Source organism: Rhinolophus hipposideros (assembly GCF_964194185.1).
Source record: "Rhinolophus hipposideros genome assembly, chromosome: 8".
Taxonomy (NCBI): domain Eukaryota; kingdom Metazoa; phylum Chordata; class Mammalia; order Chiroptera; family Rhinolophidae; genus Rhinolophus; species Rhinolophus hipposideros.
Window position 1 is genome coordinate 73,117,990 of NC_138054.1, and position 122,016 is coordinate 73,240,005.

At 46.2% G+C, this 122,016-nt stretch overlaps 2 protein-coding genes, 2 long non-coding RNA genes and 1 pseudogene across 21 annotated transcripts; 3 read left to right on the top strand and 2 right to left on the bottom strand.

Moving 5' to 3' along the window:
* Positions 1-1,786: 1,786 nt before the first annotated feature.
* Positions 1,787-10,148, top strand: LOC308500582. Its single transcript, XR_013993751.1, has 4 exons — positions 1,787-1,854; positions 1,992-2,181; positions 4,150-4,271; positions 7,276-10,148. It is a non-coding gene; the product is annotated as an uncharacterized lncRNA (long non-coding RNA).
* A 9,355-nt stretch (positions 10,149-19,503) lies between these two features.
* On the bottom strand, positions 19,504-50,634 carry AZIN2 (antizyme inhibitor 2). 14 transcript variants are annotated; one of them, XM_081056036.1, is made up of 13 exons: positions 50,453-50,596; positions 50,239-50,356; positions 49,361-49,466; positions 47,642-47,815; positions 39,507-39,679; positions 38,436-38,570; positions 37,550-37,715; positions 36,154-36,316; positions 34,717-34,829; positions 25,200-25,414; positions 22,143-22,241; positions 21,539-21,726; positions 19,504-19,869 (listed from the first exon to the last, which is right to left on the bottom strand). In XM_081056036.1, the coding sequence occupies exons 3-13, from the start codon at positions 49,463-49,465 to the stop codon at positions 19,676-19,678; spliced, it is 1,725 nt and encodes a 574-aa protein (XP_080912162.1). In that variant the 5' UTR covers position 49,466; positions 50,239-50,356; positions 50,453-50,596; the 3' UTR covers positions 19,504-19,675. The 14 variants fall into 14 exon arrangements, 13 of the variants coding, with proteins under 13 accessions (XP_080912162.1, XP_080912171.1, XP_080912172.1 ...); XM_081056045.1 differs by lacking the exon at positions 21,539-21,726 and having other exon boundaries at positions 19,504-19,864; positions 49,361-49,547; positions 50,453-50,634; XM_081056046.1 differs by lacking the exon at positions 21,539-21,726 and having other exon boundaries at positions 49,361-49,547; positions 50,453-50,634.
* Positions 43,807-44,425, top strand: LOC308500934 (mitochondrial inner membrane protease subunit 1-like; annotated as a pseudogene). The gene has a single exon. The product of its transcript is annotated as a mitochondrial inner membrane protease subunit 1-like (transcript).
* Positions 50,635-72,795: 22,161 nt separating the features above from the next.
* LOC308501417 lies at positions 72,796-77,388 on the bottom strand. The gene is made up of 3 exons (XR_013993896.1): positions 77,314-77,388; positions 74,522-76,430; positions 72,796-73,012 (listed from the first exon to the last, which is right to left on the bottom strand). It is a non-coding gene; the product is annotated as an uncharacterized lncRNA (long non-coding RNA).
* Positions 76,005-97,506, top strand: AK2 (adenylate kinase 2). 4 transcript variants are annotated; one of them, XR_013993894.1, is made up of 8 exons: positions 76,005-76,211; positions 84,515-84,640; positions 85,994-86,104; positions 86,236-86,330; positions 90,314-90,386; positions 91,545-91,740; positions 93,755-93,822; positions 95,824-97,506. XR_013993894.1 is itself a non-coding variant. In XM_081057832.1 (7 exons), exons 1-7 carry the CDS (start codon positions 76,113-76,115, stop codon positions 93,757-93,759), a joined length of 705 nt encoding a protein of 234 aa, XP_080913958.1. In that variant the 5' UTR covers positions 76,005-76,112; the 3' UTR covers positions 93,760-94,652. The 4 variants fall into 4 exon arrangements, 2 of the variants coding, with proteins under 2 accessions (XP_080913958.1, XP_080913957.1); XM_081057832.1 differs by lacking the exon at positions 95,824-97,506 and having other exon boundaries at positions 93,755-94,652; XM_081057831.1 differs by lacking the exons at positions 93,755-93,822; positions 95,824-97,506 and having other exon boundaries at positions 91,545-91,897.
* Positions 97,507-122,016: the final 24,510 nt, after the last annotated feature.

The window sequence follows — 122,016 nt, forward strand, 5'->3', positions numbered from 1 at the left end:
GAAGGCGCCATATGAAGCTGAGTAAGTCCCTCTCTCTCCCTGGGCTTCAGTTTTCCCATCTCTATTGGGGAGGGGCTAGGAATTGAGTTAAATGATAGCCAAGGTCCTGGCTCTGATGGATTCTGTAAGTCTAATGTTGTTCTCAGGGCTTGGTCTGCTCAGCACCTAACAAGGCCATTCGCTTTAGATTCTTCTCTCTGAGGTGGCAGCAGGAACAGAAAACAACAACGATAAGGTCTCTTGGGAGCCCAGAGCTTGGCTCAGGGGCCCTGGGGACCAGCCTTCCCTCCTGCCAGAGAGGCCATCCTGGGAGGCTGACTGTTCATATCTGGGCAGCATCCCCAGCTTCCTCCCTTCCCACCTGGGTCCTGGCTCTGTTTACCATCCCCAAACACTCCATCAGGAGGTCAGTTGCAAAGGGCCGTCACAGGCTTAAATGCAGGGGTCCAGGAGAGGTGGGGTTGGGAGGGGCTTGGTACTGGCCAAGGTGCTGAATCATTGTCCACCAGGGCATGGTTATTTCTTATTCTGGGACACCCATAATTCTCCCCAGTCTCACTGAGAATCTTGAACCACATAAGGCAAGAGGGATTGATGGAGCAGCAACAAGAGGGAGGGGATGCAGTCAGGAGGCACAGCCTCCAAAAAATAACAGGAGAGGAGGAAAACTTTTATTTTGAAACGTGCTCATGTTCCTGCTTTTCCTTTTATCCAGATAGAACGTTGTATTTCTTTTAACCCTGGATACAGAATAGAAGAGTCTTTTATCTTCTTTCCAATTTTTGACAGTTCTATTGTATTTCTGACTATTGTAAAATTACCCCCACCCACTCTAGGAATTAGATGAAGTAGGGGAAGAGCTGACATTTTGGACCAGAGGCCCAGGGTCTTCCTACTCTGATGTCACAACAAGGGAGGGTCTTTCAAGAGGCACAAAGCCCAGGTCCTGATGGGCTCCACAAAACTGTGGACCTGGATGTGATCGAGTCTGAATGCTGAAGGAGCCTGGGGAGTGCTCCAACCCGATCCTGAGACCCAGAGAAGGTTGGTTTCTAGCTCAAGGTCATATAGCACATGGTAGAGCCAAGAACAGGATGCAGGTATCCTGGTTCCCAGTCAGCACACAGGGAAGTGAGAATGGGCAGCTGAGAAGGCCCCTGTCCAGGCGAGGACAAGGAGCACAGAGGGCCGGCTGGAAGCGGGCAGGAGCAGAGCTGAGGAGGGAGGGGCTCAGAGGAGAAGGGCACGCATCCCTCACAAGGTCAGCATGGGATAGGGGTCCCCTCAGTCAGAGACTGCAGCTCCTTCAAGAGGAGAGAACAGAGGCCACAGAGTTGTGATCTTCTCTCTGGATTGGAGACTCTCAGCTGAGTGTGATGGTCAGCATCTCGGACGCCAGAATGGCTGCTGAGAGATCACTGAGCTCAACCCTGTCATTCTACAGATAAGAAAGCTCAGGCCCAAATGGGAAGACACCAGCCTGTGGGGCATAGCCAGGCCCAACCCAGGTCTCCCGACTCCCAGGCATCTGCTCTTTTCTCACATTTAATCTCCCCCCTGTGGATTCTGGTGCCTCCTCCCAGCCCCTGGGAACCTGGAGTCTGAGCAGGAGAAAGGGAGTGGCCAGGGCCCCCACAGCACCAGGCACCAAGAGCTGGGTGCCTTCCTCTGTCCTCCTCCCCAGAGAGAAGGGAGAATTGGCCTGGACGCCAATGGCCCCTCCTCTAGGACACAGCCAGTTGGTGCGTGCCCACACGTGATACCTTCCTTGCTGGCAACAGGGTCCAGAGCCAGCACCAGCCACAGCAAGGACAAAGCCACCCAGGCAGCTGCGAGAGCCACAGGGAGTTGAAGGTAAGTGAGGGCATCAGGAATGATGGCCCAAAGGGCTCCCCTGATTCAATGGCACAGCCCGGGGACCGGGAGTGGTTTGGGGATGTGGGAATCTTTTTTTCTCAGAGAGGGGGCTTTTTCCCCCTCACTCCCTGTAGGCTGAGCCCCTGGGCATGCTTCCTCTGCTCACTGCAAACCCCAGGCTGAAGCCCCTGCCTGAGCAAACTGCCAGGTCTACAAGGCAGGAGCCAGGTCCTGGATCCCAGCAGCTCTGCTCCTGCCACTAGGAGAAGGGAGATGCAGATAAGTGCTCCAGGAGGTCCCAGGAAAAGCAGAGACTGGCTAGAGGTGTGTGTATCTCACAGGAGTGGGGCTATGGGCCAAGACCTGGGTGAACCTTGCTAAACCTGTGTGGGCCCTGGCTCTGTCATTGACTCACCAATGACCCTGGACGGCTGCCTCCATCTCCGCCTTGTGGGTGTCTATTCCTCGTTGGTTTAGCGAGAGGGAAGGGTGGCCCTGGGCTATGGGGCAACCCCTGGTTCTAAGGTTCTCGATGGAGGCAGCCTCTTGGAATTTGCCCAACAATACCCACCCCCTTCACCCTCCCTCTTTTTCTGTCACACTTCTGAAATGCCCTCCTTTATCCCTTCTGTTCCTCCATCAAAACTTATCCTTTTGTGTTCCTCAGGGTAACTGGCTTAAGGTTTGAGATGCGCCCCCCTCTTCTACTTATGCACATTTATAATAGGAGCCACTCCAAAAGAGTGGCTAGTGGTGGGATTTCAGGCACCACTCCAAGCAGGCGGGGGAAAGATTGTAGAGGGGATAGGGAACAAGAGGGGACTTCTTACGACTCCATGCAGGCAGCACTACAGCAGCTGTTCCTGTGTGGTCACATACCCAGTTAGGAATCACGGTGCCTCCCATGTGCAGAGCCAATCCAAGTTTTACTCTTGACCCAGCCTTCAGCCCTCACTCCTCACCAACACCCGGATACAGGCCAATGGCAACACAACACAGCCCTTTTACGTTTCCACAGGCTTCCTGTGGAGGCGGAAAAGCTGTGCATATAATGCTAGAACCAGAGTATTCAAGAATATGGGATCCCAAATGGAGAGTTCTAAGCAGATTTTGGTCCTTAACAGCTCTGCTTTTGTACACTTACTCACTGCCTAGAATGCCCTTGCCCTCCTTTTCTTCCTATTGAAATTGTACTCATCCTTCACGTCCCACTCAAGGCAAAGCTGTCCCAGTCGTTCAGGTCCAGCAGAACTCAGTGCTCTGGGCTCCTGCAGCACGCTGGTCTCCCACTACCACTGGACCATGAGAATCTTGAAGCAGGGATCATGCCCCCCAGCTCTGCCCACTGGGTACAGAGAGAGCCTCAGAAAATGTTTGCTGGCTGGAGGTAGTGTCAAAGCTGGAATCATGAAACCACCTCGTCTCCAGGTTGGGAGGGGTCTTAGAGACTAGAGATAGCCCCTCCCTAAAGATGCTTAAATGGAAGCTGAGCCCCCTGGGTGAGCCCACTGACCACCCCCAGCCGAGTCTGCACCGGGCAAACCAGGGAGCTGGCAAAGCCTAGGAAAGTTGTTTGTTTGCCTTTTTAAAAAAATATAAAATAACTTGCGGCTTATTGTAAAAATGTTCAAATAAATGTAAAAATACCGCAGAAAGTTCCCTCACCAGCCCCAGAAGTCAACAGCTATTAACAGATCTGGTGCAGATCCTTCCAGGCATTTTTGCTTATACAGAAACAGAATTTTCTTTTACAAAAATATGATCATTTTTCATCTTTCTATGTGTTCTGTGGAATAAAGCCCTACAAAAGGAAGTATTGGTCAAAAATCTTGTTCATTTAAAACATGTTGTTTTCTTATAACATACTCATTGTGGAAAATTTGGAAAACACAGTCAAGACGCACAAAGTAAAAATCACCCATCAGCCACCATTCCGAGATAACCACTGATAGCGTTTTGGTGATAAGGTTCACAGTCTTTTTCCCTTGTATAAGTATGTTTATTTACAAAAATGGGAACACAGTCCCCTATCATTCTGCAGCGTATTCGGGTTGTTGTTGTTTTTTTTTGAGGGGGGGTGTTCTGACACTTAATAACAGATTGTGAGCACTCCCCCCTGTTGTTAAATAGTCTTTCAAAGTATCAGTTTAGTAGGATAAGGGGTCCTTGACCTTGGGGCCCACCTAGAAGCCTGCTTTTCCTGACCCCCATTCTGAGTAGGGAGCCTGCTGCAGCAGTTGGCTAGACCCCGTTGCTCCCAGGTGTGACCTTGGTCTGCCCCCTCCCTCTCAGAAAGAGAATGCCCAGGAGGCCTGAGCACCTGCCACCTTGACCACTCCTGAGCCGAGGCCCCGACACCACACTGATGGGCACACAGCCCCCCTGTAACTTCTCCACTGATGCTCACCGGTGCAGTAAGTAGACACCTGACCCTTCCCTCTGCCACTTTCCTGGACCCTGGGCTCCTCTGATCCTGCTGCCAACCCAAGACCTAGAATGAGAGGGAGGTAGGGGATTGAGTGGCCCTGACCTTGAAGCGGTGGAGGGCTCCTGGACTCCAGTTGGTGGGGCAGGCAAGTGCCACTTGCCCTTGTACTTTAGCCAGCTTTCCCTCACACTGATGGGACTGAGGAAGGAATGGGTGGGCAGGTCTGTAGAAGCGGAGGCAGGGGAGAGGGCTGCGCTACTTGAAAGTTTTCTGGTTCCCAAAGCAAATACCAAACTTCCCAGCTCAATCAGGTGCTCTGCCCCAGGAATTTTCTAGTCAAATAGTGTGGAATTAAGTGTGATCTTGAGCAAGATCCTTCTCCACTCTGGGGTGTGTGTGTCAGGGGGGTGTCGCAGTCTCCTCCCCAATATATCACATGGTTCTAAGACACCTTCCCAGCTCTGGTTCTATAACCCAATTTGAACCCATGTTTTCAAATGCTCTCTTTTCTCTCAAAGTCCCTGAAATCTTTATGATTTGTTGAATTAAATTGTGTACCAGGCCTTGTTTGAGGCATTATTATTGGTTGGTGCAAAAGTAATTGCGTTTTTTGCAATTATTTTTAACCTTTTAAACCACAATTACTTTTGCACCAACCTAATAACATGATTATCATTATTAGCTATTATCTCATTTAATCCTCACAACAAAAGAATGTACCACTTTTATCCGTTTTACAGATAAAAACACTAAGTCCGGAGAGTTAAGATGATTTTCCAATTAAGCGGTAGAGCTCAGGCTGGACCCCGAAGCTGTGACTCCCAAACCCGTGCTCCTTATTATCCTCCCCTCCCCATACCACTCTGTCATGTGTACAGGGATCATTCTTCCCTTGAAGAAACAGAGGCCAGAGAAGGGAGATGAATTCCTCAAGGTCACATAGTAAGTTGATGGCAGAGCCCTGGCTAGTTTTCAAAGAGGGAAGCTGGTGAACCAGAAACAGCCCTTGGGCTAGAGTCAAGCACCCCAAACGGAACAGGGCAGGGAGGTCGAGTGGGGAAGCCTGTGTTTGTTCAGCCCAGCCTGGACCACCCTCCCCCAGCTCAGTCCAGAGAAGTGTTGACTTTGGGCAAGTCCCACTGGAAGAAAAGGTGACATTTCCTGTAGAGTAGGGGAGGACTGGGCCACAGGAACCCCCCTTCTTCTTCACTCTCCTCCAAGACAGCCCTACTGTCTCTCCACTCCCTTATTTAATGTCTGACCCACAAATCCCTACTGAGTGCCTACTACGGACTAGCGCTCAGATAAGCAATGACAGGTGCACCCCAGGTGCCTATCCAGGAGTTGACAGTAACCAGGCAATCCCAGCACATGTGCTGCAGGCGAGGCTAGGACAGCAGGGGTGTCACAGGAATTCAGAGAACAGGGGCTGTCTGGAGGAGGGAGTGCTGAAGCTGAGACCTGTCAGGTGAGTAAGAATCAGGCAAAGTGTTTCAGGGAGGGCGAAAAGCATTTGCAAGGGATAGGAGGCCGGAAATGCAGTCATGTGGCTGAGGGTCAAATGTGAGGCAGGGGTGCAGAGTGATGAAGTGGGAGAGGAAAGCAGGACCAGGCCATGCCATGCCGTGGGCCACCTGAGGGCAATGGGGAGCCACGACAAGGTTCAGGCAGGGAGGGGGTGTGGTCATATTTGTATGGGACAGAGCAAAGCTGGAGGCAGGGAGTCTATGGAGAAGGCTGAAAGGCTGATGAGGCTAAAGCACCTTCAGGGGTGGAGTGAAAGGACAAGTGAAAGAGGGCAGAAGTGAGAAGCCAGGGAATCCTCCCAGGAGCGCTGGGGGCTATTCCACAGCTGTATTGCTTAGCCTCGCGCCCGTTTCAGAGAGGACAGGCACAGCAAGCTGGCAGTTCCGTGGAACGAGACCCAGAGGCCCCATGTTGCCACTAGTACCAGCAGAACCCTTGGTATTTGGTTTTTATAGTCTCTACAGCACTGTATCCCTGGGTAAACATGTTTGATGGCAGGGAGCCCATTAGCTCTGCATCCCATCCTACAACCGGACAATAATGATTAGGAGGATCCTCTTGTGACCTGACTGGTCCTAGCTCTGACCTCTGAGCCCCCCAGACAATACTCTTCCTTTCCATAAGACAGCTCTTTCCAGTTCCTCTGTTTATTCCTTCACAAAGGACATCTTCCCATTCTTCAGATGAATAAACCGAGACAGTAGTATTGGATTTTTCTGCTCCCTAAGCACCTTAGCTGACAGGGGAAAAGGGAAGTCAGCCTGGGTTTGAATCTTGGCCTTGACTACTTCCCAGCCAGGTGATCTCAGGCAAGACACTTTACCTCACTAGCCTCAGTTTTCCCATCTGGAAAATAAAAATAACAATAATATCTACCCTTGCGGAGTTGCTATGAGGACCAAATGAGTCAACCTAATTGTAATACCTAATGACAGCTAGAAATGATGGCGTGACTATCATGTGCCAGGCGTTGTCTTACTGGGCTGGGCCACATGCCTGACCCACGGTGAGTGTTCAGGACGTACGTGGACAGCATGAAGCCTGGCAGCATGCAGACCTGGTTTCACATCCTGCCGATGCCCCTTACTAACTTTTTCACCTTAGACAAGCCAGCCACTGTACCTCCTTCTCCATCTGATAAGCGGTCATCGCAGAGGCAGCCTGCCAGGTTGGATAAGACAGGCATGTAAGGCACCTGTTGTTATTAGTATCACTTCTCTCCCATGCACCAAACACTTCTAAGTGCCAAACACTGGGGCACGGGGCGGAGAACTATTGGCCACTTGCCTACGGTCACTCAATTTTGCCTCCAAATCCGTTCTTGCCCTGCACCACGTCCCCATGCCCCCTCTAGACCTGGAACCCCGATGTGGTGTGGGCCATGGCTGCTGAGGGCAGGGGCACAACCTGCCCCAGGGAAGCAGTCCACTACCCCTGCCCTGACACCTCCATCCCTTCACCAGACGTGGGCTTTGCAGGCTATGGCCATCATCATTCCAGCTCTGCTCCCCTCGTCCACACTGCTGGTTGTCAGCTGCATCGTATGGAAGACAAGCCGCTGGTGGTCTCGGGTCACCTACCCCAGCCCGCAATCCCCGTGAGGCATCCAGGTAAGCCACTCAAGGACCACAAGGACAGCGAGTTCCGTTTCTGTTTTACTCTTACTGTCCTTGTGCACAACGCTTGGGGAAAGCCCTATCACATCTGTATTGCCCAAAGGTGACACGTAACCCTTAAGTCAAAGGAGAAATTCTCCTTACTCTCTTGAGGCAACAAGGGATGATGTGCTGAGCTGGAAAAAGCCTCGCAGAGGACACAACTCCGTTATGCGACCTCAGAGTCTTCTGTACGTTTGTCCACATTCTACTGGACGTTAACTCAGCAATGCCTTGGGTCAAGGAAGCCCATTCTGCGGCCCCTGTAACTGTGGCCTGAGTGACTATGGACCAAGGCTACCTTTGGACACACACTGTCCACCACACTTCCCTGGAACCACCCTCTCCAGCCAGGTGGGGCCTCCACAGGGAACGTTACTAAGAAGCAAGATATCCTCCTCCAGGGACTGGATGAAAGCACTCCTGGTTTCACTCCAGTTGGGGTGTGGCTACGAGTATCACATTATCCAGGACTTGCAGTCCTTAGAATTTTCCACTTCTCATATCTGAAAACACTCCCATTGCCTACGCTTTCCCGAGCTCATGGAGTTTCAGTGTATTATTATATGTTCTAGTGAGGAACACAACCCTAAAGCCCCTGACAGGCAAAGCTTGGCTGGCATGGAAACTGCAAAGGCCCTGGAGCCCTGCCCAGCCTAGAGCCTCCCTTCTCCATTATCTGCTGCCTGAGCTCTGGGATTCAGATGGGCAACAAAGTGAGGCAATGGGTCTCACAGCTAATACAAAAGCCCAGAATTTTCACCACTGCCCTAAGATCTCAAGACATCTGCTCTGTCTGCCAGCCACAGATTAACAGCTTATTCCACTCATCCAACGATACTCAAGTGTGTACCCTGTGCCAGGCATGCCAGGTGGCTTTATAACAACAAATGAGATCCATACTAGCAACCTAGTGGCTGAAACAGAATAATGACGACAGAGTATGAGAAGAACTTGCATGGGGTACAGGAGTCTGTGCAGCATAAAGGAGAGGCCACTAAACAGCCAGGAGAGGATGGTTAAGGAAAGCTTCCAAGAAGTAGCATCTAAACAGAGACCTGAAGGATGACTAGGAACTTGCTGAAAGGAAGGTGCGAAAGATAGTACAGTCAGAGGGAACAGTAAGTACAGTGTAAACTATGGCCCATCTCCTGGTTTTATAAAGTTTTATTGAAACATAGTTATGTCAATACATAAGTAAATACATTCACTTATGTATTGTCTCTGGCTGCTTTCACTCTACACAGTAGGCTGAAATAGTTGTGACAGAAACGCTGTGGCTTGCAAAGCATAAAACTACCTGGCCCTTGATAGAAAGAGTTTGCTGACTTCTTGGGGTAGAGAGCTTATGTTGCCGTTTAGGAACATAGTGGCTAGAGGGTAGGGGTAGAAAATGTGCGCTAGGCCGCACACAATGAATCCTTTTTCCCATAGCCATAGTGGATTGATCCAGGAGTAGACACACCTGATTTAAACCGACCTCGTCAGATTCTCTCTTCCTAGGAATTTGAAATATGGAACGTAAGACCCAGAAATGGAACCAAGTCACATTAATGTCTATGAATCTCTCCTGCTGAGAACCCAAGACTGGTTAATCAACAATTCCTTTGATTCAGAAGGCCCTTACAATCAATCCCGCAAACTTCTAATTTTGATTTTCCTTCAAAGTCAATTTCTGTTACTTTCGGAAAAAACTTTAACTAAAATTACAGGAATGGAGAGATGAAGTTGGCAGTGCATACAGCTTAAATCAGCATGGTCCTGACACAATAAACTGCATTGAAGAAAACATAGGTACTAAACTTATGGACCTTGGGTTCAAAGAGCATTTTATGAATTTGACTCCAAAGGCAATGGAAGTAAAAACTAAAATAAACAAATGGGATTATATGAAACTGAAAAGCTTCTGCACAGCAAAAGAAACTATTGACAAAATAATGAGGCAACCAACTGAATGGGAGAAGATTTTCGCAAACAGTTCCTCTGATAAGGGGATAATATCCAAAATATACAAGGAACTCATGAAACTCAACAACAAAAAAACAAACAACCCAATTGAAAAATGGACAGAGGACCTGAAGAGACATTTCTCCAAAGAGGATATACAAATGGCAAATAGACATATGAAAAAATGCTCAACATCGCTAATCATCAGAGAAATGCAAATGAAAACCACAATGAGATATCACCTCACCCCAGTCAGAATGGCTTTCATCAACAAAACAAATAGTAACAAGTGTTGGAGAGGCTGTGGAGAAAAAGGAACTCTCATACACTGTTGGTGGGAATGCAGACTGGTGCAGCTGCTATGGAAGGCAGTGTGGAGGTTCCTCAAGAAATTACGAATAGAATTACCATATGACCCAGCAATCGCTCTCCTGGGTATCTACCCCAAAAATATAAAAGCATTTCTCTATAGAGACACGTGTACGCCAATGTTCATTGCAGCTTTGTTTACGGTGGCCAAGACATGGAAACAACCAAAATGTCCTTCGATAGATGAATGGATAAAGAAGTTGTGGTACATATACACAATGGAATACTATTCGGCGTTAAGGAAAGATGATATAGGAGCATTTGTGACAACATGGATGGATCTCGAGAGAATAATGCTAAGTGAAATAAGTCAGACAGAAAAAGCAGAGAACCCTATGATTTCACTGATATGTGGTATATAAACCAAAAAGAACAAGACAAACAAATGAGAAACAAAAACTCATAGACACAGACAATAATTTAGTGGTTACCAGAGGGTAAGGGGGTGGGGGGTGGGTGATGAGGGTAAAGGGGATCAAATATATGGTGATGGAAGGAGAACTGACTCTGGGTGGTGAACACACAATGGGATTTATAGACGATGTAATACAGAATTGTACACCTGAAATCTATGTAAATTTACTAACAATTGTCACCCCAATAAAATTAATTAAAAAAAAAAATCAGCATGGTCCAATATAAGTATAATGTGAACCACATATATAATTTCACATCTTCTAGTGGCCACATTTTAAACAGTAAAAAGAAATTAGTGAAATTAATTTTAATGTATTTTATTTCACCCAACATATACAAAATATTATGATTTCAGTGTGTAGTCAATATTAAAAATTGTTAGTGTGATATTTTACAAGATTCTCCTTGAACTGTATCTTTGAAATCTAGGGTGTATTTTACACTTATAGCAAATTTTAGGTCATACTAGCCACATTTCAAGTGCTCCATAGTCACATAAGCTGGTGGCAAATATAATAGCACAGGTTTAGACCCTCAGGGTTGTGGGGGCCCTGGCTAAAAAGTCATGGCCTCATTCTGGAAAAAAGTGAGCATACCCTGAAGAGATTCAAGCCAGGAAGTAACATGATAAAAATTTCATTTTAGGAAGATCACTCTGACTTTCACTTAAAGAATGGACTGAATAGAAGTTGAGACTAGAGTCGGGGAGATCAGTTAGGAGGAGGTGAAGTCATCCAAATGAGAGATGAGAGATGATGATGAGGATGGACGTCAGCAGTGGCAGGGATATTGAGAAGCAGTTGAAGTCGAGATGCTTAGGGAGCTGACCCAACACACCTAATTATCATCCTTGCCTCCTCCCCTCTAAAGTTATTGTTACAGGCGCAGGGGTACTTGCCCCTCTCAGGATAGAAATCAAGAGAGTGGCTGAGGCATTTTTGCAGAGAGAGAGGTTTTTTAAAGCGAAAATTTGATGCACCAAGGTAGTGCACTCCGGAAAAGAATGGATGTGGCTCCCCGGGTTTCCAGGCACAGCTGTTTTATGGGCTCTTGGGGTTAGGGGTCACCGTTTACCCTTTCCACTCTCCCTCCCCCAAAGTATGTGAGGTGGGTCCTTCCCTGTGCCTCTGCAGTGTACCTACATGCCACTTCATACATTGCATGTCTCATTAGCATCTTAAATCTCCACCTAGGGGTGTATTAGGGTTGTTTTGCTATGATAATGAGGAAAAGTTAACTATAGGACAGCTCTTTTAACTAATATGCAAAGGTGAGTTTAGTAATTTTCCCTGGGCTCACTGATCTCTTCTGCAATTATGGTTCTATCCATTCATTGTCTTATTGGCTGAGGAATGTGACTCAAGGTTGCTCTCCCCAACTGCAGGTTTCAGCTATGCGACTACCTACTGCACTATTTCCCACCTACACACTTTTTTGCATCTCCTCCGCTCCACCCCATTCCAAATATCTTCCCCTTTCTCTCTGGCAACCAAAGATGCAACCTGCCTCCACTGGTTACTATCTACGCAAATTACTTCATATTTAAGCCTGTTTCCTCATTTGTAAATGGAAATATTTAAGTGGTTACTATGGCTATCGTGTATAAGGTACCGTTCTAACCTCTGTAAATATGTGTATTTCATCCTTAGAACAATAGTATGAGGTAGGCACTATTATTGCATTTCACAGACACAGAAACTGGCACAGAGTGTTGCAGCAGGAAATATGGGTAGCGACTGGCAGAATCAGGATTCCAACACAGGCAGGGATGGGTGGGAATCTGTGTCATACCATCCACTTCACAGACCTGTGTGGATTAAGTGATCTAATTCGAGTGAAGGGCAAGGGCAGGGCATGGCACGCAGTCAGTACTCTATTTGAGTACGTACACCTTGGCCTCCAAGTCCAGAACTCGCTCAAAGCCCCTGATTTCCTGCGTGAACACGTCCGGTGTGTCCTCTCCGGTATGACATGGATGGGTGAAGAGGCCACCAGAGACGAGCCCCCTAGATCCACACAGTCCTGGGTCCTTTACCCTAAGATGCTCTTGCTAAGTGGAAGCCGAAGTAGCTTGTAGGCAAGGAGCCCACCTCCAGGGTGACTTCCGGCCTTTCTAGCTGAGCAGGGGGCCGGGTCGCCCCCTTTCCACGTCGCCTGCGTCCTGGGCTCACCACTTTCCCGTGGGTGTCCCGGTTTTCAACGGGTGGAGACTGGGAGCTGCGTCTGGGTCGTTGTACCTACGGTTTCCGCTGTCATTTCTGGCTGTTTGGTGGAGGCAGACCCTCCTCCGGGCCGGCAGAGGGCGCGAGCGCTCGTGGCTCGAAACCTGCACGCATCTGGGACACCGAAGCCAAGCCACCGGGAATCCTCCCGGGAGTCTGCGGGGAGTGATCGCAGGCTTCGGGGGCTTGGAAGCGCATCATCGAGGGTCCACGATGCAGTGGTGAAGAGCATCGTTTTTCCAAATTAAAACACTGAGCTCTTAGAGGAAGACGCTCGCTCTATTCACTCGTGGAGACCAGAGCGCTTGCACACAGCTCCTCGGAGCAGAGGGACGGCCCCTTGGGGAGTTGGGCTCCGCCTGAGGAGTCCCTGGGGCCAGCCTCCCAGAACCATATCCCCAGGCCACAGATGGGGAAAACAAAACCCGGAGGGAGACAGAGACTTGCTGGGTAGGGTTGCCAGATTTAGTAAATAACAGTCAGGGTGCCTCGTTAAAATTGAATTTCAGGTGAACAGCAATGGTGTAGAGTAAGTATATCCCAAATGTTGCATGGGATATGCGTTTACTAAAAGATTAGCCATCGTTTATCTGAATTCAGAATTAACTAGGTGGCCTGTACTTTATCTGATAGTCCTAGGCCACAGTCACCCAGCTGAGTGGAAGAGCAGAAAGAGCTACTGAAACATCCTATGTACCTCCCCACCTGTGACTCAGGAGTATGTGGACCTGCACTCTTCCTCGGGGTAACCCTGAGGTGGCCTGCAGGGACCACAGCCCATTCCAGCCAGTGGTCCGCCCTCTGCAGGCACTAGGCTGCTGTTCAGAAGCTGAGCAGAAGGGGCCAGATATCCACCCCTCAGGATTCAGGGGTACCCCTCACCCTCCAAGACTAGTTTCAAAACACTAAACACTTTGTGCCAAGCACAAACCTAGGCTCCACATGGCACTGGCAAGTAGGAGAAACTCCCCCCCTTTTTTTTTTTAAATTAACCAATTTGCAGGAAGACAAGTAGAAAAAGTAGAATACACTGTGATCAACAGTTCTTTAACGTGGGTAAATGCAGGATGCTATGAAAGCTCAGAGAAGCAATACCAAACCACAGCATAGAGTAAGACAAAAGGAAGAGATACCCATGCTGAGAATTGAACAATTCATTCAACTGTTATTTATTGAACATCTATGTGTAGGGTGGTAATTAGGCACTGGGAACACAGCAGTAAACACATGTGTGCCCTTAAGAGCTTAATTCTAAATAAAGTGTATGTCAGAAGGTAGTCTATGGAGAGAAAAAAGTAAGGCTACTAAGGGGATTAAGGAATGCTGGGATGGGAGTGGGGAAGTTACAGTTTTAAAGAGAATGGTCAGAAAGTCCTCACTGAGGTGACATTTGAGCAAAGACCTGTAGGGGTGAGGGGGAAAGATCATGAGGGTGTTTGGGTTTGTAAGGAAATGTGCTTGGCATGTTAGAGGAACACCAAGAAGGGAGTGATGTACTACCTTCAACATAGCTCTAAGGAATTTTTAATGATACTTTTGACAATGTGTATCTTGCCTGAAATATTATCTTTAGAATCTTTAATTTCTCTTAAATGTGACTCCACATAACTAGATGGGGAGCCACTTCAAATAGTGTTCAGAAAAGGCCTTTCCTCAGAAGGCGACATGTAAAGTGACCTTTACAATGAGAATGAGCCAGCCCTGGAGAAGCTGGAAGAAGAGCTATTTAGGCCAAGAGAACAGTAAGGGCAAAGGTCTGGAGTCAGGAAGGAGCTGGAAAAATGTGAGGAACTGAAAAGAGGCCAATAGGCTGGAGTATGGTGAGAAAAAGTAGCATGAGGTAAGACTGGAGAGGTGAGCAGAGGTCTCAGGCAATGTACCTTTTATTGGCATTACAATGGGAATCAACTGAAAAGTTTTCAGCAGAAGACTGACAAGATTGGATTCATGTTTCATGAAAAGATCCCTCTGACTGCTAGGAGGCTATATGGAATAATTTTGCTGATTGAATTTATTCATTCTTAGCTGCTCATCCCAGAGGTGACTGGAAGAGGGTTTAAAATGGAGCAAAGGTGCCTGACCAATGTGCTATACACCTGAAGAGCTGAAGTAGAATAATATTGAATGTCAACTATAACTAAATATATATGTACATATACATATATATATATATATATACACACACACACACACATACCCCGTGTTTCCCCGAAAATAAGACCTAGCCAGAGACAATCAGCTCTAATGCATCTTTTGGAGCAAAAATTAATATAAGACCGGTATTATATTATATTATATTATATTATTTATTATATTATATTGACCCAGTCTTATAGTAAAATAAGACCTGGTCTTATATTAATTTTTGCTCCAAAAGATGCATTAGAGCTGATTTTCACACGGGATGTGGAGAGCAACATAGGGAAGATAATCGATATTTAACAGCTATATAAGATGTCAGAGGCGTAGTAGCTTGGGAGGTGGGTTATCACTTTATGAGGTGTTTAAATGTCTAGCTATTACATTGCTTTGTACAGCTGAAACTAATAAATAAATAAATACTGAAAAAAATAAAATGGAGCAAAGGGTTGAGTGGGAGCTGCCATCCTGTTATCTCCCCTGTGGTCCCTTTATGGCCAGAATGAGCTGGCTTGGACAGGTAAGTTTCCTAGGGGAGGGAAGACACCCACCCAGAGAGCCACCATCTCCCTCCTGAGCAGGGATGGGCAGAGATGACAACTTGTGTCCCTCGGACCCCTGTCAGGCTCCCTGGCCAGGCTCTCCCTAACCAGGCTGCGGGTGAAGGAAGTACATGTTACCACCAGCCCACCAGGTCTCCCTGTGCCCCTCTTGAATACACTTTCAATCGTCTTCTCAAAGGTCCTGTCATGCTTCTGCTCCGGAACCACATGGGGCTCCATACGGCTGCAGAATTCAAACTCCGGGCGCTGGAATTCGGGGCCTTCTGTGAGTGCACTGCACTGTGAGCTCCTGGAGGACCCTCACAGGACTCATCTGCACATCACGTCTACCACAGGGCACGGCCACAGGAAGTGTTCAACAGATGCGCAACGAGCGACCTTTCAAGGTCACTTATTGAAGACCCGGGGCTGAGGACATTGTACCATTTTCTTATTTAATCCTCAGAATAACCCTCTGAGGGAAGTAAATTCATATTTAGCAGCCACATATTACAAATGGCTAAACAGATCGACAGGTTAAGTGCTATGTTTATTCGTTTGTCCATGTGGCATACACTGTTTGAGCACCTACTTTGTTCTAGGTGGTGAGAACATAGCGGTGAAAAAAATAAGGTTCCCACAGCCACGGAGCTCACCTTCTACAGGGGCTGACAGACAACACACAGACAAACATGTTATGGAGTATGTCGAGTGCTAACAGGGGCTGTGAAGAGGAAAAGCAGTTAAGGGAGAAGAGACTGGAAAGTGCTGTTTTCTAACGGGGTGATCAGAGAAGGCCCCTCCTAAAGAAAACACCTGAGCATAATCTGAGTAAAGTGAGTGAGCCCCACAGATAGCCTGTGAAGATCATTCCAGAGATGGGATAGTACATGTAGGCCTAATAGGGCCAGAGCTGCCTAGGAGTGGCGAGTAAGAAGGAAGAGAGGCAGTCAGAGAGATAGTTGGGTCAGGACTTTACGTTTTAATCTTGATGAAATGGGAATCGTGGGAGTGACAGGATCTGGCTGCTGAGTGCAGTGGACTGGGGAAGGGGAAAAGGGGTTCAGCTCCTGAGTGACAGAGGATGGTGGCTTGGTCTGGGGCAGTAGCAGTTTTGTTACCCTCCCATAGTGAGTGAGCACACAGGAGGAGCTTCAGGAGCTTCAGGTGGGTGGTGGCGAGGTGGTGTTGGAAGGAGGATCTCACTTAGGTGACGTCCCAGGCCAGGATGGGTCTGTGACAGGCCAACAAGACAGTGACTCCGGGGCAGCCAGAATGGCATGAGGGTTCACTGTCAGTGGATTGCTTAGGGAGGCGCTCAAAGAAGGCAAATGTCAGTGCAATCAGGAATCCAGGAGACCTCTGATCAGATTCCCCTTTACTGACCTGAAGCCCATTAACATTCTCCATGTTTAATGTGGGCTTTTTTTCTCTTTGGGAAAAAAAAAAAGAAAATAACAAAGAAAATAACTGAAAAGAAATGACTGTTTATTATTCTCACGTAAATCACATCAAGTGCTGTGTATATCTTTCTCAGAAAAGTAAATTTCACATTCTTGCAGTAAGTGTATCAAACAGTTGAAAGGCTCCAGGGAGAAATCTGTTCAAACTCTGTGCCAGCTGCTGTCACTTTAAAAGCCACAGAGAGCTCTGCCCCGTGAATCTGCCTCAGACAAGGTACTGAGATACACCTGGATCTCACTGCAGCCAGCTGTCGCAGCAGGGCACCTGCCGCCTTTGGAAGGAGATGCTGGGCCCCAGCAGAAAAATCTATTTGCCCTCTTCCGCCCCCACCACCAAAAAAAAAAAAAAAAAGAAAAGAAAAAAGCATGAGTGAGTCCAGATCTACTTGGGCATCAAAACAGAAGTCTCAGAAATAGTCATACAGTCAGAAGGCTGAACCGAGCATGGTAATACATAAAACATGGTTTTGGGTGAAGAACAAATGGGCAGTAGAATAACTTTCTGAGTGCTCTCTGGGTCTCTTAGTGTCCTGACCTTTCAGCCTATTTATTGTCAAAGTATCAATCTATAGGCCCAGCCTAGAAAAGGGAAACACCTCTGCTTTTGGCAAACACCTTGATTACTCACAACACATTTCCTCATTAGATGGCCTCAAAGCCATGTGCATGACCAGGATTAGCTGAGATACTGAAACAGAATGGTCAGGTGTAATATTGTGATTTATATTAAGAAATATATTTTTGGTCTTCATCCCCATTCCTGACACAGAGCTCCTAAAATCCTTGGACTTCCCTAAGTAATGAGTGACAAAGGTGTCCTTTGTTATGTCCCACACTCCAGGGAGGGGAAAGGGGCTGGAGACTGAGTTCAATCACCAATGGTCAATGATTTAATCAATCACACGTGTGTAATGAAGCCTCCATTAAAAAACCCAAAAGGACAGTTCACAGAGCGTCTGGGTTGGTGAACACATGAAAGTTCTGGGAGAGTGATGTGCTGAGAGAGAATGGAAGCTCCTCGCCATTTCTCCGTACCTCTTTGCCCTATGTATCTCTCCCATCTGGCTGTTCCTGAGTTCTATCCTTTTTTAATAAACTGGTAATCTAGTAAGTAAAATGTTTCTCTGAGTCCTGTGAGCCCCTCTAGCAAATTAGGCACGATATGTAAGGGTTTTGTTTTTTATCCATGTCCACAGCTTGGATAGAAGGGGGCTGATAGAACCTTAATTTATAGCCAGTTGGTCAGAAGCACAGGTGACAACCTGGACGTGGCGATTGGCCCCTGAAGTGGAGAGTGGAGGATGGAGCCCTTAACCTGTGGGATCTGAAGCTATCGTCACGTAGATAGTGTCAGAATTGAGTTGAATTGTAGGACACCTAGCTGGTGTTGGCGAATTGCTTTGTGGTGTGGAAAAAACACATGTACTAGGCTTAGCCAGAGAGAAGCTCAAGTGAATGTATGAACAATCGACATGAGGAGATCCAAGATGGTGGAGTAAACACTGTGCCTGCTTCCTTCCATGAACACATTAAAATTACAACTAAATTATAGAATAATCAATCTGAAGAACCATCTGAAGTCTAGTTGAACAAAGTTTTATAACTAAGGATATAAAGACGAAGCCACATCAAGACTGGTAGAAAAAGTGGAGACAAAATGAGCCAGCCCCACACCTCCATGTGGTAGTTGAAATCCAGAAGAGATATCTCGGCTGCGGAGTTTCCGACCCCCTCCCTCATCCCCTGAGAGGTGCGAGGGACCGCAGCCGCACACCAGTCTTCCCAGCCCAGAGTACTGCTGCTGGGAGGAGAAGCCCCCACAAAAACTGGCTCTGATAAACAGCCAGTTCTGGGCATCCAGGTGGATGGAAGGCTGTGGGAAACCCAGACATCCTCGTAAACGGCCCGCACGCAGACTCTCTCACTCGCAGGCACTCACCTTGGGCTCCAGCGCAGGGACAGTAACTCGGGAGGTATCAGAGACATATGGGTGGCAGACAGAGGAATGTGGTTTCAAGGTCAGGGCTGGAGGACAGTTGCCATTTTTCCTGTGTGAGGTCCTTCTCCCATGCAGCCTGGCAAGCGGCTGCCATCTTTAATGTATTGAGCCCGCCCCCAACTCTTAGGGCCAAATCTGAATCTGATTGGTCTGGGGCTCTGCCCTACTGACTCACTGGGACTCCGCCTCACCCAACTCCCCCAAGGCTGGAGGCACTTTCTCTGCAAGCAGCCAGCCCACCCACATTCTTTCTTGGAAAACAATTGGAGTCCACAGGCCCCAGGCAGGTGATGACTAGCCTCAGTGTGCTCTGAGACTTTTCCTGAGTAGCTCCAGGCTCAGCACTGGCACCAAACCAAATCTACTTTAACCTGGTGAACACAACTCTTTCCATTCTAATGACTCCCTATGACCCTGCCTCACCCAACTTGCACACCACACAAGGCTTTATCAGCGTCTGAACTTCAAGGGAGTTGGCAGGAGGCAGCAGGCCTTAGGGTGTCCTGGCTTTGTGCGGAGCTACCCCAACCCAGTACTCAGTTCACAGTGTGGCCTCTCCCACATGCCTCCAGGTTTAGCATAGGGAGTGATAAACTGCAGATCTTTGTAGCTCCTACCAAGTAGTATCCGGCTGGTCACAGGCAGTGGGTGACTTAGGCCTGTACCAGAGCGCCTCCCAAGAGGCCCCAGAACCAACATACTTGGAGGTTGGATTCAGACCACACCAGAGCACCCCCCCAATTAGCCCCACAAGTGGCACACATAAAAGGTGGTCTCATCAGGCATCAGAGCCCACTGGGGCAAATACCACTCACTGGGGTAAGCCCCCTCCACATCTGCTCATGAGCTGTGGACATGGATAAAAAAAACAAAACCCTTACATATCGTGCCTACAAGAGAACCACTTCAGATTGAAAGACACACACACAGACAGAAAGTAAAGAGATGAAAAATATATTTCATGAAAATGGAAACAAACAAAGAAAAGGCTGGGTAGCCATCCTTATACCAGACAAAACAGACTTTAAAACAAAGGCTATAACAAGAGACAAAGAAGGACCCAGTCATCCCACTTCTGGGTATGTATCCAAAGAAATCCAGAACGCTACTTCAAGGGGACGTGTGCAGCCATATGTTCATTGCAGCGTTGTTTACAGTGGCCAAGATGTGGAGGCAGCCTGGGAGTCCGTCAATGAAAGAATGCATAAAGAGGAGGTGGTACATGTATACAGTGGAATATTGCTTGGCCATGGAATGGGTTCTTGTCTTCTGTGGCAGCGTGGATGGACGTGGAGGGCGCTGTGCTGAGTGGAGTATGTAAGACAGAGAAAGACAGATGCAATGTGATTTTGCTTATATGTGGAATTAAAGAACAAAATAAACAAATCACAAACAAACTCATAGATACAGAGAATATTTTGATGGTTGCCAGATGGGAGGGGGTTTGGGAGTGTGGGTGATAAAGGGGAAGGGATTAAGAATTACAAATTGGTTGTTACAATGTAGTCATGGAATGTAGGGTATAGTGTAAGGGATATAGTCTAATATTCTAATAACTATGTGTGGTGTCAGATGGGTATTAGATTTGTAGGGGTGATAGATGGGAGGGGGTTAGGGGACAGGGTGAGAAAGGTGAAGGGATTAAGAAGTACAAACTGGTAGTTACAAAACAGTCATGGGGGTGTAAAGCATAGGGAATATAATCAATGATATGGTAATAACTATGCATAGTGCCAGGTGGGGACTAGAATAGTCAGGGGGATCACTTCTTAAATTATATAAATGTCTTACCACTATGCTGTACCCCTGAAATTAATATCAAATAATATTGAATATCAACTATAATTGAAAAGTTAAAAGGGGAGAGGAAAGGTGTAGGGCAGTGAGTGATCCAAATTTCCAGGTATAAAACTAATAAGTCATGGGGATGTAATGTACAGCATAGGGAACACAGTCAATAACATTGTGACAGCGTGGTACAGTGTCAGACGGTTGCTGGACTTCTCATGGTGATCACTCCTTTAGGTCTATAAACGTTGAATCATTGTGTACACTTGAAACTAATATAATGTTGTATGTTAGCTACATTTTAATAAAAATATTTTTAAAAATTAAAATGAAATATCCAGAATAGGCAAATCCATAGAAATGGAAAGTAGATTAGTAGTTGCCAGGGAAATGGGGAGTGACTGTTGATGGGTACAAGGTTACTTCGTGAGGTGTTGAACATGTTGTAGAATTAGACCGTGGTGACGATTGTACAAACTATGAATATACTAAAAACCATCGAATACTATACTTTGAAAGGGTGAGTTTTAAGGTATATGAATTATATCTCAATTTTTTTTTTTTTTTTTTTTGTTGTTGAGAGCCCACTGGCCCATGTGGGAATCGAACCGGCAGCCTTCGGAGTTAGGAGCACGGAGCTCTAACCGCCTGCGCCACCGGGCCGGCCCTATCTCAATTTTTTTAATTACAGAAAAAAACCTTTTGGGTCACCCATAGCAGCTGGGGAATTAGAAAATCTGAACTCCTTTGCTAAGTAGGTGCATAGCCTGGGACCTTAGCAGTATGAAGGAGCCTCTGTTGTGACCAGAGCCCCTAGTGTGAGGAGACAGCAACATCAGGGCCCTTGCACTGGACATGGCAATACCCTATGGCCAATCCTGTTCTAACAGTTACTGCCTCAACAAGCAAAACCAACCACCACATGTTGACACTACTCATTGCCTTGTAGACCTGCAAGGAGTGAGGGTGCAGCATCTCCTCAAAACCTCCCTGACACCCATCTCTTTGCTCTTTATCTTGGGTATGAATTTCCAAAGCTGTGTCAAATATTCAATTGCCCCCACTTTGGATCAGGCCTTAGGCTGCATGTTAGGTTCACACAGAGGTGCCTCTCAGTCATGAGCTGTACACAGTTCCAGGGCTGAAGGGAGGCAACTCTGACCCCACCGCAACCCGACAGCTCACCCTTCCTCACAATGCCAAGAATGGAGGCCTGAGGAGAGGAGAGAGATGAGTCCGAGAAGCTGGTGCCCAGGGGAGACACCCACTCTGCAGCCAGGTCAGGACTGAGGCAGAGGCCATGGGGTTCTCTGGGTAGAGCAGGAAGATTAGCCCAGGCTACTTTGTGAATTGAACTGCTGGGTCCTCCTGGACTATCAAAAAAAAAAAAAAAAAAAAAACCTAACTATTTTATTTGCTTCATATTTACAGAGGTGTGAAGGAGACCACAGGAGACCCCAAGAACAGCCCCACACCTGGCTGACCAGGCCCTTTGCGCTGCAGAGGATGCGGACACAGCTGGAAGGGACAGGATTTATGTTGCATACTTGAACTACAGCGAGTGTAAAACTGGTCCTATTTACAGGGCAGAAACACTACAGGTGGAGCACGGTGGGTGGGAGCAGCAGGGCGAGCACCAGAGTCCTGGCCAGAGGGTACCCTGCGTGCTGCCTCCCCCACCTCTCCCAGAGGCATCTCTGAGGCCCCGCTGGGGTTCTCCCCGGGGTGGGGCGGGGGCCGCGGGCCCGCTCACATGATGCTCGCTGGGGTGAAGACAGGGCCCACGCACCGAGTGTCTGTGATCTCCCAGCCGCAGGACAGAGGCTTGCACACGCCCTCAGGATCCTCGTCGGGGTCTGCAGGCAGCAGCTTCTCTCGCAGCGCTTCCCTGCAGGTGAGAGAGGGGCACTAGAGGCACCACCGTGGAGCCCACAGGCAGGGGACTCCTGAAGCGCCTCCACCAGAAGGCCTGGCCCCATTGGCAGAGAGTTCTCACCGGAGCCCCAGAGCCCAGCTGAGGGAAAGGCCTGCTGACCCGTCTTCCCCTACTCTCATACTTCACCCCCACAACAAGGAAAGAAACCCGCATTTATTGAGCACTTACTATGTGCCAGACATTGTGCCAGGCACTGTACTTACATTATCTAATTGTATCCTCCCCCAAACCCTGTAAGGGCAGCATTATCATCCCCATTTTACTGATGAGGAAATTGAGATTCGGAGAGAGGTGAGCTGCCCAAGGTGGTAGAACGAGGATTCAAACCCAACTCTCTCATTCCCACATTCTTCACAAACCAGGTTTGGGACTAAAAAGAATCATCTCCTGCCCCACTCAAAAAACCCCACAAACTGTTTCTCCTCCTACGTACCCATGTTGATACCCGGCTCCATCATCTGATCGCCACAAACTGGGAATCTTGTCCCCACACCCAGCCAATCCCCGCCCAGCTCCTAACAGCCTCACAGGTACCTGCTTCTCGCCATTTCCACTGCCACCACCATCTCTAGCCGGAAATGCAGTCTCCCTGATCTGCTCCTGCCTCCTCTAGACATTTCTGGCCAGGGTCCTCCTTCCAAGCGGCAAATCCCTGCTCTTGAGTTGCCAGCAGCTTCCCTCTGCTCCCAGGCCCCTGGAGATCTGGCCCCGGCTGGGCTCCCCCACCATGTCCATCCTCACTGGCTGGGTGCCATCCACAGCAGCCACCTTTTAGGCTCACACATCCCACCCCCGGTCTGTGCCTCCGCCTGCATCATCAGCCCTCCTTAGCCTTCAGGTCTCGGCTTCAGTGACAGAACCTCAGGGAAGCCTTCACTGAGTCCGAAGGCACAATGTACTTCTCCTTGATACCAATAAGGGTTCAATATCTGCTTCCCTGACATTCCTTAGCTATCGCAGGGCAGGGACTGTGTCTGAGTTACTCAGTGCCTGGTGTCCCAGCAGCAGGACAGCCCAGAGTAGGCACTTACTCTGTAGACACTGGGTGGGACGACGGAGAAAGAGCGTTGGGTTCAGTGTCAAGAGGCCTGGGGCAGGGGGCATGTCAGCTTGTCCTTTACTTCTGCTGGGAGCTGCTTCTCCACAGCCCTCTCTCTTGCACCTCCTCCCCCCTTCCCTCCTTTCCTAGCCCATTCCAGTTCCCCACCTGCAGGAGGGCATCCCGCTTTACCAATGTGTACAATTCAACAACAAATCAGTAGTTAGGATCCTCACACCGAGCCCAGTCGGGCAGTTCCCTTCCAGGTGGGAGTTTCTCCAGGCCAAGCACCCTTGACCTGAGACTCTGTCTCCTTATCTTTCAAAATGGGTTGGTCCAATTTCTTGAAAACCTTCAATGGCTCCCTACTGTCCTCAAGATCAAGTCCAGTGTGCGCCTCCTGGACTTCCTGATCCAGTCCTCCCCACATCTACTCCAGCCAGAGCTACATGCAGTTCTTTGAATGAACTGGACTCTTTCAAGCCTCCACACCTCTCTGCCCATGCACCCTGCTGTCAGCTTGCCTGGCCCTTCTGTGCCTGGCTGATTCCTCCTTACCCATCATGTGGTCCCACCCCTCCCCTCGTCGCCTCACCATGATTTTAGATGCTCTTGTAGCCCCAGGACTGGGCACAGAGCCAGTCTCTAAAGCAGGATATTTTGACAAGGCCCCTGTGATACAGGGAATTTCTTGACATGGCCATTTTAATACATCAGAATGTTTTGTTCCTAGTAATGATTAAAGCTGATTATCTGCAATCTCATCGCCTCTGTCTGCTGCTTATAGAGCCAGGATGGGATAAGGAAGCTTGCATGGTGACTGGTTTTTTACTTTGTATTTTAGGCCTTGTCAGAATACTCCTGATGTCAAAATGGCTACATTAGCCTATCCCACACCACTGCAGGGAGTAGAAACAACAAAGGTGTGTGAATTTGACACTGAGCCCCATCAGACCCTCAAGCACCCAGCATGCCCCTCGGACACAGGCTGCGCTCACTCCTGAAGGCCCAGCATAAAAGCCCCTCCTAACCTGGCCTCCACAGCCATCTCCCACAGGGGGGCTCTTCACCTCTGACCAGCTGTGTGACATCAAGCAAGTGACCTATTTGTGATAACACTGAGTTTTGCAGGGGTGAGAGGAAATTATCATAAGGCCTTGACAGACGCGTTCAACAAACCCAACTTTCCTCCCGTCTCGCACACCCTCTTGCCTCCTGGATCCCAAAGCTGGCCTGGCGAGGCAAGCAGGGCCAGCGGTATGCCCTTGTCTTCCCTTAATCCACACAGTCGCAGGAGTGATCTTTCTCAAATCCAAGTCAGACATCGTCACTCCTTTGCTTCAAGCCAGTCCATGCTTCCTGCTCACTGTTCAAAGCACTTCATTCAGCCTTCAAAGTCCTTCTCAGATCCAGCCCTGCTCCCCTCCAGCCATGACCAACCTCGCAGTTTCACAGTCTCACGAAGGCAGCATGCTTGGTGAGTTCCCTCTGCCTGGAACTCGCCTCGTGCTTCCTGCTGCCTAATTCCAAGCATTTACCGCGCTTTGACTTCATCCTTCCTTCCTCAGGGAAGTAAGTGGATCTGGGCCGCAGGGAGGAATCTAAGTTTCCACAGCCCTCCCCCTCCAGCCAGCACAGAATTATCGGGAGTCCTGTCTGCTTCTCTGTCTCTCACAGGCTCTGAGCTCCTTGGGAAGCTCAGTCTCATTCATGGCCACAGCCAGGTGCCAAGCACAGGCCTCACTTGAAATCAGCAGCCTGTCAAACTGGATTACACAGAAGCAGGGTCTCAAATCTCAGGTGTCCCTCATTGCTTTTGCCCAGACTGCTCCCTCTCCCTCCCCCTCCATTTCCCCTCAGGGCCCCCTTACCAGGCCACCCGGGACATGGCATAGGTGACGCGGCAGGTCTGGGTTCCCCCAAGGAGGGAACCCATGCCCACGGTGTAGGCGCCCATGTTCTCAAAGACCAGCCAGTCCCCTACGTGCAGTTGCGGCAGCCAGAGGCCCTCAGCTACGCAGTCACAGCCATCGACCGCCGGGCCCCACAAGCTGCTGTTGTGCAGGGGCTGCTCTATGGATGGTTTCTGCAGGAGAGAGGGGTGGCCACAATCAGCTTTCCTGGGCATACTGTCCACAGCCGTAGCACTCCCTCCCTCATAAGCCTTCCATGGTTCCCATAGCCAGTAGGAGAAAGACTGGCGGGGCCTCCTAGCCTGGCATTCGCTTCTCTGCCTTCATTACCTCTTATACTCGGAAGTCACAAGGCCTGGTCTTAAATCCAGGCTCCAATACTTGCTAGCTGTGTGACTTTGGGCAAGATTCTTAACCCCTCTGTGCCTCCACTTGCTCCTTTGTAAAATGGGAATAACAATAGTACCTACCTTATAGGATTACTGAAAGGCTAAATGAGTATATATAAAGCATTTAGAACAGTGTCTGGCACACAGCAAGGCCCCGTAAGACAGCGCTGTCGTTATTGTTTTTCTGGTTCAGTCTTTACTAGCTAACCTGACACTTTGCAGACCTTGGGTATGTCCACACCTCTGTAGCCCTTCCCCCTTCCTCAAATCCAGCTTGTCCCCTGGGTCCAGCCCTGGGGCACACTTCCATGAAGCCCTCCCAAATTCCTTTATTCCATACCATACCCGGTCACAGGAGCCAGAAGTACACAGGTGAGCTACACCTACCCTCCCTCCGGCTCTTAGTCTCGTAAGGAAGACAGGCCTCCAACAATCACAGAGTGACCTGGCAGAAGTCACAGAGGACCCCATGGGGTAGACAAAATTATTCCCATTTCAGGGAAACTGAGGCTCTGGGAGGGTAAGTGACCTCCCCAAAGATACAACTACCAATTACATTACATTAAATTTTTTTTCTTAAATGACTTCCACATCCAGGAAAGAAATCTGTAAAACACACCATTTGTGGACAACCAAGATACCAAGGCAATTTGTCACAGTTTAGGGGGATCCTGCCAGGACGGTTTTGGAGGAGGAGTCATGACTGAAAGAGGGACATGAGTGAATCCTGACTGTTCCCCTCGAGGTCCCTCACCCCTCCTTCTCTGCACTCACTGTGTTCCAGTTATTCTGTTGCTCTGGGTTCTCCAAGTCAACACTCTTTCTTTCCCCCCCACCCTCAGCCTTCCCCATGCTATTCCCTGAGGCCCCAAACCTGCAAACTCCTAATTTGCCTTTACATCTCAGCTAAAACAGCCTCATGGAAGCCTTTTCCAGAACCCCATGCACCCCCAAGTTTTGCCTTCATAACACTGACCATAATTTATAATTAGATATTTGTGAAACGTATCTGCTCAGCTTGTCTTCCCTCTCAGACTATAATTTCCATGAGCCCAGAGATCATGACAGTCTTGCTTACCCTCATCTCCTCCATGGCTAGCATTCTGGCATATAGTAGGGGCTTTTTGAATATCAGTTAAATGAATAAATTGGAAATATATGAGTGATGAAATAGAGAATGAGCAAGACAGAAAGAAAGAAAAAGAAGATATGAATAGAAGCTAACCAAAGAGCCTAAAAGCAGCCAGCGAAGACCAATAGAGGAAAAAGGAAAGGTGTTTCAATACCTTAGCCAACAGTAAGAATAAGTAAAATTGAGAAAGAAAAGCCACAGGTTTTTCTTTAATAATAGTCATATATTTGCAGAAATAATAGTCGCATATTTGACAAAAAGTTAACTAAGCCATTAGTCTTATTAATAAAAACACGCACACGTTATTAAAATCAAGAATGAGAATTATCCTATATTCATGCATTCATTCATTCAACAAATACTTATTGAGCACCTACTGTGTACCAAGTTCCAATCTAGGAGCTGGGATGCAGCAATGAAACACACACAAAAAATAAAGTTTCTGGGCCGGCCCGGTGGCTAAGGCAGTTGGAGCTCCATGCACCTAATGCCAAAGGCTGCCAGTTCGATTCCCACATGGGCCAGTAGGCTCTCAATCACAAGGTTGTAGGTTCAATTCCTCGACTCCCACAAGGGGTGGTGGGCTTTGCCCCCTGCAACTAAGATTGAACACGGCATCTTGAGCTGAGCTGCTGCTGAACTACTGGACGGTTCAGTTGGTTGGAGTGTGTCCTCTCAACCACAAGGTTGCCGGTTCAATTCCTAGACTCCTACAAGGGATGGTGGGCTGTGCCCCTTGCAACTAACAACAGCAACTGGACCTGGAGCTGAGCTGCGCCTTCCACAACTAAGACTGAAAGGACAACAACTTGAAGCCGAATGGCACCCTCCACAACTAAGATTGAAAGGACGACAACTTGACTTGGAGAAAGTCCTGGAAGTACCCAATGTTCCCCGATAAAGTCCTGTTCCCTTTCCCCAATAAAAAAACAACAACAGAAAAAAAAAACAAAGATCATGAGCTCAAGAAGCTCACATTCGAGGAAGGTGAGACAGACAAATATATCCTTGTTCATATAACAACATTCTTGTTTATAAGCTTTTTGTTGATGAGTAAAATTAATCTCAATTGCTCTGAATTATTTCCCTTAGCTCCAGTCATCAAAAAATGTTAAGCTAACTTTTAAAGATGGTAGTGGAGCTGGGGGGGATACTATACAAATGTATCAACAAGAATCCTTGAGGAAAAGAGGTTTCAAAGTTTCTTCTACAATAAAGTAAGACAAAAAAAAGGCACCCTTGAGTTATAAGTTAGAGTTCTCTCACTTCTTATTAAAGGTATAAATTTTAAAAAATAAGTGGAAAAAAAGATTTTAAAACTTCACAGGAAATAATGCAAAATTACCCTTTTGCTACTTAAAGCCATTATATTAATGAAAGCATTATTAACTTCTTGGATGTACTGGGCCACAATAATACTTATTCAAATAAAATAATAAAACCTTAATGGGAGAAATAAAATACAAGACCTTTACCTTCTCCTAGATGGAAAAACTTAGTAAAGCAAAACAGAGAATTCTTCCCAATTTAATAAATAAATTAAATAAACTACTACTAATTAAAAACCCTAAGGTATTTTTCTAAATGCTAGAAACAGTGCAATAAAAGAAATATGGGAGCCTATCAAAGGATATATAAATAAGCAATAATGACACACTCAAATTTTTGTTAAATATTTTAATTCATGCAAAAGTATATTTGTATCATGTGCAAGACATAGGGAATGACAATAAAATGAATATCTGTGTGCTCACTACCCAGCTAAAGAAATATAAAATTTCCAGTATCTTTGAAACCCGTGTGGTCTATCCCAACTACAGGCCCCTTCCCTAACTCTTCCAGAGGTAACCGTTACCCTGAATTTCATTTTCATTATTCTCTTGCTTTACTTTGTTTTCTATGAGTATACCTATACATACAATATAGTATTTAGTTTTGCACATTTTGAAATTTATGTAAATGGTTATAATCTCTGCAACTTGCTTTTTTGTTGTTGAAATTTACATTCCCAAAATTCATCCAACTGATACATATAGCCATAATTTGCAATATGCTGCATATAAATCATTGTATGGCATACACTGTAACCTGTACAGTGTACTACCAACAGGAGCAATTTATGTACTACCCTGCCAACAAACATAAGGTTGTTTCCAATGTTTTATATTATAAAAATTGCTCCTGTGAACATTCTTATATACCTCCTCAAACAGTTTCTTTACAATATATACCTAGAAACCTGCTGGAAGATGGGGTATATGCATGTTTAACTTTAATTAACGCCAACTTGTTTCCCAAAGTAGATAAACAAACTCCCACCTAGCAGTGTCTAACAGATCCAACTACTACTCCATAGCCTCACCAACATTTGATATTGCCATGCTTTAAACTTTTTTTTAATTTAGTCAGTATAAAATGGTATCTCATTTTCATTTCAATTTGCATTTCCTTGATTACCAACGAGGTTGAGCACCTTTTCATTTTGTATTTGGCTTTCCTCTTCTGTGAACTGCCTGTATTTCTTTTGTTTACCATTTCATCTTACCTTTTTCTTAAGGTTCTTCTTTGTCTCTATTTCTTATTTAAGAATCCTTCAGGGACCGGCCCGGTGGCTCAGGTGGTTGGAATGCCATGCTACTAACATCAAGGTTGCTGGTTCGATTCCCACATGGGCCAGTGAGCTGCGCCCTCTACAGCTAAGATTGTGAACAATGGCTCTCCCTGGAGCTGGGCTGCTGGTGGGGCTGCTCGGTGCTGTCGCAGGCTGCCGTGTGCTGCCATGAGTGGCTGGTGGCCAGTGTGAGTGGCCGGCAGCCAGCAAAAGCTGCCGTGAGCTGCTGTGAGCAGCCGACCAACAACCCACAACCAGCAATCGACTGCCCCTGCAGGGGGCGGTGGGAGGACAAGGCTCATAATACCAGCATGAGTCAGCACAACTAGACTGAGATACAATGGCTTGAACCCAAGTGTGGAGGGGAGGCAGAAGAAAGGGGAAAAAATCCTTCATATGTTGTCTACTAATCCCTTATCAATTTTATATATATGTATGTATATATTCAATACTTTGTCCCAATTTGTGATTGCCTCTTTCCTTTTGCTAACAGATAAACAGAAGCTTTTCATTTTAATATAGGCAGTCTTTTCCTTTTCAGTTTTTAAGATATTTTCACTGTGCTTCCCTGTTTCGAGATCAAACAGATATTCTCCTACATTGGTTTCTGGAATTTATATTCATGTATGGTGTGAGATAGGGATCCAATTTCATTTTTTGCATATGGATAATCAGGTGTTCTAGCATCACATATTAAACAATCCCCAATGATCTGCTTCACAAGCCCTGTCAAAACTCAAGTTTCCAGATATGTGTGGTTTTTTTCTCTGCTCTCAACTATGTTTTGCTGGTCTATTTTTTTATGCTGGTGTCCAAACTCAACTATTTTAATTACCCTCAACGTTAGAAATTGTATTATCTGTTTTCTATTACCTTAGTGGTTACTTTAGACATTCACATTTTAACCCACATGCCTAACTTCAAGTCTAAAATTAATATTATTACCTTCCTCTCAAAAAATTCCAAACTTTAGGACACCAAGTTGCTATCCAGTGTTTTACTCAAACTTATTTGTGGCAGAGGCTGCTGGTTGCCTATCCCAGTAATTCCAACCCTTCATTTTTACTGGGCACATGATGACCTAGAATAAAGATCAGCTTCCCTTACAGGTACTTATGGCCATGGGACAAAAGCCTAAGTTTTATGTGGCTACTTTTAGGAAATTTCCTTAAAAGACAACTGGAACATGGACTTCACCTCTTCTTTCCTAAATGTCTTGAACTTTAATTTGTACCAACCAAGATGAGAACAACACCTAGAAACAGGTACAACTGGAAACTACAGGGCTGCATACGACTATGAAACCACCATACGAGCTCTGAATTGAACTGCGTCCAGACATTTACACGAGAATGAAATAGGCCTCTATATCCTGTTCAAGTCATGTAATTTGGGACCTGCTACTCATAGCCAAAGCTACTCATAACTGAAACCTGTTTTTAACCCCACAAATCACGTGTTATTTTTGGTGGTGGTGATAATATTGGGAAAATGTAGACCCACCCAGTCTCTTATACCTTGCTGGTGGGGTTGCCAATTAGTACAATCACTTTGGAAAAGAGCCTGGCACGATCACATGAAGCTGAACATTTGCATGCCCTATGCTCTGTGGTTCTGCTCCTTACTCATGTGTCACAGAGACATGAACAAGAATACTCACAGCGGTGGTATTCACAGTAGCAAACACCTAGAAACTATCCAAATGCCTTGAGAGGAGAGCGGACAAATAAGCTGCAGCATATTCACTGACAAGGTGTTATCTAGTCACATGAATGAATTTAGAGATACACAGCAGCATTGATGAAGCTTAGACTGTGATATTAAGTTTTTGAAAAAGTCCAAAAAGGTTGTATACACCATAACACCGTTTTTGTAAAGTAAAAAACAAGTAAAATAAATTATAAATACATTTGGATGTGATAAAATGATAAGACAGAAGACATACAAATGATGAACAGGTACATGAAAAGATGCTCGATATCACTAATTATAAGAGAAATGCAAATCAAAATCACAATGAGATATCGCTTCACACCTGTGAGGACGGCTGTTACCAAGAAACCCCAAAGACAACATGTGTTGTGGAGAATTGGACCCTGGAGAGAATGCAAAATGGTACAGCCACTTTGGAAAACAGCATGGAGGTTCCTCAAAAAATTAAAAACAGAACTACTATATGACCCAGCATCCCCACTTCTGGGTAGATATCCAAAAAATTGAAAGCAGGATCTCTGAGAGATATTTGCTCTCTCATGTTCACTGCAGCACTATGCACAATTGCCAAACCATGGAAAGAATCTAAATGTCATCAACGGATGAATGGATAAAAAATATGTAGTATATACATCCAATGGGATAGTATTCAGTCTTGTAAAAGAAGGAATATGCAAGAACGTGGATGAAGGCTCACGATACCATGCTAACAGAAATAAACTAGTCATAGTAGGACAAATACTACATGAGGCCACTTATATGAGGTATCTAAAATAGTCAAATTCATGGAAACAAAGAATAGAACTGAGGTTTCCAGGGGCTGAGGGGAGGGGAAAATGGGGAGATGCCAATCAATGGGTATAAAATTTCCGTTCTGCAAGATGAATAAGTTTTAGAGATCTGCTGTACAACTATGTGCCTATAGACAGGAATACTGTATTATAAAATTAAAAATCTGTTATGAGGGTGGGTCTCATATAAAGTGTTCTTACCACAGACATAGATATAGATAAAAAGCAAAAACTGTATGAAAAAAATAACACGAGTTGAAATAGTGATTACTTTGCCTGGGAAGAGACAGAGAGATGAGGTGATAAATGATAATGTTTATTACACTAAGAAGAAAGCAAAGCCAAGACCTCCCATGAAGCATTTTTATCCAAAAACTAATTGCGAATCTACTGAAATCATTAACTCTAACTATCTAGTTTCAAAAAAATACAGGGCTCCAAGAAATATATTCAATAGCACCGAAGGGAAATCCAAAGAATTCACCAGACAGAAAAATCCAGATTGCAGGACCAACAAATCTGTTTCACCAACAAATAAATAAATTTTAAAAAATAAAAAGCGGTTGGGGAAACCAATTGGTTAAGAGAGAGAGAGACAAACCAACGAAATGCAATATGTGGGCTTTTCTTTGGCTCCTGATTTCAGCAAATCAGCTATAAAAACCATTTAAGAGACAGTTGGGGAAATCCAAATACTGACTGGATGATGGTAGACTTGTTTGTTTTTTAGTTTGATGATGGTTTGTGATTTTTTTAGTCCTTATCATTTAGTGATACATACTAAAATATTTTTGAGGAAGTTTCAAATAACATTTGTTTTGCACCTTTTTGTACTTTTCTCATGACATTGTTGTAGTTTATGTACTAATTTCACATACACACACACACACACACACACACACACATAAACACACACGTGTTTTACCCAGCAGGCCTCAGCACAATGCTTTGTATATTGAGGTACTCAAATAGTTGTTTAATTTTAAAGGGGGGGAGGGCAAGCATATTCCAATGACGAGAAGTATACCTTGAACCAAGGATTACGTTTAATACAACTTTCTATATCTGAGGCCCATAAAAAAAGTTTCTGGGAGTGAAGAGCAGGGGTGCAAAGCTGCCACAACAAGTAGTGAGGGGACTTTCCTTGGGGAACGGGGTACATAAACCCCCAGCCCAGCTGGACCCTCTGACACACTCCTAGCACAATTATAGCTAACTTATTTTGTGTGCTGTCGTTTACACAATGTCTGTCTCCACAGCCAGTCTGTGGACCCCACCCTGGATATGGTCACATTGCAGGACTTGGGAAGTGGTTAACAGCCCAAAGGAAGAATCCCCAGTATCTTTCAGAGGAAGAGCAGCACGGGCCACAAAGAGCATCAGTAACACCCTGGTGCCCAAGTCAGGAACACCAACTGGACATTAATCAAAACAGAGAAGTGGTGGGGCAGGGAGAGGGGGCTGGGACCACTTCCTGCTCATCTGACCAGCTGATGAAGCAAATAGGAAGTGACATCTCATGTAACAGAAGAGGGGGACTGGAGGGGAGAAGAACTGGGAAGCAGCTGCCACCTGCTGTGTAACCTGGGGCTTGGTTGGCCTAGATTGGCCTGGTGCTTTCTGGGTGCAATAGGATGTGGAATCCCACAAGAATGCAGGCGACGCTAATGCACCACAGCAGAAAACTGAATTTCTGAGCACATCAGGGAGGCTTACTCAGAAAGGCAGACATAACCACATTGAACAACGCAACTATGGGATGAGTACCCATCCAGGCATGGGCGCCTGAAGGAGGGAGGGGTTTCCCTATACCTGCAGCAGATAATAGGCAAGAAGAGCTACAAAGAGGGGGGCTTTGTAGCAGGGCTTTGAAAAACTAGACAGAATGGAAAGGAAAAGAAACATACACACATATTGAAAGCTGGTGATGGTCTAGATGCTGGTCAGGCACTTAGGTTTCCTTCCAAAAGAGGGACCGCCCACACAAAGGCCTGGAGATGTGAAAATACAAGGGTGTGTCTGATTCTTTCCCCTTAACATGTCCATTGAAGCTGCAGGAGGCCCAGGGCTGGATTCCGAAGGCTAGGAAATGTTTTGCCTATTCCTGTTCTTTTGCTAATATGAAGAAAAACCACTAAGGAGAACTGTTTCTTTCTACTTCTAGGAATTTACCCCAGAGCAGTCATCAGAGATGGATGTCAAGATACAGTCACAATGCTCAAAAACAGGAAACCAAATGGCCAACCACTGGAGTTAGATTGGTAAAAATACTCTGCAGTCATCAAAAAGCATGTTGTCAAAGATTAGCTACTGGCATGGAAAAAGCCACACCCCATATTGAGAGAAAACACACAGGTTACAAAACAATAGGACCCCAAACTTGTGGGAAAAAAGTACAGTACAATTTTTTTTTAAAGACTGAAAAGAAATCTAATGTTCAAAGAGTCCATCTCTATGTGGTGGTATTATGGGTAATAACCTTCTTCATCTATTTTCTACAATGAATATGTTTTATTTTTATTTTTATTTTTTTTTTTTTAAAAGGAACAGTTTTTTATTTTTTATTTTTCTTTTTTTGTTGAGAGCCCACTGGCCCATGTGGGAATCGAACCGGCAGCCTTCGGAGTTAGGAGCACGGAGCTCCAACCACCTGCGCCACCAGGCCAGCCCCTGTTTTATTTTTAAAATTAGATAACAACACATAAAAAAATCTTATTTAAACACACCCACATAAAAGAAAAAGAATACAAAATAAAGAAAGAAATAATAATAATAAATAATAATAATGAAATAAACACACCCACACAATTGAAAGCAAGCCCATGTGGGAGAGGCTTACCTTCTGCAGGATGGGGGTAGGGCAGGTGTTGTCAAACAGGACTGAGTTGAAGAATCCATACACGCCATCATCCAGGTGGTACACGATGGTCTTGGGGGCAGAACCGGGCTCCTCTGCAGGGAGGGGGATGGTCAGGGGGAGGACCAGCAGCAAGATGAGGGCGGTGGTAATGGGGAGTTGGCACAATGGTGAGTTCCACAAGGATGATGGGTTACAGAAGCAAAAGGGCTGCCCCTTCCTCAACTATGGGCTGGCTGCTGCCTCCTCCTGCGACATGAGGTTCACTGCCACATTGGAAATACTCACCGCTGCAGCTGAGTAACCCTGCCCAATACACTCACCCTGCCTGCATATCAGCCCCTCGATGCCCCAGCAAAGGCAGAAGAGCAGCCCACCCAAACTCAAGACCCAAAGAGGTTAAGCAACTTGCTCAGAGGCACACAGTTGGGGCAGTGCATGAACTGGAATGAGAAGCCAGGTCTCCTGGTGGGACTAGACAGAACAATGCCCCAGATCTATAAAGGAGGCCAGGAATGCCACACACACACACACACACACACACACACACACACCCCACTCTACCTGAAGCCCACCACCCCTCCATATGGATTCTATCTGGGGAAGAGCACATAGAACTCAGACTCTCCTGCCTGAGGTTCCTGCAGCAGAGGGCAAAGCCCCAACACCAGAGTCCCTGACATCTGTCACTCACGGATCTGCCCGGAGGACTGGTCCTTCTAAAAGGGCAAGGAAGAGTGCTGATGTTGGGTGACAGTGTGGGCAGAGACGCCTTGAGTCAGCCCAACCTGAACTTGAATCCCAGCACTGCCCCTTATCAGCTGTGTGACTTTGGGCTAGTGACTCAACCTCTCCATGCCTACATTTTGTCATCTGTAAAGTGGGCTTAGATAAATCTAAGTTGTCATTAATTGTTTTCATTACGTATGAGACACAGTGGGGTGAGTAAGAGCCTGTATGTAGGAGACACACATAGGGTCAAATGCAGGCTTTACCTCTTACTACCATGTTTCCCCGAAAAGAAGACCTAGCTATAATGCGTCTTTTGGAGCAAAAATTAATATAAGACCAGGTCTTATAATAAGACCGGCTAGGTCTCATTTTCGGGGAACCACGGTAGCTACTAAGCAGTTCACTTATATTCTCTCTGGCTTTCAATTTCCTCATCTATACAATGGGGTTAATAAAGTATCTATTCTCCCTAAAGTTATTTTGATCTTAATCTTCATAAAGTATGAACCTGAACAGGAAAAAAAGATGGTAAATAAGTGCCTTAGAGGTGAGGGGACTTGATTACAAGTTTCCCCAAAGCAAGGACCCATTCTCTAGATTCCCCCGCTCCCTAAAACCAGATTGGGCTCAGACAGCCAGTCCCTAGCTTCAGGGAAGAACAGGGCTCTCTGCCCATCTGACACTTACCCTCCCTGCCAGGCTGGTCCAGAAGAACCTCCTTCTTGGCGGTGATGCTGACTGCCAAGGTGAAGGCCGAGGTCACATAGTAGCGCCCCAGCTTGGCAAGGATGTCCACCCCACAGCCCTCCGGGAAATACAGGTCCAAGGCGGAGTTGATCACAGAAGCAATCTGATGGTAGGAGGATAGGGGAACAGTTACATGTTTGAAATGTGGGTTTCATGCTGCAGACTTGCTACAGCTCTAATTCTGTTTCTTGAAAACTTCTTTAATTTCAGGAAGAAGGACTTGGCAGCTGCTAAGTCCCCAGCTGGTAACTGAAGACAGCTGGCCAAAAGGTAGGCGGGAGACAGAGCTGCGTCAAGCCCCTTATGCTTGTGTAAATCACCCTTCTCAATGCCTGCACAGTGGGAAGAGGTACTCAGATTCCAGAAGCCCTGGTGCGGATCTTTCTTTCATAAATAACCAATCTCTTAAATAACACATTTTTTTAACAAAAATATTCAGAAAATGCAAAAAGGAAAAAGATCAAAATGACCTCTAATTCTGTCCCCCAGATTAACCTAATCATTGCTGATTTTTTGGAGTAGCTCCTTTGTTTTTAAAACAAACACTATTTTTTATTATAAACATGATAGGGGTGCGTGTGTGTGTGTGTGTGTGTGTGTGTGTTTATAACCTGTTCTACTCAAGAGACTGTGAATAACCTTTCCATCTCAATAAATGTTTTCATCATAAGGATGTGCCATAATTTAACCATCCCTGAGTGTTAGATGGACCATAAAAGTCCACTGGACTTCTGCGATGAACAAAGCTGCAGTGCTCATCTTTGAGGCTAATTCTCTGCATCCATCGCGGATTATTTTCTTAGGGTCAGTTTCTAGATGTGGATATTCCAGGAGGAGGCTCTAACTAAGGAGCAGTGACCCCTAGTGGTTGCAGGAGGGATTGAGATGACACATTTTTCTTGATTTCATCTCACAGGTAGGAAGGAGACAGGTGGACTGGGAGTGGACAGAAGGTTGGCTTTTCCTTTCCCTGCCCTCTCCTCTGATTTCTCATCAGCTCACCTGAGGGTGAACAGGGCCTATCCAGACCCTCAAAGAGCTTCATGATTTATGCAAATATGGCCTGGTTCAGCCTCAAATCTGTGTGTGGACTGGAGTCAGGCAGAGCCAGGTGTGCAGCCAGCTGTGCCATGGACTCAGGAAGTGACATAACTTCTATGTGCCTCATGTGCTCAACTGTTGCACAAGTTAATAATAAGATCCAGGCAAAGAGCAGCACAGTACATGGAACATGGGACCCACTCACGATTGGCTCCCGCCTACTGTCATTCTTACCCTCCCCGCCCCACCACCACCCCCACAGAGTCCAATGAGACACTGCTGGTCCCAGGGTTACCTCTTCGAATCTCACTTTGGCCCCCTCCACTCCAGGGAAGCTGCCACCAACGTCCAAGATGCGCATCCTATGGCCCAGCTCAGCGCCCATTTCAAACACAAGCCGGGCATCTGCGATGGACTGAGCATAGGCCTGAGGGTCAGGACAGCCACTGCCAATGTGAAAACTGGGGAGGGAGGAAGAGCCTCGGCTCACATGCTAGGCCCCACGTGCTACCACCTCAGCACGTTGGACAGACACATTGGACATGGTGCCCATTTGACAGATGTAATGACTGAGGGCCTAAGAGGTTAAATAGGTTGCCAGGGGCCATGTGGCAAGTGACGAATGGGCAGGAGTCTAGATCCAAGGTCCCGTGGCCTTTCATGCCCCTGCCATCCCTCCATTCTGGCCCTAGGGCTGGGCCTTCAGGGATGAAGGCCAGCTCCTAAGTCAGCCAGATCTGGATGTACCCTTCAGTCAGCAGTGTGACCTACCTGGGCTTTAGTTTCCCCACCTGTAAAGTGGGGATAAAACCCCACAAGGCTGCGGGATAATGTACATCAAACGTTTAGCACAGGGTCTGGCATGCCCTAAGTACAGAGTAAATGCAAGCTATGTTGTTAGGTCATTGCTATTCTTCCACATTCCTGCAAGAAGAGAGGCAGAATAAAGGTGAGGCCTACAGGCTGGGAAAACTCCTGCAAAGCCAGGTCCCTCCTGGAACCTCCTGGGACAAGACGTAGGGACTGTGGGGTTGAGGCAGCAAGACACTTCAAACCTTCTTTCCAAAGGACAGGCCCTCCTTGGAGGCCCTAGGGGAGGTCTCATACAGAATTGATTAATTCCTGGGTAAGAGGCAGTGGGCCTGGCATGGGTGGGGATGGTGGGGTCCCCAGGCACTCACCTCACACCTACCACATCGACGTGACTCTTCTTGGCATTTTGAAGCAGGTGTCTGCAGGATTTCAGTGACGCTCCAAACTTGAGGTGGAGGCGGCTCTGGGAGTGAGAGTCATTGGTGGCAATGCACAGAACCATCCTGAGGAAACAGGGCACCTCTGCTGGGTGGACCCCTTCCCCCCACCCACCTCTTCTCTGGATGAAGGGTGTGAACCGCGTGGCTCAGAGTCACCCAACCCCACAGGCCCGCTGACCCCTTCCTCTCCCTGCACAGCCAACAAGTCAACCTCCAAGTCCTACCCAATCCATTCCCTAAATGTCCCTGGACCTCACCAGTTCTCCCCTGGGCAGCTCCACTTCCCCTACACCAACCAGGCATTTCCAACTTTTCTTGTCTGTGGGGAACTATTTTTTAAACAGTCTTATTGATGCAATATCATGTAACACAGACAAAACGGAAGCTCCTTTGGATGAACCAGAGTGGCCCACCATTTGGCCTCCCCTTTACCCCAAAGCCCCTTCCTGGAATCCTCAGGGTGCCAAGTGACCAGAGAGCCTCATGCCGAGCAAAATGTCCAGCCCTGACCTCTTGCAAAGTCCGTTTGCATCAGGCCCCTGCCCGTGACAGGTGTCATTCACTATCTCCCTCACCTCTTGCACACGGTATGTTCCAGTCAAACCAAACTTCTGCTTATTCCCTCAAAGATCCCAAGTTATTTCTGACCTCCACGTGTTTGCTTATGCAGTTTACCCTGATATACTGTGTGTGCCCTCCCCAAATTCTATCTATTACTCAAGGCCCACTTCAAATGCCACCTCCTACGTGAAGCTTTCCTAAACACGCCCTCGCTCTCAGCCATGACTTTGACCTCCATAACACTGTGGGCTTTGCTCCGCCTGGGCTGTAATCAGTTATTTCTGCCTTTGTGCTAGTCATTCCCTGGCATTCTGGGTCCAGTCCAGGGGTACCTGCCCCAATCTCCTGTGACGTGGCTGGGTCTAGCGCAGGGTTCTCGGCTCCAACTCCACTCCTCCCACCCTCTCCACCTCCCCACATGAGTAGCTCTCTGCTTACTTGGCACTTGGATGGCTCTTCCCCACCTTTGTCAGCTCCATCTCGTTGTCAAAGCTCAGAAGCTGGACCTCATGCTTGGCAGCATACTTGATCTGTGCAATTTGCTTACAGGGGTTGGCGTAGATGATCTTACTGGCAGAGACACCAATACTCTGGACCAACTCCATCTCTGCCTGTGGGGTCCCAAAGGTGGTGGTGAGGAGGCACAAGGAAGCACAGATGAGGGGCAAAGTCATAGCTACGCATGCAGAGGTCGACAAGAAATGGGCCTCACTTTTAGACAACAGATATACAAAAATCGGGATTCATGTTGGTTCATTCTTTGATAGGCAGGGCTGCCATGTACAGTTGTGCATGTGGTGCACTGCACAATCCTAAGCGGGGAAGGGGTCCCACTCACAAAGAATACATGGTAGATTTGTATATTTATTACAACTTCCTGGTGGTAAAGCATCTCATTTGAACAAAATCAGTATAGTTAGTATAACAATTAAGTATCTTAAGGAAGGGGTACATTTTTTAATTCACCCAAAGGCACTACATGAACTCATGGTGGCCCTGACCACAGACTTCTGACACATTTTCCTGACAGATTTAAGTGTTTAGAGAATATTACTTGATGTACTAGAAAGTTCACAAAACTACAAGTATTTTTGACATAGGCCTGCTGTGTGCGTGGCACTGTGCTGGGTGACACAGCAAGCCCCTCTCCCCACAAGGCCTCCTCTTCCTCACCTTTACAGAACACTACTCCACCTGATTGCTGCATTCGCAATACAGACAATGACGATGATGGCAGCAGCCATGGTCATTGAGCACCTACCATAAGCAGGCGCCAAATGAGATGCTTTACATCATGTGTTGGCAAATTTCTTCTACAAGGGGCCAGAGAGTCAATACGAGTAGTTTAGGCTTTGTAGGCCGTACGGTTTATGTCATAACTACTCCACTGCCATTGTAGCACCAAAGCAGCTGCAGCAGGCAATGCATAAGTGAATGTGCGTGGCTGTGATGTAATGAAACATTACAGAATCAGCATTGGGCTGGATTTGGCCCACCATCCACAGCTTACCAACCCTTACTTTAGATTAACTGTTTTATTCACTCCTTCCAATAACCCCATCATGTGGGTATTAGCTCCATTTGAGAGAGAAAGAAACTGATGCTCAGAAAGGCTATGCAGCAAATAGGTGGCCAAACCAAGTTTCAAACTCAGGTCTGACTTGCCATGATTAAGGGAAGGAAGTTGAGAGGAAGCCACGCTAGGAGACATAGGACTATTGTTTAGCCATCCCGAGTTTGTAATAAGACCCTATTTAAATTTAGCAGCTTTTCAGCATGAAGTATTTATGTGCATTATCTCAGATGATGCTGATAACCATCCTATGAGATATTTATTGGCCACATTCTACAGAGGACAAAATTGAGTTCAGAGAGGTCCACCAACCTGTGGGTACACAGCCAGTTAGTAGCAGAGTGGGACACAAAGGCCTAACTCCAGAGCTGTCATTGCTGCCACCAAAGCTTGCTTCCAAAGACCCTGAGTCCATGTGTATATGAAAAGTGTTTTCGCTCCCTGCGTCATCACATGACGGGAGAGGAAGAAGCAATGCCAGCACTTTGGGGACCTGTGGTTTAGCTTTGATTATAAATATTTCAATAATGACCATTGTTGTAATCATCAGGGAAACACAAATCAAAAGCACAGTGATCCCTGACAGAAGGGCTATTATCAAAAACAGAAGAAATAATCAGTGTTGGTGAGAATGTGGAGAAAAAGAAAGCTTCATACACTGCTCCATTCGAGAGAGAAAGAAACTGATGCGCAGAAAGGCTAGGGAGGGGGTTGTAAACTGGTGAAGCCACTATGGAAAATGGTATGGAGATTCCTCAAAAAATTAAAGATAGAACTACCATATGACCCAGCAATCTCGCTTCTGGGTATTTATCCAAAGAAATCGAAAACACTAATTCAAAAAGATCTATGCACCCCTATAATCATTGCAGCATTATTTACAATATCCAAAATATGGAAGCAGCCTAGGTATTCACTGATACATGAAAGGATACAGAAGATGTAATATACGGAATATTATTTAGCCATAAAAAAGAATGAAATCTTGCCATTTGCAATAAAATGGATGGACCTAAAGAGTATTATGTGAAATAAATCTGACAGAGAAAGATAAATACCATATCATTTCACTTATGTGTGGACTCTAAAGAACAAAATAAATGAGCAAACAAAACAGAAATAAACACATAAATACAGAGAACAAATTGATGGTTGTCAGAGGGGAAGGAGGTTGGGGGCTGAGTGAAAAAGGTGAAGGGAGTTCAGAAAAAATGGTTGATAAAATCTTGATTTTTTTTTATTTTGTTAATTTAGCTCAATAAAAGCCTACTGGAACTCAAAAAAAAAAAGGTGAAGGATTAAGAAGTACAAACTACCAGTTATAAAATAATTAGTCACAGGGACGTAAAATACAGCATAGGGAATAGTCAAGAATATCAGAATAATTTTGTATGGTGAATGATGGTTACTAGATTTATCATGGTGATTACTTTGTAAGGTATATAAATGTCTAATCACTATGTTGTACACCTGAAACTAATATACTATTGTATGTCAACTATAATTTAAAAATAAATTTTAAAAAAAGGAAAAAATAACCATTATGATTACTATATGCCAGTCACTGTATTAAATATTTTGTATACATTCTCATTTAATCCTCATAATAATCTTATGAGCTAGGAAACAGAGGCTTAGAGAGGTTAAGTCCAAAGTAACACAGTTTATAAGTGACAGCTAGAATTCTAACCCAGGACTGTCAGACTTGAGCACACCAGCTCTCAGCCATAGTACTTACTATAATGGAGAATTCAACTTCGATCCTGAGTTGACAAGTATTTCTGGAGCACCCACTGAGTTGCCAGGCTATATGGTAGGTGCCAATGAAAACAAGTGGTGAGTAAAGCAAATAGGGTCTCTGACCCTGTGGCACTTTCAGGCTGGTAGGGAAGACAGGTAGGAACTAATGAACACTGAATAATGATGGAATTACAAATGGAGCAGAGCCATGAAGAAAAAGTACAGGATACTAAAGAGAATGTGGGATGGGGAGACTTGGGTGTAGGACTGAAGGAGAGCCTTCCGGAAAGTCAAAAATTTAAGGTGAGCCCCACAAGAGGCCTTGGCCAAGCCAAGATGGAAGGAATGTTTCTGGTAGAGGAAGCCCCTGTACAGAGATTCTGACGCTAGAAGTTGCTCAGCCTGATCCAGGTACAAAGCCTGGTGGAGTAGCCCGGGGAGGAGAGTACAGTGGAGTAGATGAGGTGGGAGGGAGTTGGCCAGAGCCAATGGGGAAACCAAGAAGGCTGAGATGGATTCATATTTTACCCTGCAAGTAATGGGAAACAGTTTGCAGGGTTTCAAGAATGGAAATGACATGGTCAGATTTGCATTTTAAATGCAAGGTCTAAATGCAGATCACGCTGGCTACCATGTAAAAATGGCCTGAGGATTGTGGGGAGACTGGTGACAACCATCCTGGGAGAGATGACAGAGGCTGCGCTAGAAATGAGGGGGAGATGTGTTATGGAGGCAGGGCTGGCAAGCGTGGGGATGTAGGGTGAGGATGTCTGCGGAGGGACTCCGTGCCCAGCAAAGCAAGGGACCCTTCTTGAAGGGAAGATCATGAGTGCATTTGAACACACTGGGTTCCAGGCATCCTGTTTTATTATCAAGTCAGCAGCTGGTTATATAGGTCTGGGCTGGAGATCAAAATGTGGGCGGTGGTGGCATATTGATGGCATTTAAAGCCACGAACGGAGATGGAGGAGATTCCCTAAGCAGAGGGAGCGTTTATAAGAGAAGGGAGCCTGAGACAGAATCCAGAGAAACTCTCCCTTTTAGAGAGTGGTAGAGTATGAGGAAAAGCTGGCACTAGGACCTGTAGAGATGTGAGAAGAAAAAGAATGTCTCCAGAAAAGGCAGAACAATATAGAGATTATGATGTCATTCCTGTCAAAGCAAAGCCAGTCCTACAACTTGGGTCTGTCTGGAAGGAGGTGTGGAAGGAGGTGTCGCAACTGAGAGAGGCACCCAGTGAGGGTGGGGCAGGTGCAGGCAGCATTCACTTTCATCTGGTCACTTCCGAAGTCTTTAAAGTCGGAGCACCTGTTATTGTTGAGTAGTTTTTAAAAGGCTATGTCATGAGAATCTTTCCGGGTTCTTTGGGGCTGGAGGAATCCTGAAACCGTGGATTACTCATATATGCTTTGAGACATGCTTTAGATGTTTTTTTCTGGAAGCCCTGCAACTACCCTAAAAATTGAACGTATTGCAGAACAGACCTATGGCCAATGGTGGCAGAGTCTACATAGAACTATGCTTCGTGGTGTTCTGGGAAAAACCTTTCGACTTGTTGGCGATACTATTTAGTATGGCTGTATGGGTCATTGTGCTTTTGAATACGTTGGGGGTGTTGTCATGTGTTCCGGACCATCAATGGAACCTACAATTCAAAATTCAGATGTTGTCTTTGCTGAAAATCTTAGTCGACATTTTTATGGTATCCAAAGAGGTGACATTGTGATTGCAAAAAGCCCAAGCGATCCAAAATCAAATATTTGTAAAAAGAGTAATTGGGTTGGGAGGAGACAAAATCCTCACTAATAGTCCATCAGATTTCTTTAAAAGCTGTAGTTATGTGCCAACGGGTCATGTTTGGTCAGAAGGTGATAATCTGCAGAATTCTATGGATTCCAGGTACTATGGACCTATTCCATATGGACTAATAAGAGAACGTATCTCCTTTAAGATTTGGCTTCTGAGTGATTTTGGATTTCTACATGATAGCCCTAATGGCCACAGATTTTCTGATGATTTGCAAACATTTGTTTTTTTTATTTGATTATTGTCTCCTGTTCAAGTGAATTTGTTATTGCCACTGAGACCATGTACTTTCTAATAAACTATTTGCTATTCAGAAAGAAAAAAGGCTACGTCATTAAATGGGGGGTTGCTATTCAATGAGTATCAAGTTTCAGTTCTGCAAGAAGAGTAAGTTCTAGAGATCTGCCATACAACACATTGCCTACAGATAACAATACTGTATTGTACACTTAAAAATTTGTAGAGGATAGGTCGCAGGTTAAATGCTCTTACCACCAAAAAAAAAAAAAAAGTTGAATACTGTTCAAAGGCCAGATGATATTAAGAGGACCAAGGAGTGTCCCCAACCAAGTCTAAATGCATCAACGTAGACAGACCTCCAAAAGCTGCTTGAAAGCTATTGCCAAACAGTACATAACATATGACCTTCCATTTTTTATTACCAAATCATGAACTATTTTATATATTTTCTATGGATCATAGTTGTACATATTTTGTAAATGCTATTATATATACCCACCAAACTCAAACTCATAATAGCGATTATCTCTGTAGACATAAAGCTGATGTCCTGTGTATGTGTGTGTGAATCCACATGTCATTTGAATAAATCAAAATGAAGGTTTAAACTGAAATGCTCACTAGATCCTGGAGACGCTTGTAGTAGTAAGAGTGGAGGTGGGGAAACGATGGAATAAGGAGTGGGTGCTAAGGGAAAGTGACAAGTGAGTGCAGACACACGAGTGTAGACAACTCAGTTTGGCCATGAAGGAGCAAGGGATGGGAGGAGGGGTGATGTGGTGTCCAGGGAAGGCTTTATAAGATGGAAGCATAGGGAAGAGACAGCAAGAGAGGGCAAGGGATTGGGGCAGGAGAGATGACATAAGGTCCTTGGGAAGGTGAGTGGACCAGAGCCCCGTGCAAGGCATGGCCTGTGCCCTTGACCCTGGAGCCTGTGTGATGAGCTTCTGTACAGCCAGCCCCAGCTCAAGCCAAGCCCTTGGTCAATGTCAGCCAAGGCAGTGTGCTAAGCATGGCCACCAACTATGGCTGACCAGGAGAGGGCAGCCTTGGACTTCTAAGAAAAGCTGGGCGGCTTGCAGACACCTCTCAGAAAATGCACCCCAAGGTCTGCGTGATTTCACCCACCAGGAGGGGTGACCTTTCCCAGCCCTCGAAGTTAGCATTTGTCACCAGCCTAGTCACAGCTCAGCCCTCCCCTCTCAGGATCTTGGAAAAGACAGCAGCTGTAGAATCACAGACCTCATCGCTATACTCAAGCAGCCACTTCCCAGTAAGTCACTCAACCTTGTGCCTCTTTTCCTTATACGTTAAATGCGTCCTCAGAGGATTGCTCTCAGAATCATGATAATAATAATTACCTCACAGGATTGTTGTGAGAATAAAATGAGATCATGTACCGAAAACGCTTGGCAAAGCGCCTGGCACAACAGAAGCATTTAGCAAATGGTAGATGCTTTTAAGGTCTCCGCTGATTTCAAGGACTTTCTAAGCCCTAATATCCCACAGCTCTGCCCTTTGGAGGTCAGCCCCTGAGGCTAGAAGTTTCCAGAAGCAGAGGACTCTAATCAGTGGGGCTTGATCCTGTTCTTCACCCCCAGACCAAGGGCGCCAGAAAAGGGGCCCCTTCCTCCTTGCCCAGAGCAGAGGCCCAGCACGTGCAGGAGAAAGACCTGGCTATGCTACCAGTAAGCAGAGTGCCATTGGCCCCATTTCCCCAACTGTAAAACGGCCAACTCTCTCCCTTTGCCCCTCACAGGGCTTTATGTGACACATGCACTTAACTAGGTGCACAAAGCAAGAGCTAATGCAAAGGGTAACAAGAGGGAGAGACTCATCTATCGATGAGAGCATTAACATTCGTCTCTGATAAAGGTTGAACTGCTTGTTCTGACTCGCTCTCCCTGGTGCACACCTGTCTCTCACTGGAATCCCTCCAGCTCTGACATCCTGCCCTGGCTAGCTCTCCTCCTTTCTCTCCCAGGAACCCTTTCTAGAACGCTCCTCACAACACCCAGCCATATTGCTGACTTCAAAGGGGCTTACAAGGGATATTTAAAAGGGTTCCCCTCAAAACAATCATTACTAACCATTAGAAAACTAACAGTAATGACAATTTCACAAACCAGTGCCCACCAGGCTTGCTCCCACCGTAGGGCCTTTGCACTTGCGGTTCCCTCTGCCTAGAATGCTCTTCCCTTGGTCATCCACCAGGTTTGATTGATTCTTTGCTTCCTTCAGGTCTGTGTTCAAATTTCAGCAAAGCCTTCCCTGGCCAAACCATCTAAAAGTGCTATCTTCTTTCCCAACATTCCCTACTTCCTTTTCCTACTTCAATTTTCTCCATAGCATTTACCATATAAAATACTGTCAACTTTCATTGTTTAACTTGCTTTTTAGAAAATAAACTCCATGAAGGACCAGCCTTTTTTTGTTTTGTTTACCTGTTAAATGCCCACCTGGAATAGTACTTGGCCCCACAGAAGGTGCCCAATAGATGTTTGCTAGATGCATAAATATATCCAAAGCTGTACTCTGAGGAAACTTTATAGCTTAAAGTGTTTTTCAAATAAGAACATGATGAAAATAGATAAACTAAGCATTCAACTCAAGGACAGCAGAGTCTATCTTACTCAACACTGTACTGCCAGCCCCACCTAGCACAGTGATTAGCGCATTATAGGAGCTCAATGAATAAAAATTTTTTAAAAGTAAATAACTAAAGTAAATCTAAAGAGAGCAGGAAGGAATTAAGACAATAGCATTAATCAAATTAGAAAGTCAGCAGGATGGACAAAGTAACAAAACTCTAGAAGAATTAGTTAAGAAAATGTAGTCGCACATTATTAAGATTATAAAAGAAAAAAAGAAAAGAAGAGGTTTTTATTTTGTTTTGCTTTGTCTTGTTTTAATTAGAAGAATACTATGTATACATAGCTTTATGTCAAGAAGTTTGGAAACTGCCATTTAAAAAGGTTACCCATCTACCCAGGGACACACAGGATTCCAATTTGGAACTTCAAGGCTGGCAAATTCCATGCTTGCTTCTCCCTCCCTCATCCCTTAAAGCCCCTTCCAAGTGAGTAGCCCTCCCCAGAGGGCATGGGCCAATCGTAGGTCACTCCTGCTTCCCCAGGGCCCACCTACAGCAGTCCTGTGTGTGTGTGTTCAGTGTGCTGCAAGGGTCAGTGTGCTGGTTGGGACAGCGGCTCACCTTGTTGGCACAGCTGAAGCCCAGCCCCAGCTCGGCCAGGACCTTTAGCACGCCCAGGCTGCTGTTGCACTTGACAGCGTAAAAGGGCTGAACTCGAGGCAGGCACTTCAGAAAGTAGAAGTGCTTCCTCACTATTGCACCCAGGTCAGCCACGAAGAAGGCAGCAACCTCGCCCTGCACAACAAGAGGGATGAATGTAAGACCCCACCCAGCTCCCTCCTTGTGCATGCCATTCCCAGTTCTCCCAAGTACCTGCCCCAAGTTCAGCTCTGGCCATGAAGCCACCTTGCTCTAAATTCTCTGGGGCTCCCCAAGTCTCTAGGACTAAAGGCAAACTCCCCAGCCTGGCATTCAAGGCCCTGTGATACTGCCCCAGTCCCTCGCCTTGCAGCAGCTCAAACTCCAGCTGCACAATGGATCATTTATTTTCCCACCTCCATGCCTGTTCCCACCATGCTCTCCACAAAGATTACCCTTCCTCACTTGTGTCTGGCAAATTCTTAATCGGCCTTCATGTTTCAGGTCAAACACCACCTCCCCCAAACCAAGAAGTTCACCCTGCCTTTAATGTTCCCACTGCATGTTGCACCTGCTTCCTAAGTATCAGAACTGGGTTTGCATGTCTTCTCCAGAAAAAGATAAATTCCTTGAAGGCCAAAGCTATGGCCTACAGCCCATTGCTTTGCACATATGTGTGCTCAAGGTAGCCTTGAGACAATCACTGCCACTGCAACCCCTGCCCGTGGACAAGTGGCCATCACAGATTTGCTGAGGACCAAACACGTATGAGGCTATGGGTGAGACCACATTACTGAAACCTTCCCTGGGACTCAGTTTTTCTTTATGCAATACTTTTTTTTACTAATGCCCACTTGGTGTCTGACATTATGCTAAGGGACAGAGATGACTAGACAGGCTCTAGCCCTGAAGGGACTTGGGTCTAGAAGAGAACAAACCCCTTACACAGTCACAGACCCATTAAATAAATGCTAGATGGAAATTTCTACACCATGCAGTGGGGGCCACAGAGAAAGAAAATACAAAATCCACCTGGGTAATCAGGAAAATGTGAGTAATAAAGAATGAGTAGAAATAGGTGAGAGACAGAGGCCGGGAGAAGGGTATTCTACACAAAGGAGTGATAACAGAGCACATGACATTACCGGGTCATACTAGCAGAGCAGTTCAGCCCTGATGAAGCATAATATATACCATGGGAGAAGCTAGCAATGGGGCTATGAAGGCAGAGGGGTTCTGACTTGATCCTGTAGGCAGTGGGAGACGGCCAAAGAATTCTGATTTTTGAGCAGGTCTATGATAAAATTGGTGAAAGTGGGATGAGGCAGGGAGGAGGTTGGGGGGCCAAAGACAGGCTCCAGATTCCAGAGGAGCACACTGGAGGGTATTTTAAGGAGGCTCAACTCACAGAGCTTGGCGATGCCTAGATGTGTGGGGGAAGCAAGGTCTTCCAGGTTTCTGACCTAGAGGGCCTGGTAGATGATGGTGGTGTGGTCATCAAGGCAGCGAATAGGCCGGGCAGGTTTAGGGACAAGGACCAGGAACCGGGGATAAAATGAGCCCAAGTATTGCAAATGGTAAGGATTGAATACCAAATACTAAGTGAAAGAATAAGATAAGTAACCCCAGGGGCCCTTTCAGAGGAGGCAGCTGGGCCTGCACAGGGAATGAGGGACCCAACCGGAACTCGCAGTCCCTCACCATGGTGGCCTGTGAGGCCCCCAGAGTGAGCTCCTCCAGCAGGTCTCGGGTGCTGAAGCCCTCTTCCACCATCACGAAGTCCGTTTCATCCAGGTAGCCAGCCATACTGAGGAAGAGCAGATGGTCTGGATGGAGCCGCTGCTGCGGCCGCCGCTGCTGCCTGCCGCCTTAGAAAGTATGCAACACACTGCGGGGAGCGGTGGGGGAGGGAGTGAGGGAGGCGCTGGCCTGGGTGCCAAAGGAGGCAGGCTGGCCGCCGCAGAGCTCCCTCTCTTCCCCAGGCCAGGGCTCCCAGTTCTGTCACACCCCGCCCCCAGCACAAGCCTGAGAACCTTAGGTTCACTGGGAAGAGTAGGGGCCATCAGGTATCCTGGACTGGGACAAGGCATTATATGCCTAGATATCACTTCCTCTCTGAGCCTGTTTCCCCATTTATAGATGGATGGACTGTTTTAAAGATCCTTTCCAGTTCTGAAATTCGGGTTTTAGTAAAAAGGGAAAGAAAGAGAGCAAGGAAACAGGAAAGTCTAGAATCTTGGGTGGTCAAGTTTCCAAGGTGCACCCCCATCCCTGCCCTGACCACGCCCACCTAAAGAGGGCAGAAGTGGCTCCGCCAAGGAGTCTCAGACCCAGAGCCGGACCGTGAGTTCGAGTCCGCTCTGTGCTATGTGACCTTGGATACCCCTGGTCCCCACTGGGTTTCACCGTTTGTAAATGGGGACGGGCTGGTCTTGGCGTGCTAGGATTCTCAGCGTGCATGGGGGCGCCACGTGGGCTCCCGGACCAAAGGAACCAAAGGCTAAGGTTCTGTCCCGGTGAGCCCTCCCGAGGGCAGAACCCAGGTCCCGGCCCAACCACACACACACATACACTCTTACCAAGCCCGGTCCTCCTCGGGGGCCAGAGCCAGGCGCGCTGCTAGGGGGGGTCGCCGGTGACCTCGAAACTTGTGCAACACCCCGAGGAGGAGTGGCCGTTGCGGAGCCGAGGCCCCTGCTGAAAAGAGGCAAGAGGGGCCAGGGGCAGGTAGGTCATCACTGGAAGCGAGGGCGCCCGTTCCCCGAGGCTCTCCGAATCACTCCCCGCACTCGCCTTAAAACGCATTTACACGGCTTCGGCCCATAGATCTCCCCAGCGAGTGAACCGGATCCTCCGCGCCTCCGTTCGCTCGCTCTCCCCCGCTCGGGCCCCGCGGCCTGCGCCCCGCCCGCCCAGCAGCCACCGACCCCCACGCCCCGCTTTCTGCGGGAGGCCCGTTTATATAGGCCCCGCCCAGACCCCGCCCTGGCACCCAGGCCCCGCCTCCCGGGCCACCCTCCTCCCTCCGTAGCCCTGGCAACCGGGTGCCGCCATCCCATTGGTCGATTCTGACATAAAGCATTCAGCTCTGCCAGCCGGCTCCGCAAACCTGAGTCTCAATACTTCGCGCTGATCCATGGTCCACCGCTTCCCCACACCAGGAAATCGGAACTGCAGGACCGCCACCACAAAATCCCGGGCCTCTACGAGGTGGGAAGTTTAGGTCTTGGATCTTGGATCTTAGAGAGTGGGCAGGAAGCCCGGAAGTTCCGTTTGCTCCGAGAAGCCTTTTTTGTGACTACCTCCTCTCCTCTGTCTGGTGAACTGTTCACTCATCCCTAAAAGTCCCGCTCACAGGTCATGTCTTTGCATTACTTTTCTAATAAAATCCTTTTTATTTAATTGCCTCTTCCAGCATCTTCTCTGATTCCTCCAACTCAAACCCCAGCTAAAATGCCTTCAGAGGGCCTTCTTGTAGTTTTTCCCAGCTCAGAGCCACCCCTCCCTTCATTCCATCCTCTGGCAAACTCCTATCTTCTCTCAAATGAAATGTGTCTCCTTCGGAGTAGGTAGGCATTCTCTAACTTCCCCAACTCAAAGTATTTCTTCTCTTCTATACTAGACAAACTGCTGCTCATCCATAAAATTTCGGGAAAATGTCACCTCCCCCGATTAAGCCTCCCATGACTTTCCTAGCCTGGAGGAGCAATGGAACTCACAAACACTTATGTTTGTGGGACTCCTCACTCCTTTGGCCCTGGTTACCTACAGCGTGAGATTCCTGTTGTTACTTTACACGGTTGTTTGGTTACACTTCCCAGCGCGTCTGTGAGCTCCCAGGGGCAGGAACTAAGTGCGTGGCTCCTCAGAGTGCCCATTGCCTGGTATAAAGAAGAGTGCTAAAGAGGATTCAAAATCTGTGTTATTTGAAAGCTAATTCAAAAATTCATCTGCAACAGTAATCCTATGAGAACAGCTAAGACATTCTTGAAAAAGAAGGAGGACTTCCTCTATCAGATATCAAAGTATTTTATAAAGCTGTAGTCTTTGAAACAGCATAGTGCTTGCAGAAAGAGACAGTGGTAACACAGAACAGTCTAGAATAGTCTCCCACATATTGGAGAATGTAGTACGCAATGGAGGCAGCATTTCAAATCAGTGAGGCCAAAGGGCTTTTGGTCTAACATATGTGTTCATGTTCCCTGTCAGGCTGTAGGCTTCTTAAAAGGCAGAGGCACTTCTAGTCCTGCCTCAGTAGCTCCCTAGGGCGCCCTGCACAACTTAATCAGAACATACTCAGAACATAGATGGTGTAAAGCAGTGACAATGGAGTCTGGAAGAGCCATTTTCTGTTCTCCACCCAGCCAGGCCACATGACTACTGGGTGTCCTTGGTTGGGTCATCCTGCTTAGTCCAGGGTCACTTGTGCCTGGCATGATTTGTCCCTGTGAATTGAGAGGGTTCAGACTGAATGATTTCTCTGGGCCCTTCCACCTGGAACCTTCTTGCTTTGCATTGAACAGCCTTTCAGGAGGCAGTCAGCTTTATAGGAGAGCTCATTTGCAGGTCCATGCTTTGAGAGATTTGTAGTTATTTACACCATAGTATGAATTCGTGACTAAGGTCCTCCTGAGAACAAACATCTACTAACCAGAACAGCCATGAATGAAACCTTGAAGGGAGCCCTCAAAAAAAAAAAAAAATGGCCGTAAGAGGAGGGGATGGACATCCAAACGAACTTTGGATCTACTTTTTTTTAAAAAACTATTCTTTGAGCTGGTTGTATTTAGATGTCGTGGTCTAAGACTACCTTACTAGCTCTTTTCATCAGCTAGTATCTAGTAGGCCCATAGTAGGCACATTCAGTATGCTTACTGCATGAATCAATAAAGGTAAGAAAGAATGAACCAGAATCTAGTCTGTCCATTTGTAATCTGTCAAGGATTAGTGGACTGGATGCAGATAAACTGGATTTATCCTTTTCCCTACTGGGTATGTTATATCACTGAATCTCCATGACAACCCTATGTCACAGGGGCTATAATTGTTCCCATTTTACAGATAAGGAATCTGAGACCCAGAGAAGTTTAGTAACTTGCCCAGGGTCACACAGCAAGTAGGGTGGAACCTGGATTTAAACCCATCTGTCCTGACTCTGAAACTTTATGCTTAACTGCCAATGAGTATCTGACCCCAGCTTAACAAAAGTCTGGCCCCAGCTTAGCAAAAGTCACGCAGTCATCCTGCTGGCATCCAGCCCAAAGATTGGCAGTCCCTCTCCTGTCAGTCTCTCATGCCACTGTTATCCATGGATGCTGTGTAGAGCCCTTATGAACATGTTGCTGAAACAGAACAAAGAGTCTCTGACCTCTGGCCAGGATCATGTCAGTCAATTTCAACCCATTCTTCCTAAACCAATCATAATTATAGTTGCAAACATTGTAATAATAAAAATATCTTATGTGTGCATAGAGCTGGAGAGTTTGCAAAATACTTTCCTGTTGATCATGTCATTCAGGATTCCCAATACCTCATGGGACTGGATGTCAGTTAAATTTAGGTTAGGCTGAGGAACATAGAAAAGACAAAACTAACAGAGCCATAAACAAACATAGGTTTATTCTACCACGTATACAAGTATTGCATATAACACTGGAGGTAAACAGTCAAAGTCTGGTGTGACAGCTCCACAAAGTCTTCAGGAACCAAGATACCTCCTCTCAACTCTGCCATCCTCAGCTCCAAGCTTTTAGCCTCGTGGTTCAAAATGGCTGCTGAAACTCCAGCCACATTCCCAGAGCTAATATTTAACCAATATACAGTGTGACTAGACGAATTGTTCATGGTCAGTATCCTTTCTGATTGATCAGTGCCCAGCTCCACACTGATTATTAAAGATTTTAAACATGAACCGGGCACATTCCAGGCAGCAGGAAGCCTCCCTGTAAGCAGCCATCCCCCAATACCACCTGTGTTAATTTCCTAGGGCTTTTGTAGCAAAGTCCCAAAAACTGGGTAGCTTAAAACAGTTCTGGAGGCTAGAAGTCCAAAAAAGGTGTCAGCAGGGCCATGCTCCCTCTGACTCTTTCAGGGGAGAATCCTTCCTTGCTTCTACTTCTGGGGTTTGCTGGTTATCCTTGATATTCCTTGGTTTATAGATGCAAACTTCCAGTCATATAGCTGTCTTCTCCGTATCTGTCTTCACATCTTCTTTCCTGTGTCTGTGTCTGTATTCAAATTTCCTTTTTCAATAAAGACTCTAGTCATGTTGGATTAGGGCCCATCTGAACGACTTCATTTTAAATTGATTACCTCTGTAAAGGCCCGATTGCAAATAAATTCACATTCTGTGGTATTGGGGATTAGGACTTTAACACATCTTTTTGGGGGACACAATTCAACCCATACCACCAGTCAACACTTTCTTTCATATCATTGGCCAAAACAGATACATGGTGTCACCTAGCTGTGAGGGGAATGGGAAGACAAAATCTGTAGTTGGGTACATTGTTGCTACCTCCAACCCCCAGTAAAGTCAAAATATTAAAGAAGAAAGGGAGACTGAATACTGCATGGATACTGGCAGTCTCTGACACAAGTAGGAAAGGTTATTTCCCCCTTTTAAAGATCAGTATACCAGTTCAGAATAATCATGGGATTTACTCCATAGGGTGAGATGGACAGAGAAGGAAATAACCAATTATTGAGCACCTATTGTATGATAGGCACTATGCTAAATGCTTACAAACACGTGATTGCATTTAATCTTTAGACAACCCTGACAGGCATTGTCAGCCCCATTTTACAGATGAGGACATAGGGGTTAAACCCTTTGTCGAGGGTGACACAGCTAGTAAGCAGCAGAGCTAGGACTTAACCCTAGTCTGACTAACTTTATGCCTGTAAGATGGGCCCTAGGGATGAGGTTATGAAGCCAGAACAAAGAATGCTGAGACCAGGCCAAGAGCAAATAGCAGGAGACCTGAGAAAGGTGGGAACTCAGAGTCAAATACAAGATGAACTAGCAGACAGGGCAACACCCCGAAGTCAGCACTGCAAATTCCCTACATGCATCAGGGACCCTGAAGAAACCAGAAACCAGAAGCTGAAAGCAGCCTCAGGCATTATAAGGTCAGCGCTGTCCTCAAGTTAAGGGTGGGCATTAATAATAACAGTAGCCACCATTTATTGAGCATCTACTATGCTCGATATTATTCTATTACAGGCTTAATAATAATAATAACTACTAAGATTGCCAGAGAACTTAACTATCACGCAGTCTTGTTGAGATACATAACCTTTAGCCTCACAAGAATCCTATGAGGTCTGTGCTATTAGTCTTCCCCGGGGAGGAAATAAGCTAGAGAAGCTACCTGCTCAAGGTCACACAGCTAGTGAGTGTCACTGCTATGCTACATACATTTCCTCCATCCTCACAACAAGCCTGTAAGGTGGGAATTATTACTCTCGTTTCACAATGGAGGACTCTGAGGCCCAGAGAGGCCAAGTGATTTGCCCAAGATCACACAGCTGGCAAGTGGTGGAGCCTGGACTCAAACTCAGGGCTGTGCACTGGTGAGGAACTTGAAATGGTACAAGCCAGGGTCATGTTGGAGCAGATCCTGAACCTCAACCTTTGGCACCCTGAATTCTAGTTATTAGTGAGGTATCTGTGTCCCCTGGCACAGAAGCAGGCAGAACAGAGGCCGGTCTATGCCTCGGAACCCAGCCTAAGACTCGGCACCGAGGAGACAAAACTCAAGTGTGTTGATTGAAATGTGGGATTAGAGACACAACTCTTCCCTAGACAGACAAGATCCTAAGATGCTGAATTGGGTGGTTTGGATTTCTTTATTTTATTTTCACTTTCTTTTAGGCTGAATGCAAATGTGAAAAAATAATAGTGTGAAACAATTAAGAAATTCACACACTTTCTCTCAAGCCAGACCTGAGTCATTTCTGACAAATGTGATAAGAATACAAACACCAACAACAAACTAAAGAACTACTCAGCTGAAATTCTCACTTTCTCCAGCAGCTGTATCCAGACTCACCTGGGAGTTTAATGGAAAAGGCTGTTGACTCTTCTGTATTCCCCAACGGTTCTCAGAGGGGTAGGCATCAGAATCACCTGAAGACTAATTAAAACAGATTTCTGGGCCCCACCCCAGAGTTACTGATTCAGTAAGCCTGAGAATATGCATCTCTAGCAAGTTCCCAGGTAATGCTGATGCTGCCGGCCCAGGAACCACACATTTTGAGAATCTCTGGCTTAAACACACTTGAAGCACAGCAGGCAAAGAGGTCAAAGCTGGGTACCATTGAAATTAGGGATAAGGCTCTCACCCCCAGGCCCTCTCTGGCAGGCAGGTAAGGTGGGGCAAAAACCAACCTGGGCTGAATGGCTGTACTGTCTCTAGACAATAAGAGAATAAACTGCCAGGGTATATACGAGTACAATTCAATTCATCTCCTGGGGCAATCCTCCCTGGCTGTGTGACTTTGGCAAAGTTTTTTATCTTGTGTGAGACTCCCTTTCCGCATCTGTAACATGGCCACCTTAAGAGTACCTACTTCTTAGAATTGGTGCAAGGAGTTCGTGGGCATGTAAAAGCTCTTGCCCAGTGCTTGGCACGTACATTAGTAAATGCATTGTAAGTGGTAGCTACTTGTCTTATTACCCTGAGCCGGGGTGCAGAGGGCCAGAGAAAATCCAGCAATAGGTCCGAGGGATACTGCTGGGGGCAGGATGGGAAAAGCAGCCCCACTGGGAGGTTTGGAGAACTGAGCTGAGGAACACCCAGCAGGGGTCAGAGGCTCAGGAAGAGGGTCACGCAAGACTGACCCAAAGGGCCTCTTTCTAAATTGCTGCTGTAGTCATGTTCTCCTGTAAACTGCTCACTCACCCCAAGGAAAAGTGGAGCCAGGCAGCCTTGTCTGTACCTCCACGCTCTGTGTTCCCTTCCCCCCACTGCTGACTGAACCACACTGCATCCATATGCCTCCAGTTATCTGGCCAGTCAGAGACACAGAGACTGTGATCAGGTGACAGGTCAGCGCCAGGGTGAGTGGAATTCATTCCAGAAGGAGCCAGAGTGTTTGCCTCTGTCTCTGAGGCTTCCAGCCATGCTGGGTGTCTGTGAGAGACCCGGGGGCCACATAGCAGTCCTCAATAATGTGGACACCAAACCTTCTCCTTTTGGAAGGCACAGCTGTCACTGCCTCTGCATTCTGTTGGTTGAAGTGGTCACAGAGCTGTCCCAGATTCATTGTGGGATGGGACTATACAAGGGATGAATACTGGGAGCCCTGATTCATTGGGAGCCAACTTTGGAGACTAGCTGCCACAAAATCCATTCAGGCTCTACACATCTCCTGTCCCCGCTCTAAGTCATCATCATCATCTTTAGCCCAGAGATCTGTAATAATGTTCTAAGTAATCCTCCTGTACTACTCTTACCTCTTGCCAATCTAGTCCCCACACTGCCACCAGAGTGTTCTTGTCAAAATGCAAATTAAGCCAATCCCTATTCAAACCCCCCACAATGACTCCCCATTACTCCTGGGACAATGGCCCAGATCCTTAAAAAGCCTGTGCAGCCCTCCATCAGGGACCCAGCTCCAGCTTCATTTCTGTCCAGCTCTATCTCTGTCCAGTTCCTTACTCTCCCAGCCATCACCATCCTGGCCTTCCTGCTGTTCCTTGAACCTGCCACACTCTTTCCTTTCCTGGGGACTTGCCATTTGCTGGTCCCTATATCTGGAACATTTTCCCCACCTCTTTATGTGACCAACTGCTGCTTATCCTTCAGGCCTTCAATCTCCTTGCCTCAGAGAAGCTGTCCTGACACTTTGGATCAGTCAACACATTCTTTTGTTGAGAGTAAGACAAAAATCCAACTCAAACTGGCTCAAGCACAAAGGGAATTTATTGCCTCGTATAATGGAGCTACTAAGGGATCAAAGCTCAGATGTAGGCCTTGTTTCAGGTCTCAGCTCTCCCTTCCATGGGGTTGGTTTCCTCCTCAGGCAGCCCTGGACCCCTGGACTGTGTCTCTTTGGCCTTGTTGTGTGATGTGCTCGTCTCTGATTGGCAAGGCCTAGGCCTCAAGTCACCCCCTCTCCAGCTAGGAGATAGGATCATTATGGAAGGAGAGTAGGGCAGGGGTGGTTCCCCAAAGGGAAAATGGGATAATGCTACCTGAAGAAGGGAGACACATTCTAGGCTGGTAAAAAACACTGGAGCATTCCCTTGTCTTTGCCAGTGCCCTGAGTGCTTCCTTCACACACCCAGGCATTCTCGCACCTGCTGATCTTTGCACAGGCTACTCCCTCTACCTAGAATTTTTCTTTTCTTAATAATATAAATCCTCTCAAACAATGTTTTATTTTGAAATCTCATGCAGAAAACTTCTAAAAATAATACATACATTTAACCCAGATTCCCCAAATGTTAATGTTTTAATGCTATTTGTTTTATCATCCTTTTTCTCTATATGCATGTGTATTTATTATATGTATGTTTATATACACATACATAATATCTATTTATATCTATCTATGTGCATAGTTTATTTTTTCTGAACTGTTTGAGAGTAAGTTGCAGACATAGTTCCGCTTTTCCCCTGATACATCACCGTGTGTTTTACCTGGAATGTGTTTCCTCCAGATGACCATATGGCTCACTCCAGATATGGCACACCCTCTCTTCCTTCCAGTCTTTGTTCAAAGGACACCTACCCAATCATCCTTTTCAAGATTTCAACCCACCCCCTTTATACACCCTGTTGTCACTCTTGGTCCTCTTAGCCTCTTTTACTGTTTCTCCTTTTATGGCACCTTTCACTTTCTAGGATACTTTAGAACTTACATATTGAGTCTATGTATTTTAAGCTTCATAAGAACAAATATCTTGTGTTCACTGAAATATCCCAAGCTCCTAAAACAGCACTTAGCACATAGCTTACGGTCAGTAAACACTTACTTACTTACTTACTGAATGAATGAATGAATGGGGCAACCCAAGGTCATAGCAAATAAGTGCTTTTCATCAGGCCCTGTCACGAGCCAGGCACTGCGGTCAGGCCTTTTCTGTGATGTCCTCTGAGGCTGCCTAGGCCTTACTGGGACCATCTGTGTGATACAGGTTTATGTAGCCCCTAGCCATTGTGGGGTAGACCCAATACAAAATTATGGGATCCCAGTTTTGTTGTCGTTATTACTTGTTTTGTTTTTTAACTTTTATTTATTTTAAGTGTGTTTTTCCAGAACCCATCAGCTCCAAGTAAAGTAGTTGTTTCTCAATCTAGTTGTGGAGGGCGCAGCTCACAGTGGTCCATGTGGGGATTGAACCGGCAATCTTGTGATTAAGAGCACAGTGCTCTAACCACAGAGCTAACCAGCCACTCCCTCGTTATTATTTTTGACTTCCCTTTCTCTCTCCTTCCCTTACTCCAAAGCCACCCTTTGCCCTAATGTGCTTCTCCCTCATGGCAGCCATTGCCCTCTTTGTAAGGCAGAGGCAGGGCAGTGTGGTTCAAAGAATATTGGATGGGGGTCCTTGGAAAAGTCAACTCCTTCTCTGGGTCTCAGTTCCCTCTGCTATGACTCCCATGATCTCTGAGACTCTTAGTGGCTTGGATATCATCCTCCAGTCTCTTTACATTATCACCCTTGGGAATCTGAATTGAGGTTATGGCCTTTTCTCTGATGGCAGAATGTATGGCTTATTCTCACAGCAATAGATGAGAAAAGTATTTTCAGGTCTGAGGTTGCTGCTTGCCTGCCTCTCAGTTTGGGAATTAGACAAACCTAGATTTACCTCTGAAGCTGCCACACCTTCATAGCTCTATGATCCTGGCAGTTTGCCTCAACATACTGAGTCTCAGTTCTCTGCACTGTAAAATGGGTTTAGTGATATCTTCTTCAGAGGGTTGTTGGGAAGAGTTAATCAAAAGATGCACACAGAGCACTTTGCATATAACCTGCCACATATATACTGTTCCCAAAATAGTAGCTGTTGTTAGTTTTTGAGCCCTGAGTGGATTCCTACAAGTATACATGGGCAGAGGTGGGGGGGGGTGCATTTCTGGAGTCCTCTCTGCACAGTAGGTGCCATTTTTGGTACTGTGTGCAGTGGCTGTGGGGCTGTGGGTATTTTAGAGACACCAGTTCCTGACTTTTAGACAGAGTTCCAGGCCCCTCGTCTCCCCATTTTGGAGACTGAGCCCAGAAGTCTGAGTCACAGAAAGTACTTAAAGGTCCCTGGGAAAGCCATCTGGGCCGGGAGCACTTAGAAGAGGTTTTCCCACATGTTTAGTTTATTGAAATATTGTATTTGTCATTTATAGCTGCAAAAAAAACCTCCCAAAACTTATGGCTTAAAACAACAAAAATGTGTTATCTCACACAATTTCTGAGGGTCACGAGTCAGGAAACAGCTTAGCTAGGTGGCTGGCTCAGGGTCTCTCATCTGTCTGTGGTCAAGCAGTGAGCCAAGGCTGCAGACATCTGAAGGCGTTCCCTGGGACTGAAGGATCCACTTACTGTAAGCTCACTCACTCACTGTTGGCAGGAAGCTGCAGTTCCTGACCACATGCATTTCTCTGTGGGGATGCTCAACACATGGCCTCTTCCAGAACAAGTGATGAGAGAGAGAGAGAGAGAGAGAGAGAGAGAGAGAGAGAGAGAGAGAGAGAGAGAGAGAGAACAGTGTCTTTTATAACCTAATCACAGCAGTGACATACCATCCCTTCCGCCATATCCTATTGGCCACACAGATCAACCTGATGCAATACGGGGAGCAGGGATTGCACAATGGCGTGCACACCAGGATCAGGGGTCACTGGGATTCTTTTGAATGCTGCTCATCACAGGTATAATGTACATATGATAAAATTCACAGATCTTAGGTGTATAGTTTGGTCAGTTTTAACTGTCGAATGTTCTCATGTAACCCACACTCCTATCAAGGTTTAGAACATTTCTATCACCTCAGAAGATTCCTCATCCTCATTCCTCATCTTTAGAACATTCCTCAGAACACCCATCACCTCATGTCCCTTCCCAGTCCATAGCCCCTCATCCCGAGCAACTACTGCTCTTATTTCTAGCTATATAAAATCCACAGTTTTACCCGGTCTAGAACTTCGTAAAAATGTAATGATACAGTCTGTACTCTTTTGTGTCTGGCTTCTTTTTTCTGCATGATGATTTTGAGATTCATCCATGTTGCTGCGTGAATCAATGGTTCATTCCATTCTATTGTGGAGTTAGGCACTCCCACCTCTGTGTGATTCTTACCCTTTTTCAATGTGCCCTTAGCCTGATATCTGGCAGTTAACTCCTCATGTTTCTTCTTCTATTGGACTGTGACCTGCCTGAGGACCCCAGTGTGAGCTGGGTCCCCAATGTGAGCTCAGTGCCTGGCAGGCAGTAGGTGCTGGGAACTGTCACATCCTGGGACTCGGAAGTGTGGTATGATGGGAACGAGGGGTCAGCAGAAAGAGGAGAGGCAGGGCAGGGCAGGCCGGACCCTCGCAGGATACCTGTTCACTGGGGCTGGAAATCACTCCAAGACACAGTGTCTTGGAGCTGGGCCCAAGGAGCTCAGAGGACTCTCCAACCAGAGGATCCAGGACAGAGAAAGGGTTTCAGTTCAAGAAACGCAGAGGCGCAGCGAGTCCAGGGTTATTATCCTGGAGGTTGCTCTCTGGCCACTGAAAAACTCTCTGACTGGGGATAGTCCTGAAAAGAAAGTGAAAACTAATTCTCGTCTCCTCTTTCTCCTCCCCTTTCACCTAAACAGTGTACCTGACAACTAACCCACCCTCAGGGGGCCTGGCCTCCTGGCCTCACGTGAGTACTGCCCTCCATTCCCTGCGTCTCACACTGGCCTCACCCTTTACAGGGACCTGAGGAGACCAAGGTTAAGGCTCCAACACCCAGTAGACTTTCTGGAATCCCAGGGCCCCCAGGGCATACACTTAGGGGGCAGGGTAGTGAGTCCGTGCTCCTCTGCCTTCCAGCTGTGTGACCTTGGTCAGAAGATGTTCTCCTCTGTGAAATACGGTCATAATCCCTAGCTAGAAGGGTGAGTGCAGGACTGACTGAGGTAACCTGCTAAGCACAGTGGCTGACAGAGAAAGGGTGGTGTGACTTGGTGGGACAAGGTGTCAGGTGGACCTTCTCTTTTTATCCAGAAAAGTAAAATCAGCATCAGAATCCAGAGCTAAGAACAAAAAGGTATGAAATGCTCCACCTTCCAAGCTCAGAGGACTGCTGGCTCCCCTCAGGGCTTGATAGGAAGAGCCACTGCGGCTGACCAAGCACTACCCATGCTGCTGGAGGTATGAAAAGAAGCCACCTATCCCGCTCTCCCCAAGAGGCAGAGCACGGAGCTACAGATTGGTTCTTCTCCCTGAGGAAGGGCAGGTATGTCCAACTGTATTTTGCAAAGATGGCTACCATCCCACTTGCTCCTCTGCAATGTGACTCTATCACTCCTCCATCAAGAGGACCCGTCAAGTCCCCTCCCCTTGAATCTGGACTGGCCTTAGTGACTCATTCATAACAATAGAACGCAGCAGAAGCTACCTTACATGACTTCCAAGGCGACGCCAAAAGGAACCTTGCAACTCTTTCCTTGGTCTCTTGGAAAGCTCACTCTATACACACTCACCATGAGACACTCCCTCTTGGAGCCCAGCTGCTATGCTCTGAGAAGCCAACCCACGTGGACGGGCCATGTGTAGGCTCTCCAGGCAACAGGGCCAGCTGAGCCTTCACATCATCCCAGCTCAGGCACCAGGTGATTCCGGTACCAGGTGATTCCAGCCCCAGCCATTCGAGTCTTTCCAGCTAAGGGCCCAGAGACGTCGTGGAGCAGTGTATGAGTGATCTATTGCTACATAACAAATTACCCCCAAATATAACAGCTTAAAACAACAAACACTTACCATCTTACACCATTTCTGACAGTCAAGAATCTGAGAGCAACATATCTGGGTGGTTGTGACTCAGGGTCTCTCATGAAGTTGCAGTCAAGCTGTCGGCCAGGGCTACAGTCATCTAAGACTTTCTCTGGGGCTAGCGCATCCACTCCCAAGGTCACTCACATTGTCATTGACAGGAGGCCTCAGTTCCCCTCCAGAAGGGCCTCTTCATATATGAGTGTCCTCATGACATAGCAGCTGGCTTCCCCCACAGTTGAGTGATCCAAAAGACAGAGAGGAAGAAACCACAATATCTTTTATAACCCACACTTGAAGGTGACATACGATGAATCCTGCCATATTCTATTGGCCACCCAGAACAACCCTGATACAAAGTGGGAGGGGACTATACAAGCACACGAATATGGGGACGGGGGGTTCTTGGGTCATTGGAAACCATCTTGGAGGTTGCCTGCTGCAAGCGGAGTCCAGCCATGCCCTCTGTGCCCTGTCACATTCCTGACCCACAGAATCCGTGAGCATGATAAAATGGTGGTTGTTGTAGTTTGTGAAATTTAGGGTGCTCTGTTACATGGCAGTAGATAACTGGAACAGAGCCAAGAGAATAATTCATCCAGTTTTGGGTGCCACCGGAGGGCATCTGACCTCTCATTCCTCAGGGTGTCAACTGAGCCACTGCACCTGCGGACCTGCCCTGGTGATAGTGAAATAGGGAAAAGGGCACTGGAGAGAGAAGGCCAAGGATGCGAGTAGGTGGTGAGTGGGCAAGAAGAGGAAGACAGATTCTGCCCATGTCCACAGGCCCTGGGGCTGGGGCTGCAGAAGGGAGAAGCGATGGGACTCAGCCGGCTAGCTGGCAGCACAGAGGTGAGCCATGAAGGGTAAGCCTACAGCCACCAGCAGAGGAGAGCTGTTTGGCACCAAGCCCTTTATTGGCACGGCCTGTGAGGGCCTCACAACCCCCCCCCCACACACACACACACACAGAGTCTAGAGATAATGAATCGAACAGCTGTGAGGACCGAGAGGCAAGGAACACAGCCACATTACTAGGAGTAAAGAAAGGGTCAGCCAAGGGCCAGCAGGGGATATCTACCTAAGGAAACAAGTCCTGTTTTTCCTTTTGTTCCTCTCCACAAGAGGGCAGGGAAGCAGACCACACCCAACCCCTCTCCTGCCACAAGTCCTGCCTTCTGGGACTTTGAATCCTATAGCGATTGACTTTTGAAAATGGAAAGACCAAGTGAATTCCCAAAACTAGAGACTTCATTAATAACTAAAAATGACTGAATTTTGGAACCAGGTGAAGATGTCATCGAGGAGGCTAAATGCTGATCAGAAAAGGGAGAATGAAAGCTTATAGTTGGTAGAAGCTATGTTTTTAAAGACTGATTTACCTTTAAATGTTGATATTTCTCAATCAAACTAGTTCCAGGAGCCATTATTATTATTATTATTATTATTATTATTATTATTATTATTGTTATCCTTGACTCCTGATTCACTTCATTCATTCACTTACTCATTCATTCCTCTTTCACCTCACACATTCATTCACTCAGAAGCACTTACTGTATGCCAGGCACGGTGCTAGGCACATCACTATGATAAGTAAATTAGAAGTACAGTCAACTGTCACCATGTCCTGTCCATTCAACTCCCAAATATCTCCTAAGCCTTTGTCCACATCTCCCACCCAGATGTCTCTGCCTCGGTTCAGGCCTCAGTAGCTCTCATTTGTATTATTTCCTTGGCTCTGATCTCTTACCATCCAGTCCATTCTCCACCCTTCCCAAGAGAGATCTTTCTAAAAGGCAAATAGGATTGTCACTCCCTGTTGAAGATGATTAGTTGTTCCCCAGCAACCATCCTTCCTTTAGTAATAGAGCCTCTACCTTTTAGCTAAGCATACATCTGTCCAGAATTAAAAAAAAAACACGTTTCCCAGCACCCTGGCTGTTAGTGATGGCCTTGTGACTTACTTCTGGACAGTGCAATGTGAATGAAATTATGTGTGCAAGTTCTAAGTTATGCCTTTGAATGGAAGGGGTGTGTCTTCCATGCCTCTTTACTCCTCCTGCTGGCTGAAATGCAGAAGTGATGGTTGGAGCTGGAGCCCCCTCGTGGACCACAAAAAGGAAGAGGTATATGGAGTATGTCAGAGCAACGTGCCAGAAGGAGCCAGGGTTCCTGATGACTGTGGAGCCACCATGCCCACTCTGGCTTGCCTACTCAGGTTTTTCTGTAGCAAGAAGTAAGCTTCTACCTTCTTTAAGCCATTGTTATTTTGGAGTCTTTGTTATAGCAGCTGAACCTGCTTCCTAACTAATAAACACTCCAACTCAATACACTTGCAATGGCTCCTACTGTCTTCAGTTAAGTCCAAGCACCTAAATCCAGCACCTAGGACCCTTTAAGATGCAGCCCCTGTCAACCTAATCTCTCACCTTATCTCTTTCCCTTCTTTATTTTAAACTCCATACTTCAGTCCTACCAAACCAGTTGCACTTACCAAATGCACTCAGCTGATTCATGCTTCCAGGACTTCACTTAAACTATCCCCTCTGCCTGGAATGTCCTTCCCTCTTCTTTTTTGCTGTCTCCTTCCTGGTCATCCTTCACAATTCAGTTCTGGAGTCATGTCCTTTATAAAATTATCCCAGAACCTCATACCCCTCCACCCCAGATTAGGTTATTTGCCCCTACTAAATGTTCCCTTAGCCTGTTATACCTATTTCTCTCATGTTTGTTAGACTATAAACTTCAGGAGGGCAACCATAGTTGTTCTCTTGTTTACACTACATGCCTAGTCCCTAGCTAACCAAAAGAGTTCAATAAATATGCATCAGATGAATGAATGACTAAATTAACCAGCCAACCTCGTTTCTCACACTGGATCATCACTCTCTGCTCACTCACTTGTCTGCCTCCACCATCACTGAGTTCTGGGGACACGGGGACCACAGATTCTGACTGCCAGGCATAGTAGGTGCTCACTACGTGTTCTAGGAGCACTTCCAACATAGTGCCCTCTGCTCTGCATCATCGTTTTCTGATAGAAATCCTGGTTCATTCCACAGGGGTTCTGTCAGAGGCAGTGTCCAATGTGCCGCATTTCCCAACAAAGTGTGTACTCATTGCTGTTCACATCATAAGCCTTTACTTAGAAGGCTGGCAGCTTTTATGGAAATCAGCATTTGGCCACGGTGACCTCAAAATAGTAGCTGGAAGGCTCTGCTTGTTCAGGTGGCTTGGGCTTAGCCAGTTCTTTAGAAAACCACATCTCACTGTTGTGGTTTGAGTGCGAAAGGGACAGGAAGCTTATTACAGAGATTGGGAAGTGGGTTCCAGGTGAGGTGGGGTTGTGAAGCCCCAGAAGGGCACAAAAGAAGAGGTGCCATCTGCAGGCGGGAAGGAGTTGGTCTGTGTAAATACCTGGAAATCAAAGTCTGTGGTAAGTAGGTCTTGGTTCATTTGGCAAGAGCCTCCTGTCCAGCCTCTTTATTCTGACACTACAGAAGGATAGATCAGTTAGAAAGAGCCAGGTTTCTACAGTACAAAAACAACTGGGGAAATCTCAGTAACTTAATATAACAAAATTAGTGTCTTGCTCATACTCAATGCTCGTTTGAATCAACTGGGGGTTTCAAGGGAGGTCTCAGAGACATAGGTCGATGGAGCCTCCTTCTCAACACAGGCTAGAAAGAGAGAATATATGAATCCTGCACTGGCTCTCAAAAGCTTCTGCCCTGAAGTGGCATGCATGTCACTTCTACCCACATTTCATTGGCCAAACCAAGTCACATGCTCTTGACTAAGTTCAACAGGGCAGGGATATGTAACAGGGAGGGACATCAAATACCTTTGAAAAACAGTACAGTCTGCCACAAAAGAAAATACTGTGGGTGGGAGCTTTCACTAACTATATGATTTCAGGCAAGCCAATTATCCATGCGGGGACTCTGTCTTCCCATCCAGAACATAGGGATAATAATAGTTCTGACATAGCAAGAGTATTGTAATGACTCAGAGAGATTGTATGTAGAATGCTGAACACAGGGCCTGGTATAAATACTTGCTCAACAAATGGTAACTTTTTAAATTAAATTTTGGAGAACCTTGATTGTCAAAAGGCAAGCATAAAATGGAAGCCCCGTGGCCACTTCTTTCACTAAGGCTAGAAAAGTAAGAATTCTAGAGCTGCCGTTTCTTTCTTTTTCATACATGCAGCAGCTAGGATGAGGACCTGCTGCCCTGGCCTGAGAAGAGCTGGGATTTCATTTGGCCTTTGAAGACACAAATAGGCAGAGCTGGTCTCTTGGCTTGTTTTGGTTCTTGATAGCCAGGGCCAATGCAGCCTATAAAACAGAGCCATGAATGTGGCCAGCCAGGCTTTCTGGAGGTCAGCATTGAATTTTGGAGTTTTAAGGAGAGCCCTCAGGCAAACTGAAACCTGGCCCTCCTAACCCTGAGAAATTGACTCTGGTACATTTGTTTTGCACCAGTTACTTGTATCTGATAAGCAGGCAGGCACGTAACCAGCTCCTGCCCAAGGATTCAGGAGGGAACCAGACTCTTGAGAATGGGAGGTGGGAGCTTCTGGCACCCAGCAGAATCTTCCTTCTGCGGGCAGCAGCAACTTGCATCACGTGTGGAACTTTGGAAGGCCTGAGCCACCTGCACCTCCATCTGAAAGCATGCACATTGTCTCCTGCTCAGTAGACTCCAAACAGAGAAGTTTCCATACACAGGGCCACTGAAGAAAATTGACATTCCTTAATTCTGCTGGTATTTTTCAGGTAATCACATCACTATCCTGATTGGACACCCCAGCCCAAGCCAGAAATTTGTATTCTGGAGCAACTCCTCTGGGGGTAGCACGGAGGAGAAACTGGAGGCTGCAGGACGTCAGCCAGGAGGTGGCTGTGATAATCCTGGTGAGAGGGAAAGGTGGCCAGATCCAGTGTTGTAGCAGAAGGGATGGAAGGAGAGGTGAGAGGTGCTAAGAGGTGAGAGGTGCTAAGGAGATAGGGAGAGTGGAACTTGCTGAACATTTGGATCTAGGGGAGAACAAGGAGGGAAAAGAAGGAGTCAGGCTGACTCCCAGGACTGATCTAGGAAAGATTTTTTTTCTTTTTTAATTGGGCACCAAAAGTCGCTTGACAGCAAATCTGACTGGAAAGCCATTCTGATTTGAAAGGTATAGACTCTATAATCTTTATGTATCCCATATGTTTTATTGCAGAAATATTAGTGTGTTTCATTGCATGGGGCTGCCCTGGACCCTACTAAGCAGTGTTACCTAAGAGACTGCATGTGCCTCATAACCACCTTTGTCTAAAATCCACAAGAATTCCCAGTTCGGAGTCACATCTGGTTTGAAATAAGGGACTGTAGGCCCGTCACAGTAGCAGTGGCGGTGGCAGCTAACCACTGCACGAGGCTGTCCCAAGAGGGCCTGCGGGAACGTCCTGGGTCCCTTTTGCTTTCCAGCCATCAGTCCACAGAGGTCCTTCCCTGAGCTGCTTGTACCCCCATCAAGGCCTCTTCTAGTCTACTGGTCACTGGTGCCCCCCACCCCTCAATCCACAATGGGAAGCAGCACACGCTGCTACTCTTTGCAGCACACTGGGTCATGAGGAGACTCTTGGGGGTGTCTCAGGTCCTTACCCTGCATCAGGGCATGGGAGTGAGGCGCTGAGATCCTTTGCTTGTTTTAGGCCCTCCCGCTGCCCCCAGAAAAGTGATAGATCCTCTTCTGCTGTAGGAATTTCCACACCTGTCTGGGAATCCTATCATTGCTATACCCCACAGCACCCCACTGAACCCCCTTCTCAGTCACCCATAATAGTTCAGCATTTTACTTTCCCTCAGACTCTCTTCTCCCTTCTAGGCGAAGGTGTCTTGTTTCTGGCAGTGGGGAACTGTGTTTCTTCCATCTTTCTTTCTTTTTTTTCTTGTTTTAAATACATGCTGTTGAATGGCAAATGAACACTTTATTTATTTATTTATTTTTTAAGGAGGGCGCAGCTCACAGTGGCCCATGCAGGGATCGAACCGGCAACCTTGGGGCTACCAGCACCATGCTCTAACCAACTGAGCTAACCAGCCACGGCTCTTCCATCTTTCTTTTACTTAGGATGGGACCTCAATTTTTAGAACCCTCGGACTGAGACTTTCTCTTTTGATCTTTGCCTTCTCCAGTGTCATCCATGGCGAGACGGTGGAAAAACAATAGTTGAAGAAAGAAATAAGTTAATACTAAAAATGACATTTGGGCCCACCCAGAAACAGGCTTCCTCTTTCTAGAAGATACCTTGCTTTCCACGTGGCCATGGCCTCAGATTACCGGCTTGCCTGTGTGTGTCCCTCCTTCCCCTGAATAGCCTCAAGAATGAGGGATCTCAACTCACACCTCATCTACCTCCATCCATCCCCTACCCCAACTTCCAACTGAAACAGCTCCCTTGTTGAAGGTCATGGACAAAGCCCTTGAGGCCAATTCCAAGAGGTTTTTCTCAGTCCTCATCCCTGACTCCTTCATGAAGGCAGGTTGTATTATTGCGCACAAATATTCACTGCCCCTCCACCTGGGCCCCTCCCAGTGGAAGAAGTAAGTATATTCCTGGTCCCATTGTCTACAGTTTGACCATGAAACTTGCTTTGGCAAGTAAAATGTGAGTGCATGTGACCTGTGACATTTCCATGGCCTATGCCATTTCTGAGCAGAAGCTTTAAGGGCTAACATCATTTTCCTTTTCCAGTGCTGTGCTGGTAAATGTTTAACAACAGGTTCTCTAAGGAGAAAAAGTATTTTCCAAATTGTATAATACAAATACTCCTGCCCTGACTGATTTCCACCAATGTGACATGGCTGAGCACGGAGTTGGGAAGAGATGCACACTACAGGGTCTCTCGTGCAAGCAGACTCCAGCACACCTGTGTGTCTTTTCCCTCTCCCCTGAGAACCACATTGTTCTAGACAGGGGCTGCTCCTTCAGCCAGCATCCCTGATGTATCGTAGAACCATGGCTGACCTGTAGCTAGCATGTAACCTTTTTGGATGCTGATATTTGGGGATTATTTGTCACTGCAGCATAACTTAGCTGAAGCTGACTAATGTACTCCCTGAAAGTGTTTCTTTAGCTTTGGTAACGCTCCTTCTTATCATTTCAATCAACAAACATGTACAAACAGTGTTCACTCTGTATGATATGGGGTAGTAGTTAATAGTACAGGCTAGAGAGCCAGACCACCTGGGTTTGTACCCCAGCTCTGCCATTTGCTGGCCATAACCTTGGGCAAGTTACTTAACCTCTCAGTTCTTCCATTTCTTCATCTATAAAATGAAACTAATAATAGCACCTACCTCATAAATTGTCATGAGGATTAAATGATTGACTATGTGTAAAATACTGAGCACAGCGCCTGGGACAGGGTGATCAGTCACCAGATGTTAGCTTTCATGATACCACAGGCTGCCTGGCCTCACGCTAGGGACAGATCCCTCAGGGCGCTCCTGTTCTCAGGGAGTTCATTCCTGGACTGGGGCAGGAGATAGAAATAAAAGCAGATCACAATAAATAATGACATGTGGAAGAAAAGAAGGGTGTGTTGTGGGAGCCAGAGCAGCAGTACAACTAATTCGGAGTGTGAGGCTGTGGGTTGAATGCCCAGGAAAGGCTTCATAGAAAAGGGATATTTAAACTGGACATTAAAGAATGAATAGGAGTTTTCCAGATGAAAAAAAAGATGTGGTGGGTAGAATGAAATTTTAGGTTTTCCTCTTAACTCTCTAATCATTCTCTGACTCCTTTGCTGGCTACTTCTTTCCCCTCAAGTGTTGGTTCCCCCAATTTAGTCTTCATTCTCCTCTTCTCCCTATCCTCTGCTGGGATGAACTCATTTGCTCCATGGTTTTGATGCAGGTAGTAAAAGTGAAAATTTACTGCTTGCCATCAATAAGGCATTGTGCTAAATACTTTATGTCCATTATCTAAGTCAATATTCACTGTGATCCTATGAGGCAGGTATCACCATCCCCACTTCGCAAAGAGAAACTGAGGCCCAGAAGGGTTAGGCAATTGCAGTATCACATAAGGTGCTTTCAGCAGCAGGTACCAGAGTACCCAAATCAATGTGACTTGAACATTAGGGGTCTATCTCCCATCACAAGAGGTCTAGAGAAAGGTGATACCCTGGTTGTGTGATTCAGCAGCTCAACAATGTCAGACTCTGGGGCAGCTTTTCTCTGAATCTCTTGGCTCTCTCCTCATCGTCCCAGGATGGCTGTTAGACTAAGCATTGTATCTTCCCTCAACATCCAAAGGCAGGCATGAAGGGAGGAGCTTTTCCTCTTGGGTATCTCTCTTTTTATTGGAGGGGAAAGCCTTCCCTAGAAGCCCTCAGGAAAATTCCCTTTGGTCCCTGCCTCCCCAGCCTATTCTTTCTGCCCTGACCTTCTTGTTGTAACTCCAGCCAGGCTGACCCTCTCCCAGCTCTGTACCAGTCAGGGTTCTTGATGGTTAACCTAAACCCTGAAGGGATTTATTGAATACAGGTATCCTCCACTTCTCAAAAGTTTGCGTTTCGCCACCTTACGTTTATGAAAGTACCTGTTTCGCCAACGGAAAGACATCCAAAGAGGATTTTTGCTTTTAGAGAAAATAGGCAAAAAGTGACAATAGCCTTCAGCATTTGTTTTGCAGTGAGCTGTGAGAGAGGCAGCGTGCACCCAAGGGCAACAAGAGTGACCCCGCCAAGCACCTTCCCTGGTTACCACGCTCCAAATCTCAGCATCAAAGTGCCAGAGCTTTGAACTGTGTCTGTGAATATCTGTGAGCTCCATTTTTGGGGTCTGGGAGCACCCAGAACTTTTTGCATGTAAATGAATGGTCATTGCTTCTTTGCTTTATGCCATTTTACCTCACAAAATGTTTCATAGGAACACTCTACTTTCTCATAGTGAGGGAAACCTGTAATGTGGGGTGCTCACAAATTCCAAACATGGACAGGAACCAAAAGCAATGAGGCTAAGAACACAGGCAAAGACATGGCACAGGGGAAGCATATGGACAGCCACTACTGGCCATTGGCCACTCACTGCTGCTGGACTCTCACCTCGCCCTCCAAGAACAGACCCTGCCACTTCCCCTCTCTCCCTTAAAGGTCAAAGTCCCAGGCAGGAACACCTCACTGGCCAGGCCTGGTCGTGTGCTCACTCCCCAGTTGCCAGGAAGACGGGCAACATTCTGTCCTTTCAGCCTCTGTAAGGTGAGACACAGCTGTTGTCCCCCAAGCCCTTTGCAGTCTAAGACTTCCACAACATCAGAGAGGCCTTCCTCTGAGAAGTACCATGGTTCCTGTCTACCTGCCACAGTCTCTCTTGCCTCCAGGCCTTTCCACATACTCTTCCCTATGTCTGGAATACCTTTCCCCTCCCTCTTCTCTAGGCAAAGCCTCCTCATCTCTCTTAGATGTCACTTCCTCTGAAATCTGGGCTGGGTGCCCCTCCATTACATTCTCACTGCAGCATGGCCTCCATCACTATACGGTAATCACCATCTTACTTGTCTTTTTCCCCACTTGACTGAAGGTCTATGAGGGTGAAGACTCTGACCTCTTTGCTTACCACTGGATCCCTAGTGTGAAGCACACAAAACTGGGCACATAATATGTATGTTGGATGAATCTATTAAAGAATGAATGAGATTCATATTAATGGCACCATCATCCCCCCCAGTCACCTGGCCCCAAAACTCGGACATTCTTATCCCCATCTGGTCTGGTGTCAAGTTTCATTAATTCTACCTCCATAGTCTGAGCCTTCATTACTTTTCTACTAGAAGTTTTGCAATAATTCCCTGCAGTGGACATCTGTCATTTTGTCCTGCCCATTAGTTCCTTCCTTTTATTTTGGAAACTGTTATCAGTTGCTTTGGGGAACTACTTCTCCCATTCTTTACAGTCTTAAGGGAACTCCACATTTGCCAAGGGGTAAATATGGGATCCAAGCCAAGCCAGGACTTTGAATCTTGAGTAGAATGACAGATATAGGAAACAGTCAAGTTGAATCATTCCAATCAGAGCATCTATGAGAAATTGTGTATTGGGTTTTGGGGTAGCCTCACCTAAGTTTAGAACCAAATGAGGGATAGCTACAGAAATAAGACACAGGCAGTTCAAAATATCACCTTTATTACTGACAAAGCTGTTGGAGATATACTTTTAGGTCTGATGGGCAGTGGTCTTACTAATACTGAACCTCAAAATTAATCTTCTTCATCCCATCTCAACCTGTGCTGGAAAATCATAGTCTTCCTGATGGGGGTTAGCCCCTGAGAAATTTAGAGCATGGAGGAACAGAGCAGAAAAACATGGTTCTTGTAGGCAGGCAGATCTGAAAAAGAAAGGGAGGAAGAGCGAGTTGAGCCCCATTCATTCTCCCCAAACTCACCAATTAGATAAGTCACTCCTCCAGTTCTTTCTCTAGGGAGGATAGATGGGGAGAGGGGTGAGACAAGAGGCAAGGGTATTACTCTACAAAAGGCCCCTCCACATGGAAAAAGCTGGAGGAGGGAATAAGCATTCCCCTCAGCACTGTCCACTGGTTCCTGATATCTAGATTATGAAAGTAGCCCTGGCTCCTATCATTCCTGAGGCCGCTAGTTGTACAACGGTGCCCTCCAATGAATTCCTTTCTTGCTAAATATAGTCAGATTTCTGTTGCTTGCATCCAAAGAACATGTATTAGCTTCCTATTGCTGCTGTAACAAATTACTACATATTTGGTGACTTAGAACAATTGTAAGATTTATTATCTTACAATTCTGAAGGTTAGAAGTCCAAAATGGGTCTTACGGGGCTAAAATCAAGGTGTCAGCAGAAAGCATGTTTTGGAAGCTTTAAAAGAGAATCTGTTTCCTTGCCTTTCCAGATTCAGAGGCTGCCATCGTTTCTTGACTTGTGGTTCCCAGCCAGCAGTCCCACCACTCTGACCCCTGCTTGTGTCATCACACCTCCCCTGGCTCTCCCACCTCTCTGGTATCCTTATGAGGGAGGACCTTCGTGATTATATTGGGCCCATCCAGATAATCCAGGATAATCTCTCCATCTCATAATCCTTAACTTAATCACATCTGCAAAGTCCTTTTCGCCATATAAGGTAATATGGTCACAGGTTCTGGGAATTAGGATGTAGACATCTTGGGAGGGGGCCTTATTCTGCCTACCACAAAACACTAACAGACATATTTCTTAGCTTGTCTTGTATTCATCTCTTTCCTCTCCAGTCTGTCCTGCAAGTGATCCTTATAACATGTGAATCTGGTCATAACTATCCTGCCTAAGAAACTTCCCGATTCCCCCAAAGCCCACAGCATACTCTACTCTCTCTCACCTCTGATGGCTTGCTCCCAATGTTCTCTCAGCCTGAAACGTCCCCAACTTCAAAGCCAAATCCTCTGTATCCTTCAAGGTCCTTCTATTTCACAGAAACCTCCATGAATCCTCTTTCTGGAACCCAGCTGCTCTGTGAGTCCCATGTCTACAGAAACTGCCCATCTTTTCACCTGGCAGTGCTGGGCACCAGCCAGTCAGACAGACCTGGGTTCAAATTTGCTCAGCCAGAGGCTAACCTCTCTGTGCCTTATTCTATTTTTAAAAAATGCAGATAATAAAGTAGTCACCTCATATGTAGTTTCTTGTGAAAATTAAATGAGACAATGCATGTAAAGTGCTTAGCACAGTGCTGGCACACCGTACCCAATAAAATTAGAAATTAATATTTAGTGAATAAATGAATGAGGTAGTCCCTCCTTCCCCTGGGCTCTCTCAATCTTCCCTTTATAGTCTTTAGTATGCCCCCAAAGTGTAGGACATTTTTAATAATTGAATGAATGAAACTTACATTTTGTGCAGTATTAGTTGCTTTCCTTCTTGGGCATTCGATGCCTGGTCAGAATCACTGTAGGGATTACTTGTAGAAAGGGAAGCCTGCTCCTTTGCCCCTTCCCTGGTGCCCTGGGCACAGCAAACCTTGATAAACTGTTGGTCTTCTTGGATTGAAGTGAATTTTGGCCACATAGAAGCTTCCTCTAGAGAAAATAAGCTTACTTCCCCACCCTTACCACCACCCCCATGAACACTGCTCTTTGGGGCACCACCTTAGTCCCAGTCTTGTGACTCTGCTACTGTGTGGTTTGGGGCTGGTCGCTACATATTCCTGAGAAATGAGCATAACAATTCCTTCCTCCTTTAAGGTCAAGCATCTTATAGAAGCCCCGTGTGGAGATGAGGAATGAACGTTAACTTCTTTTGTGAGGTAAAATAGAAGAGACCAAGCTGAAGAGAGAGCAAATTCATTATCAGGGTGTGGAAAATGAGTTGCTGTGAGCCCGTGGGGAAACGTCATTGTTTCACAATCACACAGTGGACTAGAGGTCCAAAGGGGCCCCTGGGGCTGGTCTTGCCAGGGTTTCAGGCATTACTTCACAGGGGGTGGTGAATCTTTCACCCACCAGAACGCTGCGAGTTATCTCCTTGTCCAAGAGAAGATCATCTCTTTTTATCTGACTTAAAAGGTTGTTTTCTTAATATAAAAGTAGTATCTGTTTATTATAGAATGCATTACAGAATTTTTTGAAGATACAAAAATGCACAGAGAAGGAGAGAAGCTCCTGTAATCGTGCTATGGATAGATCATCACTTGTAGCTATCAAACAAAATTGAGATTTTTGTTAGAACTGCAATTTGTATCCTGTTTGATGAACATTTTCCCAGGTGAATAAATATCTTATCCAATGGGAGGATTCCAGTATACAAATTTGTTGCCATTTGTTTAACCAATCTCTTACTGTTGAACATTTGGGATATTACCGTTTTTGGTTTTGTTTGGTTGGTTGGTTGGACGGTTGGTTGGTTTCGTAGGGGTTTGGGCTGTTAGAAGTGCTACAATTAATATCTTTCTTACATAAAACTTTACACGTTATCCTTGATTATGTCCTTTAAATTCCTGGAAGTGGAAATGCTGGACCAAAGGGTGTTAGATACATGTTGTCGATTTGTCTTCTAAAACTGATTTCACCCATTTACACTCCTACAGGGAATTTCATAGGAATCACCGCAGTTGCCAATGTCATTAACTGTCAAAAGCCGAACTAGAACTCCCAGCGGGCCCCTTGTCTTGCTTCACCTTTTCCCGCCCACTCCGCACACCGGCAACGAGGCCCACCCCGCCCTCTGTCCATGATAGCCCGCCCCTTCCTCACTCCCTCACCGATTCTGTCCAATGACAAGCAGCCTTCCCCAGAATCGCCACGTGGTTGGTAAGTTACAGTGTCCATCGCACTCAGGGGCGGGATGAGGGAGACTGACCGACGTGGAGACGGACCAGTGTGAGCGGGGAGCGGGGCGTGCGTGGCGTGCGTGTAGCGCTGGCCTGGAAGCGCTGAACCTGAGAGGTGTACTGGCGGGTTGAACAGTGAGAGGCTTCGGCGGCCATGGCTCCCAATGTACCCGCGTCGGAACCGACCCCAGAGTATCCTAAAGGCATCCGGGCCGTGCTGCTGGGGCCGCCCGGGGCCGGCAAGGGTACCCAGGTGAGCTGCAGGGCCGGCCTTGACGGTGGAGCTCGTGGAACTCCAAGGTCAGGGCGGCCGGAGGTCTGGATCGCCTCGGAGTGGGGCCGTGGGCTGAGGCCTGGGGGACTTTGGCCGGCGCCTGGGATTCTGGCAGGGCGTTTGCGGAGGGTCCAAATTGGAGTCCGGGGGAATCTGAGTTAGGATTAGAGTTATTGAGGGATCCAGGCTCGAGGTGTCCTGTTAGGAGATGTAAGGGCTGATTAGATCCCTTAAGGGGTTGGAAGCCGAGGGTTTGAAGGATAGAGTGAGCCTTGGGCCGAGGCATCTAGGTTACAGCCTGAGTGGAAGCAGGGCCCCGAGATTTCTGCGATGTGGGAGTGAATTTTCTAGGCGCTCGGGTAGGGGAACCTTTCTGGTGAATAATGACAAGTTGGGGGAGCATCTCGGCAAGTAGGGCAGAGTGGGAGCTGGCACGTGCTGATTAGGAATGCTGCTGAGAAGAATGAGGTGTGGGACCCGCGTGCCAGTGAAGCGGGGGGTTATGGGAGAGCGTACCTCGACACAGGGAACGCAACAGGCCCGGAGAGCTCAGGGGGCAAGTTAGCAAAATTGACTTAATGAGGCCTGGAACCCCAGGTGCCAGGGCTCCAGGTAATGGAAGTCTGAAGTGACTTTCTGCCCTAGCAGACTGCGGGGCCTCACTGGGTATCTAGGGCCCATAAACCCACGTTGGGATTTATGATCCCATTTAGGATTTGGAAGCCCACAGATTCGATTATCAGTGTCTCCTTCCTGCCTGGGATCTGCCATTGCCCCCCAGACCCCAAGCTCTTACTGGGATTCCAAAGAGGGAATCCCTGAAAGCCTGAGCTCCTAAGTGAATGGGGTTCTGGGGACTGCTCGGTGCCCACTCTTCTCTTAAACTTGCAAAGTCTTGGCAAACAGACCGTCTTGTCTTATTCATTCTTGGGACCCGGTGGCACTGAGCACATTACTTGGTACTTGATGGGGTTACTGGAAATGGATGGACACAGATTCATGCGGGATGCCTGGGAGATTCAGTTCATTTCGGTGATTTTGCTTTTTGTCTCTGAGGGCTAAGTTAAGAAGGACCACTTACCTTTTTCTCTTTATAGCCAGAGCTGATTCGTCTTTGGAGCTCGCTGTTCCTAATTCCTTTACCTTCAGTAACACTGAAGTCTCTTTCCTGTTGCTACCACCCTCAGTTATTAGGTAACCTGCAGCCTTAGGAATTTTTAATCCCAGACTCTGCAGACGTTTGCTGTGAGTGTAAACAGGGTAGCTCAAGTGCATTTTTTTTTTTTAGTTCAGATTGAAGTTAATAATTTCAGTGGTTGTGAAATGGACAACCCACCCCATTGCTGACACAATGGCTTTATAATCTAACAAACTTCGTAACATCCAAGCCTCGGTGTTCTCACCTGAAAAATGGGGATAATACCTACCTTACTCATTCAACATTTCATGAGCACCAAACATTGGAGTTTGAGCAGTGAATAAGACTGACAAGGTCCTTCCCATCTAGACCAAAAGTTCACAAGGATTTTGGGAAATTATGTTATATGTGTATGTAAAGCACCCATAGGTACCTAGATGACAGTTTGGCACATAGTAGGTGTTCAATAATTATTGACTCCCTCATCTTAACACATCCACCCTCTCCAACTCAGATGTATTTCAGTGTAAAGGGTGATGTATTCAGGAAGTTTTGAAGAAAATTCTATTTATGAACTGATTTATAAGGGTGCAGATATGGTGGGAGTTGGTCTGAGAAGGTTTTGTGGAAGTAGAGGAAATGTGATTAGAGCTGGGACTTGAAGAATGGGTAAGATTTACACAAGTTGCTTAACCTCTATACCTTTCTTTCCAATGTGGAGTAATAGGAATACTGATGGTTATAGTTTTATGGAGTTAAAAAATAGTTCATAAATCATAGGTTGCAAAGTGGCAGCCTACAGCAGTTTTTAACCCGCAGGCACACCCTAACTTTTTATTATAGTTTGAATACATGAAAGAAAGTGGGATGGTATAATGAACCCCCATGTACCCATTACCCAGCCCCAGCGACTGTCACAGCTGGTGGCCATTCCCTTCCCCATCCACTCTCTTTTCACAAATTATTTTAAAGCAGCTCCCAGACTTCATAACATTTCATTTGTAAATATTTTAGTGTGTATCTCTAAAAGACAAATCTTTTTTGTAAATAAGCACAATATCTCCTAAAAAATTATCAATTTTTAATAGCATTCAATGGTTAATTTCCATTTGTTTCACAAATGTGATTATTGTCTCTTCAGTTATAGGTTTCCATTTGTTTCTCTTGCAGGTTTTTTTTGGGGGGGAGGGGGGTAACTGGGTTGTTTATCCTGGGAGTATCGCTTTTTCTGGAAATTTTTTATTATATCCCCAGGGCATATTTAACATCTTCCTCTTTCCTCTCTATTTCTTGTAAATTGGTGGGTTAATCATACGCTTAATCAGGTTCAAGTTCAGTTTTTTTGCTCAACTATGTCACAGGTGGTGCTGTTCTGTCCATTCGGCACATCATGTTTGCTTGTCTCTGGTTTTCAGTGCTTGGGTCCAGCAATTCACTGTGGCAAAATAGTGGTTTTTAATTATATCATTCTTTTGGTTATTAGCTGAGATATTTCTATGACAAGAGAAAGAACTGTCTCATCTCCTATTTGGCATGGTTTGTATAGAAAAGGCAGGATAAATGCTTGATTTGTCAACTTTCAAAATAATAAGTTGACCACACAGTTTTCAGTTGTGAAATTTCACTTAAAAATCCAGAGCTCCAGTTTCTCTTGAGAAGTCAGATCTGGTGGCTTTGGTGGCGATGACACTTTGGATGATTCATGTGCTCTCCTGTCCCCTGCATAGATAGCCCTCTTCACTGCCTCTTGCTTACATTTGACCCACTTCATTGATTTGCATTGCCTGCCTGGCCTATACTGGTAAATGTGTGCAATCTTTGGTGTAAAATCCCTAACTTGGGTTTGTGTCTAGTGCCTGCTCAGTAGTTTGGTTTTTTTCCCACTAGTACATCCTTTTATACCTGCATAACTCAGTATTTTATGTATTTTGTGTTGGCATGACTAAAATCATGTTTCCTATTAAAACTTCTCATTTTTAACTAAAACAGTTAAACATTTTTAAACTACCTGCCTTTGCATCAACATAATGATGTTTAAAACATCTAGAATACTAGGGTTTGTTATTTTATTTAAATATCCTTACTTTCCTGTCTCCCTTTTAGGGTTGGATGTTCCTATAAGTGTGGCCAAAACCAAGATGTGTTTCACGTTTTCTTTGCCAGGCCCTCTTCAGTTTCTTTCATGTGTCCAATTTATACCAACTCTTCAAGGCCAGGCACACTTAGGCAACTAGCAACCATCTTTCAGGTCAGGCTCTGTCAGTTAGGTTAGTGCAATGATACAACAACTTTGTGAGACCCACTCTCTTATTCCCCTTTTTATAGTTAGAGCAACTGAAGTTCAAAGGGCTTGTTCTCTAGATTACGTAGCAAGTAATTGGCAGATCTTGCACCTGAATGACTCCAGAGATCCTGCTCTTTCTGCTGCTATCTGCTGCCCTGAGTTAGATTTTTGTCCTACCCTATGCATGTTTTGTTGGGTAAATTTGGTGCTGGAGATGCAGAGAGGAGCCGTTGCCCTCAAGGGGGTGTAATATTACAAAATAGTCACCCTTTGCTCAGTTATGTAACAGACCTACCTCCCCTACCCCCCGTGCAGCCAAAGACTTTACATGTGTCCTCTTATTTAAGCCTACAACCCTAGGAAGCAGGTCCTGTTTTTATCTACGCCTTTTTATTGGTAAACTGAGACCCAGAGGCTGTATCTTGCTCCAGGATATACGTAAAGTAACAAAGTCAGGATTTGAACTCCTGACTGTCTGATTCTTGAGCAGCAGATTCACTACCATGTTTCCCCGAAAATAAGACCTAGCCGGACAATCAGCTGTAATGCGTCTTTTGGAGCAAAAGTTAATATAAGACCTGGTCTTATTTTACTATAATATAAGACTGGGTGTATAATATAAATATAATGTAATATAATAAATATAAATGTAATATACTAAATATATATAACATAGTATGTAATATATAATATGATATAATTTAATATAATAATATAAACCGGGTCTTATATTAATTTTTGCTCCAAAAGATGCATTAGAGCTGATTGTCCAGCTAGGTCTTATTTTTGGTTAAACACAGTATCTTGTTGCTCTTAATCTAGGGGTAGAGGCAGAAGTGAACACATGCAAACAATACATACTAGTGCAAAGTACCCCGTGGGAAGTGGCAGGTGAGTGACTGACAAATGCTGGGATGGTTCAGGGTTAGACCAAGAACTATGATTTGATGACAGTCTTCTATTCTTCCTACCCACCCAGTGATTTTGGTAATAATATCCCCAATTTATAGATGAGGAAATAGGTTACATGGTAAGTTAAGAGGCAGAGCTGAAATTCAAACACAGGTTTCTGTGCTTTTAAAAAACTTTTACTGAAGCATAATATATAGAGAGAAATGTGCAAATGTCATAAGCAAGCAGCTTGATGAATTTTCACATATGTGAACACATTTGTGTAGCTTACACCCATATCAAGAAACCAGCACTGTGAAATCCTCCTTGTGTTCACTCACACACACACACACTTCCCCAAGGATACTCTGGGTTCTTTTTGTTGTTTAACAAGGCCATATGGCACCATGACTAAGAGCTAGGGCCCCACAGTCTTGAGGCCAGTTGCCAGCTCTACTGTTACTAGCTATCTTGGGCAATTTAACCTCTGAATTTCATTTGTAAAATGCAGAGAAAAATAGTTCCTACCGCAAGGGTTTGTTATGTATTATGGATACTGAAAACCATAAAACAACGTATAGAAAAATTGCTTGGCATGTTGCAAACACTCAAAGAGAGCTAGTATTGATACGACTTCTTGGAGGAAGAAGGGACACTAAGGGAGATGTTTTGGTGGGAGAGATGTGCTCAGAATTTGAGTACAAGGAAGAGTAGAGTTTAGACCAGTAGGGGACAGGGAGAGGGCATTTCTGCATAGAGGAGCTTGGAGCTAAGGTCCTTGGAGAAACAAGTATTTGGGAATCCTACATAGAGGAGCTGCTTGCAGTGGTGCAGGGCATGAGGGGATTTGTGGAGGTGAATTTGAAGAGCTTGGGAGGTTTAGAAAGTTGATTGTAGAGGACACTGAGCGCTAGGCTAAGATATTTGGACTTCCTTATTGCACTGGGGAGAAGTTGAAGGCTCCTGAATGTGTGTTGGGGGAAGTGGGGAGCATGTCCAAGAATATTTTAGGAGATGATTCTGGTAGCGTACGCAGGAACATTAGAATGGGATCCAGAAAGACGAGGCAGAAAGATGTTTTCAAGGTGAGAAAACAAGTGAATTTGAGATTAAATCCAATCTGAACAATTGATAGCGTCCCTTTATTTCCCTAAATGCTAGGCACTACGCTGGATGCTCTTGCACATGTAATCTTATTAAATCTCCCCGACAGCTCTGAAAGTGGACATGATTGTCTGCACTCTAGGGATGAAGAAACTGAGGGCTTAAAAAGGCTGCCTAACTTGTTCAAGGTGATAACAGTGAGGAAAGTGTAGACCCGGTTTCCAGCCCATACCTATCCCACTATAACGCCCAGTCTAGCTGCCACCCACTGTATCAGAGCCTGGGGCCCTGAGCACCCCTCAGTCAGACTTCTAAGGGTGGGGCTGGCTTTGTATTTTCAGCAGGCGCCCCAGGTGATGATTAGAACACACTTAAGTTTGAGAACACTAACCCACCATGCTGCCTTCCTAGTGGTTTTGGCCATTCTTACCCAGCCCCTCTTCCCCGTAGGGTTTTTACAGGGATGATGAGCCTGTTTCTTGAACACAGCAGGGGCTAGTGGATAGTGACACACCCGTGGCTCAGAGCTTGGGCAGCAGCATAGCCAGGTGTGAAAGCTTGTTAAAAATGCAGGAGATGAGGCCCTACCCTGTGGAATCATTCTGCATTTTAGCAGACCCTCCCGCCCCAATTGGAGTAGGAGAAGAATAAGCATAAGCTTGAAGCGTGAGAGGAATATAATAAAGTTATTTTGTCAGGCTTCTATAGTTTGCAAATAAAGAGTAATGCAAAAAGGAAAGACCATGGAAGGAGGAATTTCATTTATTGAATGCCTACTGTATGTCTGATGTTTTGGACACTTTATTTCATTTTATCCTCATAACAGCCCCCATGAAGTAGACATTATTCTCATATCTCCATTTGGTGAGGAAACAGATTCTGAGTCATCAAGTAACTAGCCCAAGGTCACACAGCTATTGAGTGCTTTAGCCAGAATTCATGCGCCCATCTGACTCCAAAGTCCTGCCTCTTTGCAGCCCACCACACCAACTCCCATGCAGACCACAGGGAATGAAGGATTTTGTCTTCTCTCAGGCCATCCCTGTCTTCCCTACTGGAGCATTCTTCCCGCAGCTGTAGACTCCAGTGACCTGGAACAGCACAGAAGACTCCTGTAGTTTTGGGGGGATAAAAATAGAATAATTAGGTTCTGTGCAAACAGCTCTTCTGTGGTGTTTTGGTCAGCGTTTCCCCTTGAACAAGCCTGACCTCCAAATTTTGTACCCAAGTTAATTTCAACAACCAACAAGAAAGATTGGCAGAAAAGCACAGTTTTCTGGGGGTGTGGCCACCAGGCCAGCCTGAACGACTGGAAGGTTTTCCATTGCCAGAGGGTTCTGACCACTGGTTTTCCAAACTGCAGCTTTTAACACCTCATCTGGGTTCCATTTTGCTATGAAGTCATTTCTTTGCTTGAACTGAATGATTCCATGAATCACAAACCAGAATTTGCTGCATTGAGCCCCATCTGTTAAACTTTTCTTGTATGTACCAAAGAAAACTCCCAATGAACTGGTTTGAACAAGGATTCAACCCTACTTTTTTTTAATAAAACAAGTGAACCAGAAAGCTAAGTTATTAAGCTCCTGGAACTGATTCTATTCCTCGTGGGTTCTATAGTTTTCTTTCTTTTCCGGAGACAGGGTTTGCCACCACAAAACCAGTGTTGAATTGTCCAGGGTCTCTTCCTTCCTGTTCTAGTCTTCGTTCTGATGTATAATCGACCAAACTATGAGCTGGTGAAGGGCAAGGGTCTGTGTCCTATTTATGTTTCCCTGGCTCCCAGCAGGGTTCTTAGAAGAGGAGGCATCAGTGTTTCCTTTCTGTATGAATGAGTATGGAATGAGGGCAGTGTTCACTGAGCACTTACTATGTGCCTGGCCCTGCATATGCCAAATTCCATATAATCTCATCAACCCACTGATGTAAGTGCTGTTACCATCTCCATTTTACTTAGAGGAAATTTGAAGCTTAGAAAAGTGATATAATTCTTCTCGAGTCACATATCTATCTAGTCATTGGTAGACCTGGAGTCTGAAACCCAGGCAGTTTGATTCTCAAGCCCATGCTTTTAACTAAAAGGTTATCCTGCCTCCTAAAACTAATATTAAGTAATTACTATTTGTGCCAAGTGCTTTTTGTATGTTTGCCTTTATTTTAAACAGATGAAGAAACCAAGCCTCTGAGAGGTTAAGTTTTGGCCATGATAATGTAGCTTCCTAGTGACAGGGAAAGGGAAGAACTGGGTCTGCCTGGGGGGAACCTGTGCTCTTAACCTTGCCCCAGCTGCCTCTAAGGCCAGTGGCCACAGCACTTGACAGTCACATTCATTCCTTTGGCAAATATTCATTCAGCACATTACATGCCAGGCATTGTGCTTTATATATATTAGGTTGGTGCAAAAGTTATTGCAGTTTAAAAAGTCAAAAATTGCAAAAACTGCAATTACTTTTGTACCAACTTAATAGGAATTCACCCAAACTTCACAGCAACCATGTGAAATATTGTCTGGTATTTTTCTTCTTCCCATTTTTAATGGGGAAACTGAGGTTTATGTGTCACTAAATGTGTCTAGTGGAAGTAGAGATAATAGCTAATATTTATGCTGGGTCCCTGTGTGCTCAGTGCTCAGCACACTATTGTAAGTGCTTTACGTATATTAACTCATGTCATTGTTACTATAGCCTTATAATCATTGTATGTTAGAATATGAGGTACTTTTACCCCTGTTACAGGTAAGGAAATATAGGCGTTTGCCAAAATGCACGGAGCCAGTAAGTCGCAGGGCCAGGTTCATACCCAGGAAGCCTGACTCCAGGGCTTGCAGTGATAATGGTGTCTTGGTTTTTGTCTTCCCTTCCACAGGCACCGAAATTGGCCAAAAACTTCTGTGTCTGCCATTTGGCTACTGGGGACATGCTGAGGGCCATGGTGGCTTCTGGCTCAGAGCTGGGGAAAAAGCTAAAGGCAACTATGGATGCCGGGAAACTGGTAGGTTTGCTGGTACCAGTGAGTATTGATACTCTTCAGAGCCTAGATCTATACTGCCAATATGGTGGCCACCAGCCACATGTAACTATTGAAAGTAATTTCAATTCAATTTAACATTCAGTCTCACTTGCCACAAGATATAGGACGTTTCCGTCATCGAGGAAAGTTCTGCCGGACAGCCCTGGGCTACAGGGCACATTATATGATTAAGTAGCAAGTTACTTGGTTCATTCTGAATTTGTGGCTCTTATTTTATTCACAGGATTCTTGAGGTTCCTTTGTGCTGATGCATTCTGTAATGCACAGTGTTTAGGGCCAAAAGTGAAACTGCCATCCCTAGGCCAGAACTCAAAAGAGAACTCGAAGCCACACACTGTTTTCAATCTACTTCTATGTTTCTAACAGCAGTTGCTGGGCAGTTGACAGAAGTCACCCTTCATATTTGGGGGATATGATAATATTTTCTCTTGTTTCTAGTTCAGTTAACCTGATTGGACAAACACCATCTATTATCTACTAAATCTTTGATTAGTGCCAGAGCTTGATTGTAACTGAGTTATTCTGGGACTTGGCCTCTGGGAATCCCTTCACAAGGCATTTTGTGCTTGGCCCTCTAGTTTTGTCGTATCTTACTTAGCGTGTTGGTTGGGGAAGGGGCTGCGCTTTGCCGTCCATTTCTGAGTTATACTTCCTGTCAGGCTATGTTGAATAATACCCCTGCCTGCCTGCCCGCCTGCCCTTTCTACTTTCCCTTCATGTCAGTGAGGCCTTGTGTCAAGATAGAAAGCTAGATATTGTGGACTTTGGGTCTTGGCAGAAGATCCTGTACTGAGAAAAAGTTGGGATGTGGCAATGAGATTACTTATCTCCAGCCTTCACTTAGTTGCAGCGCTTATACTTTGTCCCCAAGGTCACAGCTGGTCAGGGAGATAAGAGCATTAGCTACCAAGAGGCGCAGGCTTCGCTGTAATACTGGCAGGGAACTTTTCTTTCTGTGAATGCCCAGGAAGGAAACCAATTTTTGAAAGCTGGGAAGAGTCCTTATTGGGGTTATAGAGAGACTCAAAGGTGTGTTGGGCTGGCTCCTCAATTCCTTGGTTCTAACCCAGTCTTGCCAATTCAATAAACCCTGTTACTTCATGTCCAGGGTGGCCTGGGTCACTGTACTGTGAGCCTAATCAAAATTGTAAAACAGGAAAGTTGGCCCCTTTCTGCATTCTGGTCAACCCTTCTTCTCCCCTGCAGCTATCAGGCTATACAGACACAAACTTGTGACCCAGAAGTTGCGCTGATGTCACCTAGCTAATGGATTAATGGAGTTAAGCCCACGGCTGTTTTGTTCTTGACTTCCAGGTGAGTGATGAAATGGTAGTGGAGCTCATTGAGAAGAATTTGGACACCCCTCCATGCAGAAATGGGTTTCTTCTAGATGGCTTCCCTCGGACTGTGAGGCAGGCGGAAATGGTGAGTGGCTTAGGTTTGTGTCACTATTGCGTGCACGATAAGGAGCTCTCGCCCTTCATCTCATAATTCCTTTGAGGGAATGGGTCTGATCAAGCTCTGGTAGCTTAGGTGGGCCACACACTCTTTTACAGCTTGATGACCTCATGGAGAAGAGGAAAGAGAAGCTTGATTCTGTGATTGAATTCTGCATCCCAGACTCTCTGCTGATCCGGAGAATCACAGGAAGGTATTTGTCCCCTGAAGGTTCCTTCTTTTCATGTTTTCTCAGAGCTTGGTCAGACCATGGGAACTGCTCTTGCCTTATCCCAGCCATGAAGCTTAGTGCTATTTCAACGTGGATTGATTGTATTTGGTGACATCTGTTGAAGCGATGACATGGGATAGGGATGTGGAAAGAAAAGCAAGGGATCTGAGGTCAGATAGCATCTCAGTCCTGTCACCCTTTTACTCTGACCCTTAACCTCTTTAAGGCTGTTTTCTCCTACTTAGAGTAGGGTTCATAATACCTGTTCGAGGAATGATTGTGCCTGTTAGATAACATAATTAAGTGTATAATTCAGAGACTTGCTTACAGTAGGTGCTTAAGAAATGTTAAATTCTTTACATGTGTACCTCTGTTTTAGTGCTTTTTAATCTGATTTCAGTTGGAGTTGTCGTACCTTGCTGTAGGCTTTGTATTAATTATAAAAATAATATGACCATCTATACAAAGTTTAGAAAATGGAGGGGAAATTTGCTCATGGTGCGGCCACCTTAGCCAAAACCACTGTTATTTTTTGTGTGTTTTGTTTTAAAGTGCTTGTTTTCTCTGTAGTAGTCAACCTTGAAAACAGAAATCCTTCTGCATCCGAACAAGTTTGTTCTGAAAAGATCACTTTAAGCTACAATTTCCTCTACTCTGTTTCACTAATCACTCTACCATCTGCTTTGTGCCTTCCAGAAATATGTTGGAAGCTCTCAACCACTAATAGACCCTCTCATTCTTTTCTTTGTTGTGGGTCATAGCTTTTTTATCCCTTAGTCACTTTAATAGAATCTCAGGGGAAGGTGGTCAGCCTACATCATGGAACCAAACGTCCATGACCACTATTTTTAATTGCTGTATGATATTTCACAGTAAATGAACCATCATTTACTTAACCGTTCCCTTATGGCTATACGTTTGTGTTTCTTCCAGTTGTTCACTGTTAAATTGATGCTATGGCCATCATAAGTACATGTAAATTTTTGGATTTAATTAGGGGAAAACTGTTTTCTTATGGTAAATTTTATTACTTTGATTTCCTAATGAGATTGAACATTTTTTCCATATGTCTGTAGTCATATCTTCAGGGAGAGAGGCAGACGCGTAAATAGACAATCAGAGTGAGTGTTAGAGGTGTTTGCTTACAAGGCCATATTAGATATAGTGGGATCCGCCTTATGTTAATTTCTTTTCAAGTGTCTGGATTTCATGTTTCTCGTTATTCCATAGGCTCCTTCAGTGCAGGAACTTTGGGGTTTTTTTGCATTCCCACTTGCACAGAATAGACAAAGTTGAGTAGGCCAAGAAGCAGTAGGGTTGACAGGATGGGACATCATCAGGGCTGGGTCCCTGGAGCACAGAGCAGATGTTAACAGTACGAGGTGACACTGGGGACCTGTGAGTCAATTGGCCCAGCTTCTTAAGTGCCTGCTTTGTGCTCAACATAGGACTAGATAGACTGGGGCAGGGGACCGGAGAGGATGTAGAAGAACAATATGGTGCTCCTCATTTCTAACCAGAGGGTCTACAAACCATGTATGGAAGCTAGGCTGTTCAGTGCAGTAGGAAGTCCAAGAAGAGAGCCTGGGGGCAGGGAGAGAAGGCTGCCCCCTTCTCTCCCTGTAATGTCACACTTGACCTTCCTGGATGTGTAATGTCACACTTGACCTTCCTGGATGGTGGCTTTCCCAATAGGAAGTAGAGGCAAGAGTAAGTATGGGTTGGGGAAGGGGCTCTGGCTGAGGCTAGTGGCAGAATGTCTGTCCAGAGTTGGAGACATGGCCTGGTAGGCTAGGTGATAGAATGAGTGCTATGAGGAAGGTAGGATGGGAGGTGGACTGCCAATGTGAAGAGGATAAACGTGGCAGAGTCAGGAGTCAGGCAATGTTAAAAGCCACAGGGCATTGTTGCAAAAACAGCATTCTGAGAACATTCGCCTGGTTCTGGCATATAGGCTAAAGTGGGGGAAAGGAGAAACAGACAAGGACTCCACTGTAAATATCTTCTGAATTAGCTCAGACCTCACTTCTAATAATTTTATGAGTCATTATTCTTGAATCAGTATGGTTGGTGGTTTCTGTGTACAGTGTTGGCTGTCTAGTACCCTAATTATCCTACCAATTGGTTCTCTGGTATCATTAGGCTAATGTCTCAGACCATCCCCATTTTTGGATAAGAATACAGATGTCTAGCGGGTCACACTCCAGGTAGCAGTAGCTGTAGATTCCCAGCTCTCATCCCTCCACATCGTCACCTCCACCTCCAGGCCAGGCTCAGTGGCTCAGAGAGCTGTTTTGGTTGGTAGTTGGAATCAGTTCCATTTTGAGAACTTAGAGATTGGGCTTTCTTTCTTTTTCCTTCTAGGGAATGAGCCTTGCATTCCTCTTAAAATGATGTTTGTGAGTGGGGAAGAAGCAGTGTGCTCCCTGTAACTGGAGGGCTGAAGGAATCTGGGAGTGAGCAAGGCATGCAGAGATGTAGGGAGGAGAGGATCGTGTTTGTTGCCGCCTGGCTTCTGTGTGCCTTGTGCTGTCCAGAAGGTGAAGAAAAGGGTTCCACATCTCATGCCCCCGCCATTCCCAAACGGAAAGCTGTGGCTGAGCCCAGGGGCCTATGCTGTCCTCTCCCTAGGTCTCCCAATTGCACCAGATGGACCCTTACGACAGCCCAAAGGAGGGGCCCATCCTCACCTTACATGTGTGCAGACGTGCCCACTCAGTATAGCTAATTTACTCCGCCATCCCCTCCCCCCCCTCCCCAGTGATATAAATGGACCACCTTAGGCTATAAATGGACTGGTTGGCTCCGGAAAAATGTACTGTCATTGAAACTCAGCATCACATTTTACAAAGTTGTGGCTTTGATAGTCTAACACAGGCTTTCCTAACTGATGTGCTGAGATATTGATTCTCTTAGCCATTAGAGCAGCTGGGCAGGCCTAGGGTGGCCATACCTGCCCTGGAGGAGCAAGCATCCCAAATACTATATTCTGTGTGTGCCAAGAGGTGAAAAATGTTGGGACACTCTGGTCTAATAGACCTTCTTGAGGAGAGCAGCCGTCAGTTAAATATGCAGACCTTGGTTTGCATAGAATTGGGAAACCATGTGAACTTGAGCAAGCAGGCTGGGCCCTGGCTGCTGAGCCGGGTTTGGCCTGCCTCCTTCCCTTCTCAGGTTTCTGGTCTCCTGTGGCAGGACCTCTCCCTGTCAGAAACTCGGGCTTGTCACCTAAGGGGGCACAGCACAGAGGCGGCCATCATCTGTATATTTAGTGCCAAATAAATGTTTCTTGTTTAATAAGTTGTTTTTCCTCACGCCTTGAATATTGCCCTCTAATGTTGGGCTCTCTTTTATCTGTGTGGTGTTTGCTTCCATAGGACTTATTTTTCCAATAGCACCTTTCTAGGTTTATAAAAAACAAGGTTAGAAAATAAGGTTAGTTTTTCTGTCCCTCATAGCATTTTGTACAAATTTCTGTTAGAGGAGAGACTTGTACAGTAAACTACACATTTATTGTATCTATTTATTTCCATGTTTGTCTCCCCCACTGAATAAAACACTGCCTGTGAGCAGGGATCTTGACTTGTTGCTCTAATCCCTGGATTTAGCTTACGGCCGGAATTGGACTAAGTACTTAGTAAATTAAATGTTTGTTGAATGAGTGGGTGAATAGAATGAATGGCCGTGTGAGATGAGCACCAGAGTTCCTCTCTCAAGTCCTGATCTAAGTAGTTATGCCGGCCTCCTCCGCCAGACACTCATTTTAATGTTGGGTCAGAATAGAAAAACACACTCATTCTGGCATCGGCCCAGTTATTTCCTTAAGCAAGAGGTGCCTATAGCTGTGTTCTTTGCTGAGTTCAAGTCCTTACATCCAGCCTCTGTCTCCGTTTGTCATCTTTGAGACGCTGGGATTCAGGATACTTTCAGGCCACCCGACTTGTGTTCGTTTGCTGTCTTTTCAGGCTGATTCACCCCCTGAGTGGCCGTTCCTACCACGAGGAGTTCAACCCCCCAAAGGAGCCCATGAAAGATGATGTATGTAAACTCTGGATAGGAAATTTCCTTTCCTTCCTTCCCCTTTCTTCCTTTGCTTTCTTTTTTTCCCCATCTTCCCTTTATTTGTACCAATATTACTGACTCAACCACGAGAAATATTACTAGCATGTAAATCACATGGGCCATGACTCATCTGTACGGTAAGTGTCTTTCTGAGCGGTTTATTGCTTGACTACCAGCAGTTGGCTACCAGTGCCGAGTTTGTGCCTAACTTTTGTCCAGGGCAGCCCCTTTCTGGCATCTTGGCTACCTAATGGTCAGCTAATCAGAAGGCTTCTTGGAAGCCCAGAATTAGAGCCAGGGTGGGAAAGATAGGACTGAAAAGTTTGCTGACCTGCTTCAGAATGTCCTCTTTCTTTGGTGACTCCACTGTGCCCTACAGATTCAGACTATTTTGACTAAATTAACATTGCCAAGTTCTTATGATAGGCTTCAGTTGCCTGCAGGTGTAAAAGGAAGAGCTTCATACATTCTTATTGTAACATTTGCCATAAATGGTCCATTTCATCTGTTTTAGAACATGCGGGAATAGTAAGAATTTCCTGGATTTACTTTTGTCATATGAGACAAGGTCATCAGGTCATACGGGTTTCAAAGCCATCATTTAGTTACATTTCACAAAGTTAGTAATTCTACCATTCAGAGTTCTTTCGTACTTCACTTGCTACTTTCCAAATGTTAATGGCCGACACCCTAAGAAAAACACGAAATAGTTAAGCAACAAAGATCATAATGGCTAATGGATCTCTGATTTTGACGTATCGTCCTGGTCTCAGGAGCCTCTGAGGAGCCTCTGTTTTTCTTGCTTCTGAACCTAGAAGTGTTCTTAAAAGCTGAACAGCCTGAGCAAAGGCAGTGAGAGAAAAGCATTGCCCATCTTCCTCACAAGCCCCTTTCCTCAGGATTGCTGTTTCAGGCTCCCTGACTTCTCTGGACCAGTTGGTCTGCTCTTGGGACCAACTTGCTGGGAGTACTGAAGTTCTTTATAGTTCTTTATTGGAGAGGGTCTAGATTGTCTGTCTTTCCCTCTGATAGACTTTGGGAACAGACACCATCTCCAATCTGCATCTGGCATCAGATAAGGAAACCTTGCTAACTAACAGTCCCAGCCTTTGATTTTCCTCTTCCTGTTCTCAGATCACTGGGGAACCCTTGATCCGCAGATCAGATGATAATGAGAAGGCCTTGAAAATCCGCCTGGAGGCATACCACACTCAAACTACCCCGCTGGTGGAGTACTACAGGAAACGCGGGATCCATTCTGCCATCGATGCGTCCCAGACCCCTGATGTCGTGTTTGCCAGCCTCCTAGCAGCCTTCTCCAAAGCCACATGTAAAGACTTGGTTATGTTTATCTAATGTTGGGTCCACAAAGGAATTTCTTCTTCCTGTCCCTGTTGAGGAAGTGGGTAGGAATGGCAGAACAGGTAGAGGGAAGCTTCCTCAGGCCAGTGAGAATATCATTTGATGTATTGATTAAAAAAAGCACTTGCTTTATGTATCTTTGGCATGTGTGCAACTCTCATCTCATCTCTGTGTGTGTGTGTATGTGTGTGTGTGCGTGCGTGTGCATTGGTATAGGTATGTGTACACTCTCCCACTTTCTAAGTTACAGGCGAGTTTGCTTTACCAACTATTTACTTCTTTAGCTATACTCTTGATTTTATTTTTGACCAAAATAAATTAACTCGGGTACCCTAATTCCCTGTTATTTATCCCATGTCCAGCAGCTGACAAGAAGTCCAGGGTCAAGTGTAGTCAGTCAGGGCCAAAGTTCCTGATGGCAGATTGTTGGCAGGGAATTCTACTTGTTTCCTAGCCCACAGTGAAAAGACATGAGTCAGTGTGTGGACAGGGATCATTGATTTTTTTTTCCCCCCTAAATGGAAGTCAGAAGATACATTACAGATTCCAGAAATTACTGGGAGAGGGTGTCACCTAGAAAAAGCCAGGCCAAGTTGGAATTTTTTGTGATCTGCATGATGCAGGGATCATCTGGTACCCGTGTTTGCAGACTGACTTGTGGCCAAAGAATTAAACCAAGTGAAAGGTCCTTTTGAAGTCAGACTGTCTCTGAACATACAGTCTGGGAATCGGAGAGCAGCCAATCCACTTCCCCAAAGTGGATTTTGTTTTTATTCTTTCTTTTAATTTTTGTTTTGTTTTTATTTTTAATGTTTGCCTTTGTTTCCAAGGATGAACAAAACAGTGATTTGTAAGTGGTCTATTCTTAGATTCATTTTGATTAGAATTTATTCAAACCTTGTCACTGCAGGATATGAAATCCAAATCAGATGCATACCTTTTAAACTCAGATCTTCTCCCTTCCACATCCAATCCTTTACCCCTTACTTCCTGGTGGTGGTGGCCACAGACTCCCCAAGAAAAGATCACCCAAAAATAAGATCACCTATGACAGTGATCAACTTTTATGCCTAACCTCAGCTCCCCAGCTCTTAAGCGTTCCCTGGCTTCTATGCTATGCCTTTTTGTCTCTGGTTTGATTTGTGGCAAACAGATGATTTAATAGACTTCTGTGAGGGGCCACAGAAACAGCGGCCTCTGAAAAAACATTAGAAAATCAGTGGCAGGTCCAGTAAATAAGGCTGCCCGCCCCAGCGTCATCTGCTGACTCAGTGCAGTGACTCTAAAGTGCCCGGTCCCCATCTGACCTGAGCTCTCCTGCTGTCTGTGGGACTACCAGAGCGCTTGTCCTCTGTCCACCTGGAAGCTGGGCATGGGTACGTGGCCATCTTGCTTTCCTCTGTCTGGTTCAAGTGAGTGTCTGCTGGCTCTGCTCTGCCTTGTTTCCCTGGCTGTAAACTCCACCCAGTCTGGCGTGGGGTGTTTCTGGGAAAGAAGCACATGACTTCTGGGAATGGGCGAGGAAAACGAGTGAAACAAAAACTGTCAGATCTGTCTGCAGTTATCTGGAATCCTCCTCTGGATGAGGGTGGCCTTATGAATCTTGGAATCTACTTCCCTTTGGGGACAGTTGCAGGCATTTGGCTTCAAAGTTGAGGTCCTTAAATGTTTGCTAAGTGTGCATGATCCTTGTGCAAATATTTGTCATCCATCCATATACATCCACATGCACATATGCACACACACTGAAAACTAGAAGATCATGGGTGATGCATATGCCTTTTTGGGGGTGGTTTCGATTCGATTTTTGCTTTATTTAATTCCAGAGCCTTAACCTCAGCAAGCATGAGAGCTTTCACCTGGCAGAAAACTGTCCAGTATTTACTGCATTTGGTTGCTGGGGCGTGCATGCCAGCCTTCTCTGATATTTACTTGGTTTTTAAAAATCCATTTTGTTCTCTCTTGTTTCCTCTCTATTTCAGCCTAGTAACTGAAGGCCAGGCGAGACTGCACCACTGCTCATCACCCTGCCGCGTCATCCTGCTCTTAGGTGCTGGGCAGAGGGGAGGGGTGGTCAGGGTAAGGAGGGAGAGTGGAGAGTGGTGAGGGGCTCAAGAAAAATATTGGAAGAGCAGCAGTGTTGTAATGAGGCGATTTCTTTTACATATAGTAGGAGTCTTATAAAGTATAAGTAATTAATTTTTTAAAACTAATTGGAGGGTATCAGTAGAATTAGGGAGGTGCAGTACTATTTCTAAGAAATCAAGTTTTCATTTACTCTGGACTGTTGACAGTATTTTTTAAAGCCAGTGCCCTAAGTCCTTGGCTTTTATCTCAGAACCTCATGGGTTGCCAGCCCAGGAATGCAGGAAATCAAACTGTTGTCCTATCTGTCCTGTAGCTTGGGACAGGGAGGGTTTGACTACTGACCCTGCCTCCCCACACCATGAGATCAAAATATCTCCACATTTGAAAGAGACATGGGGTGTGCTCGTGGGGGCAGTGGCTCAGCAAATCAAGTTTACAGGCGTCATGGGGAGGGTGGGGCAGGCCAGTCTCACTCCCTTCCCGACTTGCCACTGATTTACCAGTCTGCCTGCTGTCATGGGTAAGCTCTCAGCAACCAGCCAACGTATGCCACAATCCTGCGCTCTTGCCTTCTTCCATCCACGATGTGTGAAGGGACCCTTGAAATAAATGAGCAAGTGTCCTAAGCAACATCAGGGACCAAAGATTGTCCTTCCTATCCTCAAATCCTGTGACCGGGATCACTCGACAGCACTGTGATGTATTATTTTCAATGAGGTGCCTTTCTTAACTGACCAAATGCTGCCTTGTTTGGCCCCTAAATCAATAAAGTATGTAAAAGTTTGTACCCCCTGTTGTGGCATTTTTTGAGGGGATCTGGGCTGGTAAAATGACACTGAATTCTGGATCTGGCTTGGAAGCCCTTTCTGTGATCACTAGAAGCCGTGAGGTAGGAAGGTCCAAGTGTGTGCTGAACAGGTGAGCCTGGACCCTCTTGACCTTCAGCTAATATGTAGGCTTTTCTTGAGCCCAAGGACAAGGCAGCTTGGTCTAGTGAAGACAGCACTGGAGTTCAGGGGACATACAACAAATCTCAGCCAGTCATTCACTCTGTTGTCTGAAAAAAAGACTGGTGAGGCCACCTTCTCAGACTTATTGGCATTAAATGAAGTTTGTAAGGGGGAGCCTTTTGCTTGGAGCCTGGCACACAACAGACACAAGACAAGTATTCATTGGATCCAAATATACACAGAAAAATACTTGCTTCCTGCCAGGCTGGATAAGTATTAAACGAACAGTTATCCACAGCCTGAAAACCCACTGCTTCTAATCCGTAAGCCAGAGTTTTGGCTGCCTTTTCAAATGCCTCTTTAACACCCGTGGTTGCTTCTTTGTAAATCCATTTCTTCCCCTGCAAAAATGAGCTTAAATCATTTGTCCAAACCAAAGCTCTCATGCTCTTTGGAAGGACTGCCTTTGCCAGTGAGGTTTCTGGGAAATGACTGATCTCCCTGAAACCAGAGGGAGCTTGGCTGGAAGCTCCACCATTCTTCTTTCAGGCTCACTCTGGAGAGAAGCAGAGTTGTCACTGGCATATTAAATCCTGCTCCCTGAGCCAACTCCTGCCTCTTCTGCTTCCCTGCTTCCTCACCTCTGCACAGTCATCTGCAGGTGTCAACATGACTTACTTGCTCTGGCCTTCCATTCCCTCGGCTATTTAAATACCCCATGAAAATTTTCTTCCCTTCCTTGGTCATCCATCCCACAACAAACTGAGGGAAATTTTGTCAAACCAGCCTTGAAGTCTGCATGGTATGGTTGAAAGAACACCCGGTGAGCTGTTATTCATTCATTTCTTTGGGCTTGGTTTCCTCATCTGGAAACCAAGATTGGATAAGATAAGAACTATCTTTCCTGGAAGACTCATGTGTCAGGTCCTATGTGATGGCATCACACCCATAACCTCACTTGACCCTCATAAAGCACCCTAGGTGGTCGGAACTGCCATTCTCTTATTTTACAGGTGAGAAAACCAAGAGTCCGCAGTGAAGTCAGATTCCTGAGGTCACACAAGAGGCAGGGTCAGGTCTCAAACTTGATTTTGTTGCTGAAATGATTTAGTGACTTGGCGCAGCTCTCTAGCAGGAAAGGCCCTTCGGATGAGAGTTCTCTTTCGTGGACACCCCCACTGCCAGAACTGATTTTGAAGTACCTGCCAGGTTGAGGACCCAGGGTGTGCGGCTCCGGATCTCCTGTGCAATGTCACAGACAAAACGGTTCTTAGTCCTTAAGAAGCCTGACCAGCCTGTTCTCAGGAAGACAGATGAATGAGTCAAGACAAATTTCAGCAGTCACTCCACCATGAGACCTTGGGCAAGTCGTCTCATCTCATCAGTGCAATGGAAATGGAGCCTACCCCTCCAAGTGCGCTGCCACACTGGTGACCAAGCTCCTCGTCTGGGCCAGGATTCCTGGGACACAGCTGGTGCTCCATATATGCTAATGCAGTTCACAGAGAAAAGGGAGGCATTGGCAAGACCTGTTGTCTTCCTGAGCTTTAGGACCCAGGCTAAGGATTCTTAACCCGAAGATCCCCTTCATGTCCATGGACGTCTGAAATTGTGTGCAGAATTCTGTATTTTCGTATTTTCATAATTAAGAATAGTTTAACATATTGAATGCTTACTGTATGGTAGGTTTCACATGTTATTCTTACCGATAACCCTGTGGAAGTAAGTACTGTTACTGCCTCCATGTTATGTGTGTGTATTTTGAGGTTCATACAGCTAGGAATGACGGAACCAGAGTGAGCCTGGTCTGTGGCTCCACACCTCTGCCTCTTACCACTGTGCCAATTGCATTGACACTTTGCTGGGAGAAGAGAAAGATTCTCAAGGTACTCGCGATACAGAGAAGTCTATGAGCCATGGGTCTGAATGAAGAAATTCGAGGTTTGCTCTATTATAATGAAGGACCCGAGTGGGGAGTGCTACCTCGAGTAAGGCTTGTTTCTATTTCGTCATTCCTTCTTTCTTGCAGTAGGCGCTAACACTCCAATGTACTGGACTTGCAAAGTTCTTGGAGCCATCCCTACCACAGAAGGGCCAGAGGGGTGAGAGACTGGGGGAGAGAGGAGTCAGTCCCCCACAAACCCCTTGCCCGGTTCTGGAAAGGGTGACAACAGGAAGGTGTGTATGCTTGCCCTACTTATCCATACGTCTAATGGCACTGCAGTATTCGTGACCCCAGAGGGAACTATCTTCGCATCGTGGGAATGCAACGGCTCTGTGTTAAGAATCATCCAGGGTTTCTCCCACAGAAGGCCCCTTTCAGGTGCCCAGTCGGTGCCCCAACAGAGAATGGACACAAATCGAAAGACAATGTGTCACGGCGGGAGCAAGACAAGTCCCAAGTCCTGTCTAGGACCCCTCAGGCCACACAGATCTCTTGGGTAAAATTGTACAGCAAATCATGACACGCTATGGTGTCCCTTAGGTAAAGACTTTGCGGACATGTCTCTGAGTTTCACGCTAGGAGATAATTTTGCTTCCCATTTAGCTGGTCTACATTCTTCTCCTAGGTAAGAAATGCTTCATTTTCTACTGTTTTCCTTTTTGCCCTAGCCATGAGGAGGCGCTCCATCTGTTCAATTGCTATGATTTCCTCTGCCAGGGTTTCTTAATAAAATTCTTACTCCACTTCACCCAATCTCAGTCATTCTACGTTGGCTGTTTTTGTGCTTGGATGCGTGTTGTAAACTGCCTTGAGTCTATTTTGGAAAAGAAACGGAGTGTAAAGAAAGGACTAATTATGTGGTACAGGAGGTCAGATTGCAGAGAAGAGGGTAGCTTCTTGGAGGAAGTGGGGGCCGGGTGGCTCCGTGTGGAGGATGGGCATTCCAGACATAGGGCACAGCCCCTGAGGGAAGGTACTGGCACACAGGGCTGCGTTAACCTAGCGAACCCCTACAGTTCCTGGGAAATCCACATCTGGTTGGAAATAAGTGTTTTTCAAACCAAGCATAAGGTCAATAGAAGGGAAGTCTTTCAGCTCAAGGGTTGTACAGAGGGTTGAAGGCCCACCTGAAGCTCTACCCATCTGCCATTCTTCTTCCCTCCTCTCCCAAACACACCGCGTCCATGCTTTGACCGCAAATTGGGTGAGCCTTTGCTGTGGGATTCCGGAGAGGGGAATCTCAGTGTTATTGTCAGCTCTGTGTTCAGTCACGTGCCTAGTGATGTCGACATAGGTTCTGGGGGTGACTGATGACCTGTGCTTAGGTCTTGGCCCTAACAGTAACTCACTGTGTGTCTTAGGGAGACATTTAACCCCTGAACTTCAGTGAACTCATCTGTAAAATGAAGATTATAGCAGCCATCTGTGGGTGATGGAGTCAATATAAATTGAAAATTAGCTGCCCAGTAAATGGTAATTTTTTCCTACTTTCCCATGGCCATTTGCCAAGGAAAAAAGGACTTTACCATGGCTTTTACCACTACTTTACCAGCTATTTCAGAATACCCATCTTCAGTCATTCCTATTCCCCAATGCTTCCTCCATCCCCCATGGAATACTGCACCAACCAAAACAGTTTGCTTTCCACGGAGGTGTTTGCTGAAACCACATGTTGGGCTGGTAGTAGTACCTGCTTTTAGTCCACTGACTGCTCCAACGGTTGCCTGCAGGAACTGCCCTCCTTGAAGCCAACATGGGATGGAGTGCTGATGAGCGTGAGGGGATAGATCTGTGTGCTTCAGTTGCGTGGGACCCCAGGGAGGGCTTGGGGTGAGCTGACAGTCTTTAGTGAAAATGTATTGGCTCATCTTTGAAAACTTTTGAAAATTGCCCCATAGGAAAGGAATGAGCAGCACTTCCCCCATGGTGTGCTTGCATGATTAAACAAGTTCATGTACATCTCAAGAGCTTTAGAACAGTGATGGCCCGTGGTGCTCAGTACGTGTTCCTTTGCTGGCAGCTCTGGCTCAACACTTCCACTTTGTTAGTATATCCTAAGGAAATGACTAAGTATGAGCAGCATTTTCTATAATAGGCTAAAAAATGGAAACAACCTAAATTTCCAACAACAGGGGAGATAGGCGGTGATTCATTCATGGGATGGAATAGTATGTGATTATCAAATAAATTATTTCAGGACAGAATAATTTTAAGTTTTTATTTTTCAATTACAGTTGACATTAGTTTCAGGTGCACAACGTAGTGATTAGACATTTATATAAGTTACAAAGTGATCACCCCAATAAATCTAGTGCCCATCTGACACCATACATAATGATTAAAATATTATTGACTGTATTCTTCATGCTATACTTCCCCATGACTATTTTGTAATTACCAATTTGCACTTCTTATAATCCCTTCCCCTTTTTGTTTCTGTTTTGTTTATTCTTTAGATTTCACATGTAAGTAAAATTGTATGTCATTTGTCTTTCTCTAATTCACTCAACATAATACCCTCTAGGTCCATCCACATTGTTGCTAATGGCAAAATTTCATTCTTTTTCATGGTTGAGTAATGTTCCATTGTATTTATGTACCACCTCTTCTTTATCCATTCATCCATTCAGGGACACCGAGGTTGACTCTATATCTTGTCACTGTAAACAGTGAGGCAATGAACATATAGGTGCACATGTGCCTTCAAAGTAGTGTTTTAGGTTCCTTTGGGTAAATACACACAAGCGGGATGACTGGGTCCTTCTTTGTCTCTCGTTATAGCCTTTGTTTTAAAGTCTACTTTGTATGGTGTAAGTATTGCTACTCCAGATTTCTTTTGTTTGTTTAATTCCATTTTCATGAAATATTTCCATCCCTTTACTTTCAGTCTGTGTGTGTTTCAATCTGAAGTGAATTTCTCGTAGGCAGCATATGTAAGAGTCTGGCTTTCTTATCCATTCAGCCACCATATGTCTTTTAATTGGAGCATTTAACCCATTTACATTTAAAGTAATTATAAATACTTAGTTATTGTCATTTTGTTATTCATAAGTTTTATTTTTTCTTAAAGAAGTTCCTTTAACATTTCTTGTAATAGTGGTTTGGTGTTGATGAACTCCTTTAGCTTTTTCTTTCAAGACAGAAGAATTTCATGATAAACTATTGAGTGAATAAACAGGTTATAAAACAGTAGAGCATGACTCCATTTAGTAAACTTTTTGTTTTGGAATAATTTTAAGTTTACAGAAAAGTTCCAAAGATAGTACAGAGTTTCTGTACACACTTTACCCAGGTTCCCCAATGTTAACATCTTACATAACTATGGTACATTTGTCAAAAGTAAGAGATTAACATTGGTACTTTACTAGACTCTGACTTTATTTGTTTTTTTTTTTTTAGACGTTCATCATTTATATCCCTCACACTGTGAACCTCCTTCCCCCCATCCATTATCCCTCCGACCTCACACCGAGCCATCACATTATATATATAAAATTATAGTTGGCATTCATTAACGTTTAGCTTCTGGTGTACAATGCCATGATCAGGCATCCACAGTATCTCTGAGGTGGTCTCCCAAATAGGACGCATGTCTATCGGATACCCAACAAAATCTTTACAAGACTTTATTTGTTTTTAACCAGTCCTTCCATTAATGTTTCTGTTGCAGAAATGTACCCCAATATACCACGTTGTAATAATATTTGTGTGTGTGTGTGTTTTAAGTTTATATACATATAAAAACATCTGGAAGGTTATAAGTGAAAATATTAACTGTGATCATAGCTGGGTGGTAGAAATAAGGGAGATTTTATTTTAAATTTTTCTTGGGTCTTCTAATTTTTCTATGTTTAATACATTACATAATTAACAAACAAAAAAGCTAATGCCTTCAGGCTGAGCTGGTGCCCTTTGTGATTACTTCTAGTACGGCTCTGCTGTGTTGTGATTATTTTTTCATTTGTCCTCTTTAGATTGAGCTCAAAAACGGGCATGTCTGTTTCATCCCTTTTTAACCCATCTCAAAGCACAGGGTCAGGCATGGGAGGAGGCCCTGAAATCTGAGTGAATGAGTAGTCAGAGAATTTTCTTTCGTCCAACTCTCAGAGATTAACTAGACAGCACTCCTTCAGCTCAAGGAAATCCCAGGCTAACGTTTCCCGTACCCCTCCCCTAACCCCTGTTCTAGGAACTCTTGGCTCAAGGTTGGGTTTCTAGGGCATTTCTTTGTTTCCTACGGAAGAGCAAGGTGAGCTCAGGTAGTAGCCTAGCAGGGAAAGGAGGCCCAATTTATAAAACATTTGACACAAAAACCTCTGTCCCCAGTAGCTTGCCCGGCAAACTCCTAGGCATCTTTCAAGGTGTGACTCAGATGATCCCTCCTCTAAGGCCTCCCCTGACCCCTTTAGCTGAGCAATCAGCTGATCGCTCCCTGATCTGTGTTCTGACTGCCTCTCCATGTGTCTCTGATTTTTCTTCTGTCTGCCCTCCTAGATTCAGATGGAGGTCCTTAACCGCAGGCACTATCTCATTCATCTTTGTTTCTGGGTCCCCAGGGCCCAGCACCCACAAAAGTAAATTTGTTGAGTCAATAAATATGGGTATTAGTGTGTGTGTTTCTCAGATGAGGAAACTGAGGCTCACAGAATGTGAGTGATACATAAAAGGCGCCAAGTAAGGGGCAGAACAAGGACCAAGCCCAGATTTGGGAGCCCATCTGGTAGGGACAGAAGACATGACTTCAGATGGCTAAGGTCAGTTTGGCAAACTTTCAAAGGGGTCATGCCTCAGTTCTGACCCCTACTGCCCTGGCAATGGCACAGCTGAGAGGAGGGAAGAAACGTACTGAGCACCTACGTGTGAGGAGCTGACATGGACACTCACATAGAGGATTCTATTTTATTCTGAAGAAAGCATCGTTATCCCTATTATACAGGGGAGGAGTGACTTGCCCCCAGTCAGGGAGAAGCAGGCCAGGATCTGAACGCTAGCCTGGGTGCCTCCACGCCTGGGGGGTCAGGGGAGCGTAGGAGCAGGGGCTGGGTGGGGACTCTGAAAGGGACAACCTGATGTAGCTTTTGGGGGCCCCAGTCCTGGGATTATGCTCTCTGGCCCTGAGAGCACCTCCACCCTAGAGACAAAGGACCTCGCAGTCTGGGCATCTGCCCAGTGCTGCCATCCCTGTGGCTGTCTGGTGTACACTACGGCCCTGCAGGCTGTGGCTCCGGCCTGGCTCCAGCACGAGCCCACCCGTGTCTGCAGCTTCCCCACACCTGTGCCAGCTTGAGGCAGAAGCAGGGGAGGCTCAGTTACTGGCCTTCGTAGCTTCAGGCCAGTGGGGCAGTGGTGAGGGGAGGGCTCTGACTTACAAAGGAGTCCTGTTAGCCCGAGCCAGGGGCACTCTGGCCCACGCCCACCCCAAGGTCACAGTGACTTCTTTTTTTGTCTCAGCTGCTCTGCAGGGAAGGCATGTGGACCAGGATGTGGAAGCAGAGGGGACCCCAAAGGCCTTACTGGGCGGGGCTGGCATTCGCCATGGCTCACGGATCATAACTCTGATAACAAAGCCCTCCATTCCTGTAAAATCTTCATGTGCCAAGTTCTATGCTGGGAACTCTATCAGGACTAACTTATTTCTATCAGGACTAACAGCCTTGGGAGGGAGGGAGGCTCTGTTACAAACCCACATACAAACGAAGGAAATGAAGCTCAGAGAGGTTGAGTGACTTGCCCGGGTCACAGCCAGGGCACAGGGAAGCTGGATTTGAGCTCAGCCTGGCTCCAGAGCTAACAATGTTCTTCCAGCCACATCATTTTTGGAGTCCAGATTCCTGGATTCTAGACTCAGCTGCTTCCTTGCGCAAGTCCCAACCTCTCTGGGCCTCAGTTTCTCCTCCTAGAAAGAGAGGTAAATCTCTGAGGGCTCTGACTTCTGTGTCTACAATGTCCCTCCAGTCCCTCCAGAGGAAGAGGTCACTATGTCAACTGTAAAGGGAAATTCACTGTCAAGCCCCAAAGATACAAAGACGAAGTGCAGATTTTGTGAGGAGCTCGCAGAAGTCTACTGGGAAGACAGCCTCCTATGCACTTCAATACTGCTAGGTGCTGTAATGTGCGATGGGGCGCAGACCCGGAACTGGGCCATGAAGAGGAAGGGTTTGGAAAGGTGGGTGGAAACGGAGTTCAAGTAGAGGACACAGCATGAACACGAGCTGGGCGCTGAGCCGCTAGACCCTTGCTACACACTCTTGACTGCCTTCAGGACGACTTTAAGTTCAGACCACTCACTAGTACACAGACTTCGCAGGTGACCTTGGCCCTCTTCACACACTGGCATCACGGCTCCAGAGCCAGACAAGCTGGGTCCGAGTTCCAACTTCAACACTTACTTTGTGACCTCTGGGTTTCAGTTTCTCATGTGGAAAATGAGATACTATTTTTGCAGGTAGCCGTAAGGATTTATTGCAGTAACGCATACAGAGGGTTTAACATGATGTTTGGCCCATGGGAAATGTTCAATACATCTTCACGGATGTCCTTCCCTCCTCTCCACCCACCCCCTACTCCCCATTGCCTAAATCTTTCATCTCCTCAGAGTTTAGTTCAGTGTCTTCTCCTCCTCCATGAAGCCCCCCTTCTCTGACTGCTGCAACCCTCACTCATTGTCTTAACTCCTGCAGCTCTGTCTATACCACACAATACAGCGTTTTTGATTGAGTTTCTGTTGGTCACCTCCCCAGGATCTAGATTGCTTTCCCCTTCTCCAAAGTCTTATTTCCCATTGGTAATCCACATGGTTTCAGGGAAGCTGATTCTAATCCCTCCTGCCCCCCACTTAAAGAGTGAGGCCATAACCTAAGCATAGGTAATAAATAACCCCTGTCCCTACTGGCTGATTCACAGGTTGGCCCATGACCTTATTTAGTCCACAGTGAATCTGAGGACGTGGGAATTCTGGGGTACAGATTCTGTCTATTCCATCTCTGGGTCCAGATTGCATAGCGTGCAGATGTGAGGTCTGGAACTGCTGCAACCATTTTGCCACCATGGGAGAAGCCAGCCTGAGGATGATACTGAGGGTATAGAGCTAGGAGACTCGCAAAATAATGGAGTCCCAAACAAAAATGCCAACTGCCAGTCTCCACCAGACTTCAGTTGCATGAGCCAACAAATTTCCTTTAGTGTTAAGCCAATTTTCTGTTATTTGCAACTAAAATCACCCTGATTCAAATACCATCTAGTTAAACTATTTTGTTTACCAGGAGTTGTATTTATATACTCATATTGATTAGGCCCCTGCTCCACACCAAGCACTATGCTAGGCGTTAGGGACTTAACAATGAACAGTATCAGTGTGGTCCTCTCTCCTCAAGTGTATAGTCTGGTAGAAAGAGCTAGGGATTAAAATGCCTGCTTTGGGGGCTGGCTCTGATGTTGTATTTACCCTTCCCAGCATCCATCCTCCCCCACCTTTGGATAGCAGAACCCTGACTTTTCTTTGGACACCATCTAAAGGGCTGGTCAGTTGACTCAGGCCTGGCCAGTTGGTAAATTCCTTGCCCCTGGCCACAGCAATTCATTTAGTAATGAACAGGAGTCAGCCTTGCAACTGCAAACTTTAAAACCAGGTGCTTCAGGCTGAAGTCTAGAAGCATTATCCTGCCACACAGAAGCCCGTCCAGCTTCGTCTACCCCTCATATTTTATGCTTTGGCACAACAACCACTTAGAGGCCCCTGGAATCAGCAGCACCCTGTTTCTCCTCCCTGAGCCTCCTTCTCCACTCCCACCTGGCAACATCCAGTTCATCTCCTGGAAATGTAATTGGGCCCACATCCCCCCTGGGCACCTTTTTATTTATAAATGCATGAACTCATCCTACCTCCCCAAATCACTGGGGCTCCTTCAAGAACCAAGAGTAGGTCTCAGTCTCCTCTGCTCCCCCAGTGCCTCGCTCAGGGACTGACCCAAAGCTGCATCTCTGGATGGGTGGTTGGAAGTCCTTCTCCAGCAAATGCCAGGCTTCTCTGCCTCTGGCCTGCTGGTGCTGAGCCAGACACAGGATAAAAGAAGCACGCTGTCCAGTCCAGAGAGAAACTCCCATGCTAACAGGTAATTGTGGTCTTGGGTGATAACGATGGGCTTACAGGAGAGAGCAGCACCTTTGGGTGCACTGGGAGAGGCTGGGGACACAAAGGGGACACAGTCCAGCTGAAAGGCCACCAGACCCCATAGTCCAGTGGAGATGCTGCTCCAGGCCTTGCTGTGTCTGAGCCACCCAGAGGGAAGTGGTCTGGCCACCTCCTCAAATTGCTGACAGCGACCTTTGGCAGGGGCAGACAGAACTTTGTGCTGCAGTTGGCTGAGAGCCCGGCCAGAAGGGCTGAGCCATGTGGAGGGCGCTGTTGCAGGGCCTGGGCCAGTAGGGCCACCAGGCACCCTGGCTTAACGTGGGAACACTATAAGGCTGCCACAGCCCAGAGTGGGGGACCAAGCATCAGGACCCCTGGGTTTTGGGCAAAGCTTGGTCATTGATCTTGGGCAAATCCCTCCCCCTCCATGGGCCTCAATGTCCTAGAAGCTGAGTAAGAGTGTCCCTGTCCTTGATCTTCCTCTTACACATCACCTCTGGTAGGTGGGGCACTGTGCCTCCCACAAAGTATTCTCTCCTACCAGGAAACCCAGGCCCCACGTTATTTAGGATCTCCCCTTGGTGCCAGACCCTGTGCTGTGCAGTGGGGCCATGGGAACGGCAGGGGAGGAGCGGGGGGCTAAGCTGATTGCTGCCTTCAATTAGTCAGTTGTGGTGTTGGGGGACAGACAGGAAAATTAATCCCAGCACAGTGGTAGGTACTGCTCTGCATAAACAGGATATCAAGGGGGCACATGGCTCTAAGGAGGGAGCAACTGACTCTGCTTCCAGTGGCCTGGGGCTTCCGGACAGGAAGAACACGGAGCTGAATTGTGTGTTGCAGCTTCCAGGTGAAGGGTGTGCATTCCTGCTGAGGGAACAACCTGTGCAAAGGCCTGGAAGCAAAAAAGACCAGGCCTGTTGAGGAAAGGGTGAATGAGCTCCGTGTCGCACGTGGTGGTGAGTGCAAGGAGATGGAGCTGAAGGGGCAGGTGGGAGGCAGCAAGGGCCTGACCTGAGCACCAAGTTGCTGAGCCACACCTGAAGTCTCCTAGGCTAGAAAAAGGAGGGCCCACGCACAGGCCTCACAGGTACCTGGGAGGGCCCGGTGCCCCTGGAGACCCACGTAGGCCCACACCACCGCTCCCTTCCCTGAGCACAAACACCATCCTGCCTTCCTGTTCGGGGTCCTCCCTCCTCTCCCCTCCCATCTCAGATAAAACCCTTCACAGAGAAGCCCATTCATCCCAAACACACCAACCACACTTGTGGGTCTTATCCTCTACTGGTTTCTCCAGCAGCCCAGGGAGGCAGCTGAGACTCAAAGAACTGGCCAGATGATGCAGAAACAGTTATTGAGCATGTATGGGTCAGGCCCCTTTTTGGTCTCCAGGCAACAGGCCAGACAGGATTCCTGTAAGGAGCCCACAGTCTGGCTCGGATGACAGACGCTAAACATGTGAGCATGCCAATAATCGATTAATTACTGTTGTTTTGGCTGTTCAGAAAAATAAACGTAGCTGGAGAACTTTATAACAGCGAGCTGACCTCTCTGGGCAGACAGGGAAGGTATTCCTGAGGAAGTGACACTGCATTCAAACCTAAGGACGCAGAGGGACCAGCTTCCTCAATGAAGCAGCAGGGAGAACAGTGTTACCAAGTCGAAGATGACTTGTCCAAGGTCATCTGGCCATGGGAGAATCTGACTCCAGGCCCACTGCTTCACAGTCCCCTCCCATCAGTATTTTTCACCCATAATTCAAATGTCAATGGCAAAAACTTTCTGTATCTTTGATCTTACTGGATCCTCTGTGAGGTAGGGCCCATATTCCCCAGTCAAAGGCAAACTGAAACCTAGGAAGTCTGAATGACTCATCCATCTCTATACACCGAGTCAGATCCAGGACAAAAACCCACATCTCTGGGTTCTGAGATATCTGGTGAGATCACGGAGGGAAATCGCCATTATCTTTCCCAGCTTTGCTTTGGGCCAGACCATCTCTGGAATGTCAACCCCAAGGGACTTTCCTGGGAAACAAGTTCCTGGAAGGACATGAGAACAGCTCAAGAGATATTTTCAACTTGGGGACAGCCCTATGCTGAGCCTGAGGGTACCCAGGAACCCCAGAGAGTTTTCCCAGCACTGCTGGTAGTCCAGAGCTCAGAGCAGATGCCCGAACTGTGGTTTTTTTCTGCCCATGAGGTTTCAAGCTGGAGTGCTTTTGATGAAATGGAGCTTAAGCCCCACACTAGGGCTGGACAGGTCTCTCTAAGAGATTTGGGCACCACCATCAGAAAGACCTGTAAAGTGTAGGAAGCCCTAAGCCCTTGAGCACTGGGCCCTTAAGCCCTGAAGTGGGATGGGTGTATTTGGACCCTAAGGTCCATTCACGGGCCTCTGGGTCCCAGTGGAAGAGTCTCTAGGCCCTTATGGAGAGGATCTTGGGGTTCTGATAAGGAGTTTTTGGATATTGCGGGCCTGGGGGAGAAGGTTCTAACAATACCAGATCACTTGTCAGAAGGATGGGAACAGTTGAAGTGTCTGAATATATTTGGGTGCATATATTTGCTGTATATATGGAGTTTGTTCAGCCCATTTTCTTCCCAGGGTGCTCACTCCTTAGTTATCTTACGTGTTCCACATTGGCCCTCAGAGCTACATTGTATGGAGCTAACGAGATTGAAGATGGAGAAATGAAAAGAGCTGCCCCAGACCCCACAGAACCTGGAATCAGACCTGACCCTCTCCTGTGGCCATCCGCCCTTGTACCCTCTGCTAGCCTGGAGCCCACCCTGCCTGACCTTTCCAGCCCCTGCTGAGCTGCTGGCCTTAGAAGCCAAAGAACCAAGCCCCACGCCCCACCTGAGTGCTTCTTTCTGAAAAAGCCCTGTCTGGGGAGGTGGGATGAACTGGGGACGTGAATTCTGTTCTGTCTCCTTTCCTGCATTGCTGTGAATTTAAGTGAAATTTTGGATCTGAAAGTGCTTCATGAACTGAAAACCACTGAACCAACACAAAGAAGGGGAAACCACCACTCTGTTACATACAGAGATGAGTGATTTGGAGTCAGGTCTTTGAGGGACTCATAGTCTGGGGAAACATGCACAGACCCACAACCCCAACATGGCATGCATAACTGGACAGTTAAGGGGTTTGCCACGCACCATGAGGGCACAGACAACTCCTAAGGGAGTCAGGGAAGGCCCTGAGAGGAGGACATCGGCCCTGAGGGATGTGTGAGAGTTTACTAAGTAGACAAAAGAGAAGGTGTTCATTTCAGAGGGAGCAGCTGGTGCGAAGTCTTGGGGCTGAAAAGGAAGTGGTAGCCAGCTACAGCATCCTAGCAGTGATGGGGGAAATGGGTCTTAGCAAGACAGGCCAGGCCAGGGCAGAGAAGAGCTTCAAAATGCTTCCAAAGAAGATATGGAGTTATTTTCAGTAAATAATGGGAATTCTATGCAAGGAATAATTATTTTCATTTTTTTACCAATTTCAGAATAGAGGCTGAGAGTGAGCAAGCAAATTGCCCAAAGCCTCTGTATTACTCAGGGAAACAGAACCAATAGGACGGAGATATTTTATACATATATCTATATGTACACTATATAGATTATATAGACATATATACACATATATATGTCTGGAGATATATAATTTATATACATTTATATAAATATGTACATAAAAATGTGCATATCACATATTTATATGAATGTGTATAAATTATGTATCTCATACATAATTTATAAATACACATATTTATATTTTTATATACTTGTGTTTTATATTCTATCTATAAAAAGATTTATTGTATATAAGAGATTTCTTATAAAGAATTTTGCTTATACAATTATGGAGGCCAGTAAGTCCCAAATCTGCAGGGTGAACCGGCAAGCTGGAGACCCAGGAGAGCCAATGGTTTATTATAGTTCCAGTCCAAGCCCAAAGCTATCTGGGAACCCTGGGAGCCAGTCGACTTCACATATAAAATTAACTATCACAGCCTCATGGCTTAAAAGTGGCAGAGGTGGGGTTCGAACCCAAGCCTATCTAACTCGAGATTCCTTTGCTGCAACAGTCACTGGGCAATAATCTGGGGCTTTCCTTTCCCAGCCTGGACTCCAGGTCCCTTGCCAGCTGAAAAAAAGGAGCCAGTCTCCAACCAGGTTAAGCTGTTGGCCAGTCAGATAACCCAGCAGGGCGTGGGGAAGGAGCTAACCAGCAGCCTCTCTGTTTTAGACCAGACTTTACAAAGGGCTTTACACCCTCTTGGGAGGAGAGGTGAGGGCACGGGAGTTGGGGCTTGTCCGGCAGAAGTGGACCTCCTGCATCTTAGGCTTCTGAATAGCTGTGCCTCTGTCTCCCTTCTCCCCCTGCTCCCTGGCCTGGAGAATCATTGCTTTCAAGATTGTTAGAGCCGGAAAAGCCCCCAAACTTCCCTTCTTCAAATCAATTTCATACCATTATGCAGACGGCAAAACAGAGGACTCAAAGCAGGAAAGGGCTTCCCCATGGTCACTCAGCCAGTCCCGTTCTCTTCCACCCAAATCTATGTTCTACTTGCAGAGGTCTTAAAGTGTAAAGGAATTGAATAGGCAAGTCCAGGAGTGTGGTTACGTGACTCTCCTCACCAGCCTGGGGTCCCTAGGGACAAGACTGACCCACCCCCACCCCATGTCAGCACAGAGAAGGTGTGTGGCTATTCAATAATGTTCCCACATGTTCCACAAGGTCCTGGGGTACATATGAGAGACACAGAGTATGAATTCTCAGGGAACAGAACTTCATGACTAGGGACTAATACAAATGCAGGTGGTAAGGGGAAAGGAGTTGAGAATAATACATCCCAGTTTCCAGGCTACAGCTCCTGGATCCCTGGGGGGTATCCTTCTCTAATTTTGAGAACTAGAAGAGAAGCAGATCTGGAGAGAAGATGGCAAGTACAGTTGGGACCTTGAAATCGTGAGTAAAGGTCTGGAGGAGGAAAAGTACAAGACCTGTTTGAGGAAAATTGTTGCGTGTCTTGAAGAATGGGAAGTATTAGATGTGAGTGGCAGAGGATTTGAATGGAGGCTGAGATTAGTCCTTGATCCCTTCTGAGCCGTGGAGAGCCACTGAAGATCTTTAAGCAGATCCCCAGGGATATGATTCCAAAGGCCACTCCCAGCAAGCACCATGGGAACAGCATACCCCATATTCCTCAGGCAGAGGGGGAGATGAAGCCACATCAGTGTCCGCTTTCTTCCCTGTTCACCCCATTTGAACTCGTGCAACCCTGAAAGTGAGGAAGGATAAAATGCCCATTGGGCAAATGGCAAAACTAAGACATGGAGAGGTAAAGTGGCCTGCCCAGAATCACAGCTGGGAAGCAGAATCATAGGCTTGGAACCCCCACCCCCACTACGGTTTTACAGAGAAGGAAGGAGAAGCCCAAAGGGGAATGCCCCTGTTTTGCCAATAAGGAAGTAGAAACAGAAAAGGTTGGTCTTCTCCAAGCCATTCAGTGAATAATGATCAAGTTCCCCAACTATCCTGGGTGTTGATTCATCTCTCCACACGACTGGGCCTTTCTACTGTCCCCAACCCCAGAGATTATAAAATACTTGTCTGGGTCACAATATCCTGCATTCAAGGTCATGCCACTGCAGAACCAGATGCAACTTCATTCTCACTCAGTACTGAAGTCCAGAGAGGAGAAACAACCTCCCATGTCCCCCAGCAAATCAGGAGCTAACTCCAAAGGCTATTTCCCTGGGCCATCCTTGGAGTAGCCAATAGAGGCTTGACTGATGGGAGGAGCCTCTGTGTGACCCTGGGAAACCTCTGTGGGGAGAGGGAGGTTCTGAGGCCCAGAGCTGGCAGTGGCTGGCCTGAGGCTCCACGAGCTAAGACCAGTTGCTGCCCTTGATCAACACCAGGTACTTTCTGACTGTGATGGGGGATGGGCAGGACTGCAGCACCTGCCCCACATCCCACCATGAGAAGACACCAGGAGCAAGGGGCTTTCCACCCAGATCCCCGAGAACTTGCTCCATCATTCTGTCTTACCACAACCATTTCCTTCTCTAAAAACTCCCTTCCCGCGCACAGGCCCTGAAACCAGCCAGGCTCTCAGCACAGAGGACCCAGATTACTTTCTTTAGCTGTAGCCACACCAGGCTCAGGAATGTCCCAGGAGGCCTTCCTACCCCTGCCACTGCCACAAACTGAGGGTGTGTGTGTGGCTGGCCTCAAGAAGGGCTGGGCCTGAAACTGCACGCTGAGAGTAAGTGTGACTTGCTCCCAACGCTGCAAAGCAGTTTATGTACAACAGCTCGCTTGATCCTCACAGCCATCCCGTGGGGGTGGGAACAGTTGCTGTCAATGGTCATTTTACAGGCAAGGAAACTGAAGGCGGGGAAGGAGCTCGAGGTAACAAAGAGGTAACAAGCTTTGCCGTCCGACTCTGAGCTCTCTGTTCCTCCTGAAGGTCTGTCTGCTCAGTGGTGTCAGAGCATCAGGTTTTTGTTTCTGTTTTGCTGTCGGAGATTTTTGGGGGGCGGTTGCCTAGGAAAGAGTTAAGATTTTCAATGGTGCCAAAGCGAGAAGGGTCCCCGGGATGGGGAAACTGGAGTTTCGAAGGAGACCTGTCTTAGCAAAGGTGACGCAACAAGAGAACTAACTGTCTAGGCTCAGACTCGGCGGCGGGAAGCCCCTGCCAGGCTGCCTTCCTTACATCCGGGCGGCTGCCTCCAATCTCTAAGGTCTCGGTTTCTCCTCTACCTAGGCCGGGGGCCTTTCCAGAGCTCAGGCCTCGGGTGGGGCTGCAGACTGAGAGCTGCGCTTGCGGAAACTGGTTTGGCTGTGTGGGTGCATAGATTCCGGCCCCGCCGCTCCCCAAACCCAGGCGGGCCTCGCGTGCCTCTCCAGCTCCGCCCCAGTCTCGCCTCTAACCCCTCGACTCTAGGCCGGGAGAGGCCCCGCCCCCAGCGATGCTCCCGCCGTGAGGGGCGGGGCCTCCGCCGGCAGTACCCTGGCTGGAGACCCACCTAACGTGGCCCACCTTGGGAGATGGAGGGTTGGCTCCCCCTAGGAGAGCCACACCGGCTGGTGAGCGACATCTGCTCACCAACACTCATCCATTCATCCATTCACTTATTCAGCCTCCCCGATGTTTAGTCCTCCGTTCCTTCAACACATCCAGCACCTTCTAATTCTCACACTCAACATTTCCTGACCGCCACGGTGAGTCTTGTGCTGGACCCCAGGGACACAGCAGTGAACAAGGTAGACATGGTCTCAGCTCTGGAGGACTTTCTAGAGTGTAGGGGGCCCAGCAGCGTGTGTCTAATGCTATATGGGACTTGGGAAAGCAGCAAGACAGAGAGAGATCCTGAAGTGTGTTTCCAGGGAAGGCTACAAAGGATGCGGCATCTGACCTGGATCAGGGAGGGAGCACCACCAGTTGGGCAGGTGAAGAATTAATAGTAATCGCCATATGAGCTCCTTACCACGCTCTGTGTGCTTTATTTCCATTCACGTTCATCTTTATCACAATCCTGGGATGGATTGGATGGAAGGATATTGTTACCCCCATTTTACAGGTGAGGAAACAGACCAAGAGGTTAAATACACTGTCCAAAGTGATAGAACAATAAACAGGGAAGCCAGACTTCCAACCAGGTCTGGCTATCTCCAAACCTAGTGCTAAGTTTAGACTTAGATTTAAATTTTAAAATACAGGATGTTAACTATAAAAGCCTGGAGGCTATACCCAAAAATAAGCTGTGATAGCCTCTGGGAGATGAGTTTACATTGTATGTTGACACACATTTGAATTCTATATGAGACTAGAGATACCTATATATGTTAGAGTTCACAATTATCCCTATGGTACATTAATTTTTCTTAGGTAATTTTCCTTCCTCCAGGAATGAAAATTGCTTGAGTGTGAGGGTTTTTGTTTTTTCTTTTTCTTGATTACAAAAATATAGGATCATTTTTTTTAATCCCATCTATTTAAAAATAACAATTATCAGTGATGTTTTTCCCTTTGCGTTTTCCCAACTTACTTCATCAAACATGTATAACCTTTGTAATTTGAAAGTAAATGTTTTTAAGAAATGAGTCGCACACATCAAGGAGTGGGGTCACCCAACCAACCAGAGCTCTGGCAATTCCCGAGAAAAAGCCTGGGGGTTTTGGTTGACCTCAGACCGGAGTGAGTCAGCAGGGTGAAATAGCAGCCAAATGTGATTAAATTAAATATCTTAAAATGGGAGATCATTCTGGATTATCCGAGTGGGCCCGATATAATCACAAAGGTCCTTATAAGAGAAAAGGCCATGTGTGAGATAGAAGCAAAGAGAGAAAAATTTAAAGATGCTAAGCTGCTGGCTTTGAAGATAAAGGAAGGGCCACAAGCCAAGGAGTGCAGCTCCAGAAAAAAAGGCAATGGATTCTTCCCTAGAGCCTCCCAAAGAAATGCAAGCCCTGTCAACACCTTGATTTTAGCCCCTTAAAACCCATTTGGGACTTCTGACTTCCAACTGTAAGATAATAAAGTCATCTTGTTTTAAGCCACTAAGTTTATGGTAATTTGTTACAGAAGCTATAGAAAATGGATAGGAATGTAACTGCCAAAGATAGAAAACTGCCTCTGGTTGTCACAGTGTGCGCGCAAATAAATATATACACACCCACATTTCACACTCACACTGCTTTTGGCCTGTGCATTCAGGGGAGCAGGAGCATACAGGTGCTAAGTGGCTTCCAGCCTTAAAGAGTGAGATCACCTGTAGCCACCTAGGCCCACATACACCACTTCTGGTCTTATTTCCACAAGTAAGCAAATGTGATTCATTCCCTTAATAAACATTTACTGAGTACCTCCTCTATGCCCAGCAGGGTGCTGGTGTGGGTACACAGAGATGCACCAAACAGATCCTCCTGGGACTTCTGAGGAAGGAGGGACAGAAGTTCAATACTTTCTCCCATTTATAATTATAGTGAGGGTGTCCCTGAAGGGGGTTCAGTTCTAAAGCCAGCACTCAGGTGGAAAGGGCATATCATTCAAAATTACATTTAAAAGTCCTTAGATTACCTGTAATGCATAATAATTCTTTTGCATGCTTTGGTCTGAGAATCAGGCTGAAGGAAGTAACTAAAAGAAAGGCTGTCTTGAGATATCTGGACATTGAAGCCACTCCGCCTTGAAATAAAAGATCCTGTCTCTCAGGATGAGCTGAAGTTGGGCAGAGAATTTAGGAGTGCTCCTGGCACTTTACAGGGGTGATTCCACTCCGCTTATATGTGAAACATCTATCATCTTACTGCACGTTAAAGGTTAGTTTGTTTTTGTGAGGATAACACCAAATTCTGGAGTTGCATATTTGGAGGTCAGTGGTTGGAGATAAAATTCTAAAGTTGGTGTTAGTTAAATGTGCCTGTGATGTGAGCCCACAGGACAAACTATAGTCAGTGCTGTTACAGAAAAGAGCTGGACCCATGAGACTCCATGGTTGGAGGAACATGGGGGCTTGCAGAAGCCTTCCCAGAGGAAGTGACACTGAACTGACACGTGAGGCACAGGTGGGCATTACCAGGCAAGGCGACCATGGGGGAGAATGTTCTGAGCACACAAACCACCTCAGCGAATGTCTGGAGTTGAGGCCTCCTCCATAGGTCCAAACGGATGATGCTCACTGCCCGCTTGCTGCCCAGCCAGGGCCTCGCTGTCTCAACCCTGAGACCTCTAGGAGACCCTTGTCTGTGAACCCAGTTCCGCTTTCTAGGAAATACGAGGGATTTCTTAAGATAGTTTCTTGTTTATGCCTGGGGCACGTTTTATTTTCTGGAATGGTATGGTGAGGTTTTGGGAAGAGTGGTCCTAGAATCTGCTCTAATAGTGACTTGTTGTGTGGCTTTGGGCCAGTCACTTCTCTCTGGGCCTTGATTTGTAAAGTGGGAGTTGGGGTGATGTTGAACCCTTCCAGGTCTAACACAGTCCTGGGACTTAGAGAAATAGCACCGTACAGAGGTTTGAAACCCCGGGCGGTGGCACTGGCTCTGAATGTGAGTCCTGACTCCACCATTCACTGGAAACTTGGGCAAGTCATTTCATCTCTCTGAGGCTCTATTTCCTATTTGTAAAACAGGGGCCTTTGTTCCCATCCCTCTGGATTATATGAGGATTAAATGAGATCATGGACATAAAGCTTTTGTTGCTGTGCCAAGCCCAGCAAATGGCAAGCACTGTCCTTTTTTGTGATGGTTGTGAAGTGGAATGTGTTAACTCTGCTGATAGCTGTACAACGAACCCCCCTCAGGGTTTACCATCAGTGCGGTCTCTGCAGACAGCAGCAGAAGGTCCTCTGATGGGTGTTCAGGGAAACACTGAGAGATAAATAGCTTCATTTTGGCAGGAGCTGAGGAAACTCCCCATAGGGAAGAGTCTGCCAGGTAGCCCATGGCTGCACTAACTTGTAGGTACAAAGATAATTCCCAGATTGCTGCAAGAGTGGGCCTGGGATGGAGTCTGGGTGACCCGAATTAGCTCAAGGTGGGAAAGGAAATGTCCCTGCCTTCACTGGTAACCAGGGCCAGGACAGGCTGGGGCAGGACGAACAGGAGGACAACTGAGTCTCCCCTCACCCATGACCAGCCCCTGGGCCTCGGGCCCTGGCCCACCATCACTCTGATTCTAACCATCTGGTCACTTTGCAGCTTAGATAGTCTGACTGCTCTTTCCACAAGGGATGGAAACTGAGTTCCAGAAAGCGGCAGCGACTTGCCCAAAATCACTCAGCAAATCAGAACCAGAATCAAGGTCTCCAGGTCTCAGATCCAAGAAGCTCTGACAGCATCACACAGCCTCCTTGACTCTGTCAAATGAGCCTGTAGCTGGTCGTTGCCAGGCAACTGCAGCAGCACCAGATGTTTTCTATTTCCACATTTCCATGGGAATCAGGCCACCCAGTGACAGTCAACCTCAGACCTCAGAGAGAAAATGTCTCTGGCTTAAGGGACAGTAGGGAGGAGGGCTTCTTCTAGTGAAGCCCTGACTCAGGCAAGGCACAGTCAGTTCCCCTCTGAGGCCCCAAGTTCCTCCCATGCAGCCTGGACCTCTCTATCTTTCCGGCTTTGGGACAGACTCACATGATTTCTCTCCAGGCAAAGCTGAGCTGTTATCATAGAAAGCAGCAAGTGCTGGAGGAGAAAATCCTGCAGGGCCTTTTAGTCACCATTGACAGGCACCTTGAGAGAGCAATTTGGAGTCACACCTTGGCCTCTCTCTGCCACTCATTGGCTATGTGACCTTAGTCAAGTCTCTCCACCTCTCTGAGTTGGTTCCATCATCTGTAAAATGGGGTTAATTCTATCTACCTCTCAGGTCTGTTTAAGGAGTAAATGAAATAATGAATGTAAAGTACCAGGTATAGAAGTAGGTACTGAGTACAGGCATTGCTCATTTATTGTGCTTCACAAATGTTGAGTTTTTTACAAATTGAAGGCAAGACCCTCCACCAGCAAAAAGATTACGACTCACTTTATTGCAGTGGTCTGGAAGCTAACCTGCAATATCTCTGAGGTACGCCTGTATTGATATCTGTATCAGTTAGCTTTCTCAGTTCTAAACAGAGTCCATTTTAGGTCGTCTAGCAGAAAAGGGCCAGAGAATCAGGCCAGAAGGCTACACAGCAAGGAACAATATCCCCAGACTGCTACTCCAGTAGAGACCCTAGAGTCCCCCTGCCCCCAGCTGCCAGCACACAGGACAGACACAGTCGTATGTGCCAGGAACGGCACCCCTTACCTTCTCACTTCCCTTTTAGGATCTGGTACAGGAGGAAAGCAGCAGAGTCCTGGCTCCCAGGGCTGGGCTGCAGAGGCAAAACACGAATTGCCAACACATGTATGAGAAGTATACACTGGTCACAGAGTGCTTACAACCCTTGGAGAGGGATACTGTTACGATGGCAGTTTATAGCTTTGGAAACTGAGGCACAGAGAGGTTTCCCTAATTTGCCTGAGATCACACAGCTAGTAAGTAGTAGAACTAGGACTAGCTATGCAGTCTAGCTCCAGAGCCTGTTCTCTTAACTACTATCTCTGTTCTCACTATCCTGAGCTGGAACTCAGAATGAGGTACCTGAGAAATAGTGTTATATGTGATGGGAGGTTCTAGCGTAAATATGCCTAGGTAGACGATTGGATTTCATGCATTCATTCAACTGGTATTAAGCACTTTCTATGTTCTCTGTGATCAGCACTGCACAAGACTGACATGGCTTCTGCTTATAAGGAGCTTAGGGATAGAGGAGGAAACAAACAAGAAACAAGCAAACGCCCAAATAAACAAATAATCACAAATTATGAAAGACTGATGAAGGCAGCACAAAGTGTGGTATGAAGAACGATGTTGAGGCAGCCCTGGGGATAGGGCGGACTCTTCCTGGCTCATTCTGTCCAGCCATACTGGCCTCGGTGCTGCTCTCTGAAACCACCTGGCACCCTAAAGCTTTTGCATTGCCTATTCCTTTTGCTTAGGAAAGTTTCCCCAGTTACCTAATGGCTCACTCTCTCACCTCCTTAAGACTTTGCATAAATATCACCCTCTCAGTGAGGCTCTTTCCCTGACACCACTCTTGAACATTGCCTCATCCCTCCTCCCCTCCCCCCATCAGCACTCCTTAGCCTCCTTGCTCTGCTTAGCCCTTATCACCTTCTAACATAATTTACTAAACTGTGTTGACAATTTGTCAGCTTCCCCTTGTAGAGGGTAAGCAACACAAGAGCAAGGGACTTTGTTCTGTTCACTGAACTGTGTTGCTCATAGTATGTGCTCAAAAACATTTGTTGAATGAATATAAATAGCTTCCCCAAGGTCACACAGCTGGGAAGCAGCGTGGCTAAGGTTTGAATTCAATTTTATTTGGCTCCAAAGCTATAGCATTTTCTTCCTAGGGTTGTTATGAGGCTCCAAGAAGTTCACATGTGTCAGCTACACTTACCACAGTGGCTGGTGCAAAGGTTAGTGTACCATAAATGTGAGTTATTATTAATTACTACTATTACCATTGCCCCTCTCTCCTCCTGGGCTCATTTCTCTAAATTCCATAATAGTTCAGTCAGCTCTTTGAGGTGCTACTTCAAGCCTGACTTGGGTAGACACACTGACATGACCTTCAGGAAGGAAAAATACAGGTGCCTCTGACAGCCCAGGTTGCAGGGAAACTTGAGGCTGCAAAATGCAATCCTTTATGTGGCTTTGGACACTGTGTAACTGACCTGAAATTGTTCTCCCACAATTGCAAACAACACAGACTTCCTGTGTTTTGAACAAGGGGAAGTCCAGCCAGCAGTTTACCTTGAGTCATTTGTTTCAAGAAGGAAGCCTGGGCAGTTGGCAGACGGTAGCGGAAGGAGGGCTGCTGGAAGAAAGGAGGCCTGAATTCTAGAAGGAGGGCCACCACGTCTCAACTGGCTACACTGAACCAGTCCCCTTTCCGGCCTTAATTTTCTCATTTGGAAAATGGGACACTGACTTTCACCTCACCTGCTGTTCTGCATAGTATTAATAACTATGAGTGTCCCGTGTGTAAAGAGCTGGCAATACATACACACATTTAACTGGGAGGGCTTGGTATAGCCTCTAACTCCAGAAGTTAAAAATATACAGCTCTGCATTCAAATCATGACCTAATCACTTTCTAACTGTGTGTCCCTGGACAAGTAATGGAATCTCCCTGAGGCTTGGTTTCTTTTCCTGGAAAAGGGATCCTTGGTTTCCCCAGCTGTGAAATAATAGCTTATCGCCTATACTGGTTTTAAGGGTTAACCGAGATATGCACATCAGGGTCTAGGAAGACACTAGGCTCAGAGCAAGCTCGCAGGAAAGGTGGCTCTTGTTTTTAATCCTCGATGACCTCTCACTTCCTCACCTCTCCCCTGTGTGCTGTCCAGTCCCAGCTGTGCTCAGGACAAAGTCACTTCTGACATTGCTTCTAATAGACTTTCTCCCACACCTGTGAGGCCACAAATAATTGTTATAATAGAGGATAATTTTATTTATATTTTTACTGATTATAAAAGTAATATGTTCATGGTAGAAAAACACTTTTAAGCAAAAAAGTAGAAAGAAGAAAATAGAGATTATGTAACTTCACCACCCAGATATAATCACTATTGACAGTTGGGTGACTTTCCTTCCTGATTTCTCTTTAATGCATGTGTAACAGGATGTTCAATGTAAGTTTCCTTTCATTTTGGCTTTGGGACAGAGGCAAGGAATGCCAAGGACCACCCAAGCAGGGCATGCTGAAGGATGGAGAAACCGGTTTAACCATCATTAGCCCATCACCCACCTTTGGTCATCATGGAGTATGTGTGTGTGAGACAGAGACAAAGAGACAAAGAGAAGAGAGGCTGGTTGGGAGGGATTCTTTTGGAGAAGATTATTGGTTATTGTTTGGTCCCCACTGCAACACCCCTCCACCCCAGAGATGACGGGTGAGGGGTATGTCTCTTCATTTTAGGGTAGGAGGCTTGAAGGGAACCATTATGGCAAGTTTGAGATATACCTCAAGAGCAAGGAGAAAGGGACATCTAAGGCTCACTCTTCTATCACCCGCACTTCCCCCAGCAGAGAGCTTATCATGCTGAATTTGTCCATTGAGTTGTCTGACTCCCCAGGTGGACCTGGACACATGTTTCACAGTCTGGGTCTGGTATCCCCCGCCCCTGCAGAAAGTTTAGCACTTACTTGATCCGTGATAAATGTTCTGGTGAATGAAAGGAAGACTGGAGAAGCTGTGGAATAAAAAGCAGAAAGAATAAGTGTAGGGGGTAAAAAACCCAAACACTTTCTTCCCACCTTCTAAGTTTTTGTAGCTGGGCTAATCAAATTAACATGAGACAGATTAACAGGAGAAAACATCCAAAATGTATTACGATGTACATGTAGGGGTGTCATAAGAATGAGACTCTAGGAAGGAGGTTATGGGCAGTTGAGGTTTATATGCCGTTCTGGACTAAGGAGAGGGAGACAGCGGTCTGGGATTTCGAAGGGAAAGCAGGCAATTTACAGGTAGATAGAAAGAGCTATCATGTGATAAACAAATTCTTGGCTGCTCACCCAGAAACAATGGGACTCAGGGAAACAGGCTTTACTAGAGCTCTCCTTGTCTGCCACATTTAGTTTATATTATGATGCTTAATTATGATACTCCCTTCTTTTAAGCAGTTTTTTTCCTATCTGAATTCCCTTAAGCAGGTAAGGGGGAAGGTCAAAGTTTCTTTGTGAGTTTTTGTTTCTTAATAACCAAAAGGCACATTTTGGGGTGGCAAACTTTGGTCCCCTTTACAAGGATTTTAGAACCACAGAGATCTAAGTTCAAATCCTGACCGCCACGTTCTAGCTGTGTTCCCCTTGGGGAAGTCATGTCATCTCTCTAATCTCATTTTCCTGACTTGTAAAATAAGGATAATTTGAGTATCTGTTCTACAGAGTTTTGAATGAAATGAGGACAAGTGCTGGCACACAGTAGGTGTCCCAGCAATGAAAAAACGAAGGAAGACAGTTATCTTAGAAACTCTGCAAACTGGCTGGACCTCCTGGGAATTTCCTGTCTGAACTGATACAGTTCTGGAATTTCCAGATCCTGGTTTTCTTCCCTGTTCTTTCCTCAGTCCCCATCATCATAACTATCACCATTATCATATGATCTTTATAGCAGCAACAACAGCTGCCAGTTGTATGGCAATTTCTAGAAACTACATGGCTTGGTCTCATTTAAATCTCACAATAATCCTGTAAGATCTACATTATAATCACCATTTCACAGATGAGGGAATTGAGGCCCAGAGAGGGTGCATGACTTGCCCAAGGGCATAAAGATCTAAGACTTTGAGGGCACTGGTTTGGGTCTTCCTTAGAGGAATTGATTTAATACGTATGTACACAGCACCCATTGTGTGTCAGACACTTAAAATTAGAGGTACGAAACAACAATTTTAACTCCCACAGTTGAAAGTCTTTTTAAAAGAAAGGGTTTGTTAGGCTATCGCTCCGCTCAGCAAGAAAAAGACCCATCTTGGAGCATCAAGTCCAAACCACCAGCAGCATGGTTAGGTAGGAAAGAAACCACCTCGTCTCCGAGGAACAAGCATTTTTATACATCAGATGGAGGGAGAAAAGGATGTAAGCCCCTCTGAAAAAGTTTACATTAGCTATAGACAAAGGGGATGGGAGAAGGTGAAGCAGGGCCAGTGCTGGGATAGGTCCGCAGAGTCTGCAGTGGAGTCCTCTGGGGTAATGCTCTGGGGTAAGCAAGATATGAGCAGGTTCCTGGCTATTCTCTTAGATAATCTCGGAAACAGCCACCTGGAAGTTCATTTAATTCCGACACACACTAAGGAGCGTGAGCAGTCTTTTGTTAGTTTTGCACTGCAGTTGTTAACTGATTAATCCCTTTTTGCTCTTCCTCCCACCCTCTGGCCTGTTGCAATTTAAGACATCTCAGAATTTTCTCCGTGTCAGCAGCATGGTTCCTGCCCGCTTAGCGATGAGTGGGAAGAACAAACATTCAAGTCAAAACAAGACCTATAACTTTGCATGGTGAGTGCTACCCATGAAAACCCCAGGCTGGTGACAATTGCTTCTGCTGGGGGCAGTCAGCTGGAGAGCGGGTCCAGTCCACTGTTTTCTGTCTCTGTGGCTTTGGGCAAGCCACGTTGCCTCTCTGGGTTTTAATTTCTTCGTCTGTAAAATGGGCATTATAATAGTACCTCTCTCATACAATCACTACAGATAATGTATGTAGCACGCTGTCTGGCACAAGCAAACACCTAATAAATTATAGCTGATTCATGATTACTGTAACCTGATGTCAGCCAGGAGCCCCTTGAGATCATGGAAGAGTCCAAGCATCCATTCTAAAACCCTCTCCGAGATGACTGCAAATTCCTGGACAGTTTTTTCTCCTGCTCCAGCTCTTGCGTCAGCCTATACTTGCTTCAGCACTACACCAACACAAATGTAAAATTTGGCCCCTTCAGACGTTTTCACAAACACCCCCGGCAGGGCGGCCTCAGTGAGCATTAGGAGATTTTTTTTGAAGCTTTCCAGGAATGGGAGACAGAGATCACATC

What these genes read in the sequence shown, in the direction of transcription:
- AZIN2 (XM_081056036.1), bottom strand. Translation starts at nt 49,465, where the DNA reads ATGGCTGGCTACCTGGATGAAACGGACTTCGTGATGGTGGAAGAGGGC. An exon ending in AAGAGCCATCCAAGTGCCAA is followed by an intron (nt 38,571 to 39,506) that starts GTAAGCAGAGAG and finishes CTGTTTCCTCAG; the next exon opens with GATGGTTCTGTGCATTGCCA. An exon ending in CTACCCCCATCCTGCAGAAG is followed by an intron (nt 25,415 to 34,716) that starts GTAAGCCTCTCC and finishes TCTCTCCTGCAG; the next exon opens with AAACCATCCATAGAGCAGCC.
- AK2 (XM_081057831.1), top strand. Translation starts at nt 76,113, where the DNA reads ATGGCTCCCAATGTACCCGCGTCGGAACCGACCCCAGAGTATCCTAAA. An exon ending in GGGCCGGCAAGGGTACCCAG is followed by an intron (nt 76,212 to 84,514) that starts GTGAGCTGCAGG and finishes TCCCTTCCACAG; the next exon opens with GCACCGAAATTGGCCAAAAA. An exon ending in CTGTGAGGCAGGCGGAAATG is followed by an intron (nt 86,105 to 86,235) that starts GTGAGTGGCTTA and finishes ACTCTTTTACAG; the next exon opens with CTTGATGACCTCATGGAGAA.